The sequence below is a fragment of the Artibeus jamaicensis genome, unplaced genomic scaffold (assembly GCF_021234435.1).
Source record: "Artibeus jamaicensis isolate MK-2021 breed Jamaican fruit bat unplaced genomic scaffold, CSHL_Jam_final contig_484, whole genome shotgun sequence".
NCBI lineage: Eukaryota > Metazoa > Chordata > Mammalia > Chiroptera > Phyllostomidae > Artibeus > Artibeus jamaicensis.
This window is the reverse complement of record NW_026521859.1, coordinates 2734700-2878878: the sequence shown is the minus strand read 5'-3', so window position 1 is coordinate 2878878 and position 144179 is coordinate 2734700. Positions and strand designations below refer to the sequence as shown.

Below are 144179 nucleotides of genomic sequence, written 5' to 3'. Positions count from 1 at the left end.
TTCATAATTTGCTAACCTACGTCAAGTTATGAACAGAATTAGATCTAAAATATAACTTTGCTAAGAATCATGATTATATTTAGTAATTAAATAGATTACTGAATAACTAAAAGATTATGGCATGGAGCTTGCAGGGTGGAGTGAGCTCTACTGGGTTATATGGATAAATACTACACTTGCTTAGTTGCGTTCGTGCTGGACATCCGGTCGGGCAACTAGAATCTTCATGAGCTTAGGGAGGCGAATTTTTCTCAAATAGGAAACAAAAAGTGCTGACATAAAACAAATTGACACGTTGGTCAACATTGCAACTAAAGGCCCGTATCCATCAAAGGACACCATTAAGAGGGTAAGAGGGAGGCAACAAGAGGAAAGGGTATTCTGTAATACTCAGAAAAAAAGACTCACAGCCATAAAAGTGAAAGGCTACTACTAATCGGTAAAAATCAGACAACTTGGATTTTGAAATCGGCAACAGGCCTGAACCCTGCTTGCTGAGAAGCTACCCACATTACCAGTTAATATGTAAACAGTTGTTCAGCTATTATTCTTTAAGAAAATGTGTTTGAAAACCACTCATGAATGAGAATAATGAAAAAGGTAGTCGATATCAAGTATTGTCAAGGGTATAGAGCAACTAGAACTCATACAGCCTGAGGGATTATATGTTGGAACACCGCCCGCCAGGATACACTAACCCTGAGTACAGGCAGCCTGCTATCCAACAATTCCACTCCAAGGCATGCAACTGAAGTTCTTACACATACTCACCGAAGACAAGAACGACTGTAGCAGTACTATTCACTCTAGCCCCAAACTGGAAGTAACCCCAAAGTCCATAGACTGCAGAGCGGATAAACCAAGTGTGGTATACGATTTATACAGTGAAGTACTCCTTAGCAACAAGAATAAACCCACGTGTATGACAACGTGGATGAATCTCACTAACACAACGTCAAGGGAAAGATCTAGGCACATTGGAGTGAATACATACTGTGTGAGGCAGAGTTCAAAGGGAGGCACAGCTCATCTATGGTGCTGGAAGCTAGGGTGGTGGGGGAGGGGAGGCAGCCAGTGGCCTGCTTAAGGACTGGTATGGGCTCTAAAATTCTAGTAAAGTTTTCTTTCTTGATCTAAGTTTACATGAGTATGTTTACTTTCAGAAAAAAAATATTGAGCTAATCATTTATTATTTGTGCACTTCTTTCTCCAGGCATCTGTACTTTAATAGAAGTTTATATTTAAAAAGTGGGGTAAGTAAATATTCTTATTCATATATATTGAAATCCCTGGGGGAGGGGACACCTTGTTTTAGGGAGGGGGTGATGGACAATGGAAACGTTACTTTAATTTTTCCTTTTTGAGCCGTAGGAATGGATTACCCATTCAACCATGTAGAAAATAAAATTTTAAAATAAAAATAAAATTTCAGCTTTGGCTGCTGTGGCTCAGTGGATTGTGGCCTGCGAACCGAGGGCTTGCTGGTTCGATTCCCAGACAGGGCACATGCCTGGGTTGTCGACTGGGTCCTCAGTGGGGGGCGCTCCAGAGGCAACCACACATTGATGTTTCTGTCCCGCTCTTTCTCTCTTCCTTCCCCTCTCTAAAAATAAATAAAATCTTAAAAAAATAAAGATAAAAGTAAAATTTCAGATATGAAATGAAAGTCACCTTCGTCTATAAGTCTAATAGTTTGATTTCTTGGTGGTCAGCAAAAGTTTGGTTACAAGAGACAATACTTCATCAACAAAGAAACAACTAGCTATGGAAATGGAAGGTGTGCATGGGAAGATAAAACTTTATTATTTTGCTTATCAACCACTTCCAAATCTTTAACAAATATACTTTGAGCTCATGAAAATGACAGCTCGGCAAAGGACGAGTCAGCAGGCTTCCTCAATCTGGCAACTGTCCTGCTCTGAGGGGGGTCCCGGGAGGGCCAGAGGATGGCAAAGGAGGCAGGGCACACATTTGCCAAAATGGAAACTGAAAATGATTCTCTACCAGGTGGGAAAGATGCTGGCAAGGAAGCACTTAATGTTTCCTATTTAGCCCTTCCTCAATGTTTCCCCATCAATTCCTAGCCTGGCTGCTGGAGGCAAAAATAACTTATCTATTCTTTCCTTTACTTGGATCAATATAGTCAGATTCTTTAACAGAAACCTCCAGGTCACAGCTTGTTCTGTCCCCGAAACAGACTGTTCCAGTTCAATCAAGGTAATAACACATGTTTTGCTCCCAGCTCCCAGCCGCGAGCACAGGGCCCTCAGCAGCGGTGAGAGGGCCTCGCAGGAAAGCAGTGAAGAGGTGAAGAGTAGGGGGGACAGGCTGGGGGGGGGGGAACAGGCCGGGGGGGCGGGAGCGTGCCCAGCAGAGGAAGCTGCTGGCCACTGAGGAGCACAGCAGAGAAAACAGGAAAGAAGAGGAGGAGCAGAATTTATCTTTTTGCTTTTCTCCCCGAGGCTGTGGAAACAGGCCTCCCTCAGGGCCGCTGCGCTTCTCAAGATTATGACCTAGTTTCTACAGATCACTTATAACCTTGTACCGGTCTGCGTTTGCAAGGAGTTGCTCTTGGTCTCCAGGCTCCAAGCCTGCGCTGCGTAGGGCCCTCTTCCCCTCCGCTCCCATTCCCTTCCCGCCCTTTGTTCCTTAGCTCTTGGTTCTATTCTGTTGTTGTTGTTGGGTTTGTTAAAGTATAATATACATACAGTGAAATTCACCCTTCTTTGGTATACAGTTCTATGAATTTTGAGAAAGGTATATAGTTATACAACTAACTGAGCTACAGAACATTCCCACCAAGACAGAGAACTCTTCCATGACCCCCCAGGTCCATCCCCCCCCCCTTCTTGGCAGTCAGTCCCATTCTTGCCCCCCCCCACCCCGGCCCCGTCAACCACCGGTCAGTTTTCTGTCTTTTTCAGACTGTCGTATAAATGGAATCGCAGAGTATGTAGCCTTTTGAATCTGGCTTCTTTTATTAAGCCTAATGCTTTCATAATTCATCCCTTTGTTGCATGTATCAGTAGTTTATTCCTTTTTATTGCTCATTACCATTCCATTGGTTTATCCATTCACTTGGTAATGGATGTTGAGGTTGTTTCCAGTTTGGGGTGTGTATGAATGAGGCTGCTGTGAATATTTGCAAACAGGTTTCCATAAACTCCTTCATTTGTTGTAAATATGCAAACACACGTAAAAGTAGAGACGCTGAGTGACCCCGTACAGACCTCGTGTTGAAACTCACAACATCGCTGTTGTGTCGTATCTTCTCTATCTATCCCTTGCTTCATTTTGCTGAAATACTTTAAAGAAGATGCTTCAGTTCATGTCAACTCTCTAAAAGCGCAATGGATTTCTAAAGCGTCATATTTCCTTGTTCAACCACAATGCCACTATCACCCCTGACGAAATCACTTTCTCGGCACAGCCCATATTCAGACTTTCTTGATGATCTCAAAAACTCTTTTCGCAGTCGGTTTCTTTGAGTTAAACTTGCATTACATGGGGTCGTTATGTCTCTTTCGCGTTTTCACCTACTGTAGGCCCCTCTCCCTTGACCCCCGTCTCATTGACTTAGACAAAACAGGCCGTTTTCCTACAGAATGTTTCCATATTCTGGACTTGTCTCTTTGCTTCCTTGAGGAGCCATTTAACTTCTCCTCTATAGTCTGCACTTTACGTAAGTTAACTCTGAGGTCCTAATTAGGTCGTTGGAGTATTAAAAAGTGGATTGAGGCACACTAAAACTTTTAAGAGTTTATTTCAGCAAAAATCCAATCCAAATTAGAAAGTTTGGATTTTAAATATTCTAAAATCCAGTGCAAATCGGAAGTGGTTAGGAGCGCTTCACCAGCAGGAGTGGGGAGATATTTTAATAGAAAAAGGGTAGAAATGAGGGTAGATTGTGGATTGGCTGCCGCCTAAAGCCCAGTTGACTGACCAATTGTCCTTGGAGTTGGGATTTCATAACCTTGAGGCGTTTATAGACTTAGATTTCGGTTTACTTGTGAAGACCCCCACTGTGTCAGAGCCACCTCGGTCTAATGGCCTCCTTGTTTGAGTAATTCAGCACAGGTGAGACTCCTTCATAGGTGGGGTGGAGGGGTTCAGGTTTCATGGCATTAGGAGCCCCGTGCTGCTGTCCTTATTGTGATGCTGAGCTTGACCATGCCACAACGTACATGCCAGCTCAGGCACAAAGGAGACCATCAGCTGTCTTTGAAAGTCATGCTGCTACGTTAGTGCTTGACCCTCTCTGCTCCCTCCCAAGGAGTCTCTGGTACAAATGTGCCAGCCTGGGCCCTTTGCCCCTTGCTCCCACCCGTGCATCTCCCATCCAGAAAGAACCTTTTCCCAGCAGCATTATTTGGCTCTGCCTGCACTCTACTGGGCTTATTGTTTGTTTGTGTTTCCTCCCTCTACAGAGTTGGGAGGGCAGGGCAGCGGTTTTATGTATCTTCTTATTTCTGTTTCCCTAAGTGGTGTGATGTTAGTGCTGCGACCACAGCTCCTGAGTCAGACTTGCCTCTGTTCAAAGTCATCTCTCCTGCTTATTGATCTTGTGCTAGAGACAAGAGACTTGGATTCTTCATGCCTCGGTTTCTGCACTTTTAAAGTGGGGATAATAATAGAAATTCATGGAGCTGTTATAATAAAATTACTTGTCTTGGCCCTGGTGGGGAAGCTCAGTTGGTGAGTGTCATCCCGATACACCAAGGCTGTGGGCTTGATCCCTGGATAGGGCACACACGAGAATTAACCAATAAACGCATCATAAGTGGAACAACAAATCAATGTTTCTCTCTCTCTCAAATCAATAAAAATACATTTTAAAAATTACTAGTCTTCATCTCTTTTGTGCATAGTTTGCTGTCTATAAATAACTGTCCTGATTGGCTGCCACTCGCTCAAGCATCACTGCATCTCATAATTGCTTTATGCTCAGGAATAGGGTACCAATGAACAGCTGGCTTTCTCTAATTCATAGGATTCTATGGTCTCCAACCTGGTGGGTACAACAGATTATTGGTCCAGTCCCCGGCCTTCCACAAGGGGATAAGATATTGTTCTCATCTTACAGAGAGCTAACTGTGGCACGCAGAGGGTAATCCATTTGAAAAAAGGGAGCATTGAAGATTTAATGGAAAATGAGAAGTGGCAGGCAATGGGATAAATCATTCATGATAATGAAATAGTTAAGTGTCAAAAGAGGGTCAGATTTCAGGTTTCTTAACCTCCACTCTGCAGCTCTTTCTATTACCTCATAATGTCAATAGGTTTATCTGCTCTTTAGAAGTTCCTTTCAGCCAGCGACAGCGACCTACCGTAGCCGCGAGCAAAGAGAGACTGAGGAGGAAAGCTGCAAGGCCAGTTCTGCAGGAAGTCTTCTGCAGTACTTCGTTTGCTCTCGGTTTGGTTGTATTTTTTTAAAAGATTTGATTGATTTATTTTCAGAGAATGGGAAAGGGAGGGAGAAAGGGAGAGAAACATCCGTGGGTGTGCAAGAGAAACACCAATTGGTCCCCTCTTGCACACTCTCAACCTGGGACCTGGCCTACAACCCAGGCATGTGCTCTGACAGGGAATTGAACTGGTGACCTTTTGGTATGTGGGATGATGCCCAACCCACTGAGCCACACCAGTCAGGGAAGTTCAGCTGTAATTTTTTCCTTCTGCCTGTCTGTGATAGATGTTTTCAAAAGAAAGAAGAGAAGAGCATGCTTTCCCCTCCTTGAATGTCTGCATCAGTAGCTCCGAAGCCCTGATTAGATGTCTCCAGTGACCTGAGCTGGGGAATAAATACCTTAGTCCCTGCCTGTGGGGCCCGTGTGCAAGGTCAGTTTAGGGTGCCCTCGGATACCTGCAGGAAACGGCTGCCTGCTCACCCAAACCTACCCTCCCTGTGCGCATACGCATGGATCTTTCGCCCCCATCAACCCCTACCCAGACGTACAGCTTGGAGAGAATTCTTTCCCTTCAGCCAAGGTGTTGTCTGAGATTACTTCATTCAAATGTAAATGAACCTTGAAAGAGATGAGACCCATTGTGTTCATTAACAACGACCTAGTGCTCCTCCAGTCATTCTGAGTAGATCGGGGAGAACTCTAACACTTTTCAGTCATCCTTTTAACAAAGGATCCCAGCCTCTATCAGATAATAGTATTCGACTGGAGAATGCTGTTTCATTTCTGTTGTATTTATTTTTACAGTCACTTTATATTTGTGGCAAATGTGGTTTTAATTTTATGCTGTTGCATGAAATTTCCTCTTAAAATATTTAAGTTTTAAAAAAATGAATAAATTTAATAATAGCAATGAAGTAGGTAACAACAGAGGTGGTACTCAACAATGGCAAAAATCAGGAAGGCTAAATGCTAATGACCAGGTATAGAATCATGGCATCCCTGGCCTAGTAATAACTTAGCAACTTTTATTATTTTTAAAAAGATTTTATTTATCTTTAGAGAGAGGGGAAAGGAGGGAGAGAGGGAGAGAAGTATCAGTGTATAGTTGCCTCTCGTGCACCCCCTACTGGAGGCCTGATCTGCAACCCAGGTATGTACCCTAACTGGGAATTGTACTGGTGACCTTTTGGTTCGCAGGCCAGCACTCAATCCACTGAGCCACACCAGCCAGGATTAATTTAGCAACTGTTAAAAATTAATTTAATATAAAATAATGTAACCAATTCAGAGAAAGTTTGGGAAATAAAGAAGTAAAGAATAAAAAAATCTATAAGCCTCCCATCCACAAATATCACCTACAATCCTATTCTCACTTGAGTATCTACTGGGAAGGGTGTCTGGGAGAGCAGGGTCCCTAGGATATAAGAGACTGGCAGACACGTCTGGTAGACTGAGAAGGGAACTACTAGATGAGAAGGGACTTCCACCGACAGAGGTGTCTTGGAACAGGGTCAGTATCTGAAAACGAGAAGAGGGGAAGGGAGTAGTGTAGGAAGGTTGTAACAAGAGCGAAAGGGAGAGAAGAGGCAGATGAGAGAATGCCAGGGGAATCAATCCCGAAGTCTGCTACACACAGCTTTGTCTGGGTGTCTCTGGTGGGAATTATTGGAAGGACACTCTCATCCCTTAATTGCCATAGGGCCTGGTAGGACCTTCCATTTTCAAGGACCAGTGACACCTTCTGGAGAGGATGAGGAATAACTAAAGTACAAATGAGATCTACACGGACCATAGAAAGCCAGTGCAGTCACTGAGGGCACCAAACGTAACTCGCAGGCCTGAAGCAATTGTGTGGTACAGTCAGAGAGCCCCACACTGTGGTCGGCGTGCCTCGGAAGTCACATCACAAGCAGAACAATCACTCTTTGATCCATTGAAATAATTCGCCCTCTGCAGGGACCAAAAGTTCTCATAGGACAGCCAGTGTTAAGTGAATTAAGCAAGAAGACCACTAGAGTGAGGTGGCTCCAATGCCTTAGCAGCCTTTGTAAACAAACCAGAACCTAAGGATAAGAAATAGAAACCTAAGGACAACCAATCATAAACAGCCAACTCCCAGGCTTTTCCCAAATAAGGCAATTGCTCCTGCTATAGCCAACCATAGAATTCCCTTCCTTTGCTTCAGCCTCTTTTCTAGAAGAATCTTTCCCCAGCTTCTGTTGGTGGTGGAATGCCCCTACCTACTTCCAGTTTGGTGCTATTGGTATTCGTTTTTACTCAAATAAACTCTTGCAATTTTTAATATGCCTCAGTTTATCTTTTAACCCATGACTCTCCCAAGAAATGTGATTAGAGTGGAATTTGAAACATATGTGGTAAATGTAGAATATCAGAAGATGGAGTTAGAATATTTACTGATCACCTACTGTATGTCAGGTACTGTAGACCCTGAGTGTACAATGGCAAAAGATGGACAAGGTCAAGACCTTGCAGTCTAATGGGGAGACCCAATAAAAAAACAGAATGTGGTATTGAAGGACAGACAGAGTCAGTTGTGTGTGTGTGTGTGTGTGTGTGTGTGTGTGTGTGTGTGTGTGTGTCTTCTATTGCTTCTTTTCACTGTGTGATCAGGAAGGCCTCTTTAAGGAGGTGATGTTTAAGGCATTGAAGGATGAAGAGGATCCAGGGAAGGATCTGTAGGGAAGCAATTAAAGGACCGGGCAATTCTGAAGCAAAAGCAGACGGAAGTGGGCCTTTTGGGGGAATCAGGTGAAGTCCTGTGGGGTTGGAGGTAGAAATGAAAAAGGAGAGGAACTAAAATGAAATGTATACTAGAAGGCAGTTCAGCATAATAGTTAGATGTACCGGCTTTAGAGTTATATCTCCTGAATTTGAACCCCCCCCCACTCAGCCACAAACTAGCTTTGTGACCTTTGGGACCTTAGACACACTATTAAACTTCTTTATGACTCAGTTTCTTCATCTATAAAGAGAGGGAATTATAAATAATTATTATGAAGACTACTTGCAATATTCTAATTAGAGCATAGTCCCCACTAAATATTGGATGTTAGTATTAATGTGTCCATCTCCACAGAGACTTGGGCCCAGTGGGTAGATTCCTCAGGCATGCACATGGAAAGGCTGCTAGTCTGGGACTCTGACTACTATTTCAAAGTCGAGTAATAAAACATCAGAGGCTGACCTGTTCCTAATGTCTGTTTTTGTAAATCTTTGAGTTAAGAATGGTGCTTACACTTTTAAATGTTTGGGGGAAAACTAAGACTATTTTATGACACACGTAAAATATAAGAAATTCAAATTTCATGTCCATAAATAAAGTTTTAGGGGAGCACAGTCACAGCCTCTCTTTATGTGTTGTCCAGCACGTCTTTCTCATTCCTACAGCAGAATTGAGACGTTTCGACAGAGACTGTAAAACCTACAAAATCTGAAATATTTGCTATCTGACCCATTACAGAGAAAGTTTGCCAGTTTCTGTTATACGTCATAATTAGAAGTGTGGGTTTTAGAGACAAGTAGTTACCTGGAACCTGAATTTCCTTCTGAACAAATGGGCGTAATGACAACTCTCCCCACAGATTGCTACGATAACTAAGAATATGTATCCTGTAGTCTGAGCTCAACAAAGAATACCCATTGTTTGGACAACAAAGAAGACGATGATCAATCAGGAGGTGGACAATGATGCTCTTGTCACTGACAGTCCACTCTGACATCTTTCTTTCATCAAAGTTGTAGATACTTTTTGTGGAAACATAACCCTTCCAGCCCAGAAGGCGGTCCCTCTTTTTCAGCTCACTTTGTGTGTCTGGGTGCACACTGATAGTCAAATCTTTGCCCTTCATTTCTGTAGCTGTCACTGGTGTGACAACAAGAAGTTTTAAAACGTGCAGTACCTGACTACTTGGTCAGGGGCAGTGGTCGCTTTTCCCTTACATTCTCAAATAAAAAAATGACAATAGCCAACACAACAATAGCTGTCCAGTATGAATGAGTCAAAGTTATGCCTATATTTTGACAGATGGGCAAAAAATAATACATTTTTTGGTGTGCCACAGAATTTTAATAATCAAGTTTATATGGGCAATGAGATGGAAAAGGCTGAGAATTATTCTCTTAGGGGTTCTCCTACCTACATGTCCCTGAATTTAAAAGCGCCTACAGCTACAGAACTAGTTCTTCTCTGCTATCTGTGCCCAGCTTGGCAAAGGTCCACAATTCTGTTTGGATGATCACTAAACAGAGCACCTGTACAGGCTCAGTTCATTTGATTCTTGGCTATGCAACAAGATACGGTTTCGGTTGTTTTATGGCACCCCGAGGTAAGCTAGGAATGTAGATCATCTTCTGATACACATTATATATTATCTTCTGTTCTCCCAAGTCCACTGAATTTTTTTGCCTTTAAATAGACTATATTTTTTAGAGGAGTTTTAGGTTCAGAGCAAAACTGAAGGTACAAAGCAAAACAGTACAAAGTTTCCATATAACTCTAACCCACACATGTGTGAAACGCCCCCTCCCACCCCATATGAGCTAGATATGGGATTGGATGTTTACAAAAAAGCAAAACATAGAAATAACTGTAAGCTAAAAGGAGGATGGGCAGCAGTTGGGAAGGACAGCACTTTTTCTCTGAGTAGGTAATTTAATCACATTCAAAGGAAGAATAAAAAGAAGCAGATGCTCACTAATTTGAATAATTTGAATAAAAAGGATCCTAGTTTTGGATGACGATTAAAAGCTCGTTTTGATTGAAATATTCATTGTGGTTCAGTGAAATCCTACAAGGGTTGCTCTCATGTTTAAATATGCTGACCTAGAGCCTCTCTGATCTGGGTAACACAAGACTCACCCCAGGCGTTCAAGGGGGAGAAGGCTGGAAAAATTGTAGAATCAATTGTCAACAGATTCACAAAAATATCAAAGGAACAAATCTAATTTTATAGATATAAAGGCAACGCCATTCAGAAGAAAAGAATCCTTAATATCTATACCTATATATCTCTATCTCTATCTATCTCTATCTCACATAATAGGTATCAGCATATTTGGAAACATAGCTAAGGCCTTTGGCACATGAAAACCCAGCAGATTCCTCTCACTTTAAAAGGACAGAACAAAGACAGGTGGTTCATAAATGCCGTAAAGCACGACGGTGTGAAGAATGGGACCCATCTAAGTGGGACCGTACACAACGTGGTCTCTGAGAAACCGCGCCTTGCCCGCCCTGACGAGACAAACGGTCTCTCCTGTGTCCCTCTGTCTGGCTCTCTCACAGCATGTTGGTATATACTGACTGGTCTGTTTATGTGTTTGCTTCCCGAATCAGAGTGCAAAGTCAGGGTCAGTAGCTGTGTTATTCATGTTGTGTACAGTGCCTGACACATAGTAGGCGCCCATGAGCCGATGAACTGAAGGCAGCAGGACCGGCAGAGTCATGCTGCTACTTCTCCTGAATCTTGTTTTTAACCTACGTGATTATCGCCTTACAAATTAGAAGCATTTAGGAAAAAATAAACTTCCATCCATTATGCTTATGCTTTTCTTTCCACTCTGTGGAGTCAAGGGATTCTAATATAGGAAACCTAGAAATCTTGAGGCATTCTAATATCTATTAAGTACCAAAATGCAGGCCAGCCCTGGCTGGTGGAGCTCAGAGGATTGAGAGCGGGCCTGAGAACCAGACGATCGTGGTTCGATTCCCAGTCAGGGCACATGCCTGGGTTGCACAGTTCCCAGTGAGGGACACACGAGAGGCAACCATACATTGATGTCTCTCTCCCTCTCCCCTTCCCTTCCCCTCTAAAAATAAACGAATAAAATATTTTTAAAAATGCAGGCCAAAGATTTACTATATTCCTTTTACATTCCAGCAGAGGTTTTTACGTAATGAGCAGAATGGGCCACTGAACTTTGGATAGCAGAATAATGAACAGTCAGCTAGGCTGTCTACAAATATTTATTGAGGGCCTATTGTGTGGTGTTCTGAGTACTAGGGACACTGTGACAAAACAAATCAACTTAGTGAACTTACATCCCAGTTAACAAACAAGAGAACTGCAGACTGTATGAGCTGTGAAGACAAAAACAGAATAGAATGTGACCTGAAGGAAGAGGCTACTTCACCAGTGGTCACAGGAGGCTTCTTGAGAAACTGACATTTGACTGAGACCCAAGTAAAGAGGCGGCAGCCACATGACGATTGTGAAAAGAACATTCCAAGGGGAAGACACGACTGTTCAAAAAGCCCCTGGGGAGTCTGAGGGATAGAGGACACCAGTGTGGCTGGATGGGCAGGGCAGTAGGATTCTGACTGCCTTGGTCACTGGGAAAAGAAGGCCGAGTCCAACCACAGACCTTCCTAAGGGTTTGTGTATCACTGAACACATAACTGGAAAACCGTTGGAGGGATAGTGATGTGACTTAGCAAACGTTTATAGAACAGCACACAGATTGCCATCCGAGGAAGGCACTGTCGGGAGGGCAAGAATGGGGTGGGAAGAGAGGGCCCCAGCAGAGGAAGTTCACTGAAGCCTAGAAAACAAAAAGTTTCCGAAAGCAGGGAGTGTTCACTCTTGCCAAATACTCCAGCCCAGTAATGTAAGGACAGAGAATAGACCACTGGCTTTGGCAAGAATTAGGTCATTGCTGACCTCAGGAGAGGGGTGGGTTTGGGAAGCCAGTTGAAGTTGGACTGAGAGAAAATGGGAGTGAGAATGTGAACAAAGCAACTACTGTCAGCTCTTCTGAGTTGAGCAGAGTGCGGTTTAGTGCCTACATTAAAACTCAAGATCCATAATGAAGAATTTACTTTTCTCAAGCATATTTTAAAGAATAGCTATGTGACAATATTAACTAATTCTGAGGTTGACAATAAGTTGATTGGGTGCAGTCAGCACTTGGACTAAGAGGTCAGGGTGGCTGAGAGCGTTGTCCCCGGTCTCTTCGTGTCCTTCAAGGAGACATCGGGACCAGAGAAGAAAAGACCAGGTTCAGAGAGTGGGTTTGGGGAAGACACTTCTCTGCCCTCAGACCTTTGACCGCAGCTCCAGGGCAGGCTTGGGGGGTGACAGGAATGACCGGGCCCCAAAGCTGGTGGCAAGGGGGCAATCTCAATTATACTGGGTGAACTACTCCTCTGTAGAGAGAAAATAAGGTAATGCTGTGTCTTTTTGACCTGAAATGTCTGAGAGAGCCAGAAAGGGACATTGAAAAATACAATTTTTTTTAGAATTGTGGGCATAAGTGTACTTTGAAAAATGTCAGTTAATAATCAGTATAGTGGTTTAAAAAATCAGGGTTTCAGACACCAGTCAAAATCATAAGGCAATATTTTCCTGGAAAAGCACTTGCCCCACCCAACTCCCATGCTGGGCCCACACCTTTCAGAGGCTGGAGGAACAGCTTTCTTTAAGACGGAAGTGCTGGCAGGCACCATTGCTCTTTTGTTGAACCTCATTCAGTGGCTGTTCCTCACAAACAGTCAGCCTTGGCCACCACTGCAAACTTTCCTAAACTCTCTCATAGGTCCACAAACACCCAAAAGCAACAACTAGCCTCAGTGTGCCCTGTATGTCTTGCTAAGAGTCACCAAGCCCAGCAGTAGTGGCAGCTGCCTCAGTGTGCAGCATAGCCTCTCGCAGGTGCCTCCAAGCCCAACAAAGGCAACTACCAATAACAGATCACTTTGTAGCTCATACCAGGTGGCCCTGGGCCAGGCAGAGGCAGTGGCTGACCTTGGCCTGCACCAGAGTCCCTCCTAAGAGGTTCTCAAACCAACAAATCTGGTGGCTGGCTTTGGACCACACCAGAGCACCACTCAGTTTGTACCACAAATGACACACCCAAAGGAGGTACTTGGCAAGCACCAGAAACCCTCTAAAACAAATCCTACTCTGTGGAGTCAGTCCATGCAAAACAGCTTGTCCCCTGAAGTCACCGACAGTCCTTATAGCCAGTCAACCTGAAGGTGAATCTCACCCACTGACATGCCAACAGTAACCAAGGCTCAACTATGATAGGAGAGAACACACAACTCACACAAGGGACACTCCTGGAGCACCTGGCTCAGGTAAAGAGGGGACTGTACCACCGGGCCCCACAGGACACCTGCTACATAAGGCCGCTCTACGAAGACTGGGAGACGTACCGGATCTAATACATAAAACAAACCAGGGAGGCAGCCAAAATAAAAATGAAGAGAAACATGTCCCAACTAGAAGAACAGAACAAGACTCTAGAAAAGGAACTAAACAAAATGGAGGCAAAAAATCTACCAGATACAGAGTTCGAAACACTGGTTATAAAAATGTTCAGTGAACTTAGGGGAAGACTAGATGATCTCAGTGAGAACTTCAGCAAAGTGATAGGAAACATAAAAAGAAAGCAAGAAACAAAAGAGAGGCTAGAAATAAAGAATACAATAACTAAAATGAAGACTATACTAGATGGAGACCTGGCTGGACAGCTAAGTTGGTTAGTGCACCATCCCAATATGCCAAGGTTGCAGGTTTGGTCCCTGGTCAGGGCAAGAAGCAACCAATGAATGCATAAATAAGTGGGACAACAAATGGATGTGTAGCTGTCTCCCACTCCCTCTCTCTTTAAAATTAATACAATAAACACATAAATAAATAAGTTCTTAAGTTCACAAATAAGTTCATAAATAAAATCAACACGTAAATAAATAAGTTCATAAATAAATTCAAGTTCTTAAGAAAAAAGAATGCACGAGATGAAACCCACAACAGATTAGATGAAGTAGAGAACTGAATCAGCAATTTGCAAGACAAGGTAGTGGAAAATACCCAATTAGAACAGCAAAAAAAAAATTTAAAAAAATGAAAATTGTTTAAGGGACCTCTGGGACAATGTCAAGCATGCCAACATTTGTATCATAAGGGTCCTACCAAAAGGAAAACAGAGAGAGCAAGGAATTGAAAACCTATTTAAAGAAAAAATGATTGAGAACTTTCTTAACCTGGCAAAGGAAATAAACATACAAGTCCAGAAAGTGCAAAGAGTCCCGAACAAGGTGAATTTAAAGAGGTCCACAGCAACACACATTATAATTAAATGCCAAAGATTAAAGACAAAGAGAGGATCATAAAAGCAGCAAGAGAAGAGCAGTTAGTTACCTATTAGGGAGCCCTCAGAAGACTATCAGCTGATTTCTCAACAGAATTTTTCAGGCCAGAGGGGTTGGCATAAAATATTCAAATAATGAAAAGTAAGTACCTACCACCAAGAGTACTCTACCCAGCAAGGCTATCGTTTCATTTAGAATTGAAGGACAGATAAAGAGCTTCCCAGACGAGAAAAAGCTGAAGGAGCTTGTCACCACCCAACCAGTATTGCAGGAAATGTTCAAGGATTTCTTTAAGAAGAACATGGAAAATTAAAAATATGAAAAAGAAAATATTACAAAAAAATCCTCATCGACAAAGACAAACATATATTGTAATAAAAGCAGTGGATCAAACAACACTACAGCTAGTACAATGGTTAAAAGGCAAGAGCAGGAAGTTCATGTGTAATTACAATAGTAAATTAAGGGTTACACATAAACACATACATGAAAAATTATAACAAAAGCATAAATATGGAGGGGGTGAGTATAAATGGTAGTTATTTTAGGACACGTTCAAACTTGAACAACCACTAACTTAAAATAGACTTCTGTAAACAAAACTTGGTATGTAAGAAGCACATGGTAGTAACCACAAACAATCTACAAGGGAGATAGAAGAAATAAAGAGAAAGGAACCCAAACGTAGCACTATAGAAAGCCATCAACATAAAAGAGTAGAGAGCAAGAGAATAAAAAAGGAGCAGAGAAGAACTGGAAAAACAATCAGAAAATAATCAAATGGCAGTAACTACATACCTATCAATAATCCAATATAAATGGGTTAAATTCTCCAATTAAAAGATGAATGGATAAAAAAGTGGACATGTATTCAATGGAATATTATTTGGCCATAAAAAGAACAAACTCTTACCATTTGCAACAGCATGGATGGACCTATTATGCTAAGTGAAATAAGTCAGAAAATGGCAAATATCATACGATCTCACTTATATGTGTAATCTAAAAAATAAAAAACAGAAGAGAAACGAACTAATAGAGAACAAACTGAAGGCTGCCAGCCAGATGGGAGGGGGGCCTGGGGGACTGGGTGGAAAAGGCGAGGGGACTAAGTGGAAACTGGCAGTTACAAAAGAGTCATGGGGTCGTGTAAAGTGTGGCGTAGGGAACGTAGTCAGTGATATTGTAATAACTCTGTGTGGTACCAGGTGGGTGCAGGACTTACTGGGGGTCACTTTGTACAGTGTATAAATGTGTGACTATGTGGTACACCTGAAACTGATATTAATATTAACTGCAGTTGAAAAACAAAAATTAAAAAAAACATACAGATACTCCTGAAGATGCATAGACAGAGGTGCTTAGGTGGGGCCTACCCAGTGTTCTCTTCCCTGGTGGGAGAGATTGGGAGTTCGAGATTTCTAGGAGGTGAATGAGGGATTTGGTGTCACAAAAAAACAGGTTTCTCTTTTTAAAAAAGATTTTATTTTTTTCGTTTTTAGAGAAAGAGGAAGGGAAGGAGAAAGAGAGGGAGAGAAATATCAATGTATGGTTGCCTCTTGTGCGTCCCCTACTGGGGACCTGGCCTGCAACCCAGGCATGTGCCCTGACTAGGAATCGAACCTCAATCTTTTGGTTCACAGCTGCCGCTCAATCCACTGAGCTCTACGAGCCAGGGCACAAGAGAAAAAAACCAAAAAAAAAAAAAAAAAACCCCAAAAAACCGATTTAGAAGGCTTGGCACACTATTTCATTTTTTTTGCCTCCAAAGAACTATATCATATGAACTATATCATAGTGTTCTGACTTTCCCTAAGTGTGTTTTTTTTTTGTTATCCCAATAACATTTATCCTATTCTTTAAACAGTCATTTTTCAAGAGCCTACACTGCACAGGGGACTGCCCGGGGCAGTGGGTGTGCAGATTCACCTCCTTCCCTGCCTCACAGCCGTAGGCTCCTGTGAGGGAAATGGCTCATCACATAACTCACGATAAATGTCATGAGGTAGAAATTCAAGAGGCAAGGAGGAACTATAGGAATTTGAGACTTAAACTGGAGGTCTGGGAAGGCTGTCCCGATTGTGGCAGATTAAAGATGGCTGCAAATTCTTTGCCCTTCCCCCCATGGAGACGTGGGGGTCTATTTATCCTCCCTCTGAAACTAGCCTGGTCCTGTGACTTGTTTTGAACAACCGAGTGCAGCAGAAGTGAGACCGTGTAACTGCTGAAGCTGAGCCCCACGAGATTCGCAGTGTCTGCTTTTGTTGTTTGGAATGTTTCCCCCCCGCGTTCCAGCTGTCGTGTAGAAGTCTGCCTGCCTGATGACCACCGCGTTATGAGGAAGCTCAAGTTGGCATGCGGACAGAGAGAGGCCACATGGAGCAGGGCCCATGTGAGTAAAGGCTTCCTGGACCTGCCAGCCCCGGCCAGCCCAGCCACCGGATGAGCGCAGCTGAGTCCATGGCCCCAGCTGCCCCGACACAGAGTAGCTGAGCTGTGCCTGCCTTCTTGTCTCATAGAGTCACGAGCAAATAAAACCAATGTTGTTTTGAGCCACTATGTTTTGGGTAGTTTTTCATATTGCCAGAGCTAACCAAAACATTGAGGAAGTGATCTTTGACTAAAATAGAAGTGATGGTTGAGCTTTAGCCCATGAATAACATTGCACCATGTTGGTGGTTTTCAGTTGTGCTTTGTGGAACCGTTTTTGGACTCCTAGCAGGAGTGGGGAAAGCACAAGGGGCCTGACAGTTCGCAGTAGGACGGGATTGTGAGGCAGTCGATGAAGTAGTATTTGCTCAAGCAGTGGAGACTTGCTTTCTCTGAGACTCCTGAGTGCAGTCACAATGGGATGAATTTGTAGCATCTGAGCAAAAAGATCTGAGCATTGCTCGTCAGGGAATAAATAAACATATACCAAAGCCTTCCCTTTGTGTCACCAGTCTATCTATAAACTCATAACCTTCTTTCTCTTTGGTGTGTCTCCTGGTCTCTGGTGCTCATCTCTTCAACCCAAATTTCCTGGTGCTGCCATCCACCTATCCCAGCTGCAGGGGGACGCTCTATTGCACACCTGGAAGAATTTCCTGGAAGACCTGAACCTCTGCTTCCACTGCACCACCAGCCACGACACCCGCAAGGTCCTGATCCCTCCCAAAGGAAGGGTCTTGTTGGTGCTGTGGCTGGTCAGCCAGAACTTCTGTCTCAGGAAGGGGACTGATAATGAGCAGAGAGGGCAGCCTGTGCACAGAGTGGCCGCTCCCATGCCTGGCACACCTCCTGGGTCCAGCACCCATTTTAAACCTCAAAACCACCTCATGAAAAAGGAAGTATCGTCCCTGTGTCATAGATGTGAAACCTGAGGCTCAGTAAATGTGTGAGCCTTGTCCACATTTCCACTGCTAGTAAGTGACAGTGCCAGGTGGGGGGTGGTGGGGGGTGTCCCGGGAATGGGGAGGGGCCTCCCACGTGCGTTCCAAACCTCTGGGTAGGAAAGGCCGGAGTTCTTTGGCAGCCTCGCTAGTGGTGGACACACACACTCTTTCAAATAAGGCCTTGGTTTAGGGAGTGAGAGGGACATGAGTTAGTACTTGCAATTCTGCTGTCTTGGCACAACTAACCTTTTCTCAAATGATAAATCTATTTATTGATGGAAGTTATCCATTTATAAATAGCACATGTTTTGCATGTGGCGATGAGCCAAAGGTCTTCATTATGAGTCAGAAGGTGCAGTTCTATTTCCCATGTGAGCTGGAACTCTGTGAAAAATTGCTGTATTATTCATAATTTTTAGACCTCAATGTCTGTCTCCTTCACTGGAATGAGAATAATAATTCAAGGGCAGGGAGTGTTCTGACCTTCATATCTTTAGCATCTAGGTCAGAGCCCAGAAGTGTTTGAGGGCAAAAAGAAATAGGGAGGAGAAAAAGAAAGAAGAGAATTATCACATAATACCAGTCATGGGGTCAGCAATACGAATTAAAACCACTGACAGGGTTTGGGGAGAGGCACAAGGTCAGTCTGGGTGGGGAGAGGCACAAGGAGAAAGTGGGAGCTGCATGAAGGGCCTCCGTGGCCTAAGGGCCCAGGAAATGAGATTGACGGGCGCAGACCATGAATGCCTGGCCCCTTCCCTGGTTCCTGCCAAAGGAGCTGGTACCCCACAAGATGACAGCGTGCTGGAACGACAGGACAGCCGCCCCCATGGACCCTGTCTGGCGGCTTCCTCTTCAGCTACCTTGGTGGAGAGCAACAAGAATGGAGAGGTTGGACGGAGGAGCCCCTAACACCATCTCGAAATTGCGGCCTCAACTGGAGCCACCACTCTCACCTGAAACATGTTCTTTGGTGTCCTCCATGCTTTGGACCTTTTGCAGAGCCAACTGCCGTTTTAGGATTGAAACTGGCACAATCAGCGGCAGAGGGCAAAGGAGTCAAGCTAATAAGCTCTCTGATTCTGCTTCTTGCAGACTGTTTCAGCTTTAAAGGACAAGGCATTATTTTTAGAATTCCTCCTTGCTTCCATCCTGTACCCTGAATGATTTAGTGTCTCCCTCCACATTAACCCCTGTTTCTTCCCCAATTGTTCCTGAGGAAGCAAGTGCCTTCCACCCAGACAGGGATTAGAGGTCTTTCAAAAAATAAAAAAGATTGCTTTTTTCAGCCCACCTCCCTCTTTTCTAACCTTTCCATATTCCTTCTCCCCCACCCACCCTGCCACTAAAACCATCTTAATTCAATTGCCAGGACCATGGCTTGTTTGGGAGGTAGTAACCTTGTAAGACAAATCTTTAGCAATATTTAAATGCTGCCCTGGCTCGTGTGGCTCAGTGGGTTAGTTGTCATCCCACAAAGCAAAAGGTTGGTTCCTGGTCAGGGCACATGCCTGGGATGCAGGCTTGGTCCTATTTCACGCGGGCACAGAAGAGACACAGCCCATCGATGTTTCTCTCTCCCCCATCCCCTCTCTCTAAAAAAGATACATAAAATCTTTAAAAAATAATAGTGTTTAAAGTTCAACTTTAACTCTTCTGGTGACTTCTTTGGGTTTTCAAACAGATGCTAGCATTACTCCACCTCTGTCATTAAAATAATAGCGCCTGCGGGACGGGGGTAAGGGAAGCAAGCACCCAGGGAGTTGGTTTGGCCCTTCCACTGTCTTCCACAGAGTAGGCAGATGGGGTCACTGCTAATTTATACACCTACAAAATACTTTTAAATGCACCTTCATTCTGCGGTTTGTTTTGGCTAAATTATCCTTTACTAATCCTAAAAAAAATTCCAGACAGAAAATTATCATTTTTCCCATTGAGTTCAAAATCTATGAGCATCTTTCAGATAAGTTTTCTTAGGCAATAAGTCATGCAGAGCTAATTGCACTTGGGAATATTTGTGCCTAAAAAAAAGGAATGCTCTGTGTATGTAGTAAACGGTTCCTAATATTGACTTATCTGATAAAATGTATTATTTGTTTTTTTTAAAGATGTTGATATGGTAACCAGTGAAGGAGCCTTACTTGATGTTTGAGATTAAATGCAAACTCTGAAGTGAATTTGAACTTGTAAGGAGAACATGGGTGCATTGGGTGACCTGCCTACATCGGATGTGACTTTCAAGCCGTGCTGAGTCTGGTCATGGTGGCTCTTGAGCTAGAATGCTTAAAATCTTAAATAAACATACCTGGTCCTTTAATTCTCCAGAACAGGTTTTTAAATAAAACCCGAATTTAACAGAAAAACCTTACTATTCATTTTTTACAAAGTTCCAAGTAGTCAAATTGCAAAACAAGGATTTCTCAGTTTCTTAGGTATGGCTCAAACACATAAAAATTGGCATCTGAGATCTAATGAACATGTGTTAAACTCTGAAATGCAAATGACCTCAGGTAGGAGCGTAGAGGGGCGGGGAGAGGGGAGACAAAGGGAGAGGTTTCTTTCCTATGAACACATCATCGCCCCCCCCCCCAAAACTGCCTTGTGTACAGTTTTTAAGGTCACATGTTGACATTATGGTTGTTGACTGATGCCAAAGAGCTTGAGGAAGCCGGTCTGAAATAGAGTGTGAAACGTCAGCAGTGAGATCTTGGGATATACAATGAAGGTCATCTAAGATTTTCTTTGCTCTCTCTGCCACTGAAATGCATCTATGCTCTGGTGTTAAAGGAGAAGGAAATATTTGTTGAGAGTACATTCATCTTAATGTGCCATGTAAATGAAGAGAATGTCAGAATAGTGTATGACAGAATGTACTAGTTCCTTTGATCTCAAATGCCTTGTATTGTCCTTTACTCAGCTTAAAGCTTGTCTAAACAAGATTAATCTCCCTCTGTCCCTCCTCACCCCACACAAACACACACAAACACATCCACCGCTCAGACAACCTCCTCTAGTAAATCTCAAATAAATCTGATCTGCCTGAAATGATTCTTTCAGTTGCTCCCACTGTGCTCACGGTCTGGTCCGATAGCCTGGCAGGAGCTGGCCCTGGGATACCCTGCACCCATTCATCCCTTCCCTCCCTTACCCCCCGCCCTCCCTCTACCTCAGCAATGTTGACTTTGAGGTCCTGAAATCTGCTGTTTTCCATCTTTGCACCTTTGTTTTCCTGCTTCCTTTACCTCCATGTCTGCCTAACCCTGACCATCCTTCGACATTTAGCTCAGATGTCACCGCTTTCTCAAAATGTCCGGACTGGATCCTCGCTCAGGTCAGGACTGGTCCCTCCCTGCCTCTCTCAGGGATTACACCAAATAAAAACCCTTGGTCTTTTTCTGTTTATTGTTTCTGTCATCATAGCACAGAACATGCTCCCTAACAAGTGCCCATGCATACTGGGTGAATAAATAGTTTAATCAGAGTTTGTTTTGAACCTTGTGTTTAGCTCACATTAACTTGCATACTTGTGCACCTAAAGAGGTGAGGACAAATACAACTTAGTTTACTGAACAAAGAATAGTTCCTGGTATTGGTTTGGAAACTTGAACATTAGTGAAGGAAGTAACAATAGTTACAGAACAGATTGTTTTAGGTTATCTTCTGCGATCATTTATTTAACCTATCCATAGTTTCAATTTTTTTCTGGATCTCCATTAATACATCTGCTTTTTGTTCCAAGTGCTATAATTGTAAATCCAAAATTTATCTTCTTCCACCCTGCACCCCCAACTCTCTCTCTCTCTCTCTCTCCTAGAGACACCTTACCAGATTTTTCCTTTATTACTCTCCCCTGGGACAAATGTCACCACATTTCTAAAGTCACAATGGATCGAGTAAAGGAAAGCTATAGCAAAGGATAAGGAGACCTATTCAGTTGCTTAATGAGGCTCCCCTTTGATCTCTTGAATCAAACCAAGAAATCAGGTACAAAAATCATCTAAGAAGGCAAAGTTTGGAATGTTCTCCCAACACCAGGAAGCCCATCACACTTGGTGATACAGATCTGTGTCACATACAACGTCAGTTCTGCAAGTCAGCTGGCAGAGAGAGTTATTTTAGAAAACCATCTCAGGAAGCATATTTATATACTCTCTTTGAAGTAATGAGTCCAGTGAACTCTTGAACTGGACACTTGAGGTCCCTAATTTTTGCTGTCACTTGGAAAAGAATTACTCTTGATAATTTTCTATGTAATTTATTGAAGAGCAACATAAGTGGCTGACAAAATTATTTGCTGGACTTTCGGCCTGCTTTGGTAAACGCCAGATAAAATGTTTTAAAGGTGGAGCTTGAGAGTCTAAGCAGACAACGTGAAAAATGCCTGTCTCGACATCAAGCATAGTTTACACTTTCAAATGAACTTGAGGGACTATTAGAACATTTTACCCAGTAAGTTTGATTTTTAAAATATGGTTATTGATCTGGCATGGAATCTGCTTCTATAAGGTGTTGTGAGAAAGAGCACTGAAGCAAGAGATTTTTAGTTACAGTTTCAGTTCTTGCTCCTGTGACCCTGGCCAAGTCGCTTCGAGGTGAACTTGGTGTTCCACGGCTGCTAAATAAAGGAGCAGAACTCTTGGTCCTCTTACATCAGTGATGATCCAGGTCGGATTATTCCATATCCAGATAAAGGAGGCCAAATGTTTTTGACTACACCAACTACTATGTAAACAAATAATCCTTTCTTGTCTTAATGGGGGAGGAGGCTACACACCCTTCTTGCCTCCTTCCACCCTGGCGAATGCAGGTGACTCCAATCGGCAGCCACCAGCTGACCCGTGTGCCCCACTGCTTGTTCCAGGCCAACAAGTTGAAAAGCTTTGGGAGGCAATTGACCCAAAATGTCAAAGTGGGAGAGCAGTCAGATATGCCAGGAGTTACACAGTCCATCCTCAGCAGAGAACAGGGTGAGTGAACAATGGGTCTAGGGAAAGCCTCCTTCAGTTGATTTGTTCTGTAAGTAGAGCCCAAGGCCCTTCAAGTGGCCTCCACCCACCTGCCCCTGCTCCTTTCTTCTGAGTGGCCCCACTCCTCTGTGTCTTTTGTTCCCTTCTCACTAGTGCAGATGGCTTCTTGCTGACTCATGTACAAGACAATGCACCTAAGTTATTCAACACCACCCCAACCCTTCTACTTGTTCGGTCCTTGTTGCCAGAACCTTGACTGGTTCAAGAGTGCCCCCAGCCTCAGAGCTAAGTGAAGTGCTCTCAAGCTTCAGGGGGAAACCAGGGTTGGTGAGAACCACTCACTGGCTCCAGTTGTCCCACTGTCCTCTCTAGCCATTGGTTCCGGGATGGGCATGCACTGCAGTACTGGCCAATGGCAGGAAGTTGATGGAGAGACTTCTGGGAAAACGCCTCTTGTCATGTCTGCTGGCAACACCTCAAGAGCCACAGCTGTCTTTGGAAAATGCGATGAGCTGCCAGACCGAGTAAGCCTGGCTGGGTAGAGCGGAGATAATCCCCTGGGACCTTGGGGATATAGCGGTGCTTGATAAGCCCTGGAACTGAACTCTCCATCTCTTGAATTTTTGTTATGTGAGATAATTTTTTTTCATAGTGTTTGAGTCAGAAGTCAAAAGCATCTTAATACAGCTCCCACTGGCACGCTGGAGAGGCAATGAGGAAACACTGGCTTTAGAATTAGAGAGACCTGGTTTCCAGTCTCAGTTCCTCCAATGGCACTTTATTGCTTAGAGAAACATTACTGCAGAACTCAGTGACTTAAAAAAAACCCACCAACCTGTACCATCTCTTAGTTTCTGTGGGTTGCAAATTTGGGATGTCTTGGATGGGCAGTTCAGGATGAGAGTCTCACCCCTCATGAGATTTTGAACAGGTGTAGGCTGGGGCTGCAGTCAGCTGGGGCTTAACCGGGGCCGGTGCGTCTGCTTCTCAGGGGGCCACTCGCATGGCTGGTGGGGGGCCTCCGTTCCTTCCCCGCTGGGCTTGTAGTGTCCTCTGCTTTAAATAAAGTTTTAGTCATTATCTAGGTAAGACAAGGCCAACCGATCAGGAGAGGACTGCCAATGAAAAGATAGTCGGTTATACTCACAGAGCCCAAGAGGAAAGGGCACCTCCCCCCCCCACGGGGCCACACGGGAGGCATCGGGTGGTCGGGAGGCAGAGGGAGTGGGGGATGCAGGCAAGAGCAGTTAGTGTTGTCTCCTCCAGAAGGAACAGGTGAAGCAGGGTAAGCAGGCGTGGGACCGGGTGGTTTGAGTAATTTCGGTGGGCTGTGGAGTGCAGGGGCTGTCCCTGGTTGTCTGGTTCCTGGCCGTGGGTTCCGTTAATGAGGAAGAGAGGGAGACTGGATGGGAACCAGCTCTGTCTCAGCAGTGACCTGCTCGGATCCCAGAGGATCCCACACAGCTCATCCAGGCCAAGTTCACGGTGAGTGCTAAATCAATCACACGACAGGCGAAGGGCCAAACAAAGGACACGGGTAGACTGTCTACAATAGCACTTCTTGTTGCCTGCCAATGGGCGTTTCACGTGAAGGGCAAACTCTGGGTTAGAGCTCGTTTCCTCCTGCAGGACTCTGAGACGTGTGTGCTGCTTAGGTTCGCAGCGGCTTCCCGAGCAGGGGCACACGCGCAGCTCTCATGTGCTTACTGGACTGCAGAAGCTTGTCGAAAATTTTCCAGGAGTATCTTCCTGAACTAAGTTCCATGAACTCCCCCCTGCCCTCAAATGAATAAAGATGATTTATTTTAATCATCAGTGCTACTTTATTTATTTAAAATTAAAGCAAAGTTCCAATTACAGTTTATACTCCACATTAGTCTGCATTAGAGCTCTGTGGAAACCCAAACAGTATCAACGATCAGTGTATTCTCTGAGCCCCCAGACGTGGAAAAAGCAAGTGCACTTTTTGGGAATCAATGGGCTGGTCTTATTTATTTATTTTGTAAGAGGAAAGAAATGAAAATAGGAGCAACTGGTGAGTCAGGACATGGGGTGTGGAGCCAGTCTGCTCTCTCCACAGGGTGAACATGAACTTGACAAGCCCGTTGCCCTCTCCGAAGTCTCCTGATCTTATTGGCAGAATGAGATCGCCAGGCTGCATCCCGACAAACAAATCCCGCAACTTCACAGCTCCTTGACACATCGAGAAGGGATGTCTGGATACATCTTTGCTAATGGGAGACAAAGGAAATAAAGAAAAATATTTAAGATAAGAAAGATCTGTTAGAAGTCAAGAACAGTTTTACAGGTGAAAACAAAGAGTCTGAAGGATGGGAAATACAGAATTGTATTAGTTTCCTCTGGTTGTCTTAACCAAACACCACAAGTGTGGTGCCTTTTAAAAAAAGTGGCGCCTTGCGGTCCTGGGAGTCAGAGGTCCCACACGGGCTTCACTGGGCTCAGCCCAGGCACCAGCCAGCAAGGTTGCATGAGGCTGCGGCTGCATGAGGCTCACGCTGGAGGCTCCGGGGGAGAATCCACCTACGGCCTTTTCCAGTTCTAGTGGCTGCCCACACTGGCTCATGGCTCCCTTCCTCTGGTTTAAAAGCCACTGCACCTCACTGACCACTCTTCCCTGTCACATCCAGACCTCTGACCACAGCCCAGATTGGTCCTCCCTTTTTAAGGAAGCATGGGATTGGGGTGGGGGCCCACCCAGGGAATCCAGGGTTACTGCCTCTCTCGAGGTCCTCAACTGAAACACATCTGCCGAGTCCCCTCTGCCTTGTAAAGTAGCATATTTACAAATGGCATTACAGTGGACGTCTCTGGGAGGGGGCGTCCTTCTGCCCAGTGTGTGATGAACTCTGTTGTTGAAAGAAGTACTGGTATGGAGAGGCTAAAGGATGTCATGAAAAATTGAAATTAGCCTTAATAACTCATGAGTTACAAAGAGATAGAGAGGGTTGATATGAATATATATATATATTCAAGAAAGGAGATTAATGGACAACACAAACAAAAATAGGACAATACTAGTTAACAGTGTTTGAAGCACATGAATCCTTTGCAAACAGTGCAGGCTTACTATGGGATTGATATCAGATCTTTATACAAACAAATAAAAAATTTAACAGCCACCCCCGGCTGGTGTGGCTTAGTGGGTTGAGTGCCAGCCTGTGAACCAAAGGGTCACCAGTTGGATTCCCAGTCAGGTCACCTTGCCTGCACTGCAGACCAGGTAGGTCCCCAGTAAGGCATGTGAGAGGCAACCACACATCGATGTTTCTCTTCTTCTCTTTCTCCCTCCCTTCCCCTTCTCTCTAAAAATAAATAAAATCTTTAAAAATATTTAACAGCCATGCTGTTTAAAAAGCAAGAATGCATTAGCATTAGCTGAGTTGGTCCTGTAGGCTCTTGCTTGACTTGCAGTAGTAAGAGGTGGTGCCGGGAGTCTGAGAATGGCCTGAATCATTGCACAACTCCAAAAAGTGTTTGGAGGAATCGTGAGGAACCTGGTCAGGTGAGGGCAGCCTTGCCTTGGTTTAGCGGCTTCTGAATGTGAACAAAAGGAACAAGACATTCGCATCCAAGCGGAGAGTGGGTTTGCATCCAAGGGAGGCAGAAGCATCAGCCCAAGGGTCAGTAAATGCGGAAGAACCTGATTCAAGTTCCAGGATCCAAGTGAAGGGTGCGCACTGAGGTTTCTCAGGCTCTGCGCTGTCTTCACATTTTGGATCAGATCGTTCTTTGCTGTGGGGAGCTGTCCCACGCATTATAGAAAAGTTGGCTGCATCCCTTTCCCATGTGGTGACAAACAAAAATGTCCCCGGGTGTTGCCAAATGTCCCATGAGGGGCAACATTGCCCCAGTTGAGCACCATTAGTACTGATGGAAGAACAGGTGAGGGGGAGCATTGAGCCAGCAGGTGGAGCCCATGAGCCTGGAGAGAGTCTCAGGCTGCAGGGACAGGGCAGGAGGGACCCTTTTATGGGGCCCTTGCTGGAGTTCCTGGGCTGGCAGGGAGCCCGCAGGATGGATAGGCTGGTTTGCATATTGGTCTCTAACTTGTCTGTGGCAGCCTCCAGGTCAGGAGAGCTCAAGTATAACTTGCTCAGGGGTTGCACTCTGGCTATTGTCCATTTGTTATGCAAGGCTTTGAAAGGCAGTTCACCTGAGCAGGTGATACGCTTGTTGGCAGTATAAACAACTTGGGACCTGTATTGTGTTTCACTTTATCTAGGTTACCTGCCAGTCCTTGTGAACCCTGATTTGTAGAAGAGGGAGAAAAGGACTGTGGAGAGATGCTTGCACAAGCTTGTAACAAATGAGTTTATGCAAATTACTCAAGGTGCACCCCTGGTGGATGAATTAGAAAAAGGGTGTGGGGCGGGGAGTGCTGGTCAGGAGCAGGGCCTGCAGAGCAGATGGCACCTCGCCGGCAACCCTTGCTGCATCTGTGCCGCACCTGCACTGCACCTGCACTGTGAGCACCTGTGAAGGCCAGGGGGCAGTCAAGCTCAGTGTCCTGCACTGCATCTCACACATCACGGGGGACAAAGTTTGTACCTGCAAACCTGGGGAGTCAGGTGTACCACTGGAGAGCCCCTAGCTAGGAGAGGTCCTAAACTTTCTTACCAGCTAAGTTTGAATTTTAAGATAGCCCATGGTCAGAAACAAAGGCAATAGATCCTGTAGCAGTGAGTAAAAGGTGGTTTACAATATTCTAAGGGAGGAAAAGCAAAATGGACAGCTGGAAGAGCCTGTGCCTGGTTGCCTCTGTGTGCCTGGTGGGAGGAGCCTATATTCATTTATAAATTGAGGACCTAGGTGATGAGGAGGATGCAGAGATAAACAAGAGAACCACGCTTCTGCAGCAGGGGTGGGGGAGGCAGACAGACCTCTGAGTGCACACCTAAGTTCCAAACCCTGGTGGCCCCTGCCAGGCCGATGGTTTAGAAGATGTTGCCCCCCAACGTAAATCACCATGTGCAGCGTGCACCCCTGTGAATTTCCTTTGGTGACCCCGGGACACCAGCCATGTTGACCCTCTTCCTAGGTGGCCTCACTGTGTCATCCTGCCAAGGAACAGGGAATGAGATTCCAGATCAAGCAAACTCTTACTAAGTGCAGCTGTTTCCCTGCTACCGATGGAGACCCTGAAGCAGAGCCAGGCCAGTGCCCGACACTGGCAGGGCCGGGCAAGGCCAGGACTGGAGGCCCACACGTCTGACATCCAGTATTGAAATATAAGTTCTTCAGCCTTGCACTTGGGTAAATATGTCTTCATAGCAACAAAGCTGGGGGAAGTGAAGTCTATGGTTTTTATATAACTGAAAGTGGGCAAAAAAGATAACTGGATTCCATTATTATTGCACATTTGTGGGTTTTCTAACTGGCTGACATATTTAAAGAGTAATATAATACACACACAAGTTGTGTATAATTACATATTTAGTCATGAAATTAATGTTCCTTGCTTTCATTTGAGTAAAATTGCTGATTCTGTTCTTGTAATATTTTCACATAAATTGTATCTTATTGATGGCAATGCCAAACCGATTGCCTTTATTAAATCTTAATTTTATCTTTTTTAATGTCAGTTTGGAGAAATATTGCTCTGTGGAGGCTGCAGCAATTATGAGTGTCAATAAAATTCTTAACTGAAACTTCAGTTTGGGAATGGGCCATGAATTTTACATACCCAACATTGTAATTGGGTCACTTAGGATATATTGTCATCACAGACACTCTACTATTTTTATTTCATCCTGAATCACTATCATTTAAATCACAATTTTCAAAACCTCTTAAGCCAACATTTTTAAAAATCTAGATCCACACCGTATTGTAATGAGGTGATGCCGTGTTCCATGTATATTTTGTGTGCACCTACGTACACATGTATTTGAGGAACATGAACTGTGTGAATAGTGTGCTAATTCATGAGTAATCCCAGAACCGTAAATCGGAATCAGAACCTACTGCATTCAGGCTGTGGGAAAGAAGGTTTTGGAGAGCTAGTTACATTTCCTCCTTTCCAAGAGCTTCTGTTCTCTGTCTCTCTCACTCTCCAAGGAAGTGTCTGCATCTCATGTGAGATTAAGGTGAGTACTAGCCCGCCCTTTGGGTGTGGTTACCTTTCATTTGGAGAACAAAGGACGAAAGACAGAGGATTCTTTGGGCCCTGAATGGTTAGTCACCAGCAGATGGGTATTCAGGGCTGCAATCGGACTGAGCTGCTGTTCAGTGCCATGTGCCAGAGGGCCTCCTAAAGTGGGCCCGGGGCCGCCTGTCTGGTTCTAAGGCCAGTTCCACACTATTTGCTTAGTAACCATAGAAACAGTACTGTGGTTTGTGGGTGGATGCTGCCCCTCCAACAGATATGCTCACACCCTCATCTCCAGTACCTGTGAATGGGACCTCTCTTGAAAAAAGCATCTTGTAAATGTGCTACATTGGGCATCTTGAGAAAAGGTGATTCTGGATTGTCTGCATGGGCCCTGGATACGATGACATGTGTCCTAATAGGAGACAAACAGAGGAGAGACAGAGTGAGAAGTGGAGCAGGTCCTGTGAACATGGAGGCAGAGGCTGGAGTCCTGTGGCCACAAGCCAAGGAGTGCTGGCAGCCAACAGACACCAGACACGGCAAGAAAGGATTCTCCCTGAGAGACTCCAGAGGGGGCGCCGCCCTGCCGACACCTCAATTTCAGACCTCTAGTCCCCAGAGCTCCAACAGAATCAATTTCTGCTGGTTTAAGCCATCAAACTTGTGGTGATTTGTTATGGAGGCCTTTGGGAAATGAGGGCTAATTACAATAATTACTAATAATGTCAAGCATTTATTAAACTTGATTATGTGCCAGGCACTCTGCTAAACTCTTATGATAAGTATTTTTTCCTTTAAACCTCACAGAGCCTCGTGAGATAGGTGCTGTTCTTATCCCCACTTTACAGATGAACCAAGTGTGGTTCAAACAGGCAAGGTTGCTTGCCCAAGGTTATGGCTAATAAGCTGGGATTTGAACCCAGGTCTGTCCGACTTCAAAGATCTCTTTGAGCACCAGAAGCTTCCCTTCGTAGTCATACATCCAGCTCAACAGAGAGAAACCCCATGCTTGGTGGTCTTTAGCTGAATGTTACACGTTCTTTGTCCCCTTACTTAATAAGAGGCCTCATTCTTTAAGCTACCTCTCTCCCAACCCTCAGCAATTTACCACCACCTCAGAAGCGAGATATAAATGACAAGTGACCATTCTTCTGAGTCAGTAGATCATGGAAACGTTGTTTCTGTCAGAAAGAAACATTTTAGGCACACACAATCACGAAGTGTTTTTTGCATTTATTTAGCCTTTGGGGCGTTCATTAAAATTTTTTTTTTGCAAATGTTGCCAAGATGAGTCAGAAATCTGTGGAAACTATTTGTCCTTGAGGAAGGACAGTGGTCAGGATGGGGTTTTGTTTCTTTTTTGCTGATTTTCAATTTGTGTGAAGACTAGCTCACTGTCCCAGGAGAAATGGTAAGAAAGAAAAGCGTGCTTTCTCAGGACTTAAAATACTTACAGCACTAAGTTATCAGAATGCCAACAGGAGGCTGATGATGGCATGATTTAGGCTGGAAGCATTTCTTCCCTTTTCTACTTTTCTTCTCTTTTGGTAAAAAATGTATTTATGTGTAATCTAAATTTTTTTCTATTTCTTTATAATTAAAAAAATTTTCAGTGACAGTTTGCATTCAATATCATGACAGTTTCAGGAGCATAGCATAATGGTTCGATATTTATAGAACTTACGAAGTGGTCCCCTGATGAACCCAGTGGCCACCTGGCACCACACACAGTCATGACAATGTTATTCACTATTTTTGCTATGGTCTATTTTATATCCCTGTGACTATTTTGTAACTACCAACTTGTACTTCTTTTTTTTAAAAAAAAAAGAGATTTTACTTATTTATCTTTAGACGGGATGGGAAGGAGAGAGGGAGAGGAATATCAATGTATGGTTGCCTCTTGTGGGTCCCCTGCTGGGAACGGGCCTGCAACCCAGGCATGTGTCCTGACTGGGAATCGAACTGCAGTTGTTTGGTTCACAGACCTGTGCTCAATCCATTGAGCTACATCAGCCAGGGCCAACTTGTCCTTTTTAATCTAGAAGGGATTACTCTCCTCTGCTGCCAAGCCCCCAAATTGTGTGTGGGTGTTGGGGCGGGGCTGGATGTGTTCGTTACTTTTATTTTTCTACCCTTTATTTCTCTTTTTTCAAACAAAAATGTACCCCATTTTACAGGTGGAAACATTGAGTCTCAGTGAATCAAAAGGGTTTTCTTCAGGATAATTCAACCAGACAGGCTTCGTTACAAATGCTGTGCTTGTCCTCTCAAGAAACCATTCCATTCGGTGAAAATGAGAGCTGTTATACAAGGAGTTTGGAGGCTAATTTTAAAGCAGGTCATGTGTCCCTCCTGTTGCTCTGACCCAGATATGAGACAGGGACTCAAAGTTGCATGCAGAGGAAACCAGAGTCAGTCAGGAGCCCCTACAGGAACAATTTGATTGATTACGGCAATGCAAGCCTCATCCTTCAGCCCCTGCAAGGCCTCTGCACTTGGGACTCACCCGCCGTTCCAGTTAGGGCACTGCCCGGGAGACCTGAGTCCAGAGGCAGGCCTTGGGCTAACCTTGGGGCATTGTCCCCTCTGTACCCAGGTTCCCAGAGTAGGAAAGAGATGCTAATCTAACCTCTGTCACAAAGATGGCTTTGTACTGCGCTGACCAACCACAGCTAATAAGGTTTGAAACCAGGACCAAAAGCATTCTCTTGCTGTGTCAGGGGCTGATGATGAAGGTGAAGGACAGCTGGGTTGCTGACAAACCTTAGGTGGCCCTGGGCTGAGAAGGGTTAATGCAGACAGAAGGTGCTGGCCTCATAAAATGGAAGTTCACCCCGATTTCACTTTTATGACCCACTTCTTCCTGCCCAAGGCTCCGGTGCACACTCACGGGGCCTGGGGAGCTCCCCTCTCTCATTTTGCTGAACCAAAATCTGCTCCCAGAAAGGAGTCTGATCCATCCATTCACAGCAAGGAGACCTGGCAAACAAGCAGAAAACAGGCTCTTTAGGGACTTTTGCATTTTGAAGAAGACTTAAAGGAAAAGTAATGGCTCTCCGTGCATTTTCAGGTGTCAGCGAAGTTAGGGAGGAGGGTGGGACAGCCCTGGGAGGGCAAAGGGGCGGCCAGGAAAATTCGGGCAAAAGCAGGACGGCAGGCCATTGTGGAAAGGGGTTCCGTGGCAGGTGGAGGAGACCGTGGGAGCTGGGGAGGCAACCAGCAGCAAACCTGGAACTGAAAACTCATGCTGGAAGTTACCTGCCTTTTCCTTCAAGTAAAAGATTCAAGAAAAGGAAGTGTGTATGTAAAACTCACATTTATACTCCCATCCATCCATCCATCCATCCAGATGAAATTGCATTTACCATGTTCCAGGTATCAGAGAGACAGCCAGGGGCAAGATGTATACTGTTACTCAATGCATGGAACCATGGGACTTTCTATTCAACTAGTGGGTGAGCTGACAATAAACATATCATTTCAAGTGGTTCTAAGTTTTCTGGTGTGTGTGGGGGGAACAGTGCAAGGCACTAAGAGAGTAGAGTGATGAAACCAAAAGGCAGTTGGGGTGGGGAAAGCTTTGGGTGCAGTGATTAGGAAAGACTTCCCTTGCAGGGTTAACAGATTTAGAGAATAGAAATACGGGACCCCAGTTAAATTCAAGTTTCAGAGAGACGACGAATACATTTTTAGTATGAGTATGTCCCATGCAATATTTGGAACATAGATGTACTAAAAAGTACATTTTTTATTTACCTGGAATTCAAAGATAACTGAGTGTTCTCCATCTTGTAACTCATAGGGCCCTCTCTGCTTCTACCCCCACCTCACCCCCAGTGACTGAGATGTGAGAATGTTCCTGGAGCATAAACAGGCAGTGCAACGTTTTCCAGGCAGAAATGAGCTTGGCTTGTTCAGCACGAAGCCGTGTGGCTGTAATAGAGGGTGCGGAGGATGGCCGTATTTATGACCTAATGGAGCTGGGCAGTGGTCAGATCATAGGAGGCCCCAGGCTAGTGCGTGACTTTGCATTTTGTTCTGACCTGTGGAATCTTAAGGCAAACCCTCAACACTGCTATTACTCATTTCCATGAATATTCCAGTTTAGTCCTGATTCCCTCAAAACAGGTCCATTAATATTGCTTTAAGGCCAGAGGTTTGGATGGGAGAGGAGGTTCCCCTGCCCTGGAGGAAATTTAGCAGTATTTTTCCTAAATTCATTTGGCCTCCCCCCTCTCTGCTTCCTCTTCACTATTTTCTTCATTGTTCCTAGCACTGGACGGAGCCTTTCATTTTACCAAAAGAAATGAATTTAAAATGCTACTGAATTTAAAGAGACTTAGGGACAGAGATTCTTACTAGTGTGTAAATGACTAACAGGGAGTGTTTTCAAAGTAAGGAAAAGGAAAGCATGTATAGGTGAAGGAAAGATGGGACAATAGAAAAGTGAAATTTGGGGTGCTGATGTTAAGTGCTGGCAACTTGCCTGGTTTGCCTTGCTGTGACCCTAAAGCTGAATGTTGGTTCAGTAGGACTAAATGAAACCCAATTCTCTCCCCTTTCTGTGTGGAGATGGCGAAGAATCTCTCATAGAAGAGAGATTCAGAACCAAGCTGGCTGCAAACTGATACTGCCAGATGGCAGAGCAATCAAAATATTTAGCTGTAAAGCCCACACTGTGTTTGGGGAAAGGCTGAACTTGCATCCCCGCTGCAGACCTCAGCGGGCTCCCGTCTGGTGATGTTTCCTGGCTCCTCTCTGCCATTCGCTTCAGTGACTCAGAGTGACTCACAGCTCGTCTCCGGCAGCTTGCTTCTCGTGAGGATTTATCTCGCAGAACCATCCCGCGCTCTGGTTTTCTAGTGAAAGATCCCCCGTGTCAAAAAGGAGTCTTGGCTTATTTCTGAGAGAACGGCCCTACCTTACTTTCTAGGCGTTGTGCGGTTTTCAAACCCAATGCTAACTTTGTGAGGTAAGCAGAAAAGCACCCACGCCCTCTGTTGTACGGATGGAGAAACTGGCTGTGAGGGGCTTGTTGCCCTGGTTTTCCAGAGGCAGAGCATGAACTTGAACCTTTGACTTGTGTCTTTTCTAACACACCAAGGGTTGTCAATTCATTTCAGAATTACTTAATGGCCACACAGCTACCTGCTGCCATTGTCCTTGTCTGAAATCCAAATGTCCTTTTTCTATAAAAGCGTTGTTTGGAAACCAGGAACAGTCTGTGCCAGGTGCCTTCTGTTGAAAGGCATTTACATCAGAGAAGCTTGAATCTCTGGGTAATAGACTGACTGATTCTTTCAAAAATGTTTAATGACCCTCACCCGATAAACGAGTAATAAATGTTTGCGCAAGAACTTTGGAAAAGTTAGACCACAAAGGGGAAAATGAAAATCACTTGTAATCCTCTCACTCAGACATATAATTGCTGTTGACGTTTTGGTGTGGCCTTCCTTTTTCATATGCACGAGTGAGCATATTTTAGCCAATTGGGGAAAATGTGGAGGAAGCTGATAACTTGCTTTTTCATTTAATGATATTTCCATGGCCATTTTCTCATGTCATTAGCATGTTTCATAGTGTTTCTGTACAACGGCATACTAAAAAAAAAAAAAGGCCAGAATGAAAGGCAAGAAACATTTGAGATTTTAAAAAATGCTATTCAGGAAGCACCAATTCAAGCAGAAGGCCCAGTAATGTTCCAGTGAGGAGGTGAAGGCCCGGGGCACCTACAAGAAAGGGGAGGGTGGCACTTACATCAGCAGAAGGAAGGGATTTCTGTGGGTGCAGATAAGCTAACATAGCAACACCAATGCTAAAGAGTGGTGTAAGTTTTCAGTCCAGTGGTCCTCAGTGCGGCAGTTACAATATCTGCTTCCTTGTCATCCTCGCAAACGGTTCTTTGGGATGCAGCTCTGCTCAGGCCCAGCCCGACTGTGATTCCGTGCAGTCTTAACATCCAGGGTTCTGCGGCCTAAGCAGCTCAAGGTGGCTCTTCTGGTTGGCAGGCCTGGCTCCATTACACAGGGGCTCCTTTTATATTGTGTTTTATGTATGTTATGAATGATGTCCCTGATTTACTGCACCCACTGGTACTTTTAAATTGTTACAATTTTTTTCAAAAATAAACACCACCACAATGGGCATGTTTAGTGAGGTTTCCACCCAGTGAGTCGTCTGAGCCTTAATCTGAGAAAAATCAAAGGGGCGGGGGAAAAAACAGAAAACGTCAACAGGCCTGAGTTTGTTTTTCATCTGTTGAAGGGAGAGAAGCGAGGCTGCTGATTTCAAGTGTCTCCTTTGTAAAGGTCACTTCGTTCCTCTGTGCTCTTAATTCTGCTCCTTTAACTTGGCTTTCAGACTATTCATCATCCCATCCGCCCCACAGCTCCATCCTCGGCTCCCCACCCGGCCGAGCTTTCAGCTGCAGCCCTCTGCGCCCCCTCGCCACCTGGGAACCCACCTCAGAGTGTTTGCTGGGGCTCACTGGGGCACACGAAGAATCCTTGTCACAATAGCTGAAGTGCCTACAAAGCTCTTTCAAAAACTACTGCATCATTTTGCCTGTGGGTACTCTGCAGACCCATCTGTAACTGCCTCCGGAAGTGATTTTAAGTTCAAATTCATTAACGATGGTGTGAACTCTGGGTTTCTTAAATTTCTTAGCTGGACTAAGCTGCTATCCCTCCATTCCCTTCTCATTAGGCACCATCGGTCTCTTAGTTCTAATAACAACTAGAAAAATTGGGGAGATCATTATTCCCAGGCTATAATTCAAGAAACAAATAAGAGAGGTAAAAAAATCAAGTAAGGTTCAACTGAGTGCCAACCCCTCCCAAAAAAAAACCAAAGCAGAAACTGATTTGTTGCAGGATTCTAAGAATAGTTCCTGATGCCGTCTTTTACTTTCACAACTATGTCCATCTTTAGTTCTAAATATGAATGGCACCGAGCAGCAGAATTTATACATTGGTCATAAGGGAACAGACAGCCCTGGCTGGTGTGGCTCAGCAGATTGATTGAGCGCCGGCCTGAGAACCAAAATGTCGCCGCCAGTTTGATTCCCAGTCAGGACACAGGGCTGGGTTGCAGGCCAGTTCCCCAGTAAGGCATGTGAGAGAGGCAACCATATATTGATGTTTCTCTCCTTCTCTTTCTCCCTCCTTTCCCCTCTGTCTAAAGATAAAGAAATAAACAATCTTAAAAAAATAAGAGAACAGACAGCTCATTAATTCTTAAATTGGTGGGATTTCACTGTTCACCACCATATACTCCATTCCAAAATATACCTGGGTCTGCTTTTCTGAGATGATTGAGATGTCTTAGTGATAAACTCAGGGCTAATAAAAAACATTGCCCTTCCCCTGGCTGGTGTAGCTCAGTGGATTGAGCGTGGGCCTGCGAACCAGAGTATTGCGGTTCGATTCCCAGTCAGGGCACATGCCTGGGTTGCAGGCCAGCTCCCAGCAGGGAACGTGCAAGAGGCAACCATACATTAATATTTCTCTCCCTATCTTCTTCCCTTCCTCTCTAAAGATAAATAAATAAAATCTTAAAAAAAAACACTGCCCTTCTTGTGTGTGACAAGGTTACAGCCAGACCCCCACACAAGGGACACTCATCATCTCGTGTTCATTCACAAACTCATCTGTTCAAGTGCTTGTCTTTCCTATGTGCCAGGCCAGACAATGAAAATGTTACAAAGAAAAATAAAGCCAAGGGGAAGGAGCGTGTGGGGGCTGTGGCACGGGGGTGACCCCTCAGACGAGCCAGTTAGGGAGGCGGCCTTCGGTGGGGGCAGGTCGTGGAAATAACTACCTGGGGGGAGCAGATAACTACCTGGGGGGAGCAGCGGGGAGAGGGGCCTCGGGGTGGGAAAGGCTCCTCGCGAGGTCCCGCAGAGGTGGGCCGGCAGCTCTGGGAGGCCTGCAGGTCACGGAAATATTTAGGATTTTATTTGTCCTTTAGTGATTGCCTAGAGGTGGCCCCAAGGCGGAGGGAAGCTAGTGGCCCCAAAGGGGCCATGCTCTCTCCCAAGTACCCATTCACTCATTCGTCACGGACTCTTGGTCCCTGAACCCAGCAGTGATGACCTTGGGTCCCAACAAGCTGGAAGCATGCACCAAGGGTGTCCAGCCTGTGGCCCACGGGGCCCAACACAAAATCGTAAATTTACTTAAAACATTGTGAAATTTTTCTTGTGATTATGTGTCATGATGTAGTTAATGTGTGGCCCAAGACAACTCTTCTTCTAGGGTGGCCCAGAGACGCCAAAAGGTTGGCCGCCCTGATAGGGATTCTGGGGAGAGGAGCTGGCTCCTGTGAAATGGTCACGGCCGCGGGCAGGCCCGTCCTCTTGGCGGGTTGACAGTTCAGGTGAGCTGCTCCGGCATCCTCAGTCTTCTAGGATGAGATTTCTAACGGAAGCTGACTTCATTCCTGCTGTGCACCACCGCGCATCACAACTCTTACGTGGGGATTAATTCCTTTGGAGTCCCCGCGGTAGACCATGGGGTCCACAGGCTTTCCTCTGATCCTAGACAGTCGTGATGAGTTTGGGAAGGTGAGGAAACTTGGCAAGGCCACATTGTGTTGTAGTCGGTTTAGGCCGTTACAAAAAAGGACCAGAGACTACGTGGCTTACGAAAAATGGACCTGTATTTTGCACAGTGACGGAGGCTGAAAGTCTGAGAGCAGGGTGCCAGTGAGGTCGGGTTCTGGTGAGGCTCTCTTCTGGCTGCAGGCGGCGGACTCCTCACTGCACCCTCCCGTGGCAGAGAGGAGGTAGCAAGCTCTCGTGACCCTCCTAAGGACACTAACCCCATTCACTGAGGGCTCCACTCTCATGACCTCCTCTGAACCTAACTACCTCCTCTAAACCCACCTCCTAATTATACTATCACATGCCTGGGGAAGGGTTTCAATGTGGGAATGTTTTTTTTAAATGTATTTTGTTTATTATGCTGTTACAGTGGTCCCATTTTTTTCTGCCCCTTATTCCCCTCCACCCTGTACCCCACCTCCCACCAGCATTCCCCTGCCTTAGTTCACGTCCATGGGCCGTACATGGAAGTTCTTTGGCTTCTCCATTTCCCATACTATTTTTTAACCTCCTCTATTTTGTACCTACCATTTATGCTTCTTATTCCCTGTATCTTTTCCCCCATTCTTCCCCCTCCCCCTCCCCACTGATAACCTTCCATGTGATCTCCATTTCTGTGATTCTGTTCCGGTTCTAGTCGTTTGCTTAGTTCATGTTTTTGTTTTTTTAGGTTCAGTAGTTGATGGTGAGTTTGTTGTCATTTTACTGTTCATACTTTTGATCATCTTCTTTTTCTAAGTCTGTAGATACTATACATTTCATATAATAAGGACTGGGTGATGATGAACTCCTTTAACTTGACCTTACCTAAGAAGCACTTTATCTGTCCTTCCATTCTAAATGATATTTTTGCTGGATAGAGCAATCTTGGATGTAGGTCCTTGCCTTTCATGACTTCGAATAATTCTTTCCAGCCCCTTCTTGCCTGCAAGGTTTCTTCTGAGAAATCATCTGATAGTATTATCAATATAAAAATTTGGAGGGGTCACAAACATTTAACCCATGACATGTGGCTATTGACTGATGGTGGGATTTAAACTCAAGATTTAACTGGCTGGAAAGCCTGTTTTTCTTACTCTGTACCACACTGTATGATCCCTACTGAGTACTTCTGTTCATTCATCAAACAGTCACTGATCATCTGCTGGGGTTTTGTGCTGTGCTGGGCACGCACTAGGGATGTAGACACAAATGAGAGAGAGTTCCTGCACTCAAGTGTCATAGGCTCGAGTGGGCTGTCTAGAGTTCTACTGTATCTCCCAGAAGGCAGTGAGGTTATAACGCACAGAGACCCTCTCATCCCCCTCAACACTTTAGATTTTCTGAAATGGAGATCTGCCCTACTCCTCCTTAAAGGACTTTGCCGGCTGCCAGCAGGACGGGCCATTGCCGTCGTGAAAAGCACCCGCTGACCCACTGTCCTCAGCTGACGTTGGTACTACTGCACACAGTTGGATTTCACTTACATTTGGATCCTTAATTGTCACTGTAAAAATTTTTCAGAGATCACCCTATCACGACAAGTTCACAGGACAAGTTACTAAGGTAGGCGCCTGCCCATCACGCATGGGCAATGCAGCTGAAGGCGGCAGCAGTTGCCAAGTCCCCGAGTGCTCACACCACCATCAGAGCCGAGAGCAGGACGGCACATGCGTGGTGAGGGGCTGCAGAGCAGGTGGAAAACAGATCGCCCATCGACAGCTACCAGGTGACTTCCTAGAGAGTGTGAAACTCCCAATGATCTTATTCAGCTCAAAAATATCAACTACCAATTTAAACAAATAGATAAAAATTCCAATATCCTTCCTTATGCCTCAAAATAATGTTTTAAACCATGTCTAACATGATTTTCAATGTCAGTGCTCTGGTTGTTTCCTTTAGAATGGTTCCTAGAATTTGTAACTATTCTGTTTTGCTTCCAGAATGGGACTATATTGTCATTGCCGTCTCCCTAGTAACTGGCAAAGTGCCTACAGCAGGGTGTGCCCACGCCCAGTCGTTCTGGAGTCAGAGCAGGGGTTGGGGGAAGCAGTCCGTTTCTGAGAAGCTATATACCTACCCACGGACCCAATGATTTGGAATTACCTTTCTTTAGTGTCTGGGAGAAGCTTAGATTCTAAACCTTGAGTCCCAAGTCTAAACACAGCCTTCCTCCTGCCCCTCCTTAGCAGGGGGCGTCTGGGCAGGCGGTGTAGCCAAGGACCAGTCTTGAAGGCATAATGACTACCTCCTCTGGGAACTTCAGGCAACATTCTACTTATTTCATCAATGAGAACACCCAACTCCCACCCTCCTCCCCTTTGCCTGTTATTTTGAAAATAAGCAGTTTCCCTGCTGCATTCAGTGGTTCAGTGATATGTGCTGTCTCGCTGGCTCAGCCTTCAACTCGTTCACTCATGCCTCCTTCTGGGTCTGAAGTGCTACCTCCCAGGCAACTTCGGTCACCAACTACTGAAACCCAGACTGGCTTGGAAGGCTCAGATGAAGGCTACTCCTTCAAAGAGCTCTTCTTCATCACCTTGCTAGATGAGGTCTCTCTCCCTGGTCTCATAGTTGGTTTGTATGAATCGCATGGTGGCTTGCCACAAACCATCCTGCATTGAAGTCACTCATGGGTATGTTTGATCTCAGTCTAGCTAAGGCTCCTGTGGGGACTGGCTGTTTCTCATAGATCCCCATTTGCTTGATACACCTGGCTCCGTCCTCTTTGCCAAGCACTATCCCAGGGACACAGGCAACATTCTTCCAAGGTCTGGTTAGCTCACGAACATAAAGGGGCATCAGGGGGTAGCAGGCACTGTTCAGGACAGTCTGGATGACAGTTCCGGGGTTGCATTCTGCCTGTTCCTACAATGTCCAGTCCGGACCCTAGGATGTCTTCCACGGCCCTGGACAACAAGCCGGGTACAGATATCCTACACAAACTATGGCAAAAAGAGAACATGAAGTTCCTGAACACATCAAGGATGACAACAGTGTGTTTTAAATCTAAGTCTGGAACAAGTGCTAGAGGCTGTGGTGCAATGCCATGATAGCAGCCGACAAACAAAGGCAAACGCTACCTTCTCCACTGGGGACAACAGTCTCCAAATTAAGGGTGAAGACAAAAAGCAGGTTAGTATTTGACGTCTCAGGCTGATGAGGGGTAGGGGACATTGCTTACGATGAGTCCAGGTGAAATACACTCCGGCACACACTGTGGGTGTGACTGCTGCACTGCGGTTGGAACCCAGGAAGTAACGACCAACTGGAGACCAGAGACTGAACGCACAGGCCTGTTTTCCAAAGGGGAAATAAAGCAGAATGCAGAAACGCCACAATGGTGAGTTTAATGTGGAGCTCTGGCCAGATCTGGAATACAGATGGTGAACATTTTGACTCCTAACAACTGCTGGTTTCTTTTCAACTCCTGATTCAACAAAGAAAGTGGTCATACGAAACTAACTTCCCTCCCTTTCTGATAGGATTACTAGAGCAACTAGCCAATGAAATGGCAGTAAAACAAAGCTGACACATAGTTTAGAGGTGAACTGAGCAGAACATAATCTTGAAGGTAACAGCTGCCACTTCAATAGTTAGCTCTGTGCTAGACTTGGTTTAAGGGCTTTTTATATCTGTTATCTACTTAATACCCCTAACAACCCCATAATGTACGCCTTAACATTATTCTCAAGGTCATCCAGGTAGGATTCCCACCAGGCAATGTGGTCCCAGATCCTGTTTTTCCCATGAATGGCAAGACCGATAAAGAGGGGAAATAGGGATACCCCTCTCCATGCGGGTGAGTGAACTTGCCCTCTCAGTTCCACTCAGGAGGGAACTGTGGACACACATCTCACGTCACTTTGCCCTCTCACCCACTCACTTCTCTGGAGGGAGGAGGGCGGCGTCTGACTGCCAAGACTGGGAGATGCCACCAAGCACGCTTTCTCGGCATGGTCAGGTCATCAGGGCGGAATTTGGCAATACAAGGGGAGCTTGTAGTTTAAGTGGGTAAATTCCAGGGCTGACAGTCACAACATCTGAGTCACCAGTTCCTCACCAGACCAGCACCAGAACAGAGACAGGCCATACGCCACTGCTGTGGCTAGTGCCAGCCCTGCAATGCTTATGTAATTAGGGTTGTTACTGGCCTGGGTAGGGAGCCTGATGGTGAGGTTAAGCTTCAACAATCTCCTCAGTAAGAGATGGGCTATTTTGATTTCCCTTAGTTCAACTTCTATATCCTGTTTTTTCAATTTGTTCTGGACTTAAAGAAGGGAAAGACAGGCTATGATTAATCATCACTACCAAAGCCCAATAGTCCTTTGTACATTTCAGTGAATATCCCAAATACAAAACGCAGTTTCTGATGACATTTTAAAGGCGATAATGACAAACTTGAAAGGCATCAGAAGCCAGGATCGAGCCTATACACTAGGACTGTGTGGTGTGTAGTCGCTGGAAGGAAATAGGGTGACTTAGATCATCACTCCCACCACGGACACGGATGAACCTGAGAGTCTGCAACGCGGTGGCTGGGAGGGGCCAGGATCTGGGACAGGAAAGGGTCTTCAGCAAAGAGAGTGCCAGAGCTTTGGGACCTCATTACCGTAGAGGGTCAGCAAACCAGGTGTTCTGCCTGGGTCTCTGCATTAAAAATGTGTGATCCTCTGGTCTAGATTCCAAAAAGGAACTCTTAACAGCCCGGGTGTGGGGAGAGGGAGCAGGGAGAGAAGGAAGAAGGGAGAAAGGAGTGTTCCTGGAACCAGAACCTTCTGTGGAGGAGAGGAAAGGGCTGGGGTGGAACCGCCGCGACGCGCACTGTGTGGAGGTCCCTTCCTCAGGTGAGCTGAGCAGCAACGCCGCCTTTCACACCTGGTTATTCACGTCTACGTGGTGAGTCCCTAGAAGGCGAAGACGATGAAGTTTTCTCTAGTCTTTTGTAATTTGCAGCACGAAAACAATGTAAAATGCAAGCACAGGTAATCAAAAATGTTTTAATGATTAATTTTTGGACATTACTTGACAGTGTGGGTATATCCAGATGAGCTAAAGCACACTTTGACAGCACACTATTGAATGTTTAGTTTCTGTATTGAAATATGTAAAGACTTTCACAAACCAGTACCTAGGAAGACATACATTTACAAATATACACATTCTAGATTTGATAAGGTAAATGTAAACAGATGCTGCGACTCCTTCCAAACAGAAAACCCACAAGACTAGTAAGAGAACCAACTGGCTCCCTATAATGTGAATGTGCAAAATCAAAGCATGATATTTACATAAATACCAAACCAACAGATTAGTTTATACATTGTCAATGACTTTCTAAGATGTGTCACGAGTGGTTCGACGAATATTTCCTCCCCCAGGGGAGAAGGTATTTAGAGACTAAATTCTGACACCCCGAAATGACACGCACATTAGTCCTTGTCGATCTGACCACTACCTCACGGGGGTGAGACATGATTTCATAAGTAGTCTACTATTTTTAACCAAGCGATTCTAAACAAATTTTTATATTCTAAGCGGAAGAAAGTACAGGTGCTATTAGATTTACATTACACAAATAATCTCTATCCAATTTCCCAGTTCTCTTATGCTGTCGCTATCTGTTTAATTTTACCTTAATTTTTTTAAAGGAAGGTTCTTTTTCCTTCTTTACTGATTTTGGTAAGCTAGGCACATTTTAAAAGGAAGTCTGCGTCCAAACAGATAGCAGTACAGAAATCATTCCACATTTGGCCCCCGCAACCACTGCTCACCCTGGCGCTCCGTCCGACAGGAGACGGTCCTCCCTCTCGGAGGGAAGGAGGAAACTGTGTCTCCTCTCGCTCAGGCGTGGAGAGCAAAATGGGCTTTGTTCCCGTATAAAAACACTTAGTGCTTCAGAAATTAAAAATGGCCTACTCATCCTACACACTTCCTACCATCTTGAAGATAAAGAATATATATTTAAGTTTCAAGACCACTTTAGAGCCCCCCCACCCCTCCTTTTTACATTATTAATAGTGGCACTCAAAATAAAAAAATAATATCTGTTAAAAAGTTAAACTGACTGTTCCACTAGATTGGAGCCTGCCTGATTTAAAGCCAATATTACAAAACCGAAGGTGCCATTTCTGGTTTCACATGTACAAGTCACCTGAAATTATGTGTCACACGCTAGTTTCAAAAATCATGGTCTTTCATTTTTCTAATCAGAGCTTTTGGAAACAAATAAAACATTGAAATATACCCTAATTTAAACTAAGAAGCTTTGGGCCCTGCTTTTTTAAATTTTAAGGCATGTGTGTTTCTCTACTGTAACATTGTATAAATTTACAATCACATGCATGATCTACAGTAAAAAAAAAAGTTTGGATTACAGTGTTTGTATATTGTGAATCACAATTCAGCACCTATCATGTTAAAACTAATAAGGCAACAGCAGTGTTGTATATACTACAAGAACACGCCCTCTGCACGGTAGTGCAGGGGCTGGTGAGAGCCCAGAAATGTGGAGAATCTTACACCTACTTGTCTAATCGGCATACATTTTCTAGGGGTTTTGAACTGATGAAAGAGACCCTACGTGAACCACACTGTTGTAGGCCAGACTAGGTACAGCAGCTGCTAACGCGTATCGGGCACAACTTGTACTGTGCTTACAATCAGGCGACACGGTTTGGAGGTTGCTCTTCGACCTCAATCCTTCCGCTGCTTCCTCGGCTTCGTGCTGTTTCCCAGGGAGGAAAAGCTGTTGGTGTGTCCGTTCGCGGCAGTCACGGAGCCGTTCTGGTGGTCCCTCAGGCGTTCTTTCCTCCGGGAGGCCCCCTTCTTATTGTAAGTCTGAAACACACAAGAACAGGTAGCAGCGCGGGGCCGGGCGGGGGCCGTGTCTCCAGCAGGGCCCAGGTCTCCTCTCAGCACCCAGTGCCAGCCAGAAACAGCTTCTGTAGTGGACCAGCATAAAAGCTTGTTGTGTTTTTGTGGGTTTTTTTGGCCACTGGCTTAATCACTCTTCTGCCTTCTGAGGATTAGCCTCAAGTAAATTCCCTGGGACACATGCTACAACATAAAACTATTTAAAAATTAAACAGAAAATTCAACTTATATTTTATTGCCGTACCCTTTCAGTCTGTGGATGGCAGAGGACAGGGGTTATGTGGCCCCATTACTGTCTCTCTGTAGCACCTCTCCCGGAACTCACGGTCCTTGTCTCCAGGTGTGCTCGTTACTCTAGCAGCTACTGCGGCCCTTACGCACCAAGTGCTATGCCGCTGTGAGCAGTTCAGTAAGTATTACTGCACCTATTTTGGGTCCTGTCCTTTAAGCTCCCTTGCAGCTGGTGAATGTCCCAAAGTGCAGCATAAACTATAAGCCCAGCAGTGTACAGACTCGACTCAAGCATGCTGTGCCCAGGTAGGTATGTGGGAGGAAAGTTATAGGCGGGAACAGGGAACGTGGCTGAGCCCCCAGGGGGCCCCCTGGTTGCTGGACACAACCAAGCTTTACTGCCCCAGCATCTGTGGCCTCTGTCCTTGCTCCTGACCTCCTGCGCCTACCCTGGAACCAGACACTGCCCACGGGAGCAGGAACACACATTATCCAGGGCTGATGTGCGGCAGGGGAATCAGCAGTGGCCACAAGGTGGTCAGGCTCCACCAGTGGTAATCTGCCTTAAATGGACCCTTCTGTGAGCAAAAACCTGCATTACATCATGCACTTGGAAATGAACTGAGCCTCCAAACTCGAGGAGTGGATGTGCAAGAAAATGGGACAAGAGGGCAGATTTCTATCTATAGCTGACAGATCATGATGGAAATTTCTTTGGACATTTAATTTAGCCATGAGGTTCAGAACAGCTGGGCTGGCGAGTCTTGACTGAAAATCACCTACCATGAGTCTGTCTGCCGCAGGCCTTGAGGGGGTAATACTGGAACCTGCTGAGGAGTGTTGCTTTCCCAAGTAAACCCCAAGTCTCCCTTGCAAAGATCTAGAACTCAGGAGGACTGGGACAGGCTTAGCATCGTCTACATCAGCCCTAACACTCCCCTCCCAAAGGCAGGGCCGCCTGTCACTGTGGCTAAATTATTAGTGCCCAGTGCCCGGCACGCAGCAGGGCCTCGACAGGTCCCCCTGTGGACAGATGGACTGAGGAGGGATAAAGCCCCAAGGCCCAACTGCCACGGGAGTGAGACTTACCTGGATGTAGAAGTTTGTGAAGAGAATAATCAGAGAAATCATGTATCCAATTTGGAAGTATAACCAACCGAGAGGGAAGGAACACGGCCAGACGACGCCGCAGCTGGTCTGCACGATGGTCAGCACAAACTGCAGCTGGTGGGGGAGAGGGGCGAGGTTGAGCCGTGCGGTGACCCCCGGCAGGCGAGGGGCCGTGCCGCAGGGCTCTCCACCCTGCACCCCCCTTGTGAACTGCACTTACTAACTTTTCTGTAGGTGCCACAAACAGGAAGCACAGGCTAAATTTATCCCAAACAATTATCTCTTTTTGTATTTGTCTTATACACATTCCTCCTCCCTTTCAAGCTACTTAAACCACCTTTCATGAAATTCAGGGAATAGTTTACAATACTAGTTTAACAATACTGTCTTGTATATTTGAAATTTGCTCAGAATAGATCTTAAAAACCAACCCTGTAACTATGTGAGGTGATGGACGTGTTAACTAAATTTCCTGTGGCAATCATTTCATAATGTGTACATATTATTAAATTATGCCGTCTGGCTTAAACCGATGCAATGTCATTATGTCAGTTACGTCCCAATCAAGCTGAAGGCAAAAAGAAAATGCTAAAAAAGAAAAAACCAAACTCAAAACACACACATAAACCTCAGGGACACACAGTACAGAGAAAGAAAACCAAGGTTTATTTATTTTGTAACCAAAAACTTAAAAAAAAAATTTTACGGAGGAAAAAATGATGTGGGAACCAGTGACGTCACTGCAGTGTCCAATCCCACTGGGCATGAGCTGTCCCTTATCTGTGCCCCCTCTTAACTTGGTGAAGGCTGACAAGTAGATTTAAACTCTAACCAAGATGTAATGTGCAGCCGACAGAATATTTCTGATGAGTGAATCTTGAAAAGCACACGGAAGCACTTGGGAAAACAAGGCAAGGGTGCGGGGAGGGCGGCGGAGGGCTGGGCTCTGCCCCGTGGATTTGGGGCCCAGCTGCCAGTGTTACTACGTAAAGAACAGTTTTTTCCTTTTTCTTCTCTTTTTCAAGGCGAGTACTCTGGGCTGAGTAATAACTGGGAGTGCTGTTTAAAACACATCCAGGTAAACTGGGCGTGATCTTCTGCCTCAAAGAACAGAGCCCAACAGGAGACCAACTTCCTCAGTCTGTTCTTTTGCATGCGGCTTCTCCAGAGCCACGGCTGTGTGGTGTCAACCAATCTCACCGCTTCCCCTCGAGTGCAGCGAGGAGGTCAAAGAACAATCCCCCTCACGGCAGGTGAGAAAAATTTAACAAGGACCGTGTGGCAACTGCCGCATGGCAGCTGGCAGCAAGTGGTCACGAAGTGACAAACATACAGGAGCTCTGGTCTCCTCTGCTTCGTTTTCCGGGTTGTGAGTTTTAAATACGGGAATATCGCAATTGACTTGGAGGCATCTGAATCAGCGTGGCTTCTTTAGAAAACTGTTAACACGGCAAGGCCAGGACTAAGTGTTTAATGTCGGCTGGGCCTGGCCTGTCGCTTCAGCGTCCTGTCTACAGAATGGGGACGAGAACATGAAAGGCGGGTATCGGGACAGGTCATGTAAAACTGCTTACTTAGCATGTGTGTCCAACACAGTAAACTCAACAAACGTCAGCATTTATCATTAGCAGTAATGCTGAGTTTCTGGAAAACTTCATGAGGGGAGAGGAGCAGGGATCTATAATACACTGACGACGAGGGACAGCTTAAGAAAAGGAGGGTGAGAAGGAACCACCAGGCACACAGCTGCTGGCCGGCCCTGGCCCGGCGAGCCCTGGGAGGGGGGCTCCGTGTGGAGCACAGCAAGGGCCACTCTCCCCGAGGGTGCGCCTCACACGGGGGCGGAGAGGCCACCCGGCACCTGCCTGAGCGCATGTCCTGGCTGCCCAACAAGTTACAAGCACCTTGGACTGATGCCCTTCTGAACCTGGTAAAAGTTTTCACTTTAGACTTGGACTGTAATTAGAAGACACACAGACAGACAGACAGACAGACAGACAGACACACATGTGCTCTGTGCACAAACGAAGAACAAAGGACTGAACTTGAAGTTAGAAAATCAGATTCTGGTCCTCGTTCTACAGCTTGACCAGCTGCATGACCACAGGTATAATTTATCCACTGATTAAAATTAAAATTCCCTGCTCTGCCCACTTCATGGAGTTTTAATTGGATCAAATGAGAAAGACTGGGAAAGGCACACTGTAGATGCTATTAAACAACAATAAAGCCAGGAAGGCAGTAAGGGCACCCCCAGGAAGAGCTCTGTGTACCCCCAGCAGCGAGAACTAGGTAAAGAGACCACGGCACTCACCAGCTGCCCCTGAGTGATGTACTTCTTCCACCAGAGGTATGGACGCATGGAAGGGACAGAAGACAGACCATAGTAGGAGTACATGAGGACGTGGATGAAGCTGTTAAGTGTGGCACCAAAATAAGCTGCAGGAACAGAGGATTTGGAGAGGAGGATACATCAGTTGTCTATACATAATAGGCAAAATAAACAATCAATAAAACCCAAGATTCTTTCTAAATCTGAAAGTCAGATGATTCTGAACAGGAGCTGGTAAATATCACCGCCGCAAGTGCTACCTGGATGTAAATCGGAATTCGGCTTCCACTCGGACAGGCAGCACAAGGACGCTTTCAGCCCAGGGCCAGCGGCAGCTTCCAGGTGGGCATCTGACACAGAGGCCACGAAAGCACCCGCCCACCTCCGACACCTGAAGGCTTTGCCGCCAGAGCCTCACCCACTTCCAGAAGCAGCTGCTTTTCTTTACAAGCCCAGGACCTCACCCTGCCGTGCTGAGGGCATGGGGAAGACAGCGATGGGCACCATGTGCAAAGCTGGCCATCTCCGCACCTCGACAGAGGTCTGGAGAGGCCTCTGAAGACCTCTCCCTGGGACAGCAGTACTGAGGCCATATACTCCTACTGCCAACACAGCTCAGAATCCAGTTCCTTAGAAATGAAGGACCGGCCTTTTATCACATGGTTTTTAGTTTTCAGTAGGACCACCATTTCTCTTTTTTTTAGACTCTCTGTCCTCCTCTCCCACTGCAGGCAACACACAAAGCCGCCCGGCTTTTCCACACGTGGCTGGAGGTGAGCAAGGCTGGGGCCAGGGAATGAGTTTGTACCCCTGGCAGTGTCAGTAACTGGCTATGACAGTAACTGGCTATGTGACCTTGGACAAGTCATATCCATTCTGTTTGTTTCTCATGGGCCAGGTTAAAACCTGTCGTCCTGCAAGTTCTCTGAAAACACTGGAGTTCTTACAGCACTCTTCAAAGGTAAGGAGGTGCCGTGTCTCTGGTCCACGGCCACGAGGTGTGAGGGTAAGAAAAAGAAACACCAGTGAGGCGGCCCCTCTGCGGTCCCGGCCCTCCTACCAGTGCGGCTTTCTCTTGCACTGAAAGGGGCCGCGACTGGCAAGTCCTTCCTGGCGCTGAAGTCCTGTGTGTAAGTCCTGGTGGGCCCCGTGAGCCAAGGGCAGTGCTATCCTACGGGTTGAAAATATGAGAACAGACTCACAGGTTCTCAAGTTTGTCGGTGATGGATGGCAGGAATTTTGATCAGACATCTGTGTGAACTACCAAGCCGAACCTGAAGGTGATAACTTACTGATCTCTAACAATTGTATGAAAGCTCAGACTGTAAGTTTCCAAAGCCACCCACATCCTGCTAAATATGTTTCATGGACAGTGAGGGTCACGGTATTAGAACACGTGTGGACTTCCCTGATGCACAGCTTGGCTAAAGCTGCATTTCATAACTGGCCTCGTTCTCTGGTGCGACGCCATCTTCCTGATCTGCCTGTCAAACGTCTCCCAAACTGCCCGAGAACACTGCCCCTATTTCTTAATATGCCCCAGGCTGGAATCTATTATCTCCCTCGCCTTGCCAAAAGCAGTACAGGACGTTCGCTGGACCAGGAAAAGGTTCTGTCAGCTTACTGAGTGCAGAAGTCACAGAAACTATCATTAGAAGCATCTCGGACAAAAAGTTCAATGCTGGACCCAGAAATCCACAGAAATGGCACCTTTTCTAAAAGCCTTAGTTTCAATTCAGCCTCTCTGCTCACACCTGTCCCCCTCCCCGGCCCCGTGACACTTACAGTGGCCACAGGGGACCCAGTTCATCACAAACCACCAGATGTTCAGCATGGAGGCATGGTGGTAGACGTGCAGCACCGTGACCTGATGGTTGTTCTTACGCAGGATGAAGAAGAAGGTGTCCATGAACTCTATAAGTTTGGAGAAGTAGTACCACCAGAGGACACGGATAATCTAAGAGGAAAGAACACTGATGTTTCTCTAGAGCATCGCCGCTGCCCCCTTCACCACCACCCCGGAAGCCCGGTATTAGTGTGAAAAAGCCCGAGCTCCCCGCCGGCCCCTGAAGGCCTTTGGCCATCAGAAGTGCTGGTCCCTCTGCAAGCAGCTTTAACCAAAGAACATGACTGGGGTCCAGAGAGGTTTGGAATGACAATAGGGACAGTTTTAAAAGGGTCAATGACACCCTTCAAGACTCTAACAGGGAGCTCAAAGTTAGCAGGGCCGTCAGTAGAGAAAGGCCCCCCCGAAAGGCACTTCTGATTTCAGGGGCTGGCGTGGGGCAGGTGACAGGCCAGGAGGCAAAGAAAAGGAACGGAACTTTCAGGGTCAGGCCCCTGCCCGATCGATGTGTCGGACAGGCGCTCTCAGGAAAGGGCCGCCCGGCTGCGCTGCACCGGGGACTGGAAGTCAGGCTCCGAGGATGCTCTGAAGGACGGTCCGAAGGACGGTACCGCGTTTAGGGCATTATCCTTGTGACCCCGTCCGCGTAAATGATGCGTGAGCACTGACAAATGGGTGCATTCTGTCTCCCTGGAAACTGTAACTAGGACTTACTTTTGCAAAGAAAACTTTAGTTTTCATTTTATGTCTTTTCTTGTTGTTTAAATTTCATATTATGTGTACATACTGGTTTTTAAGATTCTTTTAAAAATGTCAGCAGGAATGACCTGGACCGTGAGGCTGTGAGTCATTTTGTCTTTTGTGCAATTTCTTTATTTAAAAAGCCATTTAAAATAGAGACAGTACCTTCATATCCGCTTCTCCCGCGCTGCGCGTGCCCTGACAGAAGAAGTTGTACTTGCCTTCCCACACTCCTGTCACTAACTGAACACAGAAACAAACACACGGAAACAAAAAAAGAAACAGGGAAAAAGCCAATTACCAATACTTATCAGAACCACATCGATGAAAGTTCATCAGTTTCAGAATCATTGAAAATGGACCCTGGGCTGTGCAGAACAGCTCATTCTAGAGGCAACACAGCTCCAGCAGCAAAGGTGGCGGGGAAATATGGGACTCTAACTCTCTGACTGTGTAACTCCTGGCTGCCCATAGAGCGGGAATGCCACCCAAGATAAATGCCATGCCCTGGAAGGCGGTTAATGAATAATACACAGAGTGTGAAAATTACCTGATGTTTTTATTTGTTAACTCAGGCGTGCACTGTTCTTTCTGGTGGTCTTTGTGACTACCCACCATATGGTTTTACTATTAAACCCCTATAAAGAGAGACCTTATCCCCAGGGAGGTGTGGATTTTTCCTGGCATCAAAGTGCAGCTGCTTTGCCTCTATATGTCTAAGTTTCTACCATTAAAGCTCTTATAAATGTGTACAACAACATGTGTCAGTTCTTCAGAACTGATCTTGAATATAGATTTTTGTGGCTTTCCCCTACTAGGCTGACTGAGGTGAGTTTGCTCCGAGCAACAAAAAACAAACCAAACAAACAAAAAACAAACAAACAAAAAAAACATGATAGGAAAGTGAATAAATTTAAGTTGAAATGATTTGAGCCTCAATTTCACAAGGGATGGACCTGGGGTCACTCCGGGCTGCAGTTTTCAGAGACGCTTCTTTACTGAGCTTCCTCCAGAATCCTCTATTCTGAGGCCACTGCAAGCGGCTCCCAGTCCTGCTGCCAGTGGCTTCAGGCTAGATCACCAGCAGGCTTTCCCTTGGCCACAGATTCTCAAATTGGGGAGAGCACCAGACTCAGCTCAGGGCACATTCAATCACAGGCGGCTGGCGGGAGTTTCTGATCCAGCAGCAGTAGGCTGCCTGGGGTGGGAGCCCTAACAATCTCTGTTTGTAACAAGGGCCTGCACTCAGAAACCACTGCTGCAAGCCTGGCTACAATTCAGTCCAGCCTCATCTTCTTCACTGGTTCCCGTTGCTGGGCCATCCCCGGATTCACGGACTAGACTAGACCACTGCAGTCTGAGGAGGCCGCACCCACTCCTCAGAATTTACCTGCAGCAGAGCAGGCACTGTGGAGTCACAGAAAGGACCCCAGAGTCAGGGCGCAAGCTCTAGGTTACGAACCTGCAGTATCAGCAACTCACTGTGGGGCCTCACTTTCCTCGTGCGCACAACAGGATGCCTGGCCTAGATGAGGCGCACAGCCCGTCCTGACAGTCGGAGGGAAGCTTTGATTTGACCACCCTGTGCCCGCCCACTATCTATGCTCTAGTCAAACTCCTTCGAGTGTTACTCTTTTAAACCATAGCTGTTTCCCCCCGAAGCCTAGGGCAACCTTGAATTTTCCTGGGGATGGTCCTGCTGGTGACCAACTGGCACTAGATGGGGAGAAATCTGTGGAGGCCTGCCTTGTGCCTGATCTCATCCTGGGGTCCAACCCAAGGCCTGGCCCTGGTTCTCAGAGCGTGTTCCCCAGTCCAGATGCATTAGCATCACATGGGAACTTACAAGACAGGCAAATTCTTCAGGCCATTCCAGACCTTCAGACTGAAAACTCTGGGGATGGACCATCGAGGCAGGGTCTCCGAGTCCTGGACAGACCCTTTGAGAATCCAATGCTGTGGTTTACACTGTGATCCTGACCAAGGAGCATCAGCATCACCCAGAAAGTTGTCAGAATACAAAATCGAGAGCCCTACCCTACACTTTACTGAGCCAGAAATCTCTGGGTGTGAGACCAGCGGTGCGGTAACAGGCTGTTGTGTGGTAACAGGCTGGTTGCTTTCCAGGTGATGTGATGCCTTCACAGTTGGAGAATCATAAGCTGAAAGCTGTGGTTCCCAAAACTGCCAATGCCTGACCTCCCCCCAGACCATTAAACCAGAAGTTTGAGGAGCCTTTTACAAAGCTCTCAAGGTAATTCTGATGTGTAACTAGGAGTGAAAGCTACTGGTTTCAAGTTCCTTTTCTTCAGGCAAGAAATGATTTGCCTACCAGTGCCTTAAGAAAGATGTAACTGAGAACATAGGACCCCAGAGCCTCCCTCATATCCGTCCTTGAACAGAGTTTAGCTGGATGAGCAGCTCGGACACCCGCAGGGAATGAAGGATTATAAGGGTCTAAAGACACTGGCAAACCTCCACCCAGTCTGACCTCAGAAATAAATACCCTGGCAGTGGGTGTAGCTACTGAATACCCTACACCCTGCTTGCAATCTGACTGTTCTATCAATTTCCTTTTTGTTGTTTCCCTCTGCTTTGTCATCTTCTATACATAAAAAAGCATCAAGGTCGGTTTCCATGGACAAAGATCAGCGCAGAGATTCAGAGTGCACCTGCGGGGAGGCATCACTCTGGGATGAAAAGCACCTGGGATTAGGAAGAGGAAGATGGGTGCCAAGGACAGTCAGGCAACCTTCTCCATCTAGGCAGCCCAGGACCTGTTTTCACTGTGAAAGACGAGGGTGGGCCCTAGTCGGGTGGCTCAGCTGGCTGGAGCATCACGCCGCACACCAAAAGGCTGCCGCTCAGATGTCTGGTCAAGGCACAGACCTGGGCTGCAGACCTGACCCCCGGTCTGTGCGTGCACAGGAGGAAACTGATGGATATTTCTTTCTCTTTCTTTTCTCTCCTCCCCTCTCTCCCCTTCCCTCCCCCTTCCTCTCTCTAAAATCAGTAAATATATCCTGGGGGGGGGGGGATTAAAAATGAGGTTGGAATAAATATCTCTAAAGGTTTGGTTCTAATTTTCTACAATGTCTCTGTTGAGATTTCCTGATCCAAACTTTGAAAGACCAGAACCCAAAAGACAATTTATGAGACGGTATATTATCTTTTCGGTCTTACACAACTCTCCACAGTTATGGCCAGATAAGCATACCATGTGCCAATCTATATATAAGTAGTTCCAGGAATCGAGATAAAAAGCCTGAGTCCAAAGTGCACTTGGGAGAAGTCCTGCAAGGAAGGATACAAAGCAGAAGCCACACTGAAGTTGGGGAATGAGCTGGTCCCACACCCATGTGTCGCAGATAAAAATCGGGAGGGATATCTTGGCAGCAGAGATCCCTTCTTGAGGAATGAGGGGTCTAGCCCCACACCAGGTCCCCCAACCCAGGGTTCCAGTGCTAGGAAGATAAGTCCCTACAACTTCTGGCTATAAAACCAGCATGGATTGTAGCTGAGAGAGACAGAGGTCTTCTAGAGTCCCGGGCAGTTCCTCATTAAGGGCCTGCACAGGGACTTACTTGGACTCACTCGTTCAGAGCTCCAGCACAGGGACAGCAACTCAAAAGGCATCAGGAACATATGGGGAGGAACTGAAGGCATCAGAGCGAGGGCTGTAGGGGCAACTTTCTCCCAGGCAGAAGCACTAGCAGAGCCCATTGTTCCTTTGGTGAGTCCTCCCCCTAAAGAACCAGCAGGTGGGCCCCCTATCTGAGACTCCATCAACCTGGCTCACACTGTCCACCCCACCCTGACGATTCCCTGAGATCCCTCCCCACCCAAGCTGTTTCCGGTGGCTTTTCCATATGAACAGCCTGTCTTAGCTCATGCTTCAGACTTTCCTACAGTCTCTCAAACAAGCAGCATCTGGCTTCAGTGTACCCCATACTACTCACTGAGGGGCCCCAGGACCAGCACTAGTGGCAGCCAACCTGTGTTCACAGCTTGGCCTCTACTGGGCACTTCTAAGCCCAGCACATGTAGCAGCTACCCACAGGTCATTCTGTAGCTCATGCCACATGGCCCTGGGCAGAACACAGCCAGCAGCTGAACCTGGCCTGCACCACCCAGAGGCCCCAGGCGTGTGCCCAGTGGACAGCTACAGACCATGTCTAAGACCTGACCCAACCACCTCCACCAGCAATACACTCAAGGTGCTGACTCGGCAGGCACCAGACCACCTGCCCCCCTGACTGAAATAGTTCCTGTTTGGTGGAGGGGACCCCTGCACAGCTAATCCTCCACAGTGGTCACACAACCAGTCCTTGCAGCCAATAGGCTGGGAATAAATCCCTCCCACTGACGTGCCAACAGCAATCAAGTCTCAACTATAACAGGAGGGTGAACACAACGCACGTGCGGAAGGCGCACCCAGGGTGCCCAGCTCGGGTGAATGGGGAAGCTGTGCCACTGGATCCCACAGGACGTCTTCTACATAAGGCTGTTCTCCCAAGCCCGGAAGACACAGTAGCTCTACCTAATACATAGAAAACACACACATGGAGGCAGCCAGAATGAGGAGACAAAGAAACATGCAAAATTCCAGAAAAACAATTAAACAAAATGAAGGCAATCACTCTACCGGATGCAGAATTGAAAACACTACTTATAAGGATGCTCGATGAACTTAGGGGAAGAGCAGATGAACTTAAAACGTCAACAAAGAGGGGAAACATAAAAACAGAACTAGAAGACATAAAAAAGAACAAGTAAGTGAAAAATGCAGAGTACATTACAGTATATCACCAGTGGAGCAGATGAACCAGAGGATCAAATCAGAGATTGGAAAGATAAGGAAGCAGAGAACAGCAAATCAGAACAGCAAAAAGAAAAACAAATCCAAAAAAAAGTGAGGATAGTGTAAGGCGCCTCTGGGACAACTTCAAGTGTACCAACATTTGCATCATACAGGTGCCTACAAGGGAACTCCCGTAAGACTCAGCTGATTTCTCAACAGAAACTCTGCAGGCCAGAAGACATTGGCTAGAAATATTCAAAGTGACAAAAAAGGAAGGACCTACAACCAAGATTGCTCTACCCAGCAAAGCTATCATTAGAATCAAAGGACATAGAAAGAGCTCCCCAGACAAGAAAAAGCTAAAGGAGTTCATCACTACCAAACAGGTATTACATGAAATGTCTTCCTTAAAAAGAATCAAATGGGAAAAAAGATCAAATATGAATTGTAAAATGCCCATAAATACATATCGATCAACAACTGAATCTAAAAAACAAAATAAACAAGCAGAACCGATACAGACTCACAGGTACAGACATTATGATGGTTGCCAGGTGAGAGGGGCGTAAGGAGCTGGTGAAAAGGTGAAGGCAGTAAGGAGTGCAGATTGGTAGCTACAGGGCAGTCACAGGGATGTAAAGTACAGCACAGGGAATATAGTCGATCACATTGTAATAACTATGTTTAGTGTCAGATGGATATTGAATTTACCAGGATGGTCACTCAGTAAGTTATATATGTCTAATCAGTGGATTGTACGCCTGAAGCTAATATAATATATGTCAGCTGTAATTTAAAAATAAAATCATGTAAAAGAAAAACAAGCAAAAGCAAAGCGTAGCTGGGGCTGGGGGCTGCTGGCCCGTGGGTCCTCAGGAGCCGAGAGGCAGAAAGAAGGAACCCACGGATTACCTTCTGCGGTCGGAGGGAACAGATGGGAACTGCTGGTCCCTGAGGAAATTTTCACAGGACTGACTACTGCAGGTGAGAAGGACAACACAGCAACGTTTTCATAAAGATACATCTGTACAGTTTAAAATATACCTTTATTATACTTAGCAAAATGAAAAATTTGCTACCATGATTGTTCTCCTGTTTGTTTTTGATTTTATCACCTTATGAATCTAAAATTCTAGGACCTACATCATTGTTTCCCAGCTCCTATTTGGGTTCATGGTGCTCTAAGATTCCCTGGGTGAGTGCTCTTGCCAATCCTAGAGCGAATGAGCGAATGACTGACGTGTGCGTGCGTGTGTGTGTGTGTGTGTGTGTGCAGCAGCACGATGGCTGCATTCACCAATGTCTACCTTGGCAGACATTGGTGGGGAAAGGCTAGGGACCTCTCTGGGGAAGAAGATGATAGATCTTCCCCATAATCCCAGAGCTACCCCAACCTCAAGGGTGGGCACAAATTCAAGGGGTCTGTTACCTCTAGCAAAAAAGGTACCCTCTGACACATGCCTTCTTTTAAAATGTCTTTCAGAAGGAATCCAGGTGGGACTGCCTCGACTCTTTAAGCGAATTCACCTAAAATTCCATTTGCCTTTCCCCATAAATGACAACAAAACAAAAACAACTCTGTCTAAAACACCTGGCTCTGGAGCCTAAAGAACTCAAACCTAGGTTTGGGGTGGTGACCTTCCCCAATACTGAGCATAAAGCCAGCACAGGGCTGCCCCAGTGCCCAGAGCCCACCGTGCAGCCTCCTCGGAGGCTCCTGCAGGGGCTCCGCCAAGCTTCACTGCAACCCCCAATCAACAGCTGCTGCCACTCAGCACGTCTACCGAGGCCTTAGTGCCTCTGAAACCATAGAATCGTGCGTGTAACACCCTCCCGTGAGTCATCATAGACTTCAGAATGAAATGCTAAGTCCTGGGCATAGTATTCAGATATACACGTTCTTCCACAACGTTCCTCCAAGCTGATCCTTCTTCCCCTGCCAACAGCACACTGAACCCACTTTCCTTCTGTTTTCTTCATGACTGCTCCCTTGAGGGCTCCAGCCTGAAGTCCTCTCTTTCCTCCAAGCTCCTGCTTCCTCTGTGTCTTGCTCTTATTTGCTCCTGTGCTCCCCTTCAAACCCTTTGTTAATGGGTCTACTTGAAGCTCCTCCGGGAGGTGGTGACAGTGTCTCCTGCATCCACAGAACCCAGCCCAGGCACCTGTACACACAGAGGTGGCGAACAAATATTTGCTGAACTAACGACAAAGAGCTCGAGGTGCTGCTTTTGTCCCCCGGATCTAGGCCTAATGGTTTATTTGCAGGGAAAGAAGGTTTTGTTTTTACTTTGCAAGTGGAGGAACTGACAGACAATAAAGTCTTTTAATGAGGCTTGAACGTGATGACATTCATCTGAATTCTGTTTGCAAGATGAAAACCAGTCCTCATGAAATATACTGGTGATGTGGTCAGTTCAATTCTTCAGTATCCTTGGCTTTAGACTAAGTTAACACACGAGGACCAACGCCTGAGTTCAACTGTATACGTGTAAGAGTCTCAGAGCAATCCTCCATCAAGTGGGCCAGAATCAGGGTCCTGCCCCTCTGTTTCCTTGTCAGAAGAAAAGCCACAGAATTTTACGTTTTAAAACCCTTTGGTGAGCCCTGGCTGGTGTGGCTCAGTGGACTGAGTACTGGCTTGTGAACCAAAAGGATGCCAGTTCGATTCCCAGCCTGGGTTGCGGGCCATGTCCTTGGTTAAGGGTAGAAAGGTAGCTAATCAATGTTCTCCTTCACATTGATGTTTCTCTCCCTCTTTATCCTTACCTTCTCCTCTCTCTAAAAATAAAGAAATAAAATCTTTCCCTCCAGGGCCAATGAGCAGACAGTGCTTTAGTCACAGACACCTCAGCCACTGTTTCCCTCCACGGCTCAGGCCTGGCTTCTTTCTAAAGCTGCTCCGGTCAGTCCCTGAAAATCCACTGCAGGGGGCGAGGGCCCAGGAGGCTGGAGAGGCCGAACAAAGGTAAAGCACTGAAAGGAAGGGCTTCTGGGGACCAGCTCAAAAGAGGGCAGGACTGTACTTCCATGAAAAAGCAAGCCACGACAAACAGCTCCCTACTACCTGCCCAGTTCCCTGAACACCACTGACTACTGCGAAGCAGCAGTGTTTACCCTACCTGGCTTTTTCCAAGTAACCAGGATACAAACAGCATCACTGGAAACCACGTGTGCTTCATCCTTCCTTGGAGTAAAGCAACCTTTAATCATTCCAGAAGCATGTGAAGAGCAACAATTAAAACCAAGCAAGAAGCTTTCTTCTCTCCTTATAAGACAAATCCGATAACCAAAGGTTGGTTTCATGCACCTTCTCATTTAAACAAAAGTTAGGCGAGCACCACTGCTGGGTCTGGGATGATGCAGTTCACGGAGTGACTCATTTCTAATGCTGAGGGTTGACTCTTCTCATCTAACACAAACTTCCACCACAAATGAGGTATAGCCTTTAGCATGATGGCCATTTCTGTGGTATGTTCTGGAATGCTACCAAAGCAGCTCAAGGAACAAGGTCATTCAAAACACTTAAAAAATAAGGAGAAAAATGTCATTCTGAGTGGCCCTTATCAGTCATTCACTCCAACATCCAAGGTGTCAGAGTAACAAGATAACCCCTTTAGTAGACATTTCTTAGCAACACCACCAAAAGTGTGTGCATGCATGTGGGGGGTGGACATTTTCACAGTGTATACTTTTTAGACCCGGTAGAAGCTCATGTTTTCAATAAGGAAACAGAGAAGACATTGTATCGGTGACCTGAAGTCATACAGCTTCTTGCAGGCACTGCTGGGACTTGCACTCAGGAGTCCCAACTCTCAGTAAAAATACAATTCTAAGCGGCAGTTCCAGCTCCCTTGACCTTCTTTGTCTGTTTTTGCATCCTTAATAAGAGCACACTGGGAACACTCTACCCATGAAGAATTCTGTGGAAAAGAAGCTCTGTGAGCTGCATCTTTATCTTCAGCAGATGCTTGGTTTAAAATGAACTATTAGCTACTACAAAATTAAATGTACCTATTCCCTCTAGGGTTTAGATGGCCAATTCAGCACTGCCATTATGAAAGAGGGTCAGGTCGAAGCATGTGGTATTAAGTTGCAAATCTTTCATGTGCAGAGCATAAGGATGCTCATTAAGACAATTTTACACCCATGACCTCTGAAAGTGTTTCCTCCCCTTATGGCCACTGGGTTATAGCTGAATGGAATACTCTTGATCCAGTCATAAGGACCGGCTCTGTGCACTAGAGAATTCTTTAGAACAAAGCACAAAGAAACAGCTTGTCCTCAGCCCAGCCTGAAGCAGGTATGTTTGGCATTTCTCCCTGAACTCTCGGCCCTGCCTTCTCATGCTGGCAGTCCTTTTCTCTCTGTTCAGGCATCCTGAGAGGTGATTTCAGATAGACTGCTCCCTCACACCAGGTAAGAAGTATTCATTTTATATTCCATGGGGGTGTTCAGTAGCTGGGGAGAGAAAAACCTCAAGCTAAGACTTAGCATTTTGAGGCCGTGCTGCCCAGTGGTTTGGAGCAAACACTTGGATCCCAGGTCTATCTGGCACTCTCTCTCTGCTGGAAGGGGACAGTAACAGTGTGGTGAACATTAAATGAGCTGGCCTAGGACCTGGCATATGGCGGGCACTATATGTGTCTTCGCTACCATTCTAGCCAAATGCTCATGTCTTCTGTTTCCAATGCCCGAAGGCCCATGACTAGGTCTGAAGTGGTGTTGCTCCTGCTGTGCACAGACGCCCAGCCAGAAGAGCATCCTTTACACAGAGACATCTCCAACCCACCTACTGACTCTGGCTTTGCAGCCTAAGGCTGCTTTAGTTGTGAGGTTGTAGAGTGACATGCTCCTTGTTACACCAGCTGCAAAGCTGTGTGACCGAAGATCTACAGGGTCAGTTTAGAGGAGTCAGGCCAAGCTTTGGAACAACCCCAAAGCTGCCTCTCTACTGAAAGCAATCCCCTCCTCCACCCCTGGGCGTGGGGGATGAGGAGACCGCTGCCTGGGCCACACCCTTCTCTCCATTCAACCCACTGGCAGCACTGCCTCAGGGCAGTTCCAGATGAACTGAGGGGCAAGTAACAGTGGAGTGCTGCCATGCCTGCGCGTCTTTCTGAGCAAGGAATTGCAGTAGTAAGGGAATAAAAAGTGAACAGTATTTTAGGTAATGGTTGGGCCTTAGAAGTATCAATCGCACCAGGTGTTTCAACCTTTCTGTACCTCTCTTAAATGGGAAAAAGCCTCATACTGACTTTTTCAAAGGATTTTGGCAAATAATGTTTTTGTAAAATTCAATCAGTTGCAAGATCTTTTAAGTGTTTTTCCAAATCTCATTTTCCCACAATAACATACCTATTTTAGGAAAGCCTGAAGGGAAAGAAAAACAAGACAGTTTAGAATATAATGTTTCCAAAGCAACTGCTCTGTGGTCCTGTCAAGGCCGTTCAAAGCCAGAGTCCCGGGAGGAAGTGCCTGTCAGGTACCTGGGGAGGTCTCCGACATCGCCCGCCCCACAGTCACAGAGAGGGGGGGGAGCACAAGCGAAACCCCTGCCCCGGCACATACTCAGGTCCTTTCATCTTTCCAATAACGCAGCACCAGAAACCTTGAAAAGAAGTTTCAAAAATGCTGATCTCTGGTTCTGGCAACACAGCAAATTGAACAAAGGAAGAACCAGCTCCCCCACTGTTGACACAAACACAGAAACGCTACACAAATCACACCAACACAACTCCAACATCATGATGCTTAATTATAAAGTAAGGTTCCCCCCAAAATTACCTTGAAAAGAGTAAGCTCACATTCAAGTCCTTCCAAATCTTTCTTTTACTTGGGGAAGCCGCATTTACTTGAGATGACCCCAGCAATACTAGTTTGGATGCTTAACAGGACACCTGATAAACTGTTCTGTTTTTTGTTTTTAAAAAGGTAAATAACTTTAATGTAGATTCATTAATTATTCCCAGAGGCATGACCTCCCATATATTCCTGAAAGAAGACTTTTTAAAGAATATTTTAAAAGCAATATAGTGAATGGTGAAGTTTAGAGATCATTGTCATTAGATCATGGAGGAGAAAAGCAGTCTTTCACATTACAGAATGAAAAAAGAATGAGCAGTGAACATCTAGAAATAAACTAGCCACTGAAAGTAAAAGTAAATGAAATGGAAGAAAGAGCAGATGAGACAACTCAGTATGAGTGAGTTAGAAGAATGAAGGACAAAGATTCAGAGCTGCAACGAGTACGAGAGAGGACACCTGGGGCCCGAGAACGTCCAACACACGTCTAACAGGAGCTCTGGGAGGCGGTGGAGGAGGAAAGGCCCCAGTCACGGAGATGATGCTGAGTTCTTCCCCAAATTAATAAAGCATACCAATTCTCAGATTTTAGGCATGCAGACCATGAGTGAGATAAATAAAAGTAAATGACTAGGCATACTACTTTATTTTTAAATGTAATTTTAAAATACTGGGAAAGAAAAAGATTACCTACAAATGAACAATGAGACTGTAACATACTTCTTTAGAATAAAATGAAATAACTTTATTTTATTTAAAGGAGTATTTATATAAATACTTCATTTAAAGAAGTATTTAAAATGAAATACTTCTTTTTTTAAAATATATATATATATATTTATTTATTTTTAGACAGAGGGGAAGGGAAGGAGAGAGGGAGAGAAACATCAATGTGTGGTTGCCTCTCATGTGTCCCCCACTGACTGGGGACCTGGCCTGCAAACCAGGCATGTGCCCTGACTGGGAATCAAACCGGTGACCCTTTGGGTCACAGGCCGGCACTCAGTCCACTGAGCCACAGCAGCCAGGGCTGAAATACTTCTTTAGAATAAAAAGAAATAACTTTTTTCTCTTTGTTGAGAAAAAAGAACTGTTAATGTAGAATCTATGCCCTGCTAAAATACTATTCAAGCATAAAGACAAATAAAATTGTATCAGACAGGGACTTACAGAGTTTATCCTTCAGATAAAAGAACTACTTCAGAAGAAAACTGAACCTCTAAGGAAAGAATGGATTTCACAGATCAAGACAGGAAAAAAAATCACTAAGTATCGATTGTGATAAAGATGACAGTTTAGCACCTTAGGTAGAGATGGAGCCAAAACACTTGCTGACAATAACATGGATGATGGGGAATCAGAGATGAAATATTCTAAGGTCTTTGTATTATTCAGGAAAATAGAAATAATCATTTAGACATTATTGAGTCAACAATGCATGTTAAAAACTTACGGGTAACTAACAGAATTAGAATGAATAACTTATAAATCAGTAAAATGATGGCCAACAGAAAGCAGAAAAGAAAAAAAAGGACACACAAAACATGTACACACATAAAAGATTAAAATTATTCCAAATAAATAATTAATATGCTAAATGAAAATGCATTAAATTTTCCCACTAAAAGGCAAGAGACTGTCAGATCTAGCCATTAAACTCCTGTATGTATATCTGGTAAACACAAAGCCACCGTCACAAGGAGTCACGTCCAAGGACATCTGACACGACTGTTACCTGGAAACTATGTCCATCCCCTCACCTCCCCCAAACCCAGATAAAACTGTATAAGAAATTCTGACACTAAAATAACAACAGAGAAGTTAAACTTAATAATTTAAATCCTTAAGATCCAACTTGAAAATATGTATTTTGAGATGATTCATCTCAACATACGAGGTCTGTAAAAAGTACAGCCATTGTCAACATAACAAGAATGGTTTGTGTGACATCAGTGTAACCTGGCAGCCACGGAGAGTGGCCTGGAATGTGCATGTGCCCTGTATTAGCCAGTGGGGTGGGAGGAGCCAAAGGGTGAGCACGTGCACTGTGTGACCACTGCATTCAAAATGACTGAACAGAGCAACAAATCTGCATCACATTTTGCATTAAGCTTGAACATTCCTCCATGGATGCTATTCTGATTCAGAGGCTGCAGCTACGGGCAACTGCTGATTGGCAGCTTCATCAGGACAATGCGCCCTCTTATGCATCATGTCTCCTGCAGAGTTTAATGGCAAAACATCAAATCACTCAGGTAACTCAGCCCTGCTGCAGCCCAGATTTGGTGCCCTGCAACTCCTGGCTTTTCTCAAAACTGAAATCACCTTTGAAAGGGAAGAGATTTCAGACCATTGATGAGATTCACGAAAATAAGACAGGGCAGCTGATGGTGATTGGGAGAACTGTGTGAGGTCCCAAGGCGCCTACTTTGAAAGGGACTGAGGCGTCATCGTTCTATGTGCAATGTTTCTTGTATCTTTTTAAATAAATGCATGTTTCATATTACGTGGCTGGATACTTTCTGGACAGACCTCATATAATGTTGCCTGAAGAAAGTTATTTGAAAAAAAGTATAAACAGTACACCATTTATGTAAAAATTTTAAATGTTTGGCTTTTTTTAAAAAAAGATTTTTAAAACTTATTTTTAGACAGAGGGGAAGGGAAAAAGAGAGGGAGAGAAACTGCAATGTATGGTTGCCTCTCACAAATGCCCTCAACTGGGGACTTGGCCTGCAACACAGGCATGTGCCCTGACCAGGAACCGAACCAGCAAATCTTTGGTTCACAGGCCAGTGCTGACTGTTTTATTTTTTAAGATTTTATTTATTTTTAGAGGGGAAGTGAGGGAGAAAGAGAGGGAGAAAAACATCAGTGTGTGGTTGCCTCTTGTGCAACCCCTACCGGGGATCTGGCCCACAACCCAGGCATGTGCCCTGACTGGGAATTGGTGACCCTTTGGTTCACAGGCCTGTGCTCAATCCACTGAGCCACACCAGTCTGGGCTGTGTGAATTTTAAGAAACTGTCTCAGAATATGCTATATATTATCATGTATACATACATACATATATACATACATATGTAATAAAAGCATATTATTACACATTCCAGAGAAGAAATACATGAACTTCAGAAGAAATTTACATTCTGAGGAGCTGTACTTTAAATGCATTTTATATTTTATAGACAAAAATTCAAACCAATAAGAAAATGTCAGTATATTACATGCATAGACATCATTTATGTAATTTTATTTTCCATATTTTATAGTTCAAAATTATAATTTAATATGAAAATTGCAAAGGGAAAGAAAGAATAAGTTTTGGATCTGTGCGAATCCAGATTCATCTTTCCAGTTAGCTGTCAATCATTGTTTTAAAATTACATTTTAAATGTTCTGAATATGTGTGTGAGAGAATTCTTTCACGCAACTTACAACACACAGCTCTACTTGCAAGGGGGATAAACACATAAATACTCAAAAAATAACATTGTCTGTAATCTGTGATTTGTCTTTGTTCAATAAAGTAGAATGATGGCTCTGGCATTTGCTTTTTTCCTGGCTTAATGCTCAGGCCACATTTGGTGGACCGTACCAACAAAGGGGAGACAAAGACGTGTAGACCCACTGTAACAACACTCACCCTGTGTGAAAGGATGCTACAGGGCACGTCTACCAGAGCACTTTAACGGAAAGGAATGTGTCCCGATCCTTAGGAACGGAGAAGCAAACCCCACTGAAAAGTCACTGCTCTGCAGCTGAGTCCTCTCACAACTTCACGGAGGAACCGATCTCGGAGAGAATCCTCAGAAATGAAATGGAGGTTGTCAAACTGAAGTAGGCTTAGGTCAGAAAGGAAGAGGGGATTTTTAAGGGGTAGGGACCAAAGATGAAAGAGCCTGATGTGGAGGGGGCAGAGGGGACCTAGCAGTGCTGGGCATAATGGACAGGCTAAGAAAGCTCAGGGTTTCCTCCTAAGGAAAGGTTAGCGGGCCGTTATCTCAGTTCCAAGCCACGCGGGCTGTGCAATACTGCCCCCAGCAGCTACTGATGAGTCCCAGCACCAGGGCATGGAAGCAGGCTGATTAACAGGAACAGTCCCTCTTGGATGTTCTTGCAAATCGAGCACTTAGATCCTCTTTGCCTAGAGTGGTGAGGCCAGGGGTAAAGAGGAGAGAAGAGACAAACCAAAATGGTTCCACATCAGGACAGAGCAGCTGCCTAAGTGGGAACCCCATGTGTGATATGTTAACACAAAGGAGTCAGAAGTGGCTGGGACAGCTTGCTGGGTAGGCCAAGGGAAACTCAAGTCCAGCCTGGGTGTATACTGCATAATTCAGAAAAGCCACAAATTCATGATGGGTAGGTGGGGATTCCCAATCTGGAGCTTGGGAACAAGACATGTGGATAGTTTAAAAATTAAAAAAAACAAACAAACAGTGGGGCATTTATTCAGATGCAATATGTCCTGAATCTCTGGGGGAAGAAAGGAACACAAGACTTTTATGTTTGCTATGAGGGAAGTTTCACAAAGCTGAGTAATGCAAACTAAGTTATTTCTCTTCTATAACTTCAAATTTCTGAGCCTTCACCACTGACTGTGATCTTAGCACCTAACTGAGCAAGTAAAAACTAAACGGCTTGCCATAAAGTCCCGTACTTTCCATCTAAAACACCCCACTGTCCAAACATACTTCTAATCAGGAATCTAGGACCTTTTTCCTGTAAATGAATACTGAGTTCATGAGATAATCAGGAGTAAAGCCACCGTTTCCTTTTCATTTCTTCCTAAACTATGAACAAGTCTACTTCCCCCTATATTTTAAACTAAACGACTCAATTTTAAAACTGTCATTTACTTTCTTCTAACAATTTTAAAGTTTCTGTGTCCCCCCCCCCCTTTCCTTTTTAAGATTTCTCCTAGTCGGCTTCGGTGACAATTTTATTTGTCTTAACATAGAACTCGCAAAGGCAGCTGTGGATTCATGCCACAGGATTAAATAAACAAGAATATCAAAGACTACGTATTTATTTTTTCAATTCCTGACAACCCCAAATATGTAGATAAGCAAAAGGGTTTACCCTGGAGGCGGACAGTGAGGGCTCTGCCGGCGCGTGGCCACAGGGAAGGCTCTAACTCTTGGGATCCTTCTCTGAAGGGGGCCCCGCTGGGCTCCTCGACTGCCCTCCTACGTTTTAGTACTCACTAGGCTATACGTGCCAAGTTCAAGAAGAAAAACCAGTCGCTAAAGTGAAATTAAAAACTTGACAAACAATATGTTCTGACAGTATTCCTGATGAGTTTATATAAGTACGGAAAAAAGGTCAGAAAAAAACCCCCATGTGTAAACATCATTGAAGTTGGAGTACCAGGGCTTATTTCCAACTGAAGCATATCTGATCTGGGTAGAGGTTATAATCTCGATTTCATTTAAGGAATTAATGCCCCCTTACCTATTACTTCTCTATGTACTTTAAACTGTGAGTTAAAACTGTTACTTCCCTCCTCTGTATATTTCTTAAATCCCTACGGTCAACTGCTGGGGCACTGCTCAGTACGAGCTGCTGGCAGAAAATCTATTCTCCTTCTTCTAACGCCCTCAGAACCCCCTAAGTCGGTCACTTATGCATAGCTGCAATGTATACAGCACTTTGCCTCCTCTCTTCACCAAGAAATTATCTGTTGAAGAGGTTAAATTATGAAGTTACAGCTCTATCTCTAGGGTTAAAAAAACATTTACGGCAGATGCTTAAGTTCTATGAGACTTAATAATCTTAAATATTTTTTCTCTAGATGACTGTTAAAATATATTAACAAACTCTATAAAAGCTTTCTTAAGGAAACAGCTCTATCATCTATCAACTATGGGAAAGTAAACAGTTCACTCTGAAACACCTGACAGCTTGCTGCGGTTCTGTCCCTTCGACACAGACAGATGCGCACGGGGCTGGGCCCAGGAGTCACTCCCGGGCACTGGCCCTGCCTCCGTCCTGCAATATCCATCTTGGAGGCTAGTTAAACTGCCTTCATTCTGGAATAGGACACAAAAAAGCAAAAAACGACTTGTAAGTATTTGACAGACTGTGAAGAATATAAGTAATGATAGTAGCATCTATTGTTCTAGTCACAGAATCTTTGCCATGGCTTCTGAAACACACGTGGGAAAACAGGACACAGATCATCCACAGCTGCAATACCTCTGCTGATCAAACGCAATGCTTTCTACAGCTGCTACACCCGCAGCCATGCTCACACTCAGCCTTAGGCAGACGGGCAGACAGTGCAGCCTGGGGCTGATGGTAAATTTATTTTTTCTTTAAACATTAAGATTCCCCTCTTCCCCTTATTTTTTTTTTTTACTACTCCTTGGAGAATTAAAGCTGCAAAAAGGTTAACAATTTAAATAGGACTGCTTAAAAGTGTTTATGTATGGCTTAAAATTCTCCACCCCAGAGGCACAGCAATAGTTTTGCATTGTAAAACATCTGTGTTGTAAGCCTGAAAGGTGTAGCCCTTCCCCTAAAACTGCACACAAATTGTGTTTATTACCACAGGAGGGATGGCCCCACTGCCCTGTAGCTTTAAAGGCTATATTACTACACTTTGCAAAACAGGAAGGACGTGGTATTGATTCTGCTTTGACTTTCATTTTCACTGAAGCTACATTTGCCTTTGAGATCACTGAAGGTGGTTTTCCACGTTTCAGTTACATAAAATACCAGGGTCTGAACATTCACAGACCATTCCAACCCTAACAGCAGAGCTCATATCCACTCTTCTTAGCTTATAAAAAAATCAGATCTCAAAACTATTTACAGTGATCAGATCGGGAGAGAGAGGCTGACTTACCACAAACATGACCAAACTCAAGAAACACCCACTTCCTTCTTCCCCACCCCAAACAAGAACTATTTATTAAATGCTTAATAATAAAATGCTTATAGTTCGGTTTTTTATACTTTGTTCATTTCCCACTCTGTATTTCATTTGCATAGGAGTACTTGTGAAATATTTATTTTAATTCTAAATGCAAAATGAAACAGGAGAATCAACAGCGAAGGCTATTTGTACAAACAGAAGCCATATTTGTACAAACAGGTCTGGCATTTTGAAAAATCGCTTTTAAAACATACTCAAATGGCATGAATGCACTTGCTTGCCCAGTTCTCTCGCCGTCCTTTCTTCACTGAGGAATGCAGTTCGGGACGGTGCACGAGTTAGGGGCGAGGAAGCCTGTGTCAACCTCTAACCTACCTCACAGAACATGTAGAGAGACAGCAGCGTGAGGCCAAGGTTATACACCACTAAAATTCCTCGGCAGGAGAAGGGCTGCCTGTTCTTCATGTATTTTGGTCCCAGCCACACAATTAGTAAATATATGAGGGAGCAGATAAAAGTAGGTATGTAATTGTCCAGAAGAAACCATCCTTTCACTCGGGTATCTGGAAAAAACAATACAGGAATGATATTTAGTGAGTAATAAATATTAAAAAACACTACACTTTTCAAATAGTAAAAAAAATTTCTCTGACCACCATTTTATAACTTACCTAACATTCTTAATATCAGCAAGACAACAAGAGGAAGCATGAGGTTTCAATCTGGGTCGTACAAGGTGAAGCTGCTTGTTACATGTTTGAACAATAATGTGTATATTACGTATGGTTTTTGCTAAATAAAATAATTTAAAAATCCTTTCTAATAAATCTTTTTAAAAGGGAGGAGAAAGCTGAATTTTCCACTCACAGGATTTATTAACCTAATTTGTTAAATTATGCATGGGGTAACGAAACCCTAGAATGGCAGTCTGGGAACTGTGAAGTCCTCTATCTCAGCCAAGAGTCAGCAAGTCCTCCCAGCATGTGCAGACTCCGAGAAAATGTGCCATTTAGCCAGCTTACTGATGGTCACTGAGTAGACGGGCGGCATCTGCTGTGAGCGCAATGGTCAACACTGATTTTTTTTTTTAGGTGAGGGTGAAGCAGCAATGATCAGTAAGTGACTGTTTAAGGTATGTAAGAACCATGTGAGGAGTAGAAGCTTGAGAGAGAAGACTTACAAGGATTCAAGGGATCTACTGGTATAGGAGAGACCTCCCTGGAGTCCATCTCTTTTCCTAGGCAGGAATGAGGAAAAGGGAAGTCGTTCCAAGCAGCGGCCTGCAGCCATCTGACAGACGTCTCCTTGGATGGGAGTAAAGTCCCTGGCAGTCAGATCCTCTACGGGTGTTATCTGTCCACTGCAAGTCAACTTCCTCTCTGGCTGACTCCCAGGAAGCTATCTCTGCAGCATGTTCCCCTCCACCTCCTGCTGTAGTGAGCCCCCAAACCTGTGGCTTCTCTAGGGCCCCGCACTCTGGAGCTCAAGGCACATGCAGGTTCCACCTCCTGCATCCTCGAGAAGAAGTTGTTCGTGAAGACAGCCTTTGGCCTTCTTTGACCTCCTGGCTGGACCATCTTGCTATCTCTGCAATGCTTTTTCTCTTGTCTTTGAAAAACAAGCCTCTGTGTACTGGGGGGAACTACTGTCAGTCTACTTTCTTGCAGACACCTTAAATTCTCCAGCGTTCCTGGCTTTCTTCCTGGGCTTCAGAGGGAGATGGCTTGTCTCCTACTAGCTGTGCTAGGGTGGTTCAGGGTGCTTCCGTCAGTTCTATTGAACTACTGGTTCTCAGAAGTCCTTCAGGGAAGTGGCTGGCCCCAGTGAACTTAACAAGGGGATTCTGAACACTTTGTTTTTAGCTGTCAATTCTGAGAACACAAGTTTCCACTTAGCGACTGACATCAGGTTTGTGTGTATATTATGTATCACAAACAATAAATGCACAAACATCTCCCATTTCTTTTTACTTAGAGCTTTGTTTGCACCTGCTTTTTAAATTTTGTAACAGATCTTCCTCTTTCCATATTAGCAAGTATCCAACCTCCCTCTACAATGCCTAGTACCCTCCTGGGTGGCTGGCCCTGACCCCTGCCCCTGGCCCCTGGCCCAGGCCCAGGTGGGAAATCCTCAGGGACTTAGCTGATCAAGGTCATCCTGACCCACTCTCAGGTGACTGGTTCAGACATGGGCACATGAAGCTTTGAGAAGATGACAGCTGGAAAAGGGCTCTGAGGAAGAATTTCCTGGTTCTTAAACCCATGCAAATGTGATTTCTCCCTCCTCTGGAGGTACTGCCATCCTCAAACCATGGAGCGTATGGACACCTTTTCTAAGGACAAAGCTGCTGATGTACTGAGGATGCAAAGTAGAAAATGACAAGAACAGGCATTCTTACTTAATGACATACAGCCCCTGAAAAGTACAGGAGTTGCCTGACCTTGTAATGCAAGCTAGTTAAGTTTTATTATTGCTTCAGCCATTTAAGATTGAATTTTTGGGTTCCATAAAGCATCGTCCCAACACAAGCACATATAAATATACAGATGGATCTAACTTGTTCTTTTCCACTAGCTGTGTACAAATTATTTAACCTGTCCCCTACTGATGGGCATCCAAGTTATTTCCAGTTTTCACAAGCAATGCTGCAAGGAGCATCCTGATACACATCTTTGCATTGGTTGTAGCATAAATTCTTAAGAGTAGAACAGCTAAGTCAAATGGCACGTGCATTTTAATTTCAACAGAAGACACAACTACCTTCCAGAAAGATTACACCAATTTAGACCTTCTCTACTTCATTATTATCATTACAAATGGTATCACACATGATTCATCTCTGCCATACAAATAGTCTTTTGCTACTTTGTTTTGTATTTTAATAATCACAAGTGAAACTGAGAATTTTTTAAAGGATCTGTTTTAAAACTGCAGTTTTTCTGTGAACCTAAAAAGTTCTTTCTTTATAGGTAAGACACTGAGACATTCTAGCCCTGGCCAGATGGCTCAGTTTGCTTGGAGCCCCATCCCATACACTGAAAGGCTACGGTTCCATCCCCAGTCACACATACGGAGGTAGCTGATCAATGTTTCTCTTACATCGATGTTCCCTTCTCTCTAATCAATAAACATACCCTTGAGTGAGAATTTTTTTTTTAAAAAGATGTTTTAGATGACATTAAAGGAAAGCAACGTGGAGCTGATTTACTTTCTAAAAGACTATAAAAGATGCCTGTAAGTGTTTATTTACTTGCTGATGTGAAACAACATGAAAGGACATTTAAAAAGCCCTAAAAATGGTAAAAGGCAAAGAATTGTTTTAATTGCTAGTGTGGCAGTGCATTTTGGAAGCCATTTCAGCTGGAGACTCAGAGAACTGAGGCAAACACACAGGTGATCATGGCGAAATCCTGGCATTTTCAGGCTACAAGCTGTATAGCATAATTTGATCTCCAGCTAAAGCAAGCAGTCACAGTAGCTGTTTCTCTGCTCCAACAGCCTGGGGACACTCACCATTTCAGTGACATCAGAGGACTTCTCCAAGCCCCTAGTTATCCAGGACACAGCATTTGTCTTATCATAGAAAACACTGATGTTTTCTAGAATCTCAGGGTGCAACATTTATTTACAAGCAGCTATATCAGGGAAGTGGGGGGGCAGGGAGGGAGAGTAAGTGAAACCAAAAACCACCTTACCTCGGGGGCCTAGCCATGCCTTGAAATAGGTACTAAGTGATGCATCAAAATTTTCCATTTTAAAACCTATTAAAAGAAAAAAAAAACCATTAAGCTCTACTCAAAATGCTTCTTACGTAGTATTTTTTCATAAAAGAACAGGAACACATTCTTTTCAAAGAATATGCTATGGACTAGGTTAAATTCCTCATGCTAAAATTCTTTTTTTAACACACAGGTAACTTATGTGCTAGTTCTAATTTGGAAATCAGAAGGAAAGACACAGCCCCGTGAATTCCCTTTAGGAGTGCCAGTCTACACTCTGCTTCCCAGCTCTGTGAACACTCTTCCGGTGAAGCTGCAATCTCAGCGGGAGGAGCGGAGGGCGGGACTGGGAGGTGGCAGACAGCAGCAGATCCAACCTGGGCAAGAAGCAAAGACTGGGCTAAGGCAACAAAGGCAGGGGAGCTGTGTCAAAGAGCATGCCCCAGTGAGGCGGTTTTCTCTGCTTGTTAAGTCTATGATCATTTGCAATACTTCATTCATGCCCCCAGTAGAAAATTCAAGTATTAAAAAATGAATACAGGGACAGACCAGAGGGACTTTTGGTCAAGACGGCAGCACAGATGAAGACCTCAGGCTCAGAGAGGGTAAGAAACTGGCCCCGGTCACTGGGCCAGTCAGGGCCAGGCACCTGGCTCCCAGCCTGCCCCGCCACACCACTGCACCTCCGGGCCAGGAGCCCTGACCCCTGCAGTCTGTCCCAGGTGTCTCTGGGGGCGGGTCCAGGCTGGGGAGGAGAGGGTTCCAGAGTATTTCCTTCCAATCAGCGACTGTGCTAACCAATCATCTCCATTAGATCTAGAACTCTTAAAAACAATGAATAAAAACAGCAGCAGGAAAAAAAATGAATAGAAGTGGTAAAAAAAAAAATCTCATCACTTCCCTCCATCCACAATCCTTTAAGCCCCAATGTCAGAAGGAACCTAATGGTAAAACTTATTGAATATATTTCCCAAGATTTTCCACTTTTGAACACAAAAAAGGTCATGCCAAATGGGTGTTTTTACATTTTGGGTTGTAGACGCAGATCATATATTAGTAGATGATTAGGTTAAGTTTGTATTAAAATTAATAAACTGATCATAATAATCAAAGTGAGAAAGAATGTTTTTTTCATAACTCTTTGATGTTATTATATTTTTAAGTATCATGTACTCAGCTGTGTGTAAAATATATTTGTGCTCTGGGGGAGGGGAGGTCACAGTAAAAAAGCAGCTTATAAAAGGTACTGTTATACCAAAAAGCATACATAGTTAAGTCCCCCCCTAATGTCGTTAATACAAACCACAGCAAAATGCCGCATAAATGAAACCCATTTCACTACAGGCTAATGGATATGAGAGTTACGTTCTTATGGCATCTCATCAACATTTCGTGAAACAATGTTATTCCAGGACCTGCTGTTATTCCAGGACCTCACTTGTTTTCACTTAACAGAACATCTCGAGGATAGTATCATATCAATAGTTACAGATCTAACTCCATCTTCTAAGATTTCATAAGTCCCTACATTTCCCCCCTATTTAAGATTTACATTTACAGGGTAGCTATGCATCTTTTCATATACATTAACTAGATTTTCACACACATTAACATTAGGAGGCATACACTTTCAGCTTTCCTGGTCATTCATCACTCTTACGGAAACAACCACAAATATTTTACTTTCTAAGAGCAAAGGCAAAAATCAGTCTTACTAACTTGTTAACCATTTAATGCTACTCCCTTTCCTCGGCTGGCCACAATGAAGTGTGTGCATTCTTTGGCTGACTCAAGGAACGACTGAGTGGGTTCCACCCAGCCCCTCTGTGAGATAAGCTACTCGGGGCTAGGGGTGACAGTGAGGGCAGAGGCTACCAGGGTTCTGGCCCTGACATCTGTCCTGCCCTGGAGGGGACCTCAGGGAGGGCACACACTCCTTCAACCCACGGCTGGAAATCAAGAAGCCACCACAGACCAAGTGCCAACAACTGGGTGTGCCACCTTTGTCCCCCAACAGTGACACAACCAGGCCACAAGGTCGCTCCTGAAATTCAAAAATTGTAACAGCGTTCTAACATGCTGCATCCCTAAGACCATTCTCATCTGAGCCGCTGTCTTCCCTCAGACGGAATCTCTTCAGGGGACAAAAACTCTAGAACCTCTGAAGAAGACGTTCTAGCTTTGCACGTCCTCAACAGAATCCTCTTATTTAGGGATGCTACCCTTAAATTGGAAACATTTTATCTATGAAAGCCTGTTAGAAGTCCTGCAGTTGCTTTTTTAAAAAAGCAATATTCTTATCTATTTTTGCATAATTTATGAAAATTATCTAGAAAATGCCAATTTTGGGAGACAACCACCATGTTTTTGTGAAATCTGAATCACTAACACAATTTAATGCCATCTGTGATGGATGGTGGGCCATTTATATGGAGGGCACAGGGTCCCTTGCACCTCAAGCAAAAGCAAATAAAGATACTGCTAAGGAGGGGCGAGGCCGTAAGCAGCAGGACTGATGGACAAGCTGATGCACAGACTTACCTTCTTCCAAGACATTTCAAATCTAGACCCTGCTATTACTTGCTGGGTGGACAGCGTGCTGAGGGGTCTACCACTCAGGTGTCAGGCATGAAGGAGCGAAGAACACGCATAACACACTGGGAGGTGATTAGCGGTTCTATGACGGGTTGGAAACTTATTTTTTCCACTTACTAGCAATGTGACTTCGGACATGTTATGTAACCTCCCATCTGTAAAATGGGGGAAATAGTGCAGTAATTCCCTCTAAAGGTTGTCAAGCAGGTCAGATGGTGCCCTCAGGGCAGTGCCTAGCAAATAGCAGGCCCTCAGTAAACACTGCCCACTGTGTGTGCGCCACAAGCTCAACTCCCCAACGGCACTGCCAGCCATCGGTGGGAAGCAGTCTTCTCAGCAGAGACGCGGCTGGCACTCTGTGCCTGGGCCGGTCCACTAAATGTCGTCAGTGAGCCCCCAGTGGTTGTGATAAACCACAATGTCCACTTCAAGTCCTAAAAGGCCCCCAGCCACAAAGGTAGAGAAGTTGGTAACACCACAGGAGAGAGGAACCTGTCGGTGTGAGACATGATCTAAACCCAAAGACAAGGCTAAAATGAACATGCTAATTAAATACACAAATATCAAACACTTATTGTGTACAAAGGATTGCTGAACTGGAATAAATGCAAAGGAGCTCCCCTGGAGACGGAGAACAAACCAGACCTTCACAATGGGGAGAAAAGCCTGATGCTGTAAACCAAACACAAAATCCAGTTTGTAAAAGAGTAGATGCTAGAATGATGTGTACTACAACAGGCTGTATGTACACATTTAATACCAAGCTATAAATAAAGCTCAAATACCAGTATCCTGGGGTCTGACAAACGCAGTAGGGAATCATGACAATTTTTAACTAAGAGGCCTTCAGAGAACTGTGACCAGTGTTGGTTTAAGGAGCACATGGAAAAGCTGGAAAGGGGTGTAAAGAAATGTTACAAACAATGGGAAACAGGCCTGTGTGATGGAGTTGGGGGAGGAGGAAGATCATGAGTGGACTTAGAAAAAAACGAGGCCCTTAAGAAAGTGGTATAAATGAGCTATCATGACAAGGGCAATGCCTAGGACAAAGCTGAACTTGAGAAACTAGGCTAACATCACAGCAACAGAGAAGCAGCTTGATTAAACACACGGTGAAATTTCAGTCCAAGTGTACCGAACCCAGCAGCAGGCTACCAAAGGGTGTGGCATTTAGTATTTGGAGATACTGAAGAATTCAGTTACCAACCATCTGTCCTAGTCATCCAAGTCTAAACCCGTCTTGAATGAGGCCCCCTGGAAGCTGGCAAGCCCAGGAACGCTCTCGTCTTTCTCAGACGGACGCCTCTACGCGAAAGCGCACACAAGCGGTGGTTCTGTCAGCAATAGCACGTCTGTTCTTAGACTGCTTTTCTTCTCAGCTTGAGAATTCTTCTCTTACGTCTGCGGGACTTTTCACAATGAGACTCAGGAACATGTAAAATAGCTAGTGAAACATTCTATAAAAAGACAGATGTGGAAAATAACCATAATTTTCAGAATCGCCCATTATTCCGAAAACGTCTGTGTTGAAAAGGAGGAAGGAAGTGCAGAGGCAACTCCTGGAACACAGGCCCCTGACCAGCAGAGTCCTAGTCCATGAATCACAGGCCTGGCTCTGCGCTGGACTCTGCTGTTAGAGGTTGTCTCCAAATGTCCCCCACCACACCCACAACCGGACATGAACTGGAACCTTCTCAGATGGGCTGTTTGTTTCTACACAGGTTACCGAGAAACACCATAGTCACCAAGGTTTGTTTTTATCCTTTACTCTGCACAATGTCATGTTTCTGTCTAGCTGGCCACATATCTAACACCCCTGGCTACCATGTATTCATTTTTCAAATTCATATCACGTGCTTACTGAGTGCCTCCTATGTGCCAGGCTAGGAAGCACTAGGGCCCCGAGGGAACAAAAATTCCAGGCTGGGGTAGAAACACACACATATAAAATGTTATGTGATGTATCTGATGGCAAGAAAAATTAAAGCTGGGAAAAGGTGCTGGGATCACAGAGCAGGAATTCACTTTGCGAAATGCAATTACAAAGGCCACCCTGAGATGGTGACAACAGAGCAAAGACCTGAATGGAGATCGCAAACCACTTACCATGAGAAAGGGCGTTTCAGTGAGAGGGACAGGTGGGTGGCACGGTCCACAGGTCGGGGAGCAACTTGGGAGGCTGGCCCTCTGCTCCCTGCCAGGTGCCCAGACCTGGCTCAGAGGCGGTCCACAGACATGCATCACACAGTGCAACTGCGGAGAGCGTGTGGCCGACAGGCTGGGAACAGAAGTGTGCCAATCCTTAACTGCTCCTGCTGCCACCATCCCCTCCTGCTCCTGGCCACAGCCTGCCTGCCAGCACCGTGCCCTTCTCCTTCTCATCCCCCTTGCCGAGCCTATCTGCTGTGCCACAGGAACAGCACAAAAGGTGTCAGCAAATGAATTCTTCACTGCCAGGTTGGGCCAGCCAGCCTCGCTGGGTGAACTGGGCACTTGCTGAGTGGCCCATAGGCCAAGCCATACATATGCTTCTGTACTTTTCTAAAGGACCGAGGGAGGCACAGGGCCCTGAAAAACCCTTGATACTTTGCCTATTGATCTGGAATCATGGGAACAGCATGACCCACTTTGCACAAGCCGGCTAACCACACTGCCAGGGCCACAGCCTGCCGGCCTGCTACAGTCCCCACCTTCCAAGCTGCACGTGGGGCGGTGACATCACTTCTCAGTAACTCGAGTCACTCTACAGCCAGCTTGGGCAAGCTGGGCCAAGTGGGAACACTGCTGCTCTGTACAATTGTACTAGCAGGGACCAAGCCCAGGCGCTGAGCCCACAGAAGAGGAGCTCTGGTCCTAAATGCAGCAAAAGAATAAGCCATTCTTTGATCTGGCTGGCTCCCCCCATGCAGACAGGAACAAAGGCTGGTCACCACCTCCCAGGCACCAGGTCATGCTGACACCCAGCCAAGCGTGGCGTCCCCATCTCTGTAAGCAGGGGGCTCTGACACCCGTTCAAGCCGCAGGGCTTCCCGCGATTGCAGGTCAAGACAAGGAGTCATAGGACACATTAAAAAAAATTCCAATCTCAACAGCACCCAAAAGCTATTAACTCACTAGTGCCAGGGCTAGACACAGAAAATGATGACTATGAAAACAAGAGAAGGGTAGGAAACACAGGTAAGTAAATTAGCATAGATTTTCAAGAATGCCTCTTTTATGCCTATTTTTCAAAAGCCACTTCTCACTATCAAATTCAGGAGTGTTTTTTGGTTACCATGCAACTGTGTTATAATCATGCCTCACTTTAAGTCTCTCACTAAGAAAAGACATTGATTGGGCTGCTCATTCTCTACAGAAATTACCCTATATTAAAAGAGAATGGTCGCGAGAAGTCAGCATGCTGTCACCTGACGTAAGTATTGGTGCATGTGCCCCAGACACAGAACTAAGTGTTTTAGGTTTGAGGTGAGCCTCTGGCCTGAATTCAAAAGGCACATTGGAACTGCCACAGCACACACATCACCTGGAAATGCTGACTGCACAAAACCTGAATCCCCACGGAGGGCAGTGCTCATGCGGAAAGCCCATCTGTCTACTCGCTAGCTCAGGCAGGAGTGGGATGGCCAGGTGCGTCATCTGCATGAGGTTAAATAAGCATTAGCGTTCACTTTGATCTAACGGCAGAGTCTGCTGGAGGCTTATGAGATAAAAAGACAAAACAATAAGCTTTACAGCAAACCCGCCCCTCGCTTTCCATTTAGCTCCCCAAAGGGACAACAAAATGTGGGAGAAGGGTGGGGAGCGCAGCAATGGAAGAAGGTGCTGCAGTTAATGAGATGCATGGTAAGTTGCTTCCACCACAGTTCTCCAGATGAAGTTGAGAATTACGATAGAAGCAATTTACGAAGTTATATGCCTTAGGAGAAACGCAAATGTTAATTATTTTGGCCATTATGTCTGGAGAAGGAGAAAGTGATAAAGCCACTTGGCAAATGAAAAGTCCTGGGATCTTAAGTCAAATCTCCTTTAAAGGGTATCACGTTTTGTTTTTTTTTTAAGTATTGTAGTAAATACAGTTGATTTCCTAAACCCACAGCTAGGCTATGTGTTGACTCCAAAGCAGCTGAGACCTTTAGGGTCAAACCTGGTTTTTCTTGCTGCTAAGACAATGGCAGCCGAGCGCAGCCAGCCAGCTTTGAAAGCCCCCTTTCCTGTGACATCAAACTGCACTGCGTTTGGTTTGGCAGATGTTTACCTACAATTTAGCATAACTTTCTTATCATATCCTGTTTTATTTATTTATTTATTTTTTGAATTTTCACAGTTCCCCTAAAGACAGGTCAACTGAACTGGCCTTACAAGCGACAAGACGTCAGGATGAAATTTCCTTCTATCTTCTGTTCTCTCCTCCCCATCCATCCCTTGTAACAGTCAACTTGTGTTAAGCGGGCCTGGGAACAGTCTTCAGACTGGCTGCCAGTAACACACAAAAATTAAATGGTGCTTTAACTTGGCAGTTACAATACTGCTTGAATTTGAAAAGGTTCTTCTAAGTTGGAGAAAATCTGATCAGGAATTAGAGGAAGAAAACCACACTTCGGTAAGAAATATTAAAATATAAAGCACTGTCATAAACTTGGCTGGTCTGGCTCAGTGGACTGAGTGTGGGCCTGCAAACCAAAGGGTCACTGGTTCAATTCCCAGTCAGGACACAGGCCTGGGTTGCAGGGCAGGTCTTCAGTGTGGGGAGCATGAGAGGCAACCACACACTGATATTTCTCTCCCTCCCTTCCCTTCTCTTTAAAAATAAGTAAATAAAATCTTTTTAATAACAAGACAAATATTAAAAAAACATTAAAGCATAAAGACCATACAAGAAAGAACATCTAACTACTAGCAGACAGAACTGAAAACAGAATGCCGTTAGCACGTTGGCATTTGAAGAACTAACTCTGGATTAAATCTTGGTTGGAGAGAAATAGCTGCCATATCAACAGTGGTACTGTAATTCTGACAATCCAGAAATGTAGGCTCATTTTCCCCCCTCACAGAACTCCTCTACTTGCTAAGCTCCATTCTAGGGGCATAACAAACTCTTGTTAATAATGGCTTTCCCATAATCGGAGGCATTTTTTCCTGCTATAGATTATTTGTGTAGAAAAAGAACACAGACCTATTTGGGGCCCTAGATAAGTGTTTTAACTGCAAAATTTGGGTGCTTACATGCACTATAAGATACTGTTGCAGGTTAGCTCCAAGGTTAAAGAAGGCTGAACAACCTCATTCTGGTATTATGAACATTTGAGGGAAATTTAAAAAACTTTTACCTTGTACAAAAATAAGATGAGGCAGGTTAGGAGATAAGCCCCACCTCCCACTCCTTAGTTGCTACTAGTTAATTAAAAAGTACTACTTTAACCATTCCCGGAGGTTAAAGGCAGTAGAGAGTCACCCAGTGGCTCTGAACTTAAATGAACCATCTGTAGTTCTTCCTCCCTGTCTTCACTTTGACCCTTTCTCCGAGGCCAAGGCCCAGATTAGATGTTACAAAGGTACCCCTTGCCTTCTTGAGCCTTCGCTGTCTGGACAACTCAGCATATAGCAACTTCAATTTTTATATGACTTAGATACGTTTCCAGTTATGGTGGAACACACTTTGTACCTTCTCAGGTAATGCCGAGATCCAATCTGTTCTCCGTGCACAACAGTGATCTATGGTGACACTGTAAATGGGGCAATATGCCAGCCACTACAAATAAAAAGGAGGGGAAAGTGTGAAGCACTGACACACAAGAGCCCACAACGGCAGCTTCCTACGTAAGTCCTAGTCACAGACGGCATTTCCTCCAGGAAAAGGGCCCTGCGTGCTAGTGATCTGGAGCTCTCACGAAGATATCCTGTTTGCTGTGTGATCAGCAAAGCATTTTACAGGGTGTGGAACAAACAGATACTCAACAAAAATGCACACACCTCTTAAACATTCAAAAAAAATTTCCCCCCACTCAGAGAGAGATGTATTTTTCTACTTTTGGATGGTAAAACATAAATATATGTGATCTAAGAAACTTAGATATAGATAAGTTTCTATATAGATAAGTATCTATAGATATAGATAAAAATATAGATTTTTTTCAGCAGTGGAAAGAGGCAGAGTAACATATTAGAATGTATTCTAGGGGAATTCTTACAGCTATAGAACAGAACGGTACCATCAAGTTCAAAACTCTCCCTCCAGTTCTCAGCAGGGAAGATTAAGGGATCCCACACCCTAAACTCACTTAACCAATAAGCATTTGGAGAGGGGTTTACTGTAGAAAATTACTCTTGTAGAATTTTATTACCTAAAGATGCTGACTTAGCTTTCATTTGAAAGCAGCAGCAGCAGCAGTGATTATTTTGTTCTGGTTGAAGCACAAACCCACCTGGAAAAAGCGATGCTAATCCCCACACAGAACACTCCTTGCTGGGTGGATGAAGGCCAGCTTGCTGCAGATGGACTTAGAACTCTGTCCTCAAAACAGCCTGCTGGCAGTAACTGATTAATCCCTGCAGGGCTGCAGTGAGACAAGGTAAAAAATCCATCAAGTGTGGAGAACAGGTCATCCCCGTGACTTGTTTTACTGCAGTTCTCCCCAAGCACCCTCAGAATCACTGCCCTTCACTCTACCAGTCATGAGAAAAGCATCTGAATCACTAAATTAGCAAAGACCTTATGAGTGCCCACTATGTGCCAGGCTGTATACTGCTCATTAGGAAAGAGGCACTGACAGGGTCTGTCCTCTGCCCTCTTGAGATGTAAAGCAGTAGGCGTGGTAAGCAAAAGACACCTGTGGGTCAATCGCTTTTGGGTAGCCATCGTTAGGAGCACCCACCTGGAGCCTGCCAGTGGGTTCAGATCCCTGCTCCACAACTTACTCTATGTAACAATCTCAGGCAAGTCCTTTTCCCTTTCACAACTTAATTTCCTCTTTTGTAAAAGAAGTAATTAAGTACCTTCCGCATGTGACTAAGTGAAGTAATGTATGTAACACACTGAGAAGAGCACATGACACATAATAAATGCTGCAAACACACTTGTCATTACAAAGACCTGGGCACTGACCAACTTCCCATTTGACGTTTATGGCACAGTTGGTGCTAAGCACAAATCCAAGTTCATGGCAGAACCTACGGGACAGGAACTTGCCCACATCCACACCTCATAGCTTGGTTATTCTCTATTTCGGATGCAATCACACAATGATCCTTGTGAATCGGGGATTTTTGAGAGTCACCAGATACATTCCTCTAGAACGGTGACTTTCAACCTTTTTCATCTCATGGCTCCCTGAACTAATTACTAAAATTCTGCAGCACCCCCAAAATATATTTTTTGCTGATCTGACAAAAAATAGGTACAATTTTGATTCATTCACACCAGATGGCTACTGTTATGTTGGTTATTGTCATTTTTTATTTGATGGTCTAACAGAAAAGAGGTCAGTGCCCCTGACTAAATAGTCAGGTATGACATGTTTTAAAAATTCTTGTGCAACACCAGTTGAAAATCGCTGATCTAGAACATTAAGGGGATGCTGGCCAATGACTTCTTTGTGAGACAGGTATTCATACCATCCTTAAGTCTGAGTGGAAGCCAGTCTGGATCCGATACAGCTGTTTTGCACTCCCAGGACCTAGCATAACATAGTAAATGTTCAATGAATTTATTCGTTTACTACAATTAGAGAGGTGGCTGAGTTGCCAAAGGTCGCACAGCTTGGGTGTTGCCAAAGTTTGAATCCACATCTCCTACCCAATGACCTACCATTCTTAAAAATACCCCATAGATGGCTTTTTGAGAAAGCATCTTCACCTGGTTATTGGTAAGAGGATGGTGAAAATATGCATTAGTACTGTTTGAGTTCATACAGCTTTAACCATGAGAATAAGATACAGAAATGCTTTAACTTTAAATTACACTATCAAAGTAAAAAAGAACAAAAGCCAGTTGTATTCACCTATGATGTTTGGTAATGAAAGCCTTAGAAATCTCTGTAGTTAAGACCTATCTGCAGAGACAGTGAAAAAAAGGGTAGCAATCCTCTTGGCCTCGTTTTCACATGCTCCCCATCACTTCCACTAGACCTCAATCAGTGATAAAATTATATGTTTATTTGTTAAGTGTTATAATTACCAGTTACACTACAATTATCTGCTCATTTGTTCACAATCCCTATTAAGCTCTAAGCTCCTCTAGGGCAAAACCTCTAATGTTCCCATTTGTATCCCCCCAGAGCCTGGATGCATGCCTGCCAGTGCTGATTACTGGTGGAAAGCGTGGACGAATGGGTGAAAGAATGCACGCCCCCATGCCTTCAGTTCCCTGTCACTGGCTTCTCTGGTTTGCAGCCCATGCTCAATCCGCTGAGCTACACTAGCCAGGGCTCAATGGCTTCTCCAGTCTGTCAGCAACTCAAAATTACCTAGGACCTTCAAAAAACAGATTTCTATAAATTCTGATTCAATAGTCTAGAGCCTGAAACATCTGTTTTTTTGAAAAGTTCCCTTGGTAATGTTGACAAGCAGCATTCTTTTGGAACCACTGCTGTATGTAAAGTTTGCTTCTGGACTCTAACAACATTCCTTGCTGCTTCTGAACTTCTATCACCCATATATTGACAGCACTACACTCACTGAGTCTACACTGGGATGGTGGTCAAGGACAGAATATATTTTACTCCTACAAATTTGGTTATAATTCCCTCCCTGCTTTAACTCTACCATTTCCTTTCAAACCATCTCTGAAGCTGAAATAAAACTCCAGGAAGTTATGGATCAGTTCTCCTATCTGTCAAACACTGTGTTACATAGAATATACCACATATAACCAGTATGCATTAAGTAACGAAAGTGCCTTCTCCATTCTGGGATGTTCTCAGAAAACATACCACTGTCAGTAGGAGAGGTCCCTTAACCTGTCATCTCCTAAACCAAGTGTCAGTAGTGGCCAGGTTCGCAAAAGCTCAGTGAGGTGGAGAAGATTTCCACTTGTTCCTTGTAATCCCCAGCTGCTGTCCTTAGCACACAGGAATCAAGTAACCAGTTGTTTCATCATACTGAGCTGGGGTGGTGTGGGCTGCCACAAAGTAAATGCCTGCCACCACCAGAAATCATGGCACATACTTGGCCACATGCAGTTGTATGTACTGCTCGGAGGGAGACAAGGTGAACAATGGGAAGAACCTGGACACCGGCTGAGACGGGCTCCTGGGCTCTGGCTCAGCACCATTATCATAAGTCCTACACTGAGCCACTTTCTGTTAGCTTCACCACTTAGAGTAGAGGGTCAAGGTTTCAGGCAAATTTGGTGTCTGCGGCAGGCAGCCTGTAACATGGTCCCCAGCGACCCCTTCCTGACTGAGCCAGGGCTGTCCGAGCAACCCAGAGAATACAGCAGAAGGACGGCATGCCACTTCTGGGATGAGGCTGTGAGACTGACTCTCATCCTGGTCAGGCAGTATGTCTCTCTGTTTCTCAAATCCTGAGTTCTGGGGGAAGCCAGCCGCCATGCTGAGAGCAGTCCCCTGGGGAAGCAGGCCCTCTGCGTGACCACCGGAGTGAGCTTGAAGCAGATTCTTCGGCCCCTGTCAGCTCCGAATGGCTTCAGCGACACCTGCAACCTCATCAAAGACCTCGGGCCAGACCCACAGGGCAGAGTCTCTCTGCAGTCCCTGACCCTCAGAGCCTGTGCCGAGATAATAAATGGTTACTGTTTTAAGCTGCTAAAATTTTGCAGTCTTGTTGCTCAGCAGTGGACAAGCCTTGAAACTAACGAGGTCAGTGGCATTAGAGAAAGAGGTTCTTAGAAGTCAACTCTTCTTCCCCTAGCTAGCTTTCCTTTTGGTTACTACACATAATCAATGCAGGCCCTAAAAATTAAATGCTCCCCTTTTGATTTAATCAGAACTGAAAAAATTTTAAAAGTCTGCTATCTAAAGCATAGAATTTGGTTATGAAAACAAGACAGTACTTTGGTTATGAAAACGAGACATGAAGCTTAACAGACAAGGGAGCTATCATTTATTGTCTATTGCATACCTACCTTTCTGAAGTATCAGTAAGGAATTACCCTCATTTTATAGATAAGGAAACTAAAGTCCAGAGATTTTAAGTAACTTGGTCAAACAACAAACAGACCCATTCAGTTAAATGCAGGTTTGTATGACTTAGGGTGGCCAACCATCCTGATTTATTGGAACTTGAGTTTCCTGGGATGTAAAAATCAAGGGGAAAATATTGGGGAAAGTCCCAGGACACTGCTTACCACACGATGTGCCCAAAGAGTGTGCTCTTTGAAAACCACCACACGGTGGTGTGGTTTTTATTTTTTTTACCACACAGTTTTCTAAAAGTACATTTTAAAGCTACCATTTTGGCAGTTTATAATCTGCAATAAAGTTTGAAATGTCACGATGAAAATGAGAAACACCAGTCTTTCTAGTCTTTATCCCACAGTTTCCAAGAAAAACAGTTTTGTTTTTTTCTGTGAAGGAGTAAAACAATTGCTGTTGTTACGCTACAAACATGGGAATTTTTCAGTGTAAAAATTTCTGCAAACTTGTCTCGAAGCAGCAGCCTAGTCACAAAGCACAGACAGGTACTCCCCCTGGTCTCCCACGTGGGCTCTTCCAGCGGGGCTGGCTCCCAGGGTGCCACTGGGTGCACCCAGGCAGGACGGCACCCCGAGTGAGGTGCTCTGGCAGGAGGCGCAGGCCGGCTCACAACGTCCCCTTCTACAGAAGCCCGGAGACAGACGGCTAAAACAACCGGGAACTTCAACACTAGCAGTGCACAAGTGGCTTTCACACCTGGTAGGTCAGGAGGACCAACTCTTACCAAGTTGGCACAGCCCAAACAGCACTGGCCCTTTTTCATTTAAAAAGATCCACGTAACCTCCACCAGGATGGCTACAATCATAAGGACAATGCCAAACTGGACTGCTTGAACATGGCTGGTGGGACTGCCAAATGGTACGAGTGCTGCAGAAAGTAGTTTGGTGGGTCTTCCAAAAGTGAACAGAGGTGCTAGGTGGCCCAGCAATTCTACTCCTCTGTGTGTGTGTATCCAGAGAAACGAAAACATATATGTCCATGTAAAAACCTGCACACAAATATTCACAGTGGCATTATTTCTAATAGTCAAAAAATGAAAACAAACCAAATGTCTATCAACTGACAAATAAACAGAATGTCATATATCGGTACAAGAGAGTGTCATTCAGCCATAAAAAGGAAGGAAGTATTAATACATGTTATCACATGTATAAACCTTGAAAACATGCTAGCCCTGGCTGGTGTGGCTCAGTGCATTGAGCATAGGCCTAGGAACTAAAGGGTCACTGGTTTGATTCCTGGTGGGGGCAAGTGCCTGGGTTGCAGACCATGTCCCCAGTTTGGGGCCTCTGAGAGGCAATCAATTGACGTTTCTCTCACACACTGACGTTTCTCTCCCTCTCTTCCTCCCTCCCCTCTCTCTAAAAATAAATAAAATCTTTAAAAATATATACTAAAGAAGTCAGGCACCATAATAGGTGGACCCATACAGACAAAGTACATTAGTGGGTGCCCAGGGCGGCAGGGAGGTGTGATGGGAATAACTGCTGACATGTATGGAATTTCTGAGGTTGTGAAAATGTTCTGGAATGAGGTCCACTTAAAAAAATAAAAATGAACTTAAAAAATGGAAAGGTACTTTTAAAGAAGCTTTAAAATATTGCATACCCAAGCCCACTTCTAGAAGTCCTTACACACGGGCACCAAGGACACAAGAAATATTAAGACTGATCTGTAAGATTATCATCAGTGATTTAACAGCGGAAAAATGGGGGAGGACATCTTTAAATATCTATCTAAAAGTAACCTGATAAGATAAATTATGGTGCAGGCATACAATTAAATAGCATGCCACCATTAAATTAAAGTTGTTGGGCATTTATTCCAGAGAAATTAAAACTTATGTTCACACAAAAAACTTGTACATGAATGTTCACAGCAGCTTTTTCTGTAATGGTCCCAAACCAGAAACGATCAAGATGCCCATCATCTTGGTGAATGACTCAACACACTGGTACGTTCATGCTATGGAACACGGCTCCACAATAAAAAGGAGCGCACTACTGGTAAACTTAACATGTAGGAATCTCTAGGGAATGATGCTGTTCAAAAAAAAGCCAATCCATTTATATAACACTTTTGAAAAGATAAAATTATAGAGATGGAGAACAGATGAGTGTTTGCCAGGGTTAAAGATGGTAAGAAGGCAGGAGGCGAGCAGATGTGGCTATATAAGGGCACAAGGGCTGACAGGACATTCTGTATCTTGTATCCTGCCTATAACAATGTCTATATCCTGGCTGTGACACTGAACTGCAGTTCTGCAGAATGTTACCACGAGGAGAAACTGAGTAAAGGGGAGTTGGAATCTCTGTATTATTTCTGGCAACTTCTTATGAATCTAGAATTATCTTAACATGAAAAGTTGTATTTTTTAAAGATCTACAAAAGTGAGAAAAACGAATCAATGAACAAAACTATGCCTTTGAATTTTTTAAAAACTTCCTTCAACTGCCACCTGCCCCCTCCACTGCCCCCAACACAGTGATTCATGGTTGTGATTTTCTGGCATCTGTAAGTACGTGAAAGAAGCAGTTGGGTCTAGAAAGGAACAGTCTGAACTACGACTCCATTCATAAAACATTGACCCTTCCTCCACAGAGGTGTTTTCACTTTTTAAGTTTCCAGCTGCCTGATTAGCTTCCCAGTAAACATTTAATTCGGACTGGTCAGCCAATGGGGAATAGCATTTTGATCCACCTAATGTTCCGATTCACTTCATGGTATCACGCATCTTACGAGAGCCAGTCAGTCCTCAGAGTAAGAAAATCGTTAAATATATCAAATAACATCTTCCTGAATGAAGTTTAATCTTTGATGATTCAGAGACATGCTGTGATCTTGAAGGGTTCTGGAACCAGAATTATGAGTGCCACATCCTGCTGCACAGAACTGCGGATGCGCAGGCACAGACAACTGAGCCGGGCCTGTAAATCTACTCTGTTTCCACGCTCGAAACCCTGAGCTCCTAACAGTCATTCCTTTGCCACTTTCCATTATCTTCATAAATGGAACAGAGAAAACTGTAGATAAATATAGAGTCGTCAGATTTGAGGTTTAAAAAAACTTTAATTTTATTTATTTATTTTATTTTTAGAGAGGGAGAAAAACCTCCTCGTATGAGAGATATGTATCGGTCCATTCCCTTTCATGCTCCCCCAATGGGGGGGGGGGACAGCCTGCAACTCAGGCATGTGCCCTGACAGGGAATCAAACCAGTGACCTTTCAGTTCACAGGCTGGCACTCAATCTGCTGAGCCACACCAGCCAGGGCTAAAAAAAGGGTTTTAACTGAATTTACTGGGGTGACATTGGTTAATAAAAATTATGTAAGTTTTAGGTGTACAATTCTATAATACATCATCAATTGTATTGTGTGTTCATCATGTGAGATTTTAAAAAATATTAATAAGAGCTTTTTGCAATAATAAAAACAAAGGAAAAAAACAAAACGAGAAACAACAACAAAAAAATAGCTTTTCCCAGTATGAAAATGATCCTTTACCTTTTGGATCATTTTCTTGTCAGTCCACTGCGGGGGGAAAAACACGCACACAGTGGTTTAAGAAGTGTTCTGATAATGTGATGGAGTCCTGTCATTACGTGATTCAAGAGTTGACTGGGGCGAGCTCTGCATACGAGTCACACGGGCTCAGCCAGGGGCCTCCTGCTGCCTGTGAACAGGAAGGAGCCACTCGGCTCTCACAGCTCTCCGGAGGACAGTGGACACCTTCCAGAAAAGGCTGAGATGACGTCTTTTGTAACCCTCGCTGGAAATTCTCCAGAAAGATTAGACTCTTCCTAGCAATGCTCTTCTTTTCACCAAGTGCTACTTTTAACAAATGTGCCACCGTGTCTAAAACCCCCTTGACAACTATTAGAAGTGAAATACTGAGAATTCCGTCCTAAGCTGATTACATTTTAGTGGAAATCCAAGTATTTTAGCAAGTCATATTAATGTAACTGAATATTCTGACTGGCTAATAATCAGACTTTCCCTTCATTTCAAGTCTTCCCAAGCACCAACATTCAAGTCCAAACTGTCACACAAGCCATCTCGCTGTCACAAAATAAATGGAAGCCAGTGATCAAATTAACACGAAGCCAACTAGCTGCCTACCTACCGGCAGAACACCAAGGGAGAGCTATTAACAGGTCCCAACATGCAAGTGAAGGACATAATTGAAGGGAAAAAATAATTATTTGTGTATAGACCTTGTAAAAATTCTTTCTTGCAGAAGTCAACCCAGTGAAAATTTTAGGAAAAAAATTTAGGTTGTAAAATGGCATAGATCATTCGGTGCTTTACTGAGCACCAACGGCATTATGGTGGGTGGCAGAGATGGAGAATGTGGCCCTTTCCCTGAATCTCAGAAACCTAGCTGTCACCTCGTTGGAATCCACACGTTTAGCTGACTTCAAAACACCGAAATGCAGCACGAATCCACAACAGCTCAACACCACCCCCAAACCCCCGCCCCACCAAAAGGCAAGGATATTTTATTGGTTGGGGGAGGAAGACAGATACAAAATAACACAAACCATCCTACTTTGATTTGGAAAAGCTAGCTCATTGTCCTATGCAGGACCAAATGAAAAAGGTTACTTAAAGAAAATTAATATGACTACAGAAGTGATGACATGTTTAAAAATGTATTATGATTTCTTCCATAGACTTTTTTTCCATCTACACAATTTAATATATGCCACCAGGTGGGAGAAGGGAGGGGACACTGTCCTAAGTCAGCTGAAGGCTGCTCTAACAAAATACCACAGACTGGGCGGCTTCAACAGAAACTTACTGCTCACAGTTCTGGAGGCTGAGACAGGTGCCTGGAAGTCCAAGGCAGGTGCCAGCAGATTCGGTTCCCGTGAGGGCCCTCCTCCTCCTTTGCAGACAGCCACCTTCCAGCTGTATCCTCAGCCTCCTGAGGAGGAGAGGGAGGGCGCCGGCCACTTCCTTCCATAAAGACACTAATCTCATCATGGGCCCCATTTCATGACCTCATCTAAACCTAATCACTTCCCAAAGGGCTCACCCTCAAACACCACCACACTTGGGGTTAGGGCTTCAACTCATGGTTTGGGGATGGGTTGGTACACGAACATTTGGTCCCTAACAGAAGTAGTTTTCTGTTTAAGAGGTAAAGAGAATGAATCATTGTTTACAGATTCCGGAGAAAATTGCTACTTTTTAAAAATGTAGTCTCTAAGGAGAATCATTTTCATTCATTGATTCCAATTATCAAAACACATAATCTCTACTCTACAAAAGGGCTGTGTTCCAGATGTTACTTTGTGAACTAGTTATTTGGCCTTTGGAAAATTCTATTTTCTGTAGAAATTACGTTGTTAGTTCTTAACCTTTTGGGATCCCACACTAATTGTAAAAAATTGATTAAAGCAAAAAAGACTGCTCTCTCCCCAAATGACAAAGAGTTTGGGTAAAACTGACATTTAGAGTCCCCCAAACCCTATGGACCCTAAGTCTCCAAATTAAGAACCCTACTTAAATGTGGTTAATGGATCTCCGGATGAGCCCTAACTAAAAACTCACAATGAAGTGGTACCCACAGGACTACAGACCCTCACTACTTCTAGGAGGAAATGGAATCTGCAGTTCCTGCGGTCTGAGTTACAGTCCCCTGGCTCCGGCAGAACGCTGTCATAGGCTCTCCGGTATGCTGCTAAACCTGTATAGATTCCCTCTTCCTGATCCGCACACGTGCATAATAAAGCCTACACCTCATGGGTTGTTGTGAAGATTAACTGAGAGTCTATGAGTCATTTGGCACAATTCATAAGCACCTCAATAGCTGCCTCATGGAAGCTATTTCTAAAATTACCATCAGCAAATACCCACTGAACACACATTTAATCCACTGAGGTAGGTGCTGGGACACAAAAATTCACAAATCTGCCCACAGAGAAATCAGAGTCTAGCAAGAGAGAAGTGGTAACTACAATATAGTGAGGTGTCTTGACAAAGCACATACAAGGAGAAATGGGCATTAAAAAAAGTCAATTTTACATAGGGACAAGAGGTCAGGGGAGGCTTCAGAGTAATGTTTGAATTAAGGCTTGCCAGTTGGGGGTGGAAGGGAGGGGAGAGAAAAATGAGGTTGGAGGAGTGGATAAGGGCTCTAGTGTCTGATTTTAAACAGAGGAGGGTGCTGAGAGCAGGGTGTTCAGGAGGCTGGGAAGAGGGTGTGAACCAGGTCAAGTCAGTTACAGAACTACTACTGCAAGAGTCCACCGTGGGGGGGAGGGATGGATGCGGTGAGGGCCAGGAGGGAGTCCAAGCTTCTGGCTTCTCACTCTGCACCCTGGATAAGGGTGCTCTTTGATGAGTCAGGGAGTACAGGGGCAAGTGGGCTGGAATAAGGGAACAAGCAAAATTCCTATCATCTAGAGACACACTGCTCTGCTGCCGACCTTATCAATCACAGATCCATTACACAGCTTCACATGTGCCTGTTGAGTTAGAAGGCAAGCCATATATTTTGAATTACTGGGCTGCAAATTAGCGAAAACTCACTCTACTGACATGTTCACTTATAGAGAAAACCTGTTAAATATAAGAAGTTCAAGCTTAAGCTGGGACCTAAGCCATGTATTTGTTTAAGGAAACTATGGTCCTAAGAAAACATTAAGCCAGCTATACTCTACCATGAATTACACACTTTGAGAGGTTGAATTATTTAGCAAATTTCTATTTCCCTTCACTAAATGGTCTGCTAATGACTAGTGCTATGTCATTCTATCACATTAGTATCTCTCCAAGAGAATCTAATAAACATCTAGATTAACCTCCTCCAGCCCACTATTTCAAATGGTTTTTTAAAATTTTCAAGTCATTTTCTTTGAAGATCATAATGGTTCAATAACTAACTCTCAGTCCTCACTGTGTGCCAATAGTGGTTCTGCTATACATTTACAGGGACAATGTCACCTAATTCTCATACCAGCCCTTGCACACGCCCCCCTTTCACACAGAAGTACACGGAGGCAGAAGGCAGTCTGTCATCTATCCAAGGTCATACTGCGGGCAGGCGGAGGGACACTAGAGTCTGCCTGCTCTTTTAGCCACTACACCTACTTCCCTCCCCGTGGTACTATGATTTTAAAAACAGATGTTTATTACAGAAAATCTAGAATGTAGAGAAAACCTTTGTTTGTTCTATTTTAAAGTAAAAACAAAAAGCAACCAAGAATGTGGCAGAATCCATGTTGCTCCTTCAATGTTTACAAGCAAAGACACCTTGGACCACCATTCAGCTGCGAAAGCCTCAGTCTCTACCCAACTGCAATATCCCTCACCTCGAAGTGGAAATCACAATAATTTGAGTTCTGGAGCAGTATTTATATAAAGCTGTAGTGGTTCTTCCATTATTAGTCACTTAATCTGTTTCCATGTTTTTACCATTCTTAAATATTCAAATATTACAATAAACATCTTTGCACACAAAACTTCAACTATGTATTAAATTATCTCCTTGGCTGAGATGCCCCGAAACTGGGCGATTAGGTCCAAGGGTCTTAAAATACACAGCAAAATTTCTTCCCCAAACATTTTTACCTACTAATGTTCCCACCAGCAGGGTCTACAGGAGCAGCGGATACAACCGCACCCTGGCCAGCACTAGGTATTTTCATGAAGGAAAAAAAATGTCTGCCACTAATTTAGTCTAATATAAAAGGCTCATGCATATATTAAAAATATAAATCGTACATGAATCTCAATGGTTGAATAAACATTAAATATATTGAAAATTTGTATAAATAAATATTCAAAATTTATAGAGAACTCATATAACTAACTCAACACACACACAAAAAAATCCCACAAACAATCCAATTAAAAAATGGGTAGAGGACCTGAATAGATGCTTTTCCAAAGCGGACATACAGATGGCCAATAGAAAAGTTGCTCAATGTCACTATCAGAGAAATGCAAATTAAAACCACAATGAGCTATCACTTCACACCTGTCAAAATGACCATCATCAATAAATAAATTAACAAACAAAAAATGCTGGCAAGGATGTGGAGAAAGGAGAACTGTTTTTACACTGTTGGTGAAAATGCAGATTGGTGCAGCCACTGTGGAAACCAGTGTGGAATTTCCTCAAAAGCTTAAAAATAAACTGCCTTAATGATCCAGTCATTCCGTTTTTGGGTATATGTCCAAAGAAACCCAAATCACTAATTTGAAAAATATAGACATACTCCTATGTTTATTTTAGCATTATTTACAATAGCCAATATATGGAAGCAACCCAAGTGCCCATCAATAGAAGACTGAATAAAGTTGTGGTACATATATACAACGGCATATTATTCGGCCATAAAAAAAAGAATGTGCCCTGGCTGAAGTAGCTCAGTGGACTGAGCACAGGCCTGCGAACCAAAGGGTCGCCAGTTCAATTCTCAGTCAGGGCATATGCCTGGGTTGCAGGCCAGGTCCCCAGTAGGAGTTCCTCCAGAGACTAGCACACACTGATGTGTGTCTCCCTCTTTCTCCTTCCCTTCCCCTCTCTCTAAAACATAAATAAATAAAATCTTCAAAGAAAATGAAATTTTACCATTTGTGACACTGGATGGCCCTAGAGGATACAATGCTCAGTGAACTGAGTCAGACAAAGACAAATACCATATGATTTCACTTGTATGTGGAATCTAAAAACCAAATAAATGAACAAAGGAAACAGAAATAGACTCAAACAAATAACAAACTGATGGTTGCCAGGGGGGAGGGGGTTGGGGAAAATTAGTGAAGATGGTGAAGGGATTAGGAAGTACAAACTGGTAGTTACAAAACAGGCACAGGGATAGGAAGTTTAGCAAAGAGAATGCAGTCAATGTCATTGTAATAACTATGGTGACAGGTGGGTACTTGAGTTTTGAGACTGATCACTTTGTAAATTATATAATTATCTAACCATTATGCTATATGCCTGAAACTAATATAAGATATTAAATGCCAACTGTAATTGAAAAATAAAATTAAGAAAAGAAAATTTGTATACATAAAAAACCATTTGTGGCTAATGCCTGGAACAGTAAAATGAGTAATAATTAAGCTCTCTGTATCTTACACTTTCTAAAGGATTAAATTTGTATATATAAGCTGGTATTTGTTGACTGATCACTCATGTTAAAAATCTTTCACTCAGGTGATCAGTACAGGCGTTACCCACTTTTTCAAAGTTTGTGTTGCGTCACTTTGCTTTGAAGTACACCCATTTTGCTAACAGGAAGAAATCTGAAGAGGATTTTCATTTTTATGAAAAAAGGTAAAGCGAAAATAGTGTTCAGGTTTGTTTTGCAACAAGTACATCTAGCATTTCAGAATCGAGCCGCCAGGGCTTTGAACTGTTTCTGTGAGCCATCTGTGCTTTATCTCGGTTCATTTTGTGCAACTGTTAGCAACACGTGTCACAAGGTCCAGAGAAGCTGGAGAGCTCGTAAGGGTATTATGCTTAGTGTAAAACTGGACGTAAATCAGTATCTTCTGTGATGGTGAATGAAATAAAGACGTTGTGTGTGCATCAGATCTAGAGTCTGGGAACCAAGTTTTTCAACATAAATCAACAGTGATTGCTTCTTTGCTTTCCACCATCTTGGCTGGCTGACCAAAGGTTTCATGGGAACACTCTAGTTTCAGGTATCAGGGGGAACCTGTAAATGGAACTGTCCACATTCTATAAAAATTCCCCCTCAAACCAAGGAACCAAGTCCAGTTACCAGTTTTGTTTTTTAAAAAAGATTTTGATTATTTATTAGTAGAGAGAGGGGAAGGGAAGGAGAAAGAGGAGAGAAACATTGATGTGCAAGAGATACATTGACCAGTTGCCTCTCATACCCCCTCACCTGGGGACCTGGCTCACAACCCAGGCCTGTGCCCTGACCGGGAATGGAATCCGTGACCTTTCAGTTCCCAGGTCAACACTCAATTCACTGAGCCACACAGGCTAGGGCTACTTACCAGTTTTTAAAAACTCTAAGAGAAGCATTGCATCTTACATAAACAATAAGGACCCTTGGGAACAAGTATGGATTTTAAAAAGCACAGGTCAAGCATTTGTTAAATATCTATTTTGTCTAGGGACATGGACTGTTTGTTAAAACACCAAAATATATAAACCCATCAACAAACAAGCCCTATAAAACAGTAAATTCAATTCTATTAAAAGAACCTCAGAAAACTAGCTTTAATGTTTTATGAATTTTTTAATGTGAAGTAAAAAGACTCTTTCAGTTGGGTTTTTTTTTTAACTGTGTACATAACATTTTGCAGAAGACAGGCCAGTTTTGCTAGTCAGTAGCCGAGTCAGCCAAATTGAGTTTATGTCATTAGTAGTTATTATCAATAAAGCATCGGAAAACAGCTTGGTTTTTCCAATCTCATGTGCAGGCACTGCCTGGGCATTTAGAAAAACATCAGACTTCTCAGGGAGAAATTTCATACGTATTAGACAGGACACTAATGAGAAACCCAGACACCCTTGCCTGCACTTTTCAGCTCAGTGACACACCCAGAATAAATAAGCGGCGTAGGACCCAGCAGCTTCGAATTAGAATCAACCGGGCTCCTCCTTGGTTCATAAAACTCCTCATGATGACAAGTGGCCCACTACTGGAGAATTAAGTCACACTGAAGGAAAGATGATAGCAAAATGTGGGACAGGCAATGGGATAAGCTATCCAAGGTCTAATAGGATAAAGTGGCATTAACTCTGGCCTAATTTGTTCCACTATCAAACAAATCTCACATCCTTATAGACTGTAACACCTCACTAATGAGTTAAGAGGATTTCATTATGAAACCATATTATCTTTCCTTTAGAGAGTTCCCAGATTCCAGATAACATCATTAAAAATAGAAAACACAATACTACTACCATTATTACTACTAATAGTAACTAAGAGTGAACACTTGATATATGCTCAGCATCCTATTATGTACTTCACATATACTATTATCCTTCAGTAACCCTGTAAAGAGTTATTTTATCCACTTTACAGAGGAAATAAACGTTCATATACTAAAAGTTATTGCAACAAATCACTGAGCCTGTACTTGGGGACTCAAACAAACCCTGGCTGTCTGGCCCCACAACCTGACCTCGTAAGTGCCTTTTATAGTGAAATTACACAGTTCAACTTCGCTACGAAAATACAGTGCATCCGACTAACAACCTACAGATACGTATAACACATTACTGAGTCCTCAGTAATCATCTCAGGTTTTGTGAGGAACAATTTATGTCCAAGGCAACCTAACACCAAGAAAATGGGTGTACAAAATAGTATCAGTGAGCCAGTGGTTACTACTGGTTACCGTGCTTATGTGACACACACTTGATTTGGTTTTTCTTCCACATTCAAATGAATCATTAGACAGACTCTGGTGTCCTGTAGATGGCATAAATGAGGTCATATTAATTCTCAAGAAGCAGACCTGCTAAGAAATTGACATAAAAGCAGTAATAGTGTTAAAGTGATTTCAGTGAGGCTAAGCCTGAAAAAACATCTCAGTGGGAAACTTCTGGTTGGAGTGCACCGGAGGAAAGCATGATATGGAATGAGAAACGTGTCTACCATGTTCGGCTCTGGTCAGTTTCTACAGCCGGGACGAGTAACGAGCTTCTCCCATGCCCCCCGGAACTATGGACACGCAGCGTATAATAAGATCAGTTACAGATCTACCCCTACCTCTAGATATTAACCATATAATTTTATATAATTAAAATATATATTTTAAAAATCATGGATATATAAACAACTGTTTTAAAAATGGGCTTCTGGCAATGAGCTGGGATAACTATTTAGTCTTAGATCAAAAGAAAAAGCTGAGAAATGAGCTATCATAAAATAAGAATTTCTCCACCTCCAAAGAAGATTACAAAGCAGTTTAGCTTGAGTTTCGACTTAAGGAAGAACTTTCAGAAATAGGCAAATATTAGAAAAGGCCTGTGGATTAGTGCATAAATAAGCTCCCACCTCTCTTCAACACCTGGAAGAACAGATTAACCTGAGGCCAAGGACATTTTTTGGACACTGGTAACCCTATTCCACGTAGACTGGAAAAAAAGGCAGAAAATCACCGTGTTAAACGTCAGCCAGTCTCCTGACTTTGCCCCGCCCTCCAGGCCTACTTTTCAGAGTGAAAACTCTGTCCTACGGTTAAAAGTTCAAGAAGGCCGATCCACAGCTCACCCCCCACCATTGCCATTCATCCGTCCAGACTCCATTTACTACCGACCGACTTCTTGTGTTTAGGTGTCCCACCCGAGAACAATTTATGGAAAGATACACCAAAGTGGGCCATTTGGGTATTATTCTTCAATCTAAATCACAAATTCTAGGTTAAGACACCCATTCCTGTATCACGTGCCAAACTATCACACACATCCAAACGCTTTTTATTTTACACTGCCCTTATCTATCCCTTACGGGAAATTATGACGCTTGTGAGCCATCTGTAGATAGTAATGCATGCCGACCATTTATAAGCACTCTTCTGGATGGAGTGGACCTGGGAGAGTCTGTGATTATGCAACATACCAGGAATCACACGTGCACAGTGTGGATGAAGGGGTTCCATGGAAGGTAACCTAATCATGGAAGGTAACCTAATCATAAATTTCTAACTTTAGAAAGGGTGGGCAGTCATGCCTCAGGCATGACCATGTAGTAAAAGGTTTCTTTGTCTTAAGCAAGACTTGCCAGTGTTTTTGGGCAACTAGGTTAAACAAACCTTTGAAACAACCACCCTCAAGAGCACAATCTTGTTAACTGCTTGGGCTCAAGTAAAATAAAAATTCTTTACGGTTTGAATGTTACTTCCGTCTACAACAGAAAGTTACCAATACCACAGCAGCACCAGGTAAGGGAGGGAGAGATGTGGGGCTGGGACATGGACAGGGTTCCCCAGGGAGCGGGGCCTGAACTGACACTGAAAAGATTAGTAGAAGAGGGGAGGCCAAGGAATGCAGGAAGGGTAACCCCAATGCCAAGGAGGGAGGCAGGAGTGGGCTGCCGTGCTCTGTGAAGAACTGAGATCTTGGGTAGGCCCGCAGAATATTTCAAATTCTATTGTAACTTTGTTAAGCAACCATCTAATCGATCGTCATGTGATTAGCACTTCACTAGAAAACCAAGTCAGCAACAATTTGAAGCACAGTAAAACATCCGAAGGCTCTATAAATATTTGCTAAATGAACTGATTCTGAGCCACGATCAGGGAAAACTTCACAGCAGTGACACATGGCCGGGTTATTAAGAATTTTACAAGGCAGAATGTTGATGGGTATTTCAAGCTGAAGGCACAGTATGAAAAGAGGCCTGAAGGCATAAAGGACACAGTAGAGAGAAGGGGCAGGGTACCAGAGCAATCATCTCTTAGTCAGTTGATACTATCTCCCAAGCACCTAATTAATATCCACTTTTTCCTACCACCATCCAAAACCAGGGCTCCCAGCTGGCTTTCAAGCACCCGCTCTCATCCCCTCGTATTTACCTCTATACTGCCCCTCGTATTTATCTCTATACTTTCTAAACCCACCAGAACTGATCGGGCCACGCCTGCCTGAGGTCTTTCAAATGTGTCCCCTTACTCTGGATACAACCTACAATTCCTCACTTTGCCTAGAGCCCCCCTCATGCACTGGCTCACACCTGCTTCCTGCCCAGCTTCTGCCCTCTGCTCCCACCCACTGTCTCCCAGCCACACAGGCTTCCTCCCACCTCCTCCACTACACCTTATACCTGGGCAGATACAAGCAGGGAAAGCTCCCTTATCCACCTACCCCACTTCCCACTTACCCGTATTTATGCCGGAAACCTCTGCTGAAAGATTGCTTACTCCAAAGAAATCTCCCCCTACTCCTTCCCCAAAGCCCCAGGCTAGGTTAGGTCCCTCTATGTAATACTCTAATTATACCCCAAATACACAGTATCTCCCTGAGGAGAAAGGGGCTGTGCCTGCCTGGTTCACCGTGTAGCACCCACTCAGCCCCCGGCACACAATGGGTACCCATTACATGTAAAAAGAATGACTGAAAAGCAAATTGAAGACAAAATGGGAAGACCTTAAAAGCCAGTAAAGTCCTCTGACCAGACAGTGGGCCTGGAACTGGCCTTGCTGTGGACACCACCAGCCTCCAACACTGCTCTTGGCACCAATGAGAGTGGCTGACTCAGCTCTACCAAACTTCATCAAAAAGAAGCCAAGAACAAAATTCATCAAAGAGAACAAAATTCAAAGTCTGCTTTTCATCACCCCACTGAGCAAGAAGCCCTCTGGACAGCAGTGTGGCATCATTCACCCAGCAGGGCGAGGTTACCATCTTCCACCTCACTTGCCTCCTTGGAAACCTGGTCTGTCCATCTGCAGTGAGAAGCTATGGGTGACCCTGATCTACAAACAGAAGAGTTATCCCCACTTTAGATGGGCTCATGCTTCCACATGTATGCTCTAACTTGAGAACCCAAATTTACCCCATGTTGAAACAGTCATTCCTCCACCTCTTAAACACAAGTTCCTACCCATCCATTCCTCCTCCCCAACCCCTCACTAGCAGTCAATTTGCTCTTGGTGACGACCAACACCAGATCAAGACCTTTCTGCCCCACCCTTCCACTCTGGCCAGGTGGGTATGTCTCTTTGCTCGGACTGGCCCTCCTAATCAACCATTCCCCAAACAGTCGAGAAGCCACATCCACCTCTGTAGGGTCTTCATCCAAGGGAAATCCAGCTGGACGAACTGGCTGTTGTGCCGAGACTCAGGCTGTCAATATGAATTCCTTAAAACTCCCTCTCCTTAAAATGTCATGTCACTTTTTTACATACTACAACATGGGTGAACCTTGAAGCATTATACTAAAGAAACCAAATACAAAGGTTAGCTATTGTATGATTCTACCTGTATGAAACATGCAGAATAGGCAAACCCACAGACAGAAAGATTACTGGCTGCCCAGAGGCTGCAGGGGAGAGGAGAACAGAGAGTAACTGCTGACCAGCACTGGGTCTCCTTTGGGAGCGATGAGAATGTTCTGCAATTAGGTGGAAGTAGTGGAAGCACAACACTGCTCATGAACCAAGTGTCACTGAATTGACCATTTTAAAATAAATGTTGTATTATGTGATTTCACTTCAAAACAATCCAAACACTGAGAAGTCAACCTTTCCCTCTCAGTTCATAAAGAGTGGCTTTCCACCCTCCCGCTTGCACTCGGGATCTCTCCCCCTTTCATCTTCTGTTCCCTCTCTCCACAGGATTCTTTTTTCCTGCTGACAAATCTGTTCGAGTCTCCCCAACCTAAAAACCTTCCCTCAATCCTGCCTTCTCCTTCGATCTCATCTAGATCTGTCTCAAGAGCTCATAAAAAGCAGCCAAAATCAAAAGCCTCCACTTTTCAGCTCCAATATTCCCTTCTAGGTCTGTTTCTGGCAATGAGCTACCTAGAACTAGTGAAACCCACTGGCTACAACTTGTAAAGTTGATAGACGCTTGTAAAAATGAATGGATGAAGCTTCATGAAATTCAGGCCATGAATGAGAGGTATTAGAAGCTGCCAGACACCCTTAGAGTTGCACTGTCCAATAACTAGGACATGAGCGACATGTGGCTATTTGAATGTAAATTAATTAAACTGCAGCTCAGTTCCTCAGTTGCCCTAGGCCACATTTCAAGTGCTCACAACTACCTGTGGCTAAGTGACTATTGTATTTGGCAGTGCAAAATACATGCCACCAGAAAATCTCAGTACTAGATATACAGCAGCTCAATGTGTGGTGGTACCTGATTCAGATAACACAGGATGTTCTGAGATCACTACATCTTATTCCCCATAGCAGCGGTCCCCAAGCTTTTTGGCACTAGAGATGGGTTTTGTAGAAGACAATTTTCCATGAACAGGAAAGGGGGGGCCAGGAGGCAGAGCTCATGTGGTAAAGTAAGCACACCCACCCGCCCCTCACCCCCTGCTGTGCAGCCCAGTCCCCAATAGGCTATGGACCCTGAGATAGTGGTTCCTGGCTGGGGGTTGGGGGTCCCTGCTCTATAATGAACCAAAAGGAAGGCAGATGCAGTATTTAGTAATCCCCAAAGTAGAGCTCAATATGATCGGACATTATACAAAAAGGCCAGAGGAACCTTTTTGTAACACATGAAATTATAAAGGTTAAATGGTTAAATAGAACAAGGTGGAAAGTGGGACACGATGCAGCTAGTTTTTATTAAAGCAAATGCACTGCCCGAGAGCAATATTTAAAAAAAGGTATCAAGTAGTATGCATCAAACAGGGGTGAACAAGCAAGGAAACAGCTATTTTAAAAGCTATTCCAAAAATCAGCCAATTTGAAGGCCCAAATCGTACAATGGATAGATAACAAAAAAGAACAAGATAAATAAAAAAAATGAAGTGAGTTGTTCATGCTGCACTGAGACCTCAGTCTCTCAGTTACTCACTACTGACTGGTTTGGATTTTTATTTAAAAACTGACCACTACAGTCCTCCAACAGAACACCCATGTAAGCAACCAGTGTTGTTAGAAGACATGAGTTCACTTTTAACTATTATCCCCCCTATGTGAAGTGCCCTGCAGATACATTCACTTGATAAAATGGCCCAATCCAGTCTGCCTGATGAAGTTCATGCACGAGCTGGCATTCAAAGATCCTGTGGCATAAATCAAAAAGTTTACTCAGGCAGAAAGAAGCAAGAGGCAACAGCTGCTGCAGAAGAAGGGGGAAATGATATTTTCATAGCTAAACAGAAGGGTGGTCCTTACTTAAAAATACCATAAACAAGATCTGGTTAGAATGAAGGTTCTCGAAGGGCAGCCCAGATACCTCTGAGGGTGCTTGGACCTCTTTCAGAGGTTCCATAAGATCGACACTATTTTCATGATGCTACTATAAGAATACTTGTTCAGTATGATCTTTCTCATCATTGTAAGGTGTCCCAGAGGCTACAAAATGTGTGATCTCAAAGACTGAATGCAGAGCGGATGAGAGACCCAGCTGTCTTTCATTAAAGCCAGATACGTAACAGACTGGCAAAAATGTCAATGTCTGTTTTCACAACACTTTTTGTTTTGGAAAATATATTTTTTGTAAAAATATAGGCTATTTATGTTACCATATAATGGTTAGTTATTATTTTAGATATATTACTACTTATTTAAAACTTTTATTTTAAAACAGTGCAAAAGTAATTTGTAATATAGAGTAATACCAATCCACATAAACAAGCTTTCTGTGGTTGTCAATTTTCATCCTAAAACCAAAAAGTTTGAGAGCTGCTGTATTATAAACATGTACAGAATTCTTCCCTCTATAAGGTTTTACTTCTAAATAGACACTGTAAATTTAGCTTCCCAACTTAAAGGCAAATATCCCAAATACACCTCAAAAATATTCTTACCTTTAGGATTTAAATTTAACTTGAAGTACTGCAAACACTGAGTTTGAAAAACTAACACTTAAATCCCTGAAATGTTTTTGATACTTAGTCATTTTGAAAGCAAGCTAACAATAACAAACAAAAATTAACAATAAATATTTTACTCTATGAAATAATTAAGTCGTTCCCAGTTCCCTGCTAACTCATCAAATTATATGAGTATGTTCTAACAAGAAACTCAACACTAATGAAACAGGATGAGCTGATTTTCAATTTACTATGTGGGCATAAAAATGTTGCAAGTTTCTTTAGCCAAAGCATGACACTAATGCCCTTTCCAAATGAGGATACTCCTAGTGGAAACTCTTCGTCACCAAAAAAGTAAAATTTTAAGTCACAAATAACGAGAGACACAAGTTTCCCGTGGCTAACTCCCATTAGGTAGTACTGCAAAGAGCATATATTCACTCTCATCAAACACTATACACATGCTCCAGTGGTTATTTATTTACCCAGAGAAAGAGAGGGAACACTAGCTCAGAATCAAAGACTCATATTCCTGACTTCAACTTGGTACAACAAAACACCTCCTAGAAACCACACTTTCCATTTGCCTATCGCCTCAGTTGTCCCATTTTCACCAGGTCCTACTTTCTTTGACTCATTTTGCCAATCAGTTCAAGTGAGCATTGTGTAGGTTTCTTAAAATTCATAGTGTGGCCTCCTCAGAGGAAAAGCCACCTTCCCCTATCTACTCCCAGCACCAGAGGCTGGAGCCAGTGGGCTCACCTCCTTCCTTCCTGCAAATGGGTGTCAGTTGCAGGCATGGCCCTGACACTGTACAGGAATGTAATTGCCAGAAGGAAAGCAGAGTCCCAGCTGGAGGAAGAAGCAAAAGAGACGAGAATGAATATGAATAAAAGAGGGAGAAAACTGCATGACACTTCCCTCTTCTCCAAAATAAGAATCTAAGTGACATTTCACCTCTCCAGGCATGACTTTCATTCTTTAGAAGTGAATTCCTTTGAAAGAGAGAAGTGCCGATGAGAGAACAAATCCTGTGTGAAGTTTAACAGTTACTATAAAGGTATATTATACACTCCCATCTGTCAGAAAGACACTGTACACTTTTAAACTGGAGCTCAGGGCATTTTACCTGTTGGTCATGGACGAGGAGCAGATTATTTATAGGTTTCTCTCTACAAAATGTTTTCTTTCTTTGCTTTCTTAGTTTGGAAAACATTACAGAGAAATGCCTGCAAACCAAATGGACTGTCTCTTTAGGGCAAACCTCTTGATTTCAAGAAAGAAAACAAAACAATCACAACTGTGTGGACGGCACAGTTGACATGTACGACAGTAACAGGCACTGAAGTGCAGGACTAACACCTTCTCCTCCCTCTCCTTCTGCTATGGTCTAATTGTGCTGCACTCAGCTTTGTTCTCTGGATGTTTGCGGAACTTTGTCTTATAGGGATACTGGCTGACATTAAGTGACAACCCAGAATTTTGCACACGTGAATCTTGTTTTAATCAAATCAAAAGGAAGGGAGAACCGAAAGTTTAGTTGGTCAAGTTAGAATGAATGAGCTCTCGTTTCAATCATATGTCCTTTTCTGGAGAAGAAATGTAAGTAGCTCAATGAAACTGGAAGTGAACTGCACCCTGGCCCAGGGGCTCAGTGGGCTGGAGTGCCATCCGTCCCTTACACCAGAAGGTTGTAGGTTTGATATCGTCGTTTCTCTCCCCACTGGTGTTTCTGCTTCTCTCTTTCTTCTCTTCCCCCTTCCTTCCTGTCTCTTTTAAATCAATAAAAACATATCCTCCGGTGAGGATTTAAAGCAAAAAAAAAAAAGAAAGCGAATTTCATGTGTGGTTTATGGAAGTCATTACTTCATTAGTCACACCTCATCTCTTATTATAGGCTTTAAAATTTTTTAGATTATATTCAGTACAAACTTCACTGAAAATTTTTTCACTTGTAAGCTCAAATTACATAGTACAAATGCCACCAAGTGGAAGGGCAGTAATCAGAGAGATAAAACAACATCAAAGAGAAGCAATGTGGTGCCACCGGAAAAAAGTCTCTAAGGTCAATACGTTCTTCACAGTTGCTCTGAAATGGTTTCGCTCCCACTTTTTAGGAAATGGGCTATAATTTCAACCATTACGACGAAGTTTATTAGGAAGAACAAAGGAAATCGGAAACCAAGAACTTCCAGGATGAAACCATGTCTAAAATAAGTCTATGTATAGAGCTCTGTGGCAAATTGGTATTCTAAAAACAGATGCGGAAATGTTAAGCAAATAGCATCCATTTTCCTTTTTCTAGCACAAGCCAAGTTTTGTTAGGGCTCCATCCTCTCTGACTCACTGGGTGAGATCTGATGGTGTCAGGGCTGGGAGGGGAGGAGCACATGACCCTGGTGACTGACTGGCTGGGTGACAAAGAGACTAAGCAGAGGCGGACAGGCTTCTGGAAAGAGGACCTGAAACACAAGGTAGAATGGGCACAGAAAGGAGGGGCTGCAGAATTACGTTATCTAGTTTATTTAAATGCGTTATTTTTTAGTATTAACTTATTTTTATTTATTAAAAAATTAAGTGTATGCAGAATTCAAACAGCAAGAAAATACAAGGTGGGGCCTCCAAAATCTAGGAATTTATGAATAAAAAATTGTGTATTTATTCTTACATATTTAAACTTCAGTCACCTTCAAAGTACTCTCCATTTGATAGAAGAAACCTATCAAGTCATTTTTTCCACTGCTCAAAACAGTTTTTAAACGCATCGATTTTGATGCCTTTTAGTGCTTCTGCCGTTTTTTGTTTCACCTCTTCCACATTGGCAAAAGGCTTCCCTTTAAGAAATTTTTTCAGCCAGGGAAACAAGAAAAGTTGCTTGGGGTGAGACTGGGAGAATAGGAAAGGTGGGGCACGGGGATCATGCTGTTTTGGTCAAAACCGCTGAACACTCAGCCAGGTGTGCTTGTCAATCGTCCATCTCGAAATGGGCAAATGCACTGAAAGTCTTCAGAAAAAATTCACTGAGGCTGAACACAGTCTCTCACAACAATACCAGCTGGTACACTGATACAGATGGGTTCCTAGACCACTCACCTAATGGGGGAAGCCTGTATGATGAGGGGCCTGCCCTCCAGAAGATAATTCTGGTTTTTATGGGGGTCCCTCCTTGTAATTTAGGTGAACACTAGGGAAAGCCTTATTTTAAGGACTGTGGTATCTTCGATTCTTAAAAAGGCCACCCAATCCTGTATCTCCAATCCCAACCTCAAAGGCTCGTTTCCATCTAATCTCTTTCCACCTACAAACATGCGCTCCTCCCGAACTCAAACTCCACAAGCCAAAAACTGAACTCAGCACACTTTTCTCACACTCTTCTCTTCCTTCTGCATTCCTTATCCCTGTGACTAACCCCGCGGCCTTCCAGGAACCCAGGCCTGAAAGCACACATGCTCCCCCCTCCCTTGCCCTGCACTGGCTACTTGGAGCCCAAGATTCAGGTCCCATTGCTGGCGCTGCAATTTCAGCACCACCCTTCCTCCCAATGCCCTCCAGTCAAACCCTCATCACCTCTTTGCCGGAACTGTCTTCTAGGGATTCCTTGGCCGCCAGAACCTCCTCCTACCCAATCCAACTCATAAGGGAATCTGGCACATTGATTTCTTACAGCACGGCTCTCAATCACTCAGCAAACAAATACGAACCACGCTATTAGTTCTCCACAGCTGCTCTAACAAATTACCACAAACCAGGAGCTTAAGTCAACACATGTGTGTTACTTTCAGATCAGCATTCCCGAACAAGTCTCCCTGGACTAAAACCAAGGTGTCATCAGCAGGGCTGTCTTCTTTTCCCTGCAGAGGTCAAGGCCTATCTGAGAGATACAGACACCTGACCTCCCCTGTAATTTCTCTGACCGTGACCTCTACAGGGTTTTGGAGGCTCTATGGGAAAATCCTTCCCTTGCCTTTTCCAGCTTCTTCAGGCTGCCTGCATTTCTTGGTGTATGGTTCTTTTCTTCATCTTCAAACTCAGCAACACTGGGCCAAGGCTCTTCATGCTGCCTTCTTTCTAGTCTCTTCTGCCTCCCTCTCCCACATTTAAGGACCTTTGTGACCACAGTGAGCCCACCTGGATAATCTAAGGCAGGGGTGTCAAACTCATTTTTCACCAAGGGCCACATCAGCCCTGTGGTTTGCCTTCAAAGGGCCAAAATAATTTTAGGACTGTGTAAATGTCACTACTCCTTAACTGTTAAGGCCCTCTGAAGGCAACTGCAGGGCTGATGTGGTCCTGGTGAAAATGAGTTCGACACCCCTGATCTGGGTACTCTCCCTTCTGGGGCATTATCTCATGCTACTTCCTCGATGCACGCTAGTACTTACTGTACTACTCAAACTGCGGAACCAGGAGCACCACACACAACTGGACTTCTCCCCGCCCCCCGGCCCCCCTCCCCCACCATTCTCACATTTACACTAGCAGGCTCTCTCCACCCCCTTGTTCAAATTATGAGTATGCTTATCTTTTAAGGCCCATGCACCCACCCATCCCTCTGTATCTCTCTGCCTTCTCTGAATACACAGTGTCCTGTTCCTCTGAATTGGCACATTCAACAGTAACAAAAGGAAAAAGTTTGACCAGAAGAAAATGGTTTCTGGTGCTGCTCTACTGCTAGCTGAGTAACCCTGGGCAAGCCATTTAACATCTCAACCTTGGTTTCCTCACTTGTCAAGGGGAAAGGCAGACCAATTTCTAAGTTCTTTCCAGTTCTGAAGCCCTGTGGAATTGAGAGGATTTTTAGTTACTTCCTTTTATCCCCAAAGCCACTGTCTGGTCAAGGCCACCATCATGTCAACAGATTAAATGCAGCACTCCCTTCCGAAAGGACCATCCCTGTCTCTAGTCTTGTGTCGCTCCTCACCCCCCCCCTAAAAAGCATCTTTCTAGGTAACTCCCCTTTTCAAAATCAGTTAAAGGCTCTCAGGAAAATGTCCAATGTCTTCAACATGGACCCTAGAACCCACCTATGACTGGGCCCGTCCCCTCTGGTTTTCCTGACTTTCATTTCCTCACATGCTCCTCCACCCCGGCCCCCCGACAGCTACCTGCCCCCTCTCCTCAGAGCCAGTCCTTGAGTGCCTACTTCCTCTTTCTACCAGAGATTCCTGCTTATTCTCCTGGCAACCTACCTGACCCTCCCAATGTGACTGAGGTGCGCTTCTGTGCTTCCTTGGCAACTGAGCTTTTGACGCTCTGTGGGTGGGAATGTCAACCTCCACCACCTCCACCACTGGCACTGACTGGTGTTTGCCGCCTGAATTCTGCAGCAGGACGTTCGGCTACCCATGGCCACCCAGAATCAAGATGAGAGTTTCCAGCAATTTTTTGCAGTTTCACATGGCCACGTGTTTAATTTCTGGCCAAGGAGACAAAAACACAAGTGTCTAAGGGCAGTTCTGGGATCTCTCCCTAAGAGAAAGCATGAATGAACCCACTGCCCTTTCTACTTTGTCTCCACCTCTTCCCTGCTGCCTGGGAGATGGCACCACACTCTAAACCCGACATACAAGGAGTTAGAAGGAAGCTATGACTGGTCAAACCAGCTCTGGACTTACCACCCTCTCACCCTGCCCCAGCCCTTTATGGGAGGCAGAAACTTCACCTCTGTTTTGAGATCCCATTATTGGAGCCACTATTATTTTTAGATCTCCATCACTTCCATGACACACGTGGCCAAAGCTACAGTACCAATAATTATCTTTTCATTCAAGTACATATCTCCCCTCTACCGGATTATAATCTCTTTGCCAGCTGGTGAACTGTCATGTGTTCCTGTGAGATCCATGCTCCTTAGCAGAGGGTATAGCACACAGAAATCTTCAACAGCGAGTACGAATGACCGATGAATTAATTAGTGACCATATGGTTGCTGAAGCCGACAGGCTCTGTCCGACCTACACAGTCCACCAGGGCTTGATGCTGTGGCCAAACAAAACAAGGTTAGAAAGGTGTGTCGGTTTCCACCACTATTTCATCCTGGGAGAGTCGGGTGCCCAGACGCCAGAGTTGATGCCCCTCCTTGCTTGGGCACTGTGACACTGGCGTGATCTGCGACTGGCATGTTCTACCTAAATGCTCTACAAGAGAATATGCAAATAAGCAAGGCCCTTTAAAATACTAACATGTGTCACCTCTTCTCCTGGACATGTGAGATGTCTAGCAATCTGTATGGTCTGAAGGCTGCTGCTGCTCTACTCCAGAGGGAAGAGAGGCAACCCTGGGCTGGGAGGCTGGCCTTCCAGAGTCCCAAGCCTGGGTAGACTTCCCATTCATGAAATACTATGCATTCCCAGGCTATCGAAACACACTCACCTTCACAGAGCCATAAGCACAGATTACTGAATGGATTACACTTAAAAGATACATATTTAGAGAGACACAGATGCAAATAATTGCTAGATATTTAGTATATGACAGGTGGTATGTAGGTACCCAGGATATAGAGATTGACCTGCCAGACGCTTAGGAGAGAAAGGAAAGCGCTAGCCATTCTCATAAGAATGAAGAAACTGAGACACAAAAAAGGTCAGGCATTCAGAACCAAGGTTCTGCATGACGGCTGAGTCCGTCAAAAGGATCAAAGTTCCTAGGGTGTGAGGCTTTGACTTATGAATAACAGGACTTTTTCTGTTACATCTGCTTTGCTTTTGTGTTTTTGTTTTTGGTGGGAGCAACTGATGAAGCAGCATTCAAATATAGTCCATGTGAAACAGAGATGGGGGCAGACAAAGTACGTTTGGGGAAATAAAGTCTGTGGTGTGTTCAGAGCCAAAAGTTCAGATAGGAAAGTGGCAGAAAATGAAGCTGGATCAAGGATGGCCCCCAAATAGGGTGGAATGAAATGATCCTACTAACATGTCAGAAAACGGCTGTGACAGCAGATTAGGGACCAGAACACAGGCAAGATGGAAAGGAGCCTGGGAGAACTGTGCTCACCCAGGAAGGGGCCGATATGCTTCTAGGGGCAGACAATGGAAGAGGAAGGGGCGGCAGAGAGGCACAGGGCGGAGCCTGAATGGACAATCCGCGGTGAACAGCGTGGAGGGAGTGGAGGAAGGATGTGGCTGACGGGAAAGAGAAGGACTCGCACAGTTGCCAGCTCGATGGCATGGTTGGTGGATGGCAGTGCTTCTGACCATGTTAGCCAACGTGAGAAAGAGGTCTGCAGGGTGTCCAGGTGAGGCCCACTGATGAAAAGTTATGAGGCTGGAGTTACAGGAAATAAATGGGTGAGAAATATCTGAGCTGGATAATGCGTGAGTGGATAGATACTCGAGTCCAACTATATTACTCACTGAAATCGGTCTTTCAACAGTACCTTGCATACTATTCAACTAAATCCTGAGTTCTGGAAAGCCCTTTAGAATATGCCAGTCCTATTTCTTTAAAGGATGAGACACTCAAGCACGAAGCTCTGTATCAGGGCTCAAGGAAGAGCACCTCCCTCACTGTGCGATGTGCTCATGGCCACCTTCCTTCGGGGTCACTGAGCCTTTTCGAATACCACTACTCCTTGCCAAGTAAACAAAAAGGAGCTGCTCTCAAAACAAAGCAAGGACAATATCTGTAGCATTCTCTTGGGAACATGGGGGTTTTGAGATTCTGTCTTTCAGATACTGTCTTCTGTAGAGAAGCTCTCACCTGTTTCACAGGGCAACCACCTTCTTGGCTGAAGTGTACTTGTAGAGAAGACAGTCAGTGCCGAAGCACTGCTCGTGGTCCTCGAGATCCGCCGTGTGCCTCAGCCGGATCCCTCGAAGACCTTAAAGAGGCTAAACTCTACTTCTACCATATTCCTAACATTAAATCAGACTGTAATTACAAATAGCTGGAAGGGAAACATTTAAGAGGTGCTTAAGCAACATTTTCTGCTATCTGCAACTAATAATTCTTATCTGATTGCAATCTCGACTGGTGTGATTACTTGAATATTCAAAATAAATCATCATGTTCTCCAACCTCATTTGTACAAAATATACAAAAAGTGTTGTCACCTCAGTAGAATTTTTTTAAAAAGGGTGGAAAAACATAAATTCAAACCTGTGTAATATAAATAAGGGTTAGAACTTACTGACAAAAGTTCTATATTGGACACATCGTCAACCTCCCAGAACTCTGTTTCCCCTAGCTCTGTATCAAGAGCTGCAAATGCAAAGATAACTACTTAGTTCTAACAGGCCTGCAGCATGCCGGGGTGGCTAGTGGCCAGCAGCGTGCCTGAGTTTGAATCCTTGGCTCTGCCGCCTGCCAGCTGTGGAGCCTTGAACAAGTCACTTGACCTTTCTGTGCCTTAGTTTCCTCGTCTATAAAACTGGGGCATCTACCTCAGGGGGGTTTTGTGAGGCCAAAATGAATAGATGTAGAGGACCTCAGAAAAGTGCCTGATATGTGGTACTGGCAGCTGTATTCAGTACCCCACAGATCAGCCTCATTCTTCTTATAAACTGCAAAGTATTCCACTGCCCAGCTATAGTATAACTGATTCTTCTGAAGGACATGTCCTCCACTCTCTCAATCTTTTGCTAATATGAACAATGCTTCAGTGAACATCCTATACAACAGAGTAATCTTTTTATCATGACGATCAAATGAAGTCGGTACCCTACTTAACTTTTGTGTATAATACTGATGGATTGAATACCCTCCAAAGAAGCACAGGTATTATGACCTTCAAGTTCTAACAGAAGTGTCAAAGAGATGGAATAACTTATGCCAGAGCTGACACAGCCATAAGTGGCAGGGTGGGAACCCTACCCAGATGGGTAGCTGCTAACCTGAGTGGTGTTTTCTGCAATTTGCTTTCTGCAGCTTTTCTTAATTAAGAGAAAAGCGAAAAACAGTAGATGAGTTTATCAGTGTATTTCAGATCGACAGTGAAGATAAATATTCAGAAGTTCCATTAAAAATTTTTTTCAGAGGTGCATATCAGCTCACAATTTGGGCGGATGAAGGTATCAACAACTTCTTCAAATGTTAATTTATTTCGTCTGCCAAAGACTAAAGCAAAGGTACCCTGAACACTACCCTGGGGACAGACACCACATTGCCAAACTCCCAGGGAAGCAAAGGAATAATTATTGAATTTGGTATCATGAGAACTAATCTTTGGGGAAAGAGAAATTCCTAATAATTATTTTGTAAAAGTGTCTACTGTGCCAAGACAAAGTGGAACAGGTACTCTGGGGTTCAGATAAAATAAAAATCTGAGTGGCCAATTCTCCATCATGACTTTATGAGGTCTGATTAGCAGGGACTTACAAAAGATTCATTCTGACAGGGTGAAACTGTTGACAACAGGGAAATGAAAGGGCAAAGGTAGAGCTCAACAGAGACGGGACCTGTAAATAACACACGCCACAAGGGGCAAACTCAGGGCCCGTGGGCCGAATCAGCCCTCCACCTTGTTTCTACCCGGCGGCAGCGCGCTCGCTTACCCATATTTTCCAGACCATAAGACACACCTAGGTTTTAGAGGAAAACAGGAAAAAAAATTTTGAAGCAAAAAATGTGGTAAAATATTTAGTAACATAAATAACATATTTTGCCAATGTAAATGTAAACAGAAATCAACAGCAGCATTAACAACCATTATTCCTCCCAAATTTGGGGGGCGAGGTGTGGGGGAGTGTGTCTTATAGTTCAAAAAAATACAGTAACTGTTAAGGGCAGTTACATTTATACAGTCCTAAAATGACATTTGGCCCTTTGGAGGCAACCGCTAGGCTGATGTGGTCCTGGGGAAAGTGAGTTGGACATGCCCAGCATATGCTAACAGGAGGGGACCCACCCAGTATAAGGATTGCAGTTAGAAATCGACCGGCTTGTGTCAAGAAAATAGTTTCTCCTAACTTGAGGAAGCATGACAATACCAGCGCTAAAAATCTTAAAGCAAATAAACAATTTCCTAAATCCAGTCAACAAGAAGATGGAAGTCTAACCTGAGATATAAGGAATACTGAGACATTACACAGAACTGCACTTGAAAGATCAATGTCAAGGGAGGAGGAGGAAGGATGGGAGTGTTGTCTCATGGAACACTCGCCAAGCATGAGTGTTTTAAATTCAGGCACCACACGATTCCAAAAGTGAGTGCCTACAAGTCAAATAAAAATGTTGCCATGGGAGAAACATGCCAGCTGGGAGCCCAGTAGGAACCAAACTGGTGTGTCGGGGTTCCCACTAGAGAATCTCAACATTAGGGCAGGTTACCTTCCTAAACAATTCACTCTGTGATGCCAAAATATCTGCTAAGGTTATGTGCAACCACTTAAAGAGAAAACTGTCATTTCTATCCCTAATTCTGACATCTACCTTTCTAAGACCTAAATGATTTCAACTTTCATTCTCTATACTCGGTCAAACAGAAAAAAAAATCTGCTCGTGGCAAAAGGGAAGACAGATTCGGTTCTGCAAGGGACCTGAAAATCACCTTAGTTTAAATCTTTTATTTTTAAAGAAAGAGAGACCAAAGCCCAGAGTTGATTTTCTTATGGTTGGTGGCCAGTTAGGACAAGAAATCGTGGAGGCGAGGTTCTATACAAGGATGATGCATCCCACCTTCAACTACTATGCCTTCCAATCTTCTCTCAAATTACGTCAGTCATTATAAGCAAAGAAATATGCATGTGTTTTTCATAATCTTGTACCATGAGACAAACATCTTTATTTTATTGTTTATTTTAACATCTATTCTGTGAACTGAGGTAACCCAGCTGATGGAAGGAGCCAAGGAGCCCAGAAGCCTTGGTTCTTACTCTTGTCTCCACCAATAACTGGCTGCTTGAGATTTAGCAATACCAGGATCTGCCTTTTTCTCACCAATGACACCATATTTTGCTGTGTATAATGCTCACCCACATTTCTGACCCGAACTTTCTGGAAACAAATCTTTTAATTTTTTAATTCAATTATTTATTTATTTATATTTAGAAACAAAACCAATGACTGTATTCCAGGGTATTATTTTGCATATGGTATTGTTATTGCTTTCTACAGTACATAAGCATAAATAAAAGAATTAAAAACATTTATATAGATATGGAATTAGTACTACCCATGAATAATGAGCACCCTTAATTTTCCCTCAAAAATTTGAGCAAAAATGTGCATTATACACAGTAAAATGTGGTACTTCATTAAAAGGTAGGAAGCGCCCTAATTACAGCAATATTAAAATGTGCAAAAATGCTTGTAGTGATTTTAAGATGCCACTGATTATAAGCTGTAGCTCTACTCAGATATGTTAAAATGTGAAAAACTGTGTCTAAAAATGGATGAAATGTGGAGAAAGATGATTTTGCACAAGGGCAACAACAACAGAAAAGGGAGCTGAAAGAGCGGCTACAAAGAGGAGGAACTGAGACTCAAGGGGAAGAAAATGGGTTGTGAGGACAGGCACCTAGACTGTTAGGTTATTTCCACCTGATTACAAAGCTTCCTCCCTCTCCCGTTATGTTACCACACTTCTTCTACCACCCAGTAGTAAGAGTGCCCTTCCTCTAGTTGACCCTTGAATTCAATTGGTCTCCAGGTCACAGAGACCTAATCCTAGCAATAAACTGATTCAATTAGCTCTCTCCAGCCTGGGTTCAGGGCCAAGGCTCCAGGTGAGGCTTTACCACTGCCCTGACCTCCTCTAACAGCCTCCCAGACAATCTCCAAATCCCCAGCCTCTATCCAGGCCAATCCATCCTATATGTTCTGACAAGACTCATATTTCCGGAGCACAGCATTCATAATGCACTCCTAACTCTAAAGCCTCAGTGGTACCCTGTTACCAAACAAACACCTCAAGGAGAAAGAGCAGGCTAAGAGGTACAACGACCTGGCTGAAATGCTTTGTGACTGTGGGCAAGTGTCTAAACTTCTCTGGGCCTCCATTTCCTCACCTGTAAAGTAGAAATGCTAATAGTACCAATTATTAGTAATTGAGATAAATCCACGTAAAAAATGCTCAGTGCCAGATTTGACACATAATAATAGTCCAATGAAAGTTAGCCATTATTAGTACCAACAATTTGCCTTTCTAACCTTTTCTTCCACTTCTGCCCTATCAGTTTCAGCCAACTGGGCTACCTGCTTTTTGCTCAATAACTCTATACTTGTTTGCTTTCCAAACTCCCTCTCTCATGCCTGTCCTATCTCTATAAGATTCCTCTATGAAACCCAAGCCTAAATTCAAATGTTGGTTCAATTCTGTTTAGTTTAGTCCCAGCATCTCTTTACGACTGGCAGTCTTGGAGGCCTTTACAGCCACCACTGTCGCTCACTTTCCCCATGTCCACACATGCTCTTCCTGAAGATGCAGTAACAGCCAACTAGGTGCGGTGCGACTTAAATCTACTTGCTCAGTTCTGGGATGGACCCCAGATTATAAGATTTACATTGTTCTAGTTATTACTTCAAGGAAACAAGGACTACATCCATCTCTAGGCCAAGGACTTTCTGTGGAAGGTGGAGGGAAGGAAGTTCCCACATGAGAATATGGCGACAGGAGGGTTGCTGGCAGTCATCTTGCAAAGTCAGACTGTGGATATAACAACATCTGTGAACACTTTGGAGGGACAAGCAAAAATTCTGCCATCAGGACGTTTTGGGTCAGGTGGTCATTTAAGCCCATCTCACTTGGGTTTTGTTTCCTGCACCAGAATCACCCTAACTAGTCCAAAATATTAAGTACTTACAGGGCTAACATGGACAGCTCTGCTATAAAGCTTTCTCAAATATAGTTAGACAAGACCCCCGGAAATCTGCTTTGGATCCCCTTTTAGCCCAAGGTACAGACTAGGTATGGGATAAAAGGATTAAAGTGTAAGCCAACTCAAGAAGCCCTTTGGAGTCAGGAACTGTGTCCTTCAGCTTTTGTATACAACCTCTCCTGCCATCGCACACACTCCCACTACCCCCACATTCAATAGCTGACAAGTCAATGCATAAATAAAAAGAATGAATCAAACATAGGCTAAAAGGAAGGAAACGGACTTTAGGCAGATTTGAAAGATGACAATTTGTTAATCTTGCATGGCTTGAAGATGTACCTTTGATTATGAGGTTAAATTTTTAAGTTACAGAATAACAGAGTTGCATAAGTGGCATATAGCCCACTGAATAAATCCTGGCAGCATAAGGACAGACAAAGGAGCAAGTATATTGTACAAGAGACAAAGCTATATGATTTGGAAAAATCTCTTGGCACATCTAGGCCTTAGTTCTTATCCTTTAAGAAGGAAGTAGGGACAACAGTTCTCACAGGATGGCATAAAAATTCTGTATGGCGAGCAACTATTTACAGGAGCAACTAGTCACATCAAAAAATACCTCAAACTGAATGTATGCAGAGAGTTATGGTTAGTTAACGGAAAAAGTGTCCCATCAGGAATAGAAGAGTTGGTAGGCAACAGAGGAGGAACACAAATTCAGAATAATTACAGAATGTTTCAGGGGAGAGGAAGGATGTGGCCAAATCAGAAAGAAGTAAAACCATTACTCACACTCTCTACTATCTACTTAGGCATCGGTCACCCTAAAGGAAGGGAACCAGGTTTTCCTTGATTTGTGTAATTCAAGTGGGAAATACAATAGCCAAGGATCGATATACTCACCTACAGCAGTAAAAGGACAACCAGTAATGATGATGAATGCAAACAAGGAGGTAATGCAAGAAAGATCCTTGGAAGATCCTTGTGATCGGCAAATATCCAAAAATCAAGGACTCTAACCAAAAAACAAACTCTGTTGATCCTAGGAAATGAGATCTTACCTCATTTTTAAAAGTGACTTCATAAGGATACTAAAATTAGTGTTTGTGAAAACCTACTTTCAATATTTTCCTAGTTATTTGAGATTTCTAGGTTTCAGCACTGGCCATATCCCTTAAACCTCACTTACCCTTCCACAGAAGAAAAAAAATAAGTGAAGAAACATTTGGCAGACCCATGTTGGCTCTTTCATTTTATCGTCTCTTGAAATCCATATAACAATTCCATAACATGAAATCCCCACTTACAGATGGAAACTGAGTCAAGGGGATGAGGGTAGTATGTGAAGTCATGAGATATTTTCCTTGAAAAATATGACAAATTTTAATATGCTTTCTACTTTCACTTTTCAGCAAAGTTCTATCCTATATTCTGCAAAATTAGCTATCTGTAACCATCAACATTTTCCCTTTTGTCTTCAGTTAAAAATGGAGGAAAAAGAAAAATGCAAAAAGAAAAACACTACCAAAAAGTTCCTGGCAATGAGAAGTTACAATCTGGGGTAGGAATCTCAAAAGGACATGAGTGACATTTCTCTTGCAAGTACAGACCTTTCCTGGAGAATCCCAGGCAGTGTCTAAGCTGACTGACGGAGTGATCATCTACTCGTCCCCTACCTCACACAGATGCAAAATAAAAGTGTTCGTCCACGGCCAGAAAATGCAGAAACGGCTATGCATGTATCTGTAGATTCTGTACCGAATGCTACCGGCTGATATGTTCGGGCAAAACAAGTGCAAACCAACAGGTTGTATCTACCAAGGGGTTAGGGGAATAAGTTACAAAGTCTAACGAGCAACATTAGCTCTTCCGTACAACCTTGTTGAGCACTTCCTGCCACGGATCCCGATATTAAAGAATTAAGGCTGCTTGCTCCCCACAATCCCCTCGCCCGCACCCTAGGGTTGTCCAGACCAGCTAATATGTCAAGCACTGTAAAGTGCACCCACCCCCAAGTTCGCCAAACGCATTCTGTAAATTTGCAATCAAGAACCTACGAGATAAGCTTAACAGTCATGAGGAGGGGAAAGCACCACCCTTCAAGTGCAAGGCACGTAACGGTTGCCAGCTACAATTCGAAAGCGCTCTTCCTCCAAGCAGGACTCCCTCCACCCCAGAGCAGTAGGGTGGACTCGGGGAGTCCGGGTAGGGGCGGGGTGAGTCTTACTGCCGGAAACTGTAAAAGAGCACTTTTCCTTAATTTTCCAACAGACGCGACCCGGGGGCTTCCCCCGGCCCGGAGCCGCGCCCTGACCTCACGCTTCCCTTCCAAGCCCGCCGCTCCTGCCTCGCCCGCGCCCCGACTCCTTAAAGGGCCGCCCGGTCCTTCTCGAGTCCCCGCCCCCTCGCTTTCCCACCAGCCTCACCCCTCCCCAAATTACCTCCAGTTGCAGTTAATCAGGTTTTAGTAAACACTGAAGTAGTCCGGGGCTAGCAGGCTTCCCTGGAGAGGGGCGGGGGGTCGAGGCATGGCAGGAGGGTCCCCGCACCGCCTCTTCAGAGCAGGCCTAAGGTGGGCGCGCCCTGGGTCTCCGCGCCGACCCGACCTGCGGTCCCCGAAGGCTCTCCGAACTCACCCAGGTTTTGTTCTCCACCAAAGAAAGAGCTCTGTTTCAGAGGGCGCCTCCCTGGACCTCCACCCGCGAGTTCATCCCGACCCGGCAGGCGGACCTGAGCGCACAAACCCATCCCTTCTGCCTGGGGTGTGGGCAGTGTGTGTTCCCGCGACTCCTGTCAGCTTGCAAAACTGCCCGCCTGCTGCTTCCACGCGCGGAACAGGTGAGGCAGCATCACGGTGCAAACTCCCGCGGCGCCCAGGACGATCCATCTCCCGCCCGCACAGCTTCTCCTGTGCACTCAGTCCGCCCGTCTGTCCTGGGGGGCCGGGTTGGGGCCCCCCGAGCCATCCGCCAAGGCTCTTAAGCCACGCGGGCGGAGCGCGGGCCGCGCCGGCAGCTCTTCCTCCGCAGCAGGTCCAGGACCTAACCGCGGTTCTCCGGTTCCTGCCGCACGCTCGCGCGAGTGTCATGGCCGAGAGACGGCCCAGGCGAAGTTTCCTGGAGCTAACGGCTTACCTCTTAGCCCGAGGGGCAGCAGCAGCTTTGGGAAGCAGCGAGGCAGCAGCTAGAGCGCCAGTTGCCAGCTGGAGCCGAGGACGACGTCGGAGGGAGGTACCAGTCGCCAGGAACCTCCGAGAGGGAAAGAGGAAGGCGCCGGGTATCTACAATCAGAACGTGGGCTGACCGTGACGTCACAATGGCGCCGCCAGCCAATGGGGGCCCCGAAGATGAATCAAGCGCTATGATGTCATGCGGCCCCGGAGCCAATCGCGAGACAATAGAACTTTCTTGATTGTAAATTCCAGAATGCGATGCAGTGGGGAGCCTAGGCCCGTATAGGTCCGATGTGGTTTACGTGTTTCTGGGCAGTTTTATCCCCTTTCCTTCTAATAAGCCTGCGTGGAACGAAGAGCGTGCGCAATAGCGGCAGTGAAGTTCCCGATGCCCTGAACTCTGATTCTCTCAGTGCCAGGGACGGCGTGGTTGTGTGGCCGTGCTTAGACAGCTGGAGACCGCTATGGTAGAAGTCCTTTCTACCGTCCTAAAAAGGATCTAGTTCTCCTTCGGTTTAGCTACAAAGGGTTAGATGCCTACAGAGACCACTGTAACTAAGGTCTGCAGTTGAACAAGCTAAAGCAATGACACGCCACTCAGAACTGATGTTAGTAGCTTCACTCCCTTGTGATAGATTTACTGTGATTTTTCTAAGAGATTCTGATTTTTCCTTGTAAATCAGTCTCTACCAAGGCCATTTCTACTTCAGAAATTACTCCAAAAGCTTGTAAAAGGAGGAACGGTAAGTGGAGTGACATCTTTTCAGCTTTACAAATTTAAGCACTTAAGACAAAATGCTTTGTGCTCAGAGCACAAATAGAAGATCCTTACTGTTTTTTTCATTGATGTTGGATAATCTGAGATTTTCATCATTCTAGTATCCTACACATATTCTTATATGTGGGAGAATATAGTATCCTTACATACCCTTATATGGTGAAGGATATAGAATCCTTCCTATATAGGATATAGGATCCTTCCCCATAATGAGCCCCAGAGATTCTTTCTCCTTGTCCCCTCTTGCTGTATTGCTACTACTCCATGACCTTGAATCCAGTTTAGTTAACCATTTAATGTAGTAGCCAATTTTGCGTTTACAATGTAATGTTTATCATGTGTCTATTGTGTTCCAGGTACTGGCCTTGGTAGTAGAAAAGCAGGTGTTCAACCTATATACAAACTAGGTAATTGAAACATACACAAATGAGATTTTTAGCAATCAGTTGCCATTTGACTGCAAAAACACTGGAGTACCTCTGTTTGTTAGATATTAAGCTAGGTATTAGGACTAAAAAAAATTCAAGGACCTCTTCCACCTGTAAAATGATAAGGTGAAGAACAATGATGCAGAGCAGTAATGCTACGATGGAAGCCAAGAAACACAGATTAAGAAATTTTTGTCAGGGGACATGTGAAAAACATACCAGAGGCACAGAAGAGTTTGGCAAGGTATCTTCACTCTTCTGCTAACAGCCCTAGGCCAGAACTGGTTCAGCTCTCTGTCATCCTGTCCAAGTTCTCTCTATCCAGGTTTTAAAAGTTTCAAGTTTAACTTGATATTCCAAAAATCTCAAGTTTTATGTCACAATCAATTGTTTCTAATGTGCTCATTTATCAAAATGTTTTAAGCCCCAATTACAAAATATCTATATTTCAAATTGTGGACTTTTATCAGGGATTTTCAACCAGGGTGCTGCAGCACACTGGTGAGCAGCGAGAATTTTTAAAACATGCAGTACCTGACTATTTAGTCAGGAGCACTGACCTCTTTTTCCTTAGACTGTCAAATTAAAAAATGACAGCAAACATTACAATAGCTGGGGTGTGACTGCCCTACATTGAACCATAACTGTATGGTCATGTAATAGAGTTGCATCTTATTAGTCATGTGGCAGAAGGCTGTGTCTGATTGTTTAATTCTTGGTATCATAAATCCTTATACAGAAGTATAAGAACCTGATTTAAAAAAAGATTATTTATTATTTATTAATTTATTTATAGAGAGAGGGGAAGGAAAGGAGAAAGAGAAGGAAACATCGATTGGTAGCTTCTCCTGTGCACCCCGATTGGGGACTGGACCCACAACCCAGGCATGTGCCCTTGATTGGGAATCAACTGGTTCCCATTTGCTCTGCAGAACGAAGCCTGAACAACTAAGTCACGCTAGGTAGGGCAGAACCAGATTTTTTAAAAAGACACTTTGGAGCAGAAAAAGCAGCTAATTAAACTACTTGAATATTTTTTATTAACTTTGAATAGCATTTTTTTTGTATATCAAGCAAAATCATACCTATTTTTTGTCAGATGAGCAAAAAAAAAATTGGGGGGTGTGCTCCAGAATTTTAGTAATTAGTTTGTGTGTGCCATGAGATGAAAAAGGTTGACAATTGCTGACTTATATAACTGTCAAATTGTAGGTTAAACTTTAAATATTTTTTCTTACTTTAAAATAAAAGTAAATATAGAGCTATAATATTTTATTCCTGCCCCCACAGGATGCCTTTTCACAAGCCTCTTGACAGACAGCTCTCAGTAGTTATGTGTATCTTGGTTTTCATTACAGCCCTTTCTACTCCGCATTGTAGTTGTTTCCTGATTGTACTGCTGCTGTTTAGGAGCCTCCACCTCCAAGACCACTGCTTTAGACTGTACACTCCTTTGGAGGTTGAATTTTGATAATTACTTATCTACAGATCTTATTATAAGCGTACTTCATTGATTATGCTATTACAGCTATCCCAGGTTGTCCCCTTTTGCTCCCCTCTGCCTCCTACTGCCCTTTGATCCAGCAATCCCCGCCTTAGTTCATGTCCATGGGTTCTGCATATATGTTCTTTGGCCTCTCCATATCCTGTACTGTTCTTAATGTCCCTGTGTCTATTCTGTACCTACTAATTATGCTTCTTAATCCCTGTACCTTTTCCTCCATTCTCCCCTCTTCCCCTCCCCACTGATAACCCTACAAACGATCTCCATTTCTGGGATTCTGTTCCTGTTCTGGCTGTTTGCTTAGTTTGCTTTTTTTTTTTTTTTTTTTAGATTCAGTTGTTAATAGTTGTGAGTTTGTTGTCATTTCACTGTTCCTAGTTTTGATCTTCTTTTTCTTAAATGAGTCCCTTTAACATTTTATATAATAAGGGCTTGATGATGATGAACTCCTTTAATTTTTACCTTGTCTGGGAAGCACTTTATCTGCCCTTCAATTCTAAATGATAGCATTTGCTGGATAGAGCAATCTTGAATATAGGTCCTTGCTCTTCATGACTTTGAATACTTCTTGCCAGTCTCTCTTGCCTGCAAAGTTTCTTTTGAGAAATATGTTGATAGTCTTATGGGAACTCCTTTGTAGGTAACTCTGCTTTTCTCTTGCTGCTTTTAAGATTCTCTCTTTATCTCTAACCTTTGGCATTTTAATTATGATGTGTCTTGGTGTGGTCCTCTTTGGGTCCAATTTATTTGGGACTGTTTGTACTTCCTGGACTTGTATGTCTATTTCCTTCACCAAATTAGGGATAGTTCTTTTTTATAAGTTTTTTAAATAAGTTTTCAATTTCTTGCTCTTTCTCTTTTCCTTCTGGCATCCTTATGATTCGAATGTTGGCACTTTTGGAGATGTCCCAGAGGCTTCTTATTCTGCACTTGTTTTTTTTTGTTTTTGTTTTTTTTTTTGAATTCCTATTTCTTCATTCTGTTCTGGCTGATTGTTTATTTCTTCCTTGCGTTCCAAATGTTAATCTGAACCCCAGCTTCCTTCCCTTCACTGTTGGTTCCCTGTGTATTTTTTTAATTTCACTTAGTGAGCCTTCATTTATTCCCTTATGCTTTTGCCATACTCAGTGAGTTCTCTGAGCATCCTGATAACCAGTGTTTTGAACTCTGCATTTCATAGGTTGGCTATCTCTGTTTTGTTTAGTGCTTTTTTTCCTGGGGTTTCATTTTGTTTTTTCATTTGGACCATGTTTCTTTGTCTCCTCAATTTGGCAGCCTCCCTGTGTTTGCTTCTGTGTATTAGGTAGAGCCGCTTTGACTGCCTGTCTTAGAAAAGGCACCTGTCTGGATGAATGTGGCTTCTTTAAGTCCTTGATTGTCACACAGTGACAATCACACAGTTTGATTTTCTGGCAGTTTTGGGTATTTTTTGTCTTGAGGTTAGTTGTGATCTTTGTTATGGTTGTGCAAGGAGGCAAAGTGTGTCTACCTATGCCTCCATCTTGACTGGAAGTTCTTATCTGCAGATCTTAATACCATTCCTGAAATATAATAAGAGCTTAGTAAATATGTTTTGAATGAGTGAGCTACTCATACTGTCCCTCACCATTACCACCACCACCCTGGTGCTTCCATTTTCTGCCTCAGTATTCCAACCCTCTGTCAAATAATCATGTCCCAGGACTATTGACTCCTCTCAAACTTAAGTTAGTAAGGTCATATTCTCATTCTTCCCCCAACAAAAGACTTAGGGTTCCCAATACATTTATGTTAAGAGGAATTTCCCCCCCCCAACAACTCATCTTATACTCAAAAGTGTAGACTAATGACTGTGACCACTAGATGAATTGCTCCATATTGTAACACCATTACATTCATGGATAAACCTGCAAGAAAAGCAGAACTGAAGTGATTCCTCAACTCTAAGCAAAAGAATGCCTAGGACACAATGCCTGTGTTCAAGGAAAATGTCTTAGCATCAAAATCAGATTCTTGGCCTTCTGCATTCTAGACACTGGGCTGGAGCCATCCCAGTCCTTTTAACCGACCTATCAATAGTAACAAAACACTGGAACTGTTGTCTGTTTCTTCATAGCATCCATTTGGTAGCACCCTTAGAAGTGACTGTTGAATCGTCTTCATTAAGTAGTTAACTATTTTCTTCCTAATTCTGTCCCTCCTCCTGTTGTCTGTTATTTAAATTCTTGTAGTGGTTTTCCATCTGCTCTTATTTTTCCTCAGTGGTCTCAAACTTCCTCCTACCACACATTTCCAATTATGTTAGAAGGTTGCTTCACTATTGCTCTTGAGAAAGTATTTAACATACTGGGAAATTTATTCTACTGCATCTATAGGTAGATTAGAGAAATATGATCAAAAGTTTCATTAGAATGCAATTCTAATTAGTGAAACTGTTATTTCATTTAAGGATGAAGTGCTACATGTGCTTAGGCAGTATTTGTATGACATGATGAAATCTGCCTCTGGTCATAAGATAGAGAAGCCAGTGTTTACCTCTGGACATTTGAAAGTCGACTAAAATATAGGGCAAGTATAAGCTAGTTTATGCTAGGGATACCACCATGTGCTCACCACAGGTTTCTATCTTTTTTCCCCCTTTCCTGTAATCTTGCTATTTTCCCTTCTTTTGAGTTTGTGTTATCCTGTGACTAGGGGTTCCCACTGGGCTGGCTTGTCTTTGCTGGGTCCAGATAGAGATTAAAGGCAGTTTCTTTTCCTCTTCCCACTTAGGAATCAATTTTACCTGTTCACTGTTACTGTGCTGCTACTCTTCTTCTTTGCTCTTCAATAATGTGTACTGAGGTTTATCTCTGTTCCTGTCCTTGAGTGTGCATTTTGGTGGATGTGAGCTTCAAGGCACTGCACATGGCTGGTCTGCCATGCTGTTTTCCCAGTGACTAGCAGAACCTCTGCCAAATAGGTGCTCCTAAATACCAGCTGAGTGAGTGAACAGTTTGTACCATCTCTGGAATATCTAGACTTTTACACTCTTTAGTACTCTATCCAGGAGCAACTGGACTGTACAAGAAACCTATGTCCTCAGTGCCCTCTTTTTATCTTTACTTCCTAGGTGATACCACCTCTCCCTTTCATAGCCTGGATTCCATATATACTCTGCAGACTCCAAATGTATTTCTCCAGCTCAGACCTTGCCCTTCAATTCCAGATGTACCCACTTAACTGCCTATTAATGACTTCTCATGGATGTCCAAAAGGCATCTCAAGGTAAAAATAACAACAAATGGACTATGCATTTTCATCCCTACTCCTTTCATGGTCTTCCCAGCTCTGTAAATGACTTCATTCATCCAGTTTATCAAGCCAAACACCCTCACGTTATATTTAGCTCCCCTCTTTCTCTTATGTCCTGCATCATGCACCAGCACAATTTGGCCTGCTGCATCTTCAGAACATGTCCAGAATCTGTTTACTTTTCACAATCTTTACTAAACCATGAGTTTATGTCACTATTAGTCATCCAGAATTTTGTAATAGCCCTATAACTAGCCCTCTACTTCTGCTTTTGTCTCCTACAGTCTATTTCCAACCCAGCAACCCGAGTGACCCTCTTAAAACCAAAGCCAGAACACGTCACCTCTTTGCTTAAAACCATCTATCAACCTCTCATCTTGGTAAGAGTACAAATCAAAACCATTACTATGCTCTATGTGGTCCTTCATGACTTGGCACCTTACCAGTTCTCTGACCTTCTAAAACTACTCTGTCTTTCACCCACAATGGCCTCCTTCTTATTCCTTGAGTGCACCAAGCACTACACTCATGTCAGGGCCTGTGTACTTTATCTTCCCCAATGCATAGAATACTCAGGCCAGAGAGCTCCGAAGCTTACACCCATGCTTCGTTTTGATCTCTATAAATGTCATCATCGTAGAGTACGCCTTGATCATTCTCTAAATTTGCAACATCTCCCTCCTTGCTTCCACATTCGGGAACCCTTTTACTCTGCTTTATTTTACTCCTTAGTGCTGTCAACATAAGGAACTTTCAAACCTGTAGAGGATTTTTGTGAGTTTATTTGAGCTAAACTGATGACAACTGCCAATAAACACAATCTCAGCAGATTGAGAAATGCTTAAGAAAATGGCAGTTTTGCATCTTATTTTATACAATTAAAAGAGGAGCCAGAAAAGTGGGTTACATGAAATCCATTGGTGATAGATTGGGGGGGGGGGAGGAGGAAGCAAAGTGGATAGAAAGTAAAATGATAGACACACAGTTCTTTTTTAAATAAAGTTCTTTATTTTTTCTCTAAAAATTATATTTTATTGATCATACTATTACAGTTGTCCCAATTTTCCCCCTTTGCCCCCTCCACCCAGTACCCCCCAATCCCTCAGACAATCCCCTCACCACTGTTCATGTCCATGGGTCATGCATAGGTTCTTTGGCTGCTCCATTTTCCGTACTGTACTTTACATCCCCATGGCTACTCTGTAACTTCCTATTTGTACTTCTTTTTTAAAAAATATATTTTATTGATTATGCTATTATAGTTCTATTTCCCCCCTTCATTCCCCTCCACCCTGCACACCTCTCCCCCACTATTTCCCCCCTTTAGTTTATGACTACGTGTCTCAAGTTCTTTAGATTCTATATTCCCCCTACTATTCTTGCCCTCCCCCCTATTTTCTACCTACCATCTATGCTACTTATTTTCTGTACCTTCTCCCCCCTTCTCCTTCTCCCACTCCCCTGTTGCTAACCCTCCATGTGATCTTCATTTCTATGGTTCTGCTCCTGATCTAGCTATCCTCTTAGTTTGCTTTTGCTTTAGGTGTGGTTCTTAGTAACTGTGAGTTTGCTGTCCTTTCACTGTTCATCTTTTTTATCTTCTTTTTCTTAGGTAAGTCTCTTTAACATTTCATATAATAAGGGCTTGGCGATGATAAACTCCTTGAATTTGGTCTTATCTGAGAAGCACTTTATCTGCCCTTCCATTCTAAATGAAAGCTTTGCTGCTGGATAGAGCCATGTTGGATGTAGGTCTTTGGATTTCATGACTTGGAATACTTCTTTCCAGCCCCTTCTTGCCTGTAAGTTCTCTTTTGAAAAATCAGCTGAAGTCTGATGGGAACTCCTTTGTAGGTGACTGCCCCCTTATCTCTTGCTGCTTCTAGGATTCTCTCCTTCATTTTAATCTTGGCTAATGTAATGATGATGTGCCTTGGTGTGTTCCTTCTTGGGTCCAACTTCTTTGGGACTCTCTGAGCTTCCTGGATTTCCTGGAAGTCTATTTCCTTTGCCAGATTGGGGAAGTTCTTCTTTATTATTTGTTCAAATAAGTGTTCTACTCATGGCTGTTCCTCTTCCCCTTCTGGTACCCCTATAATTTGGATGTTGGAACATTTAAAGATGTCCTGGAGGTTCCTAAGCCTCTCCTCATTGTTTTGAATTCTTGTTTCTTCATCCTTTTCTGTTTGGTCATTTTTTTCCCCTCTTTCTGGTCCACTCCTTTGATTTGAGTCCCAGTTTCCTTTCCATTACTATTGGTTTCCTGTGCATTTCCCTTCATTTCAATTAGTTTAGCCTTCATATGTTCCTCTAATTTGTGACTAAAATCAACCAGTTCTGTGAGCATCCTGATCACCAGTGTTTTGAATTGTGCATCCGAAAGTTTGGCTATTTCTTGTTTGCTTAGATTTATCGGTTCTGGGGCTCTGAGTTGTTCTTGAACCATGTTTTGATCTGTTTGTGCCTGTTATGTATGAGGAGGTGTTCACCAGGGTGGGGCCACCCAGGTGGCTGGTTTGTGACGCTGTATGGGGGGGGGGTCAGAGAGGGACAATGGTTGTCCCCTCTGCCACTTTCTGCCACTGGGGCCTGCAAGGTCTGTCTCACCACTTCGCTCCTTCACCAGTTTATCTGCGCTCAAATGTGTGGCTGTGGTCAGCCTTCACTGGGTCCACTGCCTTGCACCATCAGTGGGTCCGCCTGCTACTCCACACCTGGGATCCGCCTATGGCTGCCGGTGCGCCTGGGTTGCGTACCCAGGTCAGTCTGGTGGATTTTTCCTGCCCAACCCTGCTCTGTTGCTGGCTCTGCCCCTCTTACTGGTTTGGCTGAAGGGTTCGTTCTTGTCAGACTTCCTTGTAGTTCAATTTTCTGTGGTTTGGCTGCGTTTTTGTTGCTAAAACTTTGTTGTTTTTAAACTTGGTTGTGTGAGAAGGCGCAGTGCTTTCACCTAGACCTCCATCTTGGCGGAAGTCTGACACACAGACTTCACACAGGTGGGTATAGGATAGTTAGAGTTAACAATTAACATAACAATAACAATGAAGGGATTAGTGGTTTCCCTTTGGTGTGGTGTCTGAGGTTTGAGGGGCCCACAATTTTTTTAAATCTTCAAAATAAGATTAACTTCTCCCATAGTCTTAATCTATATCTAATCTTTTATTTTTCTTTCCATCTCTCCCCACCCTTTTTACTTCTCTGAATGTGACCTGGAAACAATGTTTCTTTCCTATTCTCCCCATAACCAGAGCACTCTGTGTAGGCCTTTGTTTTTACTACTTATAATATTAACATTGTAATTATTTGCTTAGACTTCTCCTTCTCCACTCAAGGCCAGAAAGTGTATCACTCATTCATCTTTTCTCCTTAGTGTCATGCTATGCCAGATACATAGCAGGCATTCAATAAAAATTTATCGAAGTAGACTCTCAAAAGACGATTTACTTTATGATAATGAAAGCAAATTAAGACATAGTAGGCTCTTTCAGGATATGCAAGAAAGAGTTTTGGAGCCCCAAATTCACCTCATTAGTTCAATATGCTTTCACAACATGGTAGCTTCTGAAAATGTTCTCTGGCACCTGATATTCATGTCTATGGGCTGGACATCTAGTGACTTGCTCCTAAAGGATAGAAAGATCATGGCAAAAAAAAAAATGATGGAATGACATTTCCAAGATTAGGTTAGATAAGAAGTGATTTCTATGTTCCTGGCATTCTCTGTTTTAGCTTCTTGGCTTGGATACTTGGATAAAACCATGATGGAGATGCTGGCCTCTGGCTAATAGATAGCTAGCCACTGAAGTCCCCTGTGTGACAGCCTAAGAAACTGAATCCTGCCAATGACCACATGAGTGAACTTGGAAGTGAATGTTCCCAATAAAGCCCTGAGATGGCTACAAGCCCCAGTTGATATTTTTATTGCAGTCTCTGAGAAACTCTGAAGAAGAGAATAACTGATACAAACAGCATCCATAGTTCTAATTTTTAAAAGAGAACCAGATACAGAATAATTGAAATTGTTTGCTCATCAGAACAATCTCGGTATGTCTAGTATTTTGATAACGATGTCAATATTCCAGCTACAAGAATGTATCTTTCCCAGTATGGTTTTCTCATATCACAGAAAAGCACTTACACATAAAGGAATAGGTTGTCAAATTTCAGAAGGAGGCAGCAGATGTCAAAGCAGGCCACTGCGGAAACAATTTAGGCTGCTGCTTCATTGAGTGAGGGCTTACTGGGAAGGGGCAACCCATCAATAGACGTCTTCTCAACTCAAAAGGCTAGTCAAGTGCCTCATACTTTCATTTTATTTATTACTTTAAATTAAGGTATCACAAGTTACTATTAAAACCCACACTTAAAAACAAACACAAACATTACATGGGTAGAATAATGCATTCTTTATTACTGGTATTTTATTCTTCATTAGTACATTCATTTACTAATGGGTAGACCCAATTAGTTTACTGGGTAAACCAATTAAGAGGTAACTAAGTTCTGAAAGTATGAAAGCCTGGAAAATTGGGATGTGGTTACGTAATGAAGAAAAATGACCACAGACAAGGGATAAATGGTGCCACAGTGGGTGTATAGGACAATCATAAAAGGGGCAAGCCTACTACTCAGGAAACATTCATGAACGCTCTATTCACTTTTTACATTATCCTGGGCACCTAGCAGGGTATCTGGAAGTCGGTGGATGATGCTAAGTATGTTTACTGAATATTCTTTGAAGACTTGCTATGTGCGAGGAATTGAGTCAGCAAAGCTCCAGCACTTGGTGAGAGGGATGAGCCTTGCGAAGCGCCCCCCACCCCAAGGGCTGCGGGAATTCGGGTGGTGCAGAGGACGAGAGGAGGGAATGGAGGCAGAGGGCCTCCGCCACTGGTACACCTCCTACCGAAAACCGCTCCTCTCTCCCCTTCCAGCTCTCAGCTTAAGTCACCTTTCCAGACTGGTCCTTCCTATCACCCTGGCTGAAAGCAGTCTCTCAAATGTCCCCTTTCTCAGCCACGGCACTTCTCACAATCTGTAATTGTTTTGCAGGGATAATTATTTTTATCCCTGCTTTCACAATTATTTAAACTTCAAGATTTAAGAAACAAGTCTGCCTTGTTTACTGGAGTGTGCCAGGCATGAAGTTTACGGGCAATACATCCGTTTAATGACTGAATGTAAAATGTGATGTCAACAAAAAAGTGTGGGGCTGGGGAGGCAGAAAAAGCTGGGTATCCAGACTGGATTCCTGTCGCAGCACTGCCAGCGAGGAGCCAGGCCATCCATCTTCGCACTCCCCGGTTGAGCGCCTGGAAGGGATCCTCCGGGGCAGGCGCATCTTGCTTAACCTCCGCATTGCTCCCACTCCAATCTCCACGAAGCCCTTTCAGGCCCCCATCACTTCCCGGGTCCCCACCCTCGCACCAGGCCCGCCCAACTGCCCCTCCTTTGCTCGCAGGACGTGGAGATACGAGCTGCAGGGCAGTGCCGCCTCTCCCGCCCCTCCGACGCCCTCCCGGTCCCCGCCCAGCTCGCCCGCGAGGTCACCCCATTCATCCCAAGGCGGCACCCACCAATCACTGCGCACAACCGACGCAGCATCTGGCGATGGGGCGGGGCCTCGCAGGGCGCGCTGGCCCAGTCCCCGCCCGGAGCTGCTCCGAGATCGGGTTATTCCCGGGCAATGACCGGACCTCGTCCCAGCCCTGACCCGGGCTGGGGACTAAGGGCGGGAGGATAGGGAGGCGCTCAGTGAGGAGGAGGAGGAGAGTTGAGAGAGCAGGAACATCGAGTTCTGGGATCGGAGGGTGTCTGAGGCCTCAGGGAGAGATTGGAAAGTGGCCTTGATTCCCGGTGGTTCCACACTTCTCGGATACAGAGATCAGAGCATCCAGATCCACGCAGGACTTTGACAGTCCACAGACACGCTGCTGGAGATGAGGCAGCAAGAAATTGTGTCTCTGTTGGCAGCTCAGACCAAGTCTGGTGGTAGGGAAGGGCCTCTGGAGAGAAGCCTTCGGTCCTTACCCAGCTTTTACAGTCATCTTTTAAATATAACCTGTAAATTAGCTCTGAATTGTAGATTTTGTTAATGCAGGTCCAGGCTGCGGGGAGTAAGGGTAAAATAAAAGTCTGCTACTTTTTGTGTCATCAATTGTGTGATATTGAAAATATTTATCTTGGTATATTTCATAAATTAAACTTTGCTTCCCTTCTGAAATATTTTTCATAATGTCTTATTCACCAGGAAGGATAAGAGGAAACCCAGTGGCTTTTCTATTGGTGGCGAAGGTCACTCTCTACTTCCTCCCACTGCACACCCCCCACCCCCAAGTCTTAAAGGCACAGAAAACAGTTTGACCACAAACTTGAGGTTAGATATTTCCACTTCTCATTTAATCTTCCCTACCAACCTGCAGATGTATAGGCATTATCACCCGTTTTGGATGTCAGACAGGCTCAAGATTAATTTGGCCAAGGTCACAATTTATAAGTGACAAAGTTTGGACCATTTCTACCCTTCTTTCCCCCAGATCATGAAATTTCAATCCCCAATACATGGAAGGTGGAAAGGAGTCTAATGCTTTTGCAGTCCTTAGCTAAGGATGGTGTGTCTAGCCAAGTGCAAACACCTCTTGTAGATGGGCTTGAGTTTCTTGAGGACGCTGTTAAGTGCATAGTTTTCATGCCAGAACTTTGAAGGGTAGAAGGAGAGTTCCTTGAGGCTCTGAAATGCCAGGTCACTTATGGGCTGATGTCTTTCATAACCCTAGCCTGACCTGAAACAAAACCCCTTTTCGTAATTCATTATTAGCAGCCTGTGAGCTGGAGGACTGCCCAAAGGCTTGTTCAAGGACTTCAGTCTTTGTGGCAAGCAGAGTACAGAAAAGTTGGATCAAAGACAGAGTTAATTAGGCCACAGAATGCTTTTTGGGGGAGAAAAAATAGCGAATTATAAACAGACTTAACTCAATCCGATTGAACAGGTTGGTGCAATATATCTGCTCCATGCTGTGAGCACCCAAGGATTGGTGAGAAACTTTTCCTGTCTGCTGGAAAAGTTAGGGTGAAGTGCATTAGTGAGTGAAGTGTATGAACAACAGTAAAGGATGGCAGCACCTAAGGTGACAATAAATACAAGGCAAGAATTATGGTGGATGTGATGAATTTTGACTCAGCAGAATAGGTCTAAATCCTTCCAGCAGAGGAAGGAAAGGAGGCCCCTTTAGACTCCAAGCAGAGGACTTTTCCCTACTTAGCAGCCAGAGTGGTCTTTAAAAAGCAATGCCAGTCCAACACCTTAAACATCTTTTAATGGCTTTCCCATTGCACTTGGTAAAAAATCCTGAGTCCTTAATACAGTATTAAAGATCTGCATGAGCTGGTTCTGCTGACCTGCTTACCTTCTCCTTGGGCACCACTGTCTACACTTGCACCATATTGCTCACCTCTTTGCTTCTTAGAGATGAAAGCTTTTTCATCCCAGGCTCTTTACACATGGCCCTTCTGCCTCCTTGTCATTTCACTACCATGTCTGTCCCCCTTCTATCCCTCTTCCCCCAGTACATCTGTCCTTTCATCTCAGCTGCAAGTTGCTTTCTCTGAGAAGCTTCCTTTCCAAATAAAGCCCAACTGTAACTCTCATCAGACACTATTCTTTTTTCCCCCACACACTTATTATAACCTGTAAGGTATCATTTGTGTGAAGAGCCCTATCCAGGTCTTCACACAAATAACTCAGTTCGTTAGGGTGTTGTCCCTATATGCCAAGGTTGGGGGTTCCATCTCCTGTCAGGGCACATATAAGCAGCAACCAATGAATACATAAATAAGTAGGACAACAAATCGGCGTATGTTCCTCTCCCTTAAAAAATCAATTTAAAAAAGATTACTTGTGTGATTATTGTTTTTATATCTACCTGTCCTGTCGTTGCACCCTTCCCCCCCATAGGGATGATAATAATTTATAGTATATATTGATTTGTGCAATTATTTGTTTTAATGTCTGCTGGCCCCGCCTGTTTTGGAAGCTCTGTGCAGACGTGGTTGTGTTTGTGATTACATTCAGTGGTAGCGCAATGCTTGGCACACTGCCAGGGCTCAATAAACACGCAGTGTTCGTTGTGTTAGTGTTCAGGATCAATTATCAAGAATTCACGCTGGGAAATAATGATGCAAGCACCGGCCCGCAGTGCCCGAGGTGTCATGGATGAGATATGAGACAAAGTTACACGGACTACTGAGTCCGGTGGAGGAAAAGGGACTGTGCAGCTACTCCCTCAAGGAGGAAGCACACTGACCCTTGTCTAGACAGGCTTTTATTGGGTTCATTTTGCACAGGAATACAGGTACAGCTCATTAATCATTGTCGGGCAGTAAGGATCAAAGGATAGATAGCATATGAGGAACTGTTAGGGCTTCTTCTGAGTCAGGGTCTATCAGCTAAAAGGCTACAAAACTTTGGGAAACAAACTCGTTTCCTGCTCAGACCTTTATCATTTAACTAAGAGCATTCTTAGCAAAGCAGGCTTCACAGGATTTTACATATCCTCTCTCAGGCCTGATCTTCTCTCAGGCCGGGGAGCCCACCCTTTCCAGCACAGGGCTGCACAGCCCTCTGTCATTGTTTCAGTGTTAAGTCAGGCAGAGGAGGCAGATAGCCAAGGAATTTTGGGAGACTTCTCTCAGACTCAGGGGAGTTAGGCTTTGTCAAAGCCAAGGGGTGAGGGTCCATCACTCCCTTTCTCCATAGCCCCCCAAGTCCTTCCCTGGGGCCTCCACGTGATCATGCCTGTCTTAGGTCCTTCCCCCCTTGGGGAATCTTACCCGTCATTGGCTAACTGATCAAGCACTGGAGGCCAGTTATGGAAAAAGGAGCAGAAGCGGCACTCCTGCCAGGGAGATGAGCTTTGTCTCCTTAGTGGCTTAGGTCCGAAGGTCCCTCACTCAGCCTTAGCCATGGAAGGGTTACAGCTCCTGAAACCAGGCAGGGTGGTTCCCAACTAAATAGTGGGAGGCTGGCCAAGTGAAGGAGGATGGGGCCTGATGGTGGGGGGCCAAAGAGAGAGATTTCTCCCCAGTCGTTAAGACCAGCACTATTCAATATGGAAGCCCCTAACATGTGGGTGTTGAGTGCTCGAAATGTGACTGAGGAGCTGCATTTTAAATTTGATTTAATTTTAATTAATTTGCATGTTCTAAAGTATATTTGAAACCATGTGGGTACAGGAATCTACTTCTTCCAGTATAAATTTTATGACATCTAAAGACAGATCAAGAATTTTGGCGAATATTTATCATTTGAATTGAGAAGTATTGTAAAGACAGTGGATTTTAAACAACTCGTACAAAAAAATAGAAATTATTTCTTCTTTCCTATTGATTATGTGTTGAAATGATAATATTTGGGGTATATTGGGTTAAGTCAAATATAGCTTTAGAATTAGTTTCACCAATTCTAGGCATACGCCCAGAGAATTGAGAGCAGGGACTGAAACCGGTGCTTGTACCTCAGTGTTCACAGCAGCATTATCCACGACAGCCACAAGGTGGTAACCCCCAAAGATCCAGCAGCAGATGAATCAATAAACAAAATGTGATGTGTATTATAAAATGAAGTATTATTTAGCCTTAAGAATGAATGAAATTTTGACATGCTACCATACAGATGAAACCTGAAAGCATTATGCTAAGTGAAATAAGCCAGTCAGAAAAGGACAAATATTGTATAGTTTCCCTTATACAAAGTACCTAATATAGGCAAATTCGCAGAGACAGAAAGTTGAATGGAGGTCACCAGGGGCTGGAGGGAGGAGCACGGGGAGTTAGTGTTTAATGGGCAGAGAGTCTCTGTTGGGATGATGAAGGGTTCTGGAGACGGATAATGGTGACGTTTGCACAGCTTTACTTAATGCTGCTGAACTGTACACTTAAAAATGGGTAAAATGTGAACTTTATATACATGTTACCACATTTTAAAATAAATTAATTTTACTTACTACCTTTTGGTTTTTGATAATGGGGCTACTAGGAAATTAAAATTACATACGTGGCTTTCACATATTTCTATTTGACAGCACTGGGTTGAAGAGTTGGAAATCCTGGGAGAAGGTGAACAATTTTCTCTGCTGGAGGTTTCACTGGTGTCTGTGGCACTGGGAAGGCAGTGTTTACTAGGAGGGCAGGAGGGTCGCAGGTAATGAGAAACCGAAGAATCTGGGATTTGATGGAATACGTTATATAGGAAAAAGCATGTGAGAAAAAGCCTGGGCGGGAGGGGCAAACGTGTATACTAGGATTCCATCTGGGAAGGGCTCTATCTGTAGCTGAAGTGAGAATGCTCTAGAGATAGCCTGTTCTCTATTGTAATGGGATAACTTGGCAGTAAGCCCAGCGAGATGTTCCTTAATTGATGTGGGATCAAATGAGCACCTTGTGTTTCTAATCGGAGGTGAGAGTCGCAGGTGAGGCACCGGTAAGGTTGATCATGGGTACCGGATTTCTTCAGTGTGTTCATGGTGATCATTGACCTGCTCTGGCTTCTGCAGAGAAGCTCTAGCTTTGGGGATTTTTCTACCAGGGTCGCATATTTTATCTTTTATACAGAACTGAGAGAAGGCTTGTCCATTATGACTCTCTGATCCAACTATAGAAACTACTCCTCCAAAATTACACTATTACCACTTTAAGAATGTTGCTCTTGAAAAAACGGTTTTCTTCACGTGTTCAACGTTGTCCTGCTGTTTGTGAGGGTTTTTTCTACCACTTAGAAGCCAAGGAAACACTGACTCAAACCCAGGAATGTGCACGAACCCAGGGATCAAAGCTGTGTGAGAAGGTGGTGGGACAATGGCAAGAGATGAATTCAACTTAGTCTGACGCTCAGGAAAGCCAGTGTGAGATACATGGTACAGGACTGCCGCAGGGCTGATGTCATGGCTTCTCAGGGAACCAACAGTCCTCCACGCAGTTTAGGAAACAGAGCATGTCTTTGGCTTTGTCCCTGCTTAAGAATGGTCATGGCTGGAGCTAGAAAACCAGGTCTTCCCTGGTCAGAGTGATGTATGCTTCCTCATAATTAAAGTTTCGTTTATGTGTACCAGAGAAAAATCTGTATAGCCAGGATATAAGTTTAATGCTCTACAAAAAAAGAAGAGGCGGTCTCTGCCCAAATTAAATCGAAGTATAGTAGAACTGCTAAAATGTTTGCACCAAATAAGTTTTCATTCTCTTTATGCTCATTGCCATTTTAGATTAGTTTAATGTAGCTTAGGTTTTTGGTTCTTTAAAAAATCCCCATAAAGCCTGACGTTATGTCCTGGTCTGACCCTCCCAATGGTTATCAAAAGCCAGTTCCTGGACCAACTGTGTATTGGCATGAGACAGAGTATGGCATTGTTGATGTTGGGTTGGCCAAAAAGTTCATTTGTATTTTTCTGTACATTGGCTCTAGTAGTGCTTCGTTGTCTTCAACTTCATTCAAAAAGCATTTTGTTAGACTGTATTGTGACAGTCGTCCTCTCAGTGTGCATTCAAAAAAAAACTTATTAAAATTGGTGAATTTTTGTGCTGCCATTTTAATATTGAAGATGAAAGAAAACTGAAACATTTTGGTATATTATACCTTATTATTTTAAGACGGGCAAAAATACAACCGAAATGCAAAAAAAAAAAATTTGTGCAGTGTATGGAGAAGATGCTACGACAGATTGAAGGTGTCAAAGGTGGTTTGGGAATTTTTGCGCTGGAGCTTTCTTGCAGGATGACGCTCCATGGTCAGGTAGCCCAGTTGAAACTGATAGCAACCAAATTGAGGCATTACCTGAGAACAATCAGTGTTATACCATGGGGAGGGAGCCAACATACTCAAAATATCCAAATCAATAAAGTTACTGGTGAAAATTAAAAGTGTGTCTTTTATTTTATGGAGAAAACCATACACACTTTTTGGCCAAACCAATGCCATCTAAATTCCTACGTCCTGGTTCTGGTGTAAATACTATCTTTGGTGGGGCTTAACCCTTAGCTCCTCCTGTGATAGACAGAACATGGCTGGGACTTAGCATTGTGTTTCTGGATATCACAAGTAACTGAGTTAGTAAACTGTACCATAGGGAATACAGAGATGACAGGGCACGGGGCCTCTAGGAACTTTCATCTGGGAAATGTAAATAGCATGTTTCCGACAAGAAGGGTCCAGGGGTTGTAGAGGGCTTAGTTTATTTTTGCCCTTGATGGTTGAGGAAACTGAGGCCTAGCATCAAGGATTCCCCATTCAGGTTATTCCAAATAATCCCTTTGGGACTTCTGGGCTCCTCCCCTGGGCTATGTGCTCCTCAAGAACAGGGCGGAGCTTACCATCTTGTCGATGTCCCCAGGTTTCACACACTACCAGGTATGGGGTGGCCATACATTAAACAAATCTTGATCTCAGTGTCTTCCATACAGACTATGCCTCATGATATTTTTTCTCATTCAAAAGGTTTTTCTTTAGTTTCTACTATGTGGCAGGCACTGTTCTAGGCACTTGGGAGATCAGGGAATGAAACAAAGAAAAATCCCTGCCCTTCTAGAGTTCAAATGTGTAATCACATCTTTACAGTCCAGGAGTTTGGTATCCAGATGGTATAGGTATAAGGGTAATGTTGACTGTCTCTGCTTCTAGCTTTAGTTCTTCTATAATCTTATTGCTAATGAAATACATGATTGATAATAGCTAAAGAATTTAAAATACCTCTCTTTTACTTTTTTCTGTTAAACTTGACTCTCCATACATCTGAGCTTTATATAGAGTTTTAAATTTTTTAGGAAACTAAGCAAAGACACAGTGAAGAAAGTATATAAAATGTTGGGAGCTGATGAGTGGCCCATGAAGCTAGAATGTGGGACATATGGAGCTGATTGGCTGGAAACTAGTCAGAGAATTAGCTTGAGATTAGGGTAGAGGGCCTTGGGAGAAGGCCCATTTAGTTTTTGAGTAACTGAGGGCGTTTTGAGATTTTGAGGGAAGAAAACAAGTAAAATCTTACCCATGTTAGAAAGGTTCCCTGCCTGTGGTGAGGATGAATAGATGCGGGTAAGAGAAATGAGGAGAGTCTTACACAAAGCCTGTAGTGAAATAATGAACATAGAGCAAGAGAGAAAAAAATGAGAAGACAAGCCCTTGCTGGAGTGGCTCAATTAGTTGGAACATTGTCCCATTCACCAAAAGGCTGGAGGTTCAATTCCAGGTCAGGACGCACACCTAGGTTATGGGTTCACTCCCTGCTCGAGGCATTTATGGGAGGCAACCAGTAGATATTTCTTCTCTCTCCTCCTTTCCCTCCTCCTCCCCTCCCCCTCTCTCCCTCTCTCTGTCCCTCCCTCCCTCCCTCCCTCCCTCTAACCCTCTCCCTTCCTCTTTCTCTAAAATCAATAAACATTCATAAAAAAGTGAGAAGAGGAAAGAAACTGCAGAAGTAGAAACAACAGAACTATATGACCAATGAAGGGGAGAATTCGTGAAGGTAATAAAGATGTAGGAGATTGTTGCTGGTGCTAAAATGCAGGACAATGAGGAGGCTTTTGATTGGTGGATGTGCGTGTCATAATAAGTGCACTTTGGGTGTGTGGTGTTAGTTCTCTAGAACAGCATATTGTTTATGCCAAGTAATTATATCCAGTTCAATTCTACACATTTCCTACCACTTCCCAAGTGTTACAGATCAAACAAAGGCAAGACAAATTCTGCCTTAAATAACTTCTGGTCTGATGAAGGAAAAATATATAAACACAAACAATAAGAAAAGGCAAAATACAATGTTTTGTAAGAGGGGTACAGGAGCCATCAAAATCTGAAGAAAGAAAAGATTATAGTCCTTTAGGGGCAAGTTGCAATGTTTAGAATAAAATAGGAAAACAATTTTTTAAGTAAAAATAGGTTTTTTAATGCCAGAAATACCTGTTAAAATACTTCAGAAACATCGAAGAAATTTTGACTTAGTGTGCACCAAGTGTAGTAGTGAATGTACTACAAAAATCCGAGTGAACGCCTTCCCAGTGGGTGGCACAAAATGCATGGATGAAAATCCACACGTGCAAACAGCTAAGAAAAAGATCGATCGGGATGGTTTGGGATGTTTCAGTTTAACATAGTCCGTGTGTACGGACTAGAGATGCGTGCACGGTGCTGATTTCTTGCTGCTGCTCTTGAAACACCACAATCAAGGCTTTCTTTGGCTGCTCCGTTCCCAGGCAACGAGGGCAGTTCTTCTAGCACTGCAGTGGACATTGTAAGCGCTTGGGCAAACCTCTTTCGAGGCTCATAGATTTTGGGGATGGGGCACTATTTTCCTGAGTTTATTTGATGAAAAGGAATATGCATTTTCTTCCAGACTGTCAGTAGTGAATTCTCCAGTGAGGGGTGTGTGACAACCAGGCTGTCTCACGTGGTGACATGGTGTCTGTCTCCTTCCCCTTGCATCAGAGTCTCTGGAAGTTTAGGCCTGGGTGAGTCTGGTGCAGTTATCAATACTAGTGCCTTTTAAACATTTTTTAAAAATAGTCAGCCATTGCCTCAGAGGAGGCAAAGGCTTCAGTGGGTATCAAGCATTACATCAGTTTCGGACGAGGCGCCTTCTCCTCCCCTTCTTCTCGCTCCTTTGTGCAGTTTCTGCTTTCCTTAGCGGGATAACAAGCCGCTTCTGGTCTTTCAGCTGGGAGATTGAGGAGATTTAGGAGTATTGTCCATAGTTCTCTTGGCTTTTTTTTTCTCTTTATTGTGGATAATAAGCTTTGTTTTATTTTCAGAGACGTTGGCTTTTTAAATCATTGTGAAGCTGGCTTCAAACGGCACGTTCGACAAAAATGCAGACTTAGCTCCACAGGTCTGATTCTGCATTCTCTTACTAGAGATAACAAGTAATTGTTTTAGATTTGAGTGTTAACCGGCCACGGAAAAGGAACACCTGCACTCCCTTGCCTTTTGTCTCTGGACCAGGAGGGTTGTTGGAACCAGCAGCAGCCTGCCCAGCCTCTCTCAGCCGAAGCCTGGCCGGGTTTCAGGCTTCAGGTCACACTCAGCTGAGGGTCACAGTCAGGTCTCCTCAGCAGTGAGTGCTGATTTTGTCTGCTTTTTAAAAGATTGTTGTTCAGCCCCGGCTGGTGTAGTTCAGTGGATTGAGCTCGGGCTGCGAACCAAAGAGTTGCCGGTTCGATTCCCAGTCAGGGCACATGCCTGGGTTGCAGACCAGGTCCCCAGTGGAGGCCATGTGAGAGGCAGCCACACACTGATGTTTCTCTCCCTCTCTTTCTCCCTCCCTTCCCCTCTCTCTAAGTAAATAAACAAAAATCTTTAAAAAATTGTTCAAGTACAGTTGTCTCCATTTTCCTGCCACCACTTTTCCCCTCTCCACCCGCCCCCATCTCCCACCCTCAATCCTTCCCCCCTTTAGCTTTGTCCGTGGTCCTTTATACATGTTCTTTGACAACCCTTTTTCTTTTGTTTACAAGCACACAATTTATATATCTATACATTAGTTTTATATATATATACACACACACATACACACATCGATGTGTATATATATTCCTAGAATATATATTTATATACACATATGTATGTATATGGATATATACACAGGTACATATTCTAGGGTTATATATATCTAGTTTCTAACTTTAATTTTGCTTGACAAATTTTGTGGGGTTTTTTATTTGAGCAATGAATTCTTTGTACCCTAGTTACCACCTTTGGAGGTGTCTGCTTCCCTCAGTTACACATTTGCTTTAACACACCAACAACAAAATCCTGTGTCTGGTCATCATCATGAAACCTTCGCCGCATTTCATCAATGCAGCGGATGCCCAGGAGGGGAAATCACACCACTTGTCCAATGCTGACCGGAGTGTCTTAGTGCATACGCTTTTTTTTTTTAAAAACTGCCTCATGCGTATAATTTGATTACTCTTATGCAAGGCAGGATAGAAATGAGCAGTCCTAGATGGTGCCAGGAGCTGTGAGTTTCGTAAAAAACTCAAACCTGACCTGCGGCCACTCCATTAAACGTAACCACACAATCATCTATGCGGGCCTTAAACATGATTTTCAGCAAAGTTATCATCATTTGGGCATCAGCTCAGCATTGTTAATTGTTGCAGGCATATTTATATAAACCAATGGTCTCTCGGGGTCCTGATGGGCTGCAGCTATGGGTGGGGACAAGTGCATTTAGAAATCACGAATTAGGAGAGGGATCACCCATCACATCCTCCATGGTTTTTCTTTTTTGAAACTGCGCATGGTCACTTCGATGGAGCCCAGACCTGAAACTTCAGCTGTGTAATTGTGTTTCTAGAAACCACATGTAGGCAGCCACTGTGACAAGTTCTTATCAGGCTCAGCTGGAAGGAGAGAAATGGTATTTCTGAGCTGTACTGACATCTGTGGAGGTCACTGAGCAAGGTGGGTCAATAATTAAACACGAGTATCTGAAAACTCAGAAGAGACTCCGTTTTTATCTTAGTTCCTTGGAACAGACTAATTGGCCGAAACTGTCAGCCCCCACCATGGCCAACTCCATACCCCGTGTCACTCAGTTCCCAGTCGGAGGCATTATGTACTTTCCCAGTTCATTTAGGCAGAAAAACTTATGTGCGAGTTTTTACATTTCGTGTATTAATCACTTTTGCTTTTCTGTGTGGGGTTGGCTCAGAGTGCTTCAATTTCTGACCAAGAAAGATGCTGTAACAAAGAATGGAAAACATCGATGTTTTCCTACACCTGCTGACTTTCTGAGTCGGACTGCCTCAGTGGAGTTTGAAGTCGTGACCTGCTCCTCGTGGTGTGGTTAACCAGGGTGAGCCGGAAGGTGAAGCCATCTGCATTTCAGTTTAGGAGAGTGTGCCTACAGCATATGGATTTCAGAGCTTTTTAACGTTAGAAGGTTCTGAAGAAGTGTAGCAACAACACACGATTAACCAATAATAATAGCTAAATTAATTGAAATATTTCTGAGACTTCTCCCCGCCAAAAAAACCCACCTTATAGGGTAGTTGTTTTATTTGTTTTTGAAAGGAGGACTTGTTTTTCCTCTTAATACATATCTTAGCCCAGGTCCTCCTAAAAGCAGAGACTCTAGTGATAAGTAGAAGTAAGGCCAGGGGAATTGGGAAGCAGTGCGTGGCTCATCACAGGCTACTATTTCACAACAAACTGCGAAGGAGAGACCCAGCACATGGCTGGGCCGGGTGGGCAAGGTCAGCAGGCTGGATTTCTCTGGAGTAGTTTCAGGGAAGAACAGGGTTTCCGATTAGTTCACAGACGAGACCCACTGGGGGGGGGGTGTTCTTCTCAGTGCTGCTCATCTCATTTCTTATTGATTAAGGTTTACTCCATTAGTCTTTATTCATTAAGGGCACCCCCTCCCCACTGCTGGGTTGGCTCCTCAAAGGCTACCCCAAAAGCCAAATTCCATACCCCAAAGTCAGATGCTTTGAACCTGAAAGTAGAGGCCAACCTGGTGGGCGGTTTCAGCCTAGAGAAACAAGAAAAGGAAGCAATTAAGAAATTCAGAGGAGGTAAACTGGGTCTGTCCCTGGAAGACACACCGCAGGCTAGAAGAGGACACAGCCACGGGCGGCTCCTGACAACAGCAGGCACTCGGCCTGTAGCTGAAGGGCCCCGAGGAGTCTTGTCACCTAGGAACCAGTGGAGAAGCCAGATCTGGGAAGACGTGTTCAGCCCCGGAGCATTTAGTCTCAGCAAAGCCAGGTCGGCCTGCAGCTACTGAGCACCTGTAGTCTCTTCTCAGATACTCCGAACATCAGGAACTGTGGGCTGGAGAGACGCCCTGAGCTGCGGGCGGTGCTGTTGCAACCCTGTTTGCAATAGCAATGAGCTGGAAACAATCCATTCAGGTCAGTGAAACAAGGGAATTCTATCCAAGGGTTGAAAAAGGAATGCAGCATCTCTTAATATTCTGACGTAAGAATGTATCTGTCTTTTCAAATACACTGAAAAAGGATACATGTTACGAGACTCCATTGGGGTGAGGGATGGATAATATTATATATGCTTCTACCTGCATTAAAAATTTCTCTAAGGATACAGAAAAACCTGTGAAAGATATTGTTAGCATGAAAGCTCTCAGGAGAGGAACCAGGGGGAGAGCTTTACTTTTTATGCTATGCACATCTGTACTATTTGAATTACTTTTAACGCACACATTGATTTTTAAAGGAAAAGAAAAAAATAAAACATTGTTTCTGTAGTTAACAATACTGTATTTTACACCTAATTTGTTTATAGGGTAGATCTTGTGCTCTTACTACGATGAACTAAAACATTTAAAAAGTAAAATGAAAAAGAACATGTGAAACATGCTTGAGGTAGAAACTGTTAAAAGTATAAAAAGTGTGAGGAGGGCGCTACTTCCCCAAATCCCTTGCCGATACCCACTGTCTCTACCAACTAGGGGTAGCCGCAATGAATACTTTGTTCTCTTTCTTCTATTTAGTATACTCTCTGTGTCCATACATTCATAATGATAATTTTAATTTGGATGAGACCATACATATATATAGTTTGTCACTTCGTATTTTACTGAGTCAGTAATTTTCCAGGTTTAAAAAAACTATAAAGCACCATTTATGATGACTATATATTATATTTGGGGGCTACACCATAATTTGTCTACTCATGCATTTGTACCTTTGTTGACCTTCTTAAGCAGTTTTTGGGCTCTAACTACATCTCAGTGTTTTCCTCCTAAGACGGGAGGTGGCAGGGGGTGGGGTGGAGGATGGCTTGGGGACCACCTGGCAGTGTTTTCCGTATGTGTTGGCATCCTCTTAGAAAGACCTCCATGCCTGTCATTTCCAAATCACTCTAGCTCCTGAGCCAGCTTTGTCATTGTTGTTGACTGTGGTAGTGCGGTACGTTTGGTTCCCGGCATTGCTGTCCCCTGACAATGTCATATGTCTTTGTTCGTGGTCCGTCTCCCTACCTGGACTGCACAGTGCACAGACGGCGGGGCTTCGTGTGCTTCTGTCGTCCGCGGTAGCCACGGGGCCCAGATCAGTGCTGGGTGCGTGGCAGGTTGTCAGTAAACAGGGTGTGCAGAAGGAGGATCCTCATGGCTTCTTCCTCTCCTTTCTGCTCTAATAAAAGTCATTACAATTTAATTCCTAAGTTTAAATTCCACCTAAGCAGCCCTTGTGGAATCAGTATGATATATTTCTTGGGTTCCTACTGTTTGCTCTCAGAAGTACCAAGTGTTAGACCTAGATAGGGAACCTTCGGGTGATCTAATCCTTCCTTTTACAGATTAAGGGATCATTAAAGTTTATTGCAATACTGAGGGGTGAAGAAACAAAGGTGGGGAGGGATGAAAGTCATTAACTCCTCAATAAGTTTACAGTCTAGATGGAAAGAGAAGATTAAGACCTGAGGAAATGGTAAACAGGTTGAGACAACATATCATTATTTGTCAAATTGTGAGTGTGATTCCATTTCTACCTCTGAGGATTTTATAATCTCATAAAGGACTAAAGAAGTGATACAGTTACAGTGTTAGATAAAGACCAAAGCAATGAGGACGGCAACAGGGAGATGCACTTTGGGAAGCAGACTGGAAGGAAGGACTTGTTTTGTTTGGAAGAGTCAAGATGGTTTCCTGGAGGAAGGAATACGGAAGCTGGTGTTAAAGGATATGCAAAGAGTGCTGGTTGGGGCGGGGGTATAGGGATGACGGTGTTAGAGGCAGGGGGAAAACGATGCGACTAAAGGCGTGGAGAAATGTCAATGCTTGGCTGCTTAAAAAATGGCAACTCTCTGGCACCTGAAAGTCAAGAGAGAGATACAGGTGATGATGGCTGTTGGCCAGAGAGGGAGAGAGTGGTGGGCAGAGAGGCGGAGAGGGTCTGGAGCCAGAGTGCCCCTGTGCTGAGGGTTTGGATTTCATTAGTTAGGTAATGGGAGACCCTGGAAGCTTTTCAGTGGGGATGTGACAAGACAGGATCTGTGTTTTAGAGGAATGAGGAGGTGAAGAAAAGAAATAGAAACAATTAAGAAACTTTGTAATTAAAGATTGCAGTATGAGTTAGTGGATATCTGAATTAGGGAATCCTTGAAAATGAGGTAGCGATGGTTTTAGAGATACTTCATAAGTAAATCTAGCAGAAGGACTGGGGA

At 44.1% G+C, this 144179-nt stretch overlaps 1 protein-coding gene across 5 annotated transcripts; it reads right to left on the bottom strand.

Moving 5' to 3' along the window:
• Positions 1-42546: 42546 nt before the first annotated feature.
• On the bottom strand, positions 42547-118135 carry ELOVL5 (ELOVL fatty acid elongase 5). 5 transcript variants are annotated; one of them, XM_037159565.2, is made up of 8 exons: positions 117986-118135; positions 71878-71943; positions 68558-68745; positions 50862-50939; positions 49895-50066; positions 48092-48216; positions 45757-45891; positions 42547-44400 (listed from the first exon to the last, which is right to left on the bottom strand). In XM_037159565.2, exons 2-8 carry the CDS (start codon positions 71933-71935, stop codon positions 44257-44259), a joined length of 900 nt encoding a protein of 299 aa, XP_037015460.2. In that variant the 5' UTR covers positions 71936-71943; positions 117986-118135; the 3' UTR covers positions 42547-44256. The 5 variants fall into 5 exon arrangements, with proteins under 5 accessions (XP_037015460.2, XP_053524264.1, XP_053524265.1 ...); XM_053668289.1 differs by lacking the exon at positions 117986-118135 and adding an exon at positions 117488-117731; XM_053668290.1 differs by lacking the exon at positions 117986-118135 and adding an exon at positions 116528-116715.
• Positions 118136-144179: the final 26044 nt, after the last annotated feature.

What these genes read in the sequence shown, in the direction of transcription:
- ELOVL5 (XM_053668289.1), bottom strand. Translation starts at nt 117,599, where the DNA reads ATGGGTTTGTGCGCTCAGGTCCGCCTGCCGGGTCGGGATGAACTCGCG. An exon ending in GGCATGGCTAGGCCCCCGAG is followed by an intron (nt 68,746 to 71,877) that starts GTAAGGTGGTTT and finishes TGTTTTTTCCAG; the next exon opens with ATACCCGAGTGAAAGGATGG. An exon ending in TCACAAACTTCTACATCCAG is followed by an intron (nt 44,401 to 45,756) that starts GTAAGTCTCACT and finishes TGTGTGTTTCAG; the next exon opens with ACTTACAATAAGAAGGGGGC.